This window comes from Tachyglossus aculeatus, chromosome 11, assembly GCF_015852505.1.
Source record: "Tachyglossus aculeatus isolate mTacAcu1 chromosome 11, mTacAcu1.pri, whole genome shotgun sequence".
In the NCBI taxonomy this organism is placed as follows: Eukaryota; Metazoa; Chordata; class Mammalia; order Monotremata; family Tachyglossidae; genus Tachyglossus; species Tachyglossus aculeatus.
In genome coordinates, this window is record NC_052076.1 from 25,059,434 (window position 1) to 25,189,754 (window position 130,321).

Below are 130,321 nucleotides of genomic sequence, written 5' to 3' on the forward strand. Positions count from 1 at the left end.
CACTGGACTAAGCGCTTGGGAAGTCCAAGTCGGCAACATCTAGGGACGGTCCCTACCCAACAGCGGGCTCACAGGCTAGAAGAGGGAGACAGACAACAAAACAAAACATATTAACAAAATAAATAGAATAAATATGTACAAATAAAATAGAGTACTAAATCCGTACAAACATATATACAGGTGCTGTGGTGAGCAGAAGAAGGTAAGGCTGGGGGTGGATGGGGAGGAGGGGGAGAGGAAGGAGGGGGGAAGCTTGTAAGCAATGGCACGTACTGAACGTTTATTGTTGAACAAATATTATTATTCATTCATTCATTCAATCGTATTTATTGAGCGCTTACTGTGTGCAGAGCTGTATTAAGCGCTTGGGAAGTACAAGTTGGCAACATAGAGACGGTCCCTACTCAACAGTGGGCTCAGTCTAGAAGAATTATTATCATTATTTACTGTGCGCAGAGCTCTGTATAAGTTTTTGGGAAGAGGACAATACAGTAGAATTGGTAACGATGGCATTTATTAAGCGCTTACTATGTGCCAAGCACTGTTCTAAACACTGGGGACGTTACAAGGTGATCAGGTTGTCCCATGGCGGGCTCACAGTCTCAATCCCCATTTTCCATATGAGGGAATTGAGGCCCAGAGAAGTGAAGTGACTTGCCCAAAGCCACACAGCTGACAATGGGCGGAACTGGGATTTGAACCCATGACCTCTGACTCCAAAGCCCGGGCTCTTTCCACTGAGCCAAGCTTCTTCTCTGGTAATAATAATAGTATTTATTAAGCGCTTACTATGTGCAAAGCACTGTTCTAAGCGCTGGGGAGGTTACAAGCTGATCAGGTTGTCCCTCGGCGGGCTCACAGTCTCAATCCCCATTTTACAGATGAGGGAACGGAGGCCCAGAGAAGTTAAGTGACTTGCCCAAAGCCACACAGCTGACAATGGGCGGAGCTGGGATTTGAACCCATGACCTCTGACTCCAAAGCCCGGGCTCTGTCCACTGAGCCACGCTGCTTCTCTGGTAATAATAATAATAATAATGGCATTTATTAAGCGCTTACTATGTGCAAAGCACTGTTCTACGCGCTGGGGAGGTTACAAGATGATCAGGTTGTCCCATGTGGGGCTCACAGTCTTAATCCCCATTTTCCAGATGAGGGAACTGAGGCCCAGAGAAGTGAAGTGACTTACCCAAAGCCACACAGCTGACAGTGGGCGGACTCCAAAGCCTGGGCTCTGCCCACTGAGCCACGCTGCTTCTCTGGTAGGCACGGTTCCTGCCCGCAAGGTGCTTGTAACCTAGGCAATCAATCAATCAATCATATTTATTGAGCGCTTACTGTGTGCAGAGCACTGGACTAAGTGCTTGGGAAGTCCAAGTTGGTAACATATAGAGACAGTCAATCAATCAACCGTATTTATTGAGCGCTTACTGTGTGCAGAGCACTGTACTAAGTGCTTGGGAAGTCCAAGTTGGCAACATCTAGAGACAGTCCCTACCCAACAGCGGGCTCACAATCTAAAAGGGGGAGACAGAGAACAAAACCAAACATACTAACAAAATAAAATAAATAGAATAGATATGTACAAGTAAAATGAATAAATCATCATCATCATCATCAATCGTATTTATTGAGTGCTTACTGTGTGCAGAGCACTGTACTAAGCGCTTGGGAAGTACAAGTTGGCAACATCTAGAGACGGTCCCTACCCGACAGTGGGCTCACAGTCTAAAAGGGGGAGACCGAGAACAAAACCAAACATACTAACAAAATAAAATAAATAGATATGTACAAGTAAAATGAATAAATCATCATCATCATTCGTATTTATTGAGTGCTTACTGTGTGCACAGCACTGTACTAAGCGCTTGGGAAGTCCAAGTTGGCAACATCTAGAGACGGTCCCTACCCAACAGTGGGCTCACAGTCTAAAAAGGGGGAGACAGAGAACAAAACCAAACATACTAACAAAATAAAATAGATATGTAGAAGTAAAATGAATAGAGTAATAAATATGTACATACATCTATACAGGTGCTGTGGGGAAGAGAAGGAGGTAAGATGGGGGTGATGGAGAGGGGGAAGACGGGGAGAGGAAGGAAGGGGCTCAGTCCCTACCCAACAGTGGGCTCACAGGCTAAAAGGACTAAAAGTCCTTCCTCTCCCCCTCGTCCCCCTCTCCATCCCCCCCATCTTACCTCCTTCCCTTCCCCACAGCACCTGTATATATGTACATATGTTTGTACATATTTATTACTCTATTCATTTATTTATTTATTTTACCTGTACATATCTATTCTATTTATTTTATTTTGTTAGTATGTTTGGTTTTGTTCTCTGTCTCCCCCTTTTAGACCGTGAGCCCACTGTTGGGTAGGGACTGTCTCTAGATGTTGCCAATTTGGACTTCCCAAGCGCTTAGTCCAGTGCTCTGCACATAGTAAGCGCTCAATAAATACGATTGATGACGATGATAAAAGTCTAGGCAGGGAAATGCACTAAAATAAATTGGATTTAGGAGAAGCGGCCGAGTATAAAGATATGTTCGCGACTCTGCCGCGGCGCTCGGGTTAATCAGTTCAGCGGGTAGCAAATTGGCCATGCCAGGAGAAGGGCGGGCGCTCAGCTGGAAGCAATCGCCAGGCCAGGGGAGCAGAAAGGCCGAGGCAATCTCAGCGATCGATGGCGCTTCCCTCGCCTCTTGGGATGGACTATATATGTATATATGTTTGTACATATTTTTTTACTCTATTTATTTATTTTATTTGTACATATCTATTCTATTTATTTTATTTTGTTAGTATGTTTGGTTTTGTTCTCTGTCCCCCCCTTTTAGACCGTGAGCCCACTGTTGGGTAGGGACTGTCTCTAGATGTTGCCAACTTGGACTTCCCAAGCGCTTAGTCCAGTGCTCTGCACATAGTAAGCGCTCAATAAATACGATTGATGACGATGATAAAAGTCTAGGCAGGGAAATGCACTAAAATAAATTGGATTTAGGAGAAGCGGCCGAGTATAAAGATATGTTCGCGACTCTGCCGCGGCGCTCGGGTTAATCAGTTCAGCGGGTAGCAAATTGGCCCATGCCAGGAGAAGGGCGGGCGCTCAGCTGGAAGCAATTGCCAGGCCAGGGGAGCAGAAAGGCCGAGGCAATCTCAGCGATCGATGGCGCTTCCCTCGCCTCTTGGGATGGACTATATATGTATATATGTTTGTACATATTTTTTTACTCTATTTATTTTATTTGTCCATATCTATTCTATTTATTTTATTTTGTTAGTATGTTTGGTTTTGTTCTCTGTCTCCCCCTTTTAGACCGTGAGCCCACTGTTGGGTAGGGACTGTCTCTAGATGTTGCCAACTTGGACTTCCCAAGCGCTTAGTCCAGTGCTCTGCACATAGTAAGCGCTCAATAAATACGATTGATGACGATGATAAAAGTCTAGGCAGGGAAATGCACTAAAATAAATTGGATTTAGGAGAAGCGGCCGAGTATAAAGATATGTTCGCGACTCTGCCGCGGCGCTCGGGTTAATCAGTTCAGCGGGTAGCAAATTGGCCATGCCAGGAGAAGGGCGGGCGCTCAGCTGGAAGCAATCGCCAGGCCGGGGGAGCAGAAAGGCCGAGGCAATCTCAGCGATCGATGGCACTTCCCTCGCCTCTTGGGATGGACTATATATGTATATATGTTTGTACATATTTTTTTACTCTATTTATTTATTTATTTATTTAATTTTATTTGTACATATCTATTCTATTTATTTTATTTTGTTAGTATGTTTGGTTTTGTTCTCTGTCTCCCCCTTTTAGACCGTGAGCCCACTGTTGGGTAGGGACTGTCTCTAGATGTTGCCAATTTGTACTTCCCCAGCGCTTAGTCCAGTGCTCTGCACCTAGTAAGCGCTCAATAAATACGATCGATGATGATGATGATGACTAGGTCACCCAAACACAATCCCAAAAGGGATTCTGGGCTTTGCAAGGCCCCGCTCCTGGGACCAGAGCACAGGCCTGGGAGTGGTGGGAGGAATTGGAAGCGGGTGGCGGCATCCCAGATACCCCGGCGCCCAGCTTCTGGCCATAATAATCATCATCATAATAATAATGATGGCATTTGTTAAGTGCTTACTATGTGCAGAGCACTGTTCTAAGCGCTGGGGGGGGGGCGGTACAAGGTGATCAATCCCGCCTCCACTAGTTGTCAGCTGTGTGAACTTGGGCAAGTCACTTAACTTCTCTGTGCCTCAGTTACCTCATCTGGAAAATGGGGACATTTTGTCCAAGTCGACAACATCTCGAGACGGTCCCGACCCAACAGCGGGCTCACAGTCTAGAAGGGGGAGACAGAGAATCAAACGATCAGTCAATCGTATTTATTGAGCGCTTACTGTGTGCAGAGCACTGGACTAAGCGCTTGGGAAGTCCAAGTCGGCAACAGCTAGAGACGGTCCTTACCCAACAGTGGGCTCACAGGCTAGAAGGGGGAGACAGACGAAGAAACAAAACATATTAACAAAATAAAATAAATAGAATAGATATGTACAAGTAAAATAAATAAATAGAGTAATAAATGTGTACAAACATATATACAGGTGCTGTGGGGAAGGGAAAGAGGGGGACGAGGGGGAGAGGAAGGCGGGGGCTCAGTCTGGGAAGGCCTCCTGGAGGAGATGGCTGGGGGGGGCTGCTGCTGCCTTCCCCCCACCCCCACTTTCAATGAGAAGAGGAGGAGCCCCCTCACTCCAGCTCCTTAGCTAGGAATAATAATAATAATAATAATAATAATAATAATAATAATAATGGCGTTTGTTAAGCGCTTACTATGTGCAAAGCACTGTTCTAAGCACTGGGGGGGATACAAGGTGATCGGGTTGTCCCACGTGGGGCTCGCAGTCTCCATCCCCATTTGACAGATGAGAGAACTGAGGCCCAGAGAAGTGCAGTGACTTACCCAAGGTCACACAGCAGACACATGGCGGAGCCGGGATCCCAGGGAGCCCAGGACGAGGGGAAGATGGGAAGCTCCTGGAGCGGCTAATTTCCCCCGCTTGCCAATTTCGGTTAGCCTCCCTCTCCTCCCCTTCTTCCCCTTCCCCAGTGAACCAATTAACCTGTCAAATGGGGATGAATCAATCAATCAATCAATCAATCGTATTTATTGAGCGCTTACTGTGTGCAGAGCACTGGACTAAGCGCTTGGGAAGTACAAGTTGGTGACATATAGAGATGAAGACTGTGAGCCCCCTGTGGGACTACCTTGTATCCACCCCAGTGCTTAGAACAGTGCTTGGCACATAGTAAGCGCTTGACAAATATGGTCATTCATTCATTCAATCGTATTTATTAATAATCATAATAATGATGGCATTTATTAAGCACTTACTATGTGCAAAGCACTGTTCTAATAATAATAATAACAATGGCATTTATTAAGCGCGTACTATGTGCAAAGCACTGTTCTAATAATAATAAAAAAATGGCATTTATTAAGCGCTTATTATGTACAAAGCACTGTTCTAAGCGCTGGGGAGGTTACAAGGCGATGAGGTTTTCCCGTGGGGGGCTCACAGTCTTCATCCCCATATTACAGATGAGGTAATTGAGGCCCAGAGAAGTGAAGTGACTTGCCCAAAGTCACACAGCCGACAATTGGCAGAGCCAGGATTTGAACCCCTGACCTCGGACTCCAAAGCCCGGGCTCTTTCCACTGAGCCACGCTGCTTCTCTAAGCGCTTGGGAGGTTACAAGGTGATCATGTTGTCCCACGGGGGACTCAGTCTTAATCCCCACTTTACAGATGAGATAATTAAGGCCCAGAGAAGTGAAGTGATTTGCCCAAAGTCACACAGCTGACAAGTGGTGGAGCGGGGATTTGAACTCATGACCTCTGACTCCAAAGCCCGGGCTCTTTCCACTGAGCTACGATTTGTTGAGCGCTTACTGTGTGCAGAGCCCTGTACTAAGCGCTTGGGAAGTCCAAGTTGGCAACATCTAGCGACGGTCCCTACCCAACAGCTGGCTCACAGTCTAGAAGGGGGAGACAGGCAACGAAACAAAACATATTAACTAAATAAAATAAATTCATTCAAACATATTTATTGAGCGCTTATTGTGTGCAGAGCACTGGACTAAGCGCTTGGGAAGTCCAAGTTGGCAACATCTAGAGAAGGTCCCTACCCAACAGCGGGCTCACGGTCTAGAAGGGGGAGACAGGCAATGAAACAAAACATATTAACTAAATAAAATAAATTCATTCATTCATTCAAATGTATTTATTGAGCGCTTACTTGTGCAGAGCACTGTACTAATCAATCAATCAATCGCATTTATTGAGCGCTTACTGTGTGCAGAGCACTGTACTAAGCGCTTGGGAAGTACAAGTTGGCAACATATAGAGACGGTCCCTACCCAACCGTAGAAGAAATATGTACAAGCAAAATAGAGTAATAAATATGTACAAATGTATACAGGATATATACAGCATATCTACATATGTATATACATTTTAGACTGTGAGCCCACTGTTGGGTAGGGACTGTCTCTATACATTGCCAATTTGTGCTTCCCAAGTGCTTAGTACAGTGCTCTGCACATAGTAAGCGCTCAATAAATACGATTGATGATGATATACATATACATACATATATATGCATATATCCTGTGTATGTATATATACAGGATATATGGATATATACGTATATACAGGATATATCCATATATACAGGATATATGGAGATATACGTATATACAGGATATATCCATATATACAGGATATATGGATGTATACGTATATACAGGATATCAATCAATCAATCAATCGTATTTATTGAGTGCTTACTGTGTGCAGAGCACTGTACTAAGCGCTTGGGAAGTACAAGTTGGCAACATATAGAGACAGTCCCTACCCAACAGTGGGCTCACAGTCTAAAAGGGGCTCACAGTCTAAAAGGATATATCCATATATATCCATATATACAGGATATGTGGATATATATGTATATACAGGATATATCCATATATACAGGACATATGGATGTATATACAGGATATATCCATATATACAGGATATATGGATATATATGTATATACAGGATATATGGATATATATGCACACACAGGATATATGGATATCATCAATCGTATTTATTGAGTGCTTACTATGTGCAGAGCACTGTACTAAGCGCTTGGGAAGTACAAATTGGCAACATATAGAGACAGTCCCTACCCAACAGTGGGCTCACAGTCTAAAAGGGGGGAGACAGAGAACAAAACCAAACATACTAACAAAATAAAATAAATAGAATAGATATGTACAAATAAAATAAATAAATAAATAGAGTAATAAATATGTACAGACATATATACATATATACAGGTGCTGTGGGGAAGGGAAGGAGGTAAGATGGGGGGATGGAGAGGGGGACGAGGGGGATATATCCATATATACAGGATATATGGATATATACGTATATACAGGATATATGGATATATATGCACATACAGGATATATGGATATATATGCATATACAGGACATATCCATATATACAGGATATATGGATATATATGTATATACAGGATATATGGATATATATGCATATACAGGATATATGGACATATACGTATATACAGGATATATCCATATATGCAGGATATATCGATATACACAGGATATATGGCTATATATGTATATACAGGATATATACATATATACAGGATATATCCATATAGAAGTGCAACAGTAATAATTAATCATCATTATAATCATAATATTAATCATAATAACGACCAGAGCTCACCACAGTGGGGTGGCCCTGAGGAGGTTTCTAGGTAGCCCCTCCCTTCCAAAGCCCCCCCCATCTTCCTGTTTCCATGGCACCCGTTGCCTTGACACCCAGGCCCTCGGAGATGTTATCAGCCTAGGCGGCAGGACCCGGGGGGAAGTCGAGGCTGGGTTCTGTTTCCTCTATGGCTCACAAAGGGCCCGTCCTGGGGTCCTGGGACCCTAGATCCAATCTCTCTCCACCCCCCATGCAGCCGAAAGGGCTGGGAAGAGTTGGAAATCTAATCCCGGCTCGAATTCCTTTCCCTGGGCACCGTCTCCCCGCATCTCTGGTTTATTTTGTTAATATGTTTTGTTTTGTTGTCTTCCGGGGGGGGTGATAATTGTGCTGTGCCCCAGAGATGGGGCAAGACAAACAAGAGGTGGAGCGTGGCTCGGTGGAAAGAGCACGGTTATGGGTTCAAATCCCAGCTCTGCCAACTGTCAGCTCTGTAACTTTGGACCAGTCACTTAACTTCTCTGTGCCTCAGTTACCTCATCTGCAAAAATGGGGATTGAGACTTGTGAGCCCCAGGTGGGACAACCTGATCACCTTGGGATCTCCCCAGCGCTTAGAAGAGTGCTTTGCACATAGTAAGCACTTAATAAATGCTTTTCAGCGTGGCTCAGTGGAAAGAGCCTGGGCTTTGGGTTCGAATTCCGGCTCTGCCACATGTCTGCTGTGTGATTTTGGGCAAGTCACTTAACTTCTCTGAGCCTCAGTTACCTCATCTGTAAAATGGGGTGAAGACTGTGAGCCCCACGTGGGACAACCTGATCACCCTGTATCCTCCCCACCACTTAGAACAGTGCTTTGCACATAGTAAGCGCTTAACAAATGCCAATTGTTATTATTATTATTATTATTAGATGGCTGCACTCCAGCCCGGAAAATGCCTGGAGGTCTCCGTGCTGAGAAGAGCACAGAGGGTCTCCTGGGGGCAGGCATGGAAGTGGATGTATATATGTATATACGTTTGTACGTATTTATTACTCAATTTTATTTGTCCATGTTTCTTCTATTTATTTTATTTTGTCAATATGTTTTGTTTTGTTCTCTGTCTCCCCCTTCTAGACTGTGAGCCCGCTGTTGGGTAGGGACCGTCTCTAGATGTTGCCAACTTCAACTTCCCAAGCGCTGAGTCCAGTGCTCTGCGCACAGTAAGCGCTCAATAAATACGATTGAATGAATGAAGGAATGAAACAAAATCAAGATGGAGAAATAGAGCAGGAGTGGGCCTGGGACGTGGCTCAGTGGAAAGAGCCTGGGCTTTGGAGTCAGAGGTCATGGGTTCAAATCCCAGCTCCGCCAATTGTCAGCTGTATGACTTTGGGCAAGTCACTTCACTTCTCTGGGCCTCAGTTACCTCATCTCCAGTGGCTCCCAATCAATCTGCGCATCAGGCAGAAACTCCTCACCCTGGGCTTCAAGGCTGTCCATCCCCTCGCCCCCTCCTCCCTCACCTCCCTTCTGTCCTTCTCCAGCACAGCCCGCACCCTCCGCTCCTCCGCCTCTCATCTCCTCCCCGTACCTCGTTCTGGCCTGTCCCGCCATCGACCCGTGGCCCACGTCATCCCCCGGGCCTGGAATGCCCCCAATCCCTCTGCCCATCTGCCCAGCTCGCTCTCTTCCTCCCTTCAAGGCCCTGAGAGCTCACCTCCTCCAGGAGGCCTTCCCAGACTGAGCCCCTTCCTTCCTCTCCCCCTCGTCCCCCTCTCCATCCCCCCCATCTAACCTCCTTCCCTTCCCCACAGCACCTGTATATATGGATATATGTTTGTACATATTTGTTACTCTATTTATTTTACTTGTACATATCTATTCTATTTATTTTATTTTGTTAGTATGTTTGGTTTTGTTCTGTCTCCCCCTTTTAGACTGTGAGCTCACTGTTGGGTAGGAACTGTCTCTATATGTTGCCAACTTGTACTTCCCAAGCGCTTAGTACAGTGCTCTGCACACAGTAAGCGCTCAATAAATACGATTGATGATGATGATGATGGGGATGAAGACTGTGAGCCCCACGCGGGACAACCTGATCACCTTGTAACCTCCCCAGTGCTTAGAACAGTGCTTTGCACATAGTAAGCGCCTAATAAATGCCATTATTATTATTATTGTTATTATCATTCGAATCCCAGCTCCACCACGTCTGCTGCGTCATCTTGGGCACATCAGAGAAGCAGCGTGCCTCAGCAGAAAGAGCTTTGGAGTCAGAGGTCATGGGTTCAAATCCCGGCTCCGCCAATTGTCAGCTGGGTGACTTTGGGCAAGTCACTTCACTTCTCTGGGCCTCAGTTCCCTCATCTGGAAAACGGGGATGAAGACTGGGAGCCCCCCGTGGGACAACCTGATCACCTTGTAACCTCCCCAGGGCTTAGAACAGCGCTTTGCACATAGTAAGCGTTTCATAAATGCCACCATTATCACCTTGTATCCTCCCAGCGCTTAGAACAGTGCTTTGCACATAGTAAGCGCTTAACAAATACCATCATTATTATCATTTATTACCAGGCCACGGCGGACACCTCCTCGGGCTCGCAGTGGCAGGGCAGCTCCAAGCCCACGTCTGCCAGGAAGGTCGTGTCGTCGAACGGCAGGAAGATTCCAAGATTCCAAGATTTCTCCTTCTCCATGATCTCGAAAGCACGGAGGGGGACGTGGAGCCCCAGGAAGAAGACGGCCGGGAATGGACCCGTGCCACTTAACAAGTAATAATAATAATAATAATAATAATAATAATGGCATTTATTAAGCGCTTACTAGAGAAGCAGCGTGGCTCAGTGGAAAAGAGCCCGGGCTTTGGAGTCAGAGGTCATGGGTTCAAACCCCAGCTCCGCCAATTGTCAGCTGGGTGACTTTGGGCAAGTCACTTCACTTCTCTGGGCCTCAGTGACCCCATCTGTAAAACGGGGATGAAGACTATGAGCCCCACGTGGGACACCTGATCACCTTGTAACCTCCCCAGCGCTTAGAACAGTGCTTTGCACATAGTAAGTGCTTAATAAATGCCATCATTATTATTATTATTATGTGCAAAGCACTGTTCTTTTATTGAATAGTAAGCGCTGAACCAGAAGCAGCATGGCTCAATGGAAAGAGCCCGGGTTTGGGAATCAGAGGTCATGGGTTCTAATCCTGGTGCCGCCCTTTGTCAGCTGGGTGACTTTGGGCAAGTCACTTCACTTCTCTGGGCCTCAGTTCCCTCATCTGTCAAATGGGGATGAAGACTTGTGAGCCCCCCGTGGGACAACCTGATCACCTTGTATCCTCCCCAGCACTTAGAACAGTGCTTGGCACATAGTAAGTGCTTAATAAATGCCATCATTATTATTATTATTATTATTATAGGAAGCGCTTAAATACCATTTTTTAAAAAATATAGTGTTAGGGAAGCCATGGAGTGGAGTGGAAAGAGCACGGGCCTGGGCATCAGAAGACCTGGAATCTAATTCCGATTCTGCCAACTGCTTGCAGTGTGACCTTGAGTAAGTCATTTTATTTCTCGAAGCCATGGAGTGGAGTGGAAAGAGCACGGGCCTGGGCATCAGAAGACCTGGATTCTAATTCCGATTCCGCCAACTGCTTGCAGTGTGACCTTGAGTAAGTCATTTTATTTTTAGACTGTGAGCCCACTGTTGGGTAGGGACTGTCTCTATATGTTGCCAATTTGTACTTCCCAAGCGCTTAGTACAGTGCTCTGCACATAGTAAGCGCTCAATAAATATGATTGATGATGATGATGATATGTTGTCAACTTGTACTTCCCAAGCACTTAGTACAGTGCTCTGCACACAGTAAGCGCTCAATAAATACGATTGATTGATTGATTGATTTTATTTCTGGGTCACAGTAAGCGCTCAATAAATACGATTGATTGATTGATTTTTATTTCTGGGTGCCTCAGTTTCCTCAACTGTAAAACGGGGATTAAATTACCCGTTCCTTCTCCTACTTGGGCGGTGAGCCCCATGTGGGACAAGGAGTGTACCCGACCTAATTACCTTTTACCGACTCCTCGCGTAGAGCAGCAGTTGGCACAGAGTAAGTGCTTAACAAGTACCACAAGAACAAATTCCGTAAGAAAAAGGAAGACCCCCAGGGTTCTAGAGTAAGTGCTTAACAAGTACCACGAGAACAAATTCCCTAAGAAAAAGGAAGACCCCCAGGGCTCTAGAGTAAGTGCTTAACAAGTACCACAAGAACAAATTCCGTAAGAAAAAGGAAGACCCCCCAGGGCTCTAGAGTAAGTGCTTAGCAAGTACCACGAGAACAAATTCCGTAAGAAAAAGGAAGACCCCCCAGGGCTCTAGAGTAAGTGCTTAACAAGTACCACGAGAACAAATTCCGTAAGAAAAAGGAAGACCCCCAGGGCTCTAGAGTAAGTGCTTTACAAGTACCACGAGAACAAATTCCGTAAGAAAAAGGAAGACCCCCCCCGGGCTCTAGAGTAAGTGCTTAACAAGTACCACAAGAACAAATTCCGTAAGAAAAAGGAAGACCCCCAGGGCTCTAGAGTAAGTGCTTAACAAGTACCACAAGAACAAATTCCCTAAGAAAAAGGAAGACCCCCAGGGCTCTAGAGTAAGTGCTTAACAAGTACCACAAGAACAAATTCCGTAAGAAAAAGGAAGACCCCCCAGGGCTCTAGAGTAAGTGCTTAACAAGTACCACGAGAACAAATTCCCTAAGAAAAAGGAAGACCCCCAGGGCTCTAGAGTAAGTGCTTAACAAGTACCACAAGAACAAATTCCGTAAGAAAAAGGAAGACCCCCCCAGGGCTCTAGAGTAAGTGCTTAACAAGTACCACAAGAACAAATTCCATAAGAAAAAGGAAGACCCCCAGGGCTCTAGAGTAAGTGCTTAACAAGTACCACAAGAACAAATTCCCTAATAAAAAGGAAGACCCCCAGGGCTCTAGAATAAGTGCTTAACAAGTACCACAAGAACAAATTCCGTAAGAAAAAGGAAGACCCCCAGGGCTCTAGAGTAAGTGCTTAACAAGTACCACAAGAACAAAGGAAGACCCCCAGGGCTCTAGAGTAAGTGCTTAACAAGTAAGTAAGTGCTTAACAAGTACCACAAGAACAAATTCCCTAAGAAAAAGGAAGACCCCCCCAGGGCTCTAGAGTAAGTGCTTAACAAGTACCACGAGAACAAATTCCCTAAGAAAAAGGAAGACCCCCAGGGCTCTAGAGTAAGTGCTTAACAAGTACCACAAGAACAAATTCCGTAAGAAAAAGGAAGACCCCCAGGGCTCTAGAGTAAGTGCTTAACAAGTACCACAAGAACAAATTCTGAAAGAAAAAGGAAGACCCCCAGGGCTCTAGAATAAGTGCTTAACAAGTACCACAAGAACAAATTCCGTAAGAAAAAGGAAGACCCCCAGGGCTTTAGAGTAAGTGCTTAACAAGTACCACAAGAACAAAGGAAGACCCCCAGGGCTCTAGAGTAAGTGCTTAACAAGTACCACAAGAACAAATTCCCTAAGAAAAAGGAAGACCCCCAGAGCTCTGGGAAAGAGGCTAGGGAAGCCATTTGGGAAACAGTGGTTTATTACTGGGCTGGGAGGCCTGGGAGCATCTGGGGAAGGGGGAGAGCCGACTGTCGGGGTTCAAACATCCCACTCTGCCCTCCGAGGTGTCCCCTGGGGTCCCCAGGGGACCCCACCATCCCTCGTGGACCGCCGGGGAGGCCGGGAGAAGGAATGGAGGGTGAGGGGGGGAAAAGGCCACGTGGTTTCCCCCGGCTACCGGCACCCCGGCTTTCCGTCGAGGTCGCGGGCCGATGAAACCGGCCTCCCGGGATCGCGAGGGTCTCCCAGGGGTCAGCCGGAGCCCCCCGGGGACGGGGCGGTCGAGGGGAGCGGCCTGACCCCCTCAGTCGACCTGGTAGAGGTGGAGCAGCTCCCGGAGGAGCCCCTGCTCATCCCGACCCGGCGTGTCCTCGGGCGGGATCTCGGCCCGGAGCCGGCGGAAGAGGCGGCGGCAGCTTTCCCGCTCGGGGCGGCTCAGCAGGCTCAGGTTGAGGCGGAAACGTCCGGCGCGGGCCAGGCCGCTCAGGACGTCCAGCACGGCCGGGCGGTCGGGGGGGCCCGGCGTGGTCCGCCAGGGCCACCAGGATCTCGCCCAGCAGGCCGCAGCCCACGTCGGCCCGGAAGAGGCGGCCCAGGCGGGCCCCGCCGAGCCGCAGCAGGGCCCGGTAGCGCTCCGGCCCGCTCCGCAGCCGCCGGCGCCAGTCCCGCTGGAACTCGGCCGAGGTCTCGGGCCAGCAGGCTCCCTCCTGGGGCAAGAATAATAATAATAATAATAATAATAATGGCATTTATTAAGCGCTTACTAGGTGCAAAGCACCGTTCTAAGCGCTGGGGAGGTTACAAGGTGATCAGGTTGTCCCATGGGGGGCTCACCGTCTTCATCCCCATTTTCCAGATGAGGTGACAGGCCCAGAGAAGTGAAGCGACTCGCCCAAAGTCGCCCAGCTGACAATCGGCGGAGCCGGGATTTGAACCCGTGACCTCTGACTCCAAAGCCCGGGCTCTTTCCCGTCTGGTCGCCCCAGACCTGCCGGGCTCGGTGCCCAGCTGCCCCGAGAAACAGTGTGGCCTAGTGGGGGGAACCCCATTTTGGGAGGCAAGAGCGGCGTGGCTCAATGGCGAGAGCCCGGGCTTGGGAGTCGGAGGTCGGGGGTTCGGATCCCGACTCCGCCACTTGTCACTTTTAGACTGTGAGCCCACTGTTGGGTAGGGACTGTCTCTATATGTTGCCAACGTGGACTTCCCAAGCGCTTAGTACAGTGCTCTGCACACAATAAGCGCTCAATAAATACGATTGATTGAGTGTCAGCTGGGTGGCTTTGGGCCGGTCGCTTCACTTCTCTGGGCCTCAGTTCCCTCCTTGTATCCTGTAGGGGATACGAGGTCATCAGGTTGTCCCACGTGGGGCTTACAGACTTAATCCCCATCTGACAGATGAGGTCACTGAGGCCCAGAGAAGTGAAGCGACTTGCCCAAAGTCACACAGCTGACAACTGGTGGAGCCGGGATTTGAACCTATGACTTAATACTAATAATAATAATAATGGCATTTATTAAGCACTTACTATGTGCAAAGCACAATTCTAAGCACTGGGGAGGTTATAAGGTGATCAGGTTGTCCCATGGGGGGCTCACCATCTTCATCCCCATTTTACAGATGAGGTAACAGGCCCAGAGAAGTGAAGCGCCTTGCCCAAAGTCACCCAGCTGACAATCGGCGGAGTCGGGATTTGAACCCGTGACCTCTGACTTCAAAGCCCGGGCTCTTTCCCGTCTGATCGCCCCAGACCTGCCGGGCTCGGTGCCCGCGGCGGTGCCCAGCTGCCCCGAGAAGCAGTGTGGCCTAGCGGGGGGAACCCCATTTTGGGAGGCCGGAGCGGCGTGGCTCAGCGGCGAGGGCCCGGGCTTGGGAGTCAGAGGTCGGGGGTTCGGATCCCGACTCCGCCACTTGTCACTTTTAGACTGTGAGCCCACTGTTGGGTAGGGACTGTCTCTATATGCTGCCAACTTGGACTTCCCAAGCGCTTAATACAGTGCTCTGCACACAATAAGCGCTCAATAAATACGATTGATTGATTGATTGATTGTCAGCTGGGTGACTTTGGGCCGGTCGCTTCACTTCTCTGGGCCTCAGTTCTCTCCTTGTATCCTGGAGGGGATACGAGGTCATCAGGTTGTCCCACGTGGGGCTTACAGACTTAATCCCCATCTGACAGATGAGGTCACTGAGGCCCAGAGAAGTGAAGTGACTTGCCCAAGGTCACACAGCTGACAGCTGGTGGAGCCGGGATTTGAACCCATGACTTAATAATAATAATAATAATTATGGCATTTATTAAGCGCTTACTATGTGCAAAGCACTGTTCTAAGCACTGGGGAGGTTATAAGGTGATCAGCTTGGCCCACGGGGGGCTCACAGACTTAATCCCCATCTGGCAGATGAGGTCACTGAGGCCCAGAGAAGTGAAGTGACTTGCCCAAAGTCACATAGCTGACAGCTGGTGGAGCTGGGATTTGAACCCATGACTTATAATAATAATAGTAATAATAATGGCATTTATTACGCGCTTACTATGTGCAAAGCACTGTTCTAAGCACTGGGGAGGTTATAAGGTGATCAGCTTGGCCCACGGGGGGCTCACAGACTTAATCCCCATCTGGCAGATGAGGTCACTGAGGCCCAGAGAAGTGAAGTGACTTGCCCAAAGTCACATAGCTGACAGCTGGTGGAGCTGGGATTTGAACCCATGACTTATAATAATAATAGTAATAATAATGGCATTTATTACACGCTTACTATGTGCAAAGCACTGTTCTAATCACTGGGGAGGTTATAAGGTGATCAGGTTGTCCCATGTGGGCTCACGGACTTAATCCCCATCTGGCAGATGAGGTCACTGAGGCCCAGAGAACTGAAGTGACTTGCCCAAAGTCACACAGCTGGCAGCTGGTGGAGCTGGGATTTGAACCCATGACTTAATAATAATAACAATGGCATTTATTAAGCACTTACTATGTGCAAAGCACTGTTCTAAGCACTGGGGAGGTTATAAGGTGATCAGGTTGTCCCATGGGGAGCTCATGGATTTAATCCCCATTTTACAGATGAGGGAACTGAGGCCCAGAGAAGTGAAGTGACCTGCCCAAAGTCACACAGCTGACAGCTGGAGGAGCCGGGATTTGAACCCATGACAATAATAATAATAATGGCATTTATTAAGCGCTTACTATGTGCAAAGCACTGCTCTAAGCACTGGGGAGGTTATAAGGTGATCAGGTTGTCCCACAGGGGGCTTACAGACTTAATCCCCATCTGACAGGTGAGGTCACTGAGGCCCAGAGAAGTGAAGTGACTTCATCATCATCATCATCATCATCATCAATTGCATTTATTGAGCGCTTACTATGTGCAGAGCACTGTACTAAGCACTTGGGAAGTCCAGGTTGGCAACATATAGAGACAGTCCCTACCCAACAGTGGGCTCACAGTCTAAAAGGGGGAGACAGAGAACAAAACCAAACATACCAACAAAATAAAATAAATAGAATAGATATGTACAAATAAAATAAATAAATAAATGAATAGAGTAAAAAATATGTACAAACATATATACATATATACAGGTGCTGTGGGGAAGGGAAGGAGGTAAGATGGGGGGATGGAGAGGGGGACGAGGGGGAGAGGAAGGAAGGGGCTCAGTCTGGGAAGGCCTCCTGGAGGAGGTGACCTCTCAGCAGGGCCTTGAAGGGAGGAAGCGAGCTAGCTGGGCGGATGGGCAGAGGGATTGGGGGCATTCCAGGCCCGGGGGATGACGTGGGCCGGGGGTCGATGGCGGGACAGGCGAGAGTGAGGTATGGGGAGGAGATTAGCGGCGGAGGAGCGGAGGGTGCGGGCTGCGATGGACAAGGAGAGAAGGGAGGTGAGGGAGGAGGGGGCCAGGGGATGGATGGACAGCCTGGAAGCCCAGGGGGAGGAGTTTCTGCCTGATGCGCAGATTGATTGGGAGCCACTGGAGAGTTTTGAGGAGGGGAGTAACATGCCCAGAGCGTTTCTGGACAAAGATAATCCGGGCAGCAGCATGAAGTATGGATTGAAGTGGGGAGAGACACGAGGATGGGAGATCAGAGAGAAGGCTGGTGCAGTAGTCCAGACGGGATAGGATGAGAGCTTGAACGAGCAGGGTAGCAGTTGGGATGGAGAGGAAAGGGCGGATCTTGGCAATGTTGCGGAGCTGAGACCGGCAGGTTTTGGTGACGGCTTGGATGTGAGGGGTGAAGGAGAGAGCGGAGTCGAGGATGACACCGAGGTTGCGGGCTTGTGAGACGGGAAGGATGGTAGTGCCGTCAACAGAGATGGGAAAGTCAGGGAGAGGGCAGGGTTTGGGAGGGAAGACAAGGAGTTCAGTCTTCGACATGTGGCGGGCAGACATCCAGATGGAGATGTCCTGAAGGCAGGAGGAGATGCGAGCCTGGAGAGAGGGGGAGAGAGCAGGGGCAGAGATGGAGATCTGGGTGTCATCAGCGTAGAGATGATAGTTGAAGCCGTGGGAGTGAATGAGGTCACCAAGGGACTGCGTGTAGATCGAGAACAGAAGGGGACCAAGCACTGAACCTTGGGGAACCCCCACATTAAGGGGATGGGAGGGGAAGGAGGAGCCTGCAAAAGAGACTGAGAATGAACGGCCGGAGAGGTAAGAGGAGAACCAGGAGAGGACGGAGTCTGTGAAGCCAAGGTCAGATAGCCTGTTGAGGAGAAGGGGGTGGGCCACAGTGTCGAAGGCAGCCAAGAGGTCGAGGAGGATTAGGACAGAGTAGGAGCCGTTGGATTTGGCAAGCAGGAGGTCATTGGTGACCTTTGAGAGGGCAGTTTCCGTGGAATGTAGGGGACGGAAGCCAGACTGGAGGGGGTCGAGGAGAGAGTTGGTGTTGACTTGCCCAAAGTCACACAGCTGACAGCTGGCGGAGCCGGGATTTGAACCCATGACTTAATAATAATAATAATAATGGCATTTATTAAGCGCTTACTATGTGCAAAGCACTGTTCTAAGCACTGGGGAGGTTATAAGGTGATCATGTTGTCCCACAGGGGGCTCACAGACTTAATCCCCATTTGACAGATGAGGTCACTGAGGCCCAGAGAAGTGAAGTGACTTGCCCAAAGTCACACAGCTGACAGTGGGCGGAGCCGGGATTTGAACCCATGACTTCTGACTCCAAAGCCCGGGCTCTTTCCACTGAGCCACGCTGCTTCTCTGTATCTTCCCCAGTGCTTAGAACAGCGCTTCGCACCCAGTAAGCGCTTAACAAGTACCATTACTGAAGTAGCGCTTGGCACATAGTAAGTGCGAAACCAGAAGCAGCGTGGCTCGGTGGAAAGAGCCCGGGCTTGGGAGTCAGAGGTCACGGGTTCTAATCCCGGCTCCGCCACTTGTCAGCTGGGTGACTTTGGGCAAGTCACTTCACTTCTCTGGGCCTCAGTGACCTCATCTGGAAAATGGGGATGAAGACTGTGAGCCCCCCGTGGGACAACCTGATTTCCTTGTATCTCCCCCAGCGCTTAGAACAGTGCTCGGCACATAGTAAGCGCTTAACAAATACCAACATTATTATTAAGTACAAGTTGGCATCACATAGAGACGGTCCCTACCCGTTCGGCACATAGTAAGCGCTTAACAAATACCAACATAATAATTATTATTAAGTACAAGTTGGCATCATATAGAGACGGTCCCTACCCATTTGGCACATAGTAAGCGCTTAACAAATACCAACATTATAATTATTATTAAGTACAAGTTGGCATCATATGGAGAAGGTCCCTACCCGTTCGGCACATAGAAAGCACTTAACAAATGCCAACATTATTATTATTATTATTATTATTATGATGATGATGATGATGATGATGATGATGATGTACAAGTTGGCATCATACCTAGATGGTCCCTAAACATTCGGCACATAGTAAGTGCTTAACAAATACCAACATTATTATTAAGTACAAGTTGGCATCATATAGAGACGGTCCCTACCCATTCGGCACATAGTAAGCGCTTAACAAATACCAACATTATAATGATTATTAAGTACAAGTTGGCATCATATAGAGACGGTCCCTACCCATTTGGCACATAGTAAGCGCTTAACAAATACCAACATTATAATTATTATTAAGTACAAGTTGGCATCATATGGAGAAGGTCCCTACCCGTTCGGCACATAGAAAGCACTTAACAAATGCCAACATTATTATTATTATTATTATTATTGTTATTATTATGTACAAGTTGGCATCATACCTAGATGGTCCCTAAACATTCGGCACATAGTAAGTGCTTAACAAATACCAACATTATTATTAAGTACAAGTTCGCATCATATAGAGACGGTCCCTACCCATTCGGCACATAGTAAGTGCTTAACAAATACCAACATTATAATGATTATTAAGTACAAGTTGGCATCATATGGAGACAGTCCCTACCCGTTCGGCACATAGTAAGCGCTTAACAAATACCAACATTATAGTTATTATTAAGTACAAGTTGGCATCATATGGAGACGGTCCCTACACGTTCGGCACATAGTAATCCCACTGTTGGGTAGGGACTGTCTCTATATGTTGCCAACTTGTACTTCCCGAGTGCTTAGTACAGTGCTCTGCACGCAGTAAGCGCTCAATAAATACGATTGAACGAATGAACAAATACCAACATTATAATGATTATTAAGTAGAAGTTGGCATCATATAGAGACGGTCCCTACACGTTCGGCACATAGTAAGCCCACTGTGGGGTAGGGACCGTCTCTGTATGTTGCTAACTTGTACTTCCCAAGAGCTTAGTACACTGCTCTGCACACAGTAAGCGTTCAATAAATACCATTGAATGAATGAATGAATGAGCAAATACCAACATTATAATGATTATTAAGTACAAGTTGGCATCATATAGAGACGGTTGCTACACGTTCGGCACATAGTAAGCCCACTGTTGGGTAGGGACCATCTCTATATGTTGCCAACTTGTACTTCCCAAGCGCTCAATACAGTGCTCTGCATGCAGTAAGCGCTCAATAAATACGATTGAATGAATGAATGAACAAATACCAACATTATAATTACTATTAAGTACAAGTTGGCATCATATAGAGACGGTCCCTACACGTTCGGCACATAGTAAGCCCACTGTTGGGTAGGGACCATCTCTATATGTTGCCAACTTGTACTTCCCAAGCGCTTAGTACAGTGCTCTGCACGCAGTAAGCGCTCAATAAATACGATTGAATGAATGAACAAATACCAACATTATAATGATTATTAAGTACAAGTTGGCATCATATAGAGACGGTCCCTACCCGTTCGGCACATAGTAAGCGCTTAACAAATACCAACATTATTATCAAATATAGTAAGCCCACTGTTGGGTAGGGACCGTCTCTGTATGTTGCCAACTTGTACTTCCCGAGCGCTCAGTACAGTGCTCTGCACGCAGTAAGGGCTCAATAAATACGATTGAATGAACTAATACCAACATTATAAGGATTATTAAGTACAAGCTGGCATCATATAGAGACGGTCCCTACCCGTTCGGCACATAGGAAGCGCTTAACAAATACCAACGTTATTATTAAGGATCCTTATTATTATGATTATTATCATGGCTGGCTCAGTCAATCGTATTTATTGATTCAATTGATTCAATTATTCAATTTATTACTCAATTATTCAAATAATTTATAATAAATAACAATTAATTGATTAATAATAATGATGACAATAATAAATAATTCAATGTATTATTCAATTCAATTTATTATTCAATAAATTATTCAATTTATTCAATTCATTCATTTTATTGGAATTGGCTCCCCAGTTCCAAGCCCACCCATCACCCACCCCACCCGGCTACCCGTTGGGCACATAGGAAGCGCTTAACAAATACCAACGTTATTATCAAGGATCGTTATTATTATGATTATTATCATGGCTGGCTCAATCAATTGTATTTATTGATTCAATTTATTCAATTATTCAATTAATTATTCAATTATTTGAATAATTTATAATAAATAATAATGATGATGATAATAAATAATTCAATTTATTATTCAATTTATTATTCAATTTATTCAATTCATTCATTTTATTGGAATTGGCTTTCCAGTTCCAAGCCCACCCGTCACCCACCCCACCTGGCTACCCATCTGACACATAGTAAGCGCTTAACAAATACCAACATTATTATCAAATATTATTATTATTATGATTACTATCACGGCTGGCCCCCAGTTCCAAGCCCACCCGTCACCCATCCCATCCGGCTACCCGTTGGGCACATAGTAAGCGCATAACAAATACCAACGTTATTATCAAGGATCGTTATTATTACGATGATTATCAAGGCTGGCTCAATCAATCGTATTTATTGATTCAATTTATTCAATTATTCAATTTATTATTCAATTATTTGAATAATTTATAATAAATAAATAATAAATAAATTATGATGATGATAAATAATTCAATTTATTATTCAATTTATTCAATTCATTCATTTTATTGGAATGGGCTCCCCATTTCCAAGCCCACCCGTCACCCACCCCACCCGGCTACCCGTTGGGCACATAGTAAGCGCTTAACAAATACCAACGTTATTATCAAATATCCTTATTTGATCTTACCTCCTTCCTTTCCCCACAGCACCTGTATATATGTCTATATGTTTGTACATATTTATTACTCTATTTATTTATTTATTTATTTCACTTGTACATATCTATTCTATTTATTTTATTTTGTTAGTATGTTTGGTTTTGTTCTCTGTCTCCCCCTTCTAGACTGTGAGCCCACTGTTGGGTAGGGACCGTCTCTATATGTTGCCAACTTGGACTTCCCAAGCGCTTAGTACAGTGCTCTGCACACAGTAAGCGCTCAATAAATACGACTGATTGATTGATTGATTAATTGATTATTATTATGATTACTATCATGGCTGGCTCCCCAGTTCCAAGCCCACCCGTCACCCACCCAACCCGGCTACCTGTCAGGCACATAGTAAGCGCTTAAATACCAACGTTATTATCAAATATCCTTATAATTATGATTACTATCATGACTGGCTCCCCAGTTCCAAGCCCACCCGTCACCCACCCCACCCGGCTACCCATCCGGCACATAGTAAGCGCTTAAATACCAACGTTATTATCAAATATCCTTATTATTATGATTACTATCATGGCTGGCCCCCAGTTCCAAGCCCACCCGTCACCCACCCCACCCGGCTACCCGTTCGGTACATAGAAAGCGCTTAAATACCAACGTTATTATTAAATATCCTTATTATTATGATTACTATCATGGCTGGCCCCCAGTTCCAAGCCCACCCGTCACCCACTCCACCCGGCTACCCGTCTGACACATAGTAAGCGCTTAACAAATACCAACGTTATTATCAAATATCCTTATTATTATTAATTACTATCATGGCTGGCTCCCCAGTTCCAAGCCCACCTGTCACCCACCCCACCCGGCTACCCGTTCGGCACATAGTAAGCGCTTAAGAAATACCAACATTATTATCAAATATCCTTATTATTATGATTACTATCATGGCTGGCTTCCCAGTTCCAAGCCCACCCGCCACCCACCCCACCCGGCTACCCTTTCGGCACATAGTAAACGCTTAAGAAATACCAACGTTATTATCAAATATCCTTATTATTATGATTACTATCATGGCTGGCTTCCCAGTTCCAAGCCCACCCGTCACCCACCCCACCCGGCTACCTGTTCAGCACATAGTAAGCGCTTAAATACCAATGTTATTATCAAATATCCTTATTATTATGATTACTATCATGGCTGGCCTCCAGTTAGAAGCCCACCCGTCACCAATCCCACCCGGCTACCCGTTCAGCACATAGTAAGCGCTTAACAAATACCAACGTTATTATCAAATATCCTTATTATTATGATTACTATCATGGCTGGCCCCCAGTTCCAAGCCCACCCGTCACCCACCCCACCCAGCTACCTGTTCAGCACATAGTAAGCGCTTAACAAATACCAATGTTATTATCAAATATCCTTATTATTATGATTACTGTCATGGCTGGCTCCCCAGTTCCAAGCCCACCCGTCACCCACCCCACCCGGCTACCCATCCGGCACATAGTAAGTGCTTAAATACCAACTTTATTATCAAATATCCTTATTATTATGATTACTATCATGGCTGGCTTCCCAGTTCCAAGCCCACCCATCACCCGCTCCACCCGGCTACCCATCCAGCACATAGTAAGTGCTTAAATACCAACGTTATTATCAAATATCCTTATTATTATGATTACTATCATGGCTGGCCCCCAGTTCCAAGCCCACCCGCCACCCACCTCACCCGGCCTTTCCCCGCCGGGGACCCCGCGACCTGTCTCTGGGCCCGGGATGGGAAGCAGAGCTCCACCAGGCTCCGTTTCCCTCCCGGAGCGGAGAGAGGAAGGGGTCGTCTACATCTAGCGCTTAGTACAGTGCTCTGCACACGGTAAGCGCTCAATAAATACGATTGATTGATTGATCTCACCTGGTCGAGCTCCAAGGTGGGCTCCTGCGAGGGGCCGGCGAGGGTCGCGTGGCTGTTCCAGGGGGCTGCCCTCGGCCCCCCTGTCTTGTCCTTCCTCTCCAGGGGCCTCAGGTGAGAGGCGAGGACGATGTCCCTGTGGACACACGAGTGTCACCGCTCCCTGGCTGTTAACCTCCTCGTGGGCCGGGAATAATCATAATCATAATCATCATCATCATAATAATGGCATTTATTAAGCGCTTACGACGTGCAAAGCGCTCTTCTAACAGCTGGAGAGGTTACAAGGTGATCAGGTTGTCCCACGGGGGGCTCACAGTCTTCCTCCCCATTTTCCAGATGAGGTCATGAGGCCTGGAGAAGTGAAGTGACTTGCCCAAAGTCACACAGCGGACAATTGGCGGATCTAATAATAATAATAATTGGCATTTGTTAAGCGCTGACTATGTGCAAAGCACTGTTCTTAGCGCTGGGGAGGATACAGGGTGATCAGGTTGTCCCACGGGGGGCTCACAGTCTTCATCCCCATTTTACAGATGAGGTAACTGAGGCCCAGAGAAGTGAAGTGACTTGCCCAAGATCACACAGCAGACATGGGGTGGAGTCGGAATTCGAACCCGTGACCTCTGACTCCCAAGCCCGGGCTCTTTCCACTGAGCCACGCTGGATATGGGATAGGAGAAGCAGCGTGGCTCAGTGGGAAGAGCCCCGGCTTGGGAGTCAGAGGTCAGGGGTCAAATCCCGACTCCGCCAATTGTCAGCTGGGTGACCTTGGGCGAGTCACTTCACTTCTCTGGGCCTCAGTTCCCTCATCTGTAAAAATGGGGATGAAGACTGTGAGCCCCCCGTGGGACAACCTGATCACCTTGTAACCTCCCCAGCGCTTAGAACAGCGCTTTGCACATAGTAAGCGCTTAATAAATGCCATTAAAAAAAAAACACAAAAAAAACAAACCCATGACCTCTGACTCCAAAGCCCGGGCTCTTTCCACTGAGCCACGCTGCTTCTCTGATTATGATTATATTATGATTATAACTATGATATGATTATATTATGATTATAATAGGATTATAATAATCATAATAATGGCACTGATTAAGCGCTTACTATGTGCCAAGCACTGTTCTAAGCGCTGGGGAGGATACAAGGTGATCAGGTTGTCCCACGGGGGGCTCACAGTCTTCACCCCCATTTTACAGAGAGAAGCAGCGTGGCTAAGTGGCAAGAGCCCGGGCTTTGGAGTCAGAGGTCGTGGGTTCAAATCCCGGCGCCGCCACTTGTCAGCTGTGTGACTTTGGGCAAGTCACCTCCCGTCTCTGTGACTCAGTTCCCTCATCTGGAAAATGGGGATTAAGACTGTGAGCCCCAAGTGGGACAACCTGATCACCTCAGGTACGTTCATTCAATCGTACTTATTGAGCGCTTACTGTGTGCAGAGCACTGTACTAAGCGCTTGGGAAGTCCCCTCCAGGGCTTATAGTCTTAGATTAAGACTGTGAGCCCCACGTGGGACAACCTGATCACCTTGTAAACTCCCCAGCACTTAGAACAGTGCTTTGCACATAGTAAGCGCTTAATAAATGCCATTATTATTATTATTATTATTAGAACAGTGCTTTGCACATAGTAAGCGCTTAACAAATGCCATCATTATTATACAGATGAGGGAACTGAGGCCCGGAGAAGTGAAGGGACTGGCCCAAGGTCACACAGCGGACAAGCGGTGGAGCAGGGATTCGAACTCATGACATCCGACTCCCAAGCCCGGGCTCTACCCACTGAGCCACGCTGCTTCTCTGCCGTGTCTGCTTTATTGCTGTTGCATTTTCCCAAGTGCCGAATACAGTAAGTACTAAATCAATCTGACTGACTGAACAATAATAATAAGGATGGCATTGATTAAGCGCTTACTATGTGCAGAGCACCGTTCTAAGCGCTGGGGAGGTGACAAGGTGATCAGGTTGTCCCACGGGGGGGCTCCCAGTCTTCATCCCCATTTTCCAGATGAGGGAACTGAGGCCCAGAGAAGTGAAGTGACTTGCCCAGAGTCACACAGCTGACTGGGGGCCGGGATTTGAACCCGTGATCCAAATAGCATATAATTATGGTATTAAGTGCTTAATACTACTACTACTAATAATAATAATTATGGCATTTGTTAAGCGCTTAATAATGATGGTGTTTGTTAAGTGATTACTACTACTACTACTAATAATGATGGTATTTATTATGCGCTTATGGTACTTGTAAGCGCTTAATAATAACGATGGTATTTGTTATGTGCTTACTACCACTAATAATAATTATTATGGTATTTCTTAAGTGCATACTATATTTCTTAAGTGCTTACTACTACTACTACTACTAATTATGGTATTTGTTAAGCACTTACTACTACTACTACTAATAATAATAATTATGGTATTTGTTAAGCACTTAATAATGATGGTATTTGTTAAGTGATTACTACTACTAATAATAATAATGATGGCATTTGTTATGCGCTTATGGTACTTGTAAGCGCTTAATAATAATGATGGTATTTGTTAAGTGCTTACTTCTACTAATAATAATTATGGTGTTAAGTGCTTAATAATAATGATGGAACTTAAGTGCTTACTACTAATAATAATAACTATGGTATTTGTTAAGTGCTTACTACTACTACTAATAATAATGATGGTATTTGTTAAGCCCTTAATACTACTACTACTAATAATAATTAGTTAGACTGTGAGCCCACTGTTGGGTAGGGACTGTCTCTATATATTGCCAACTTGTACTTCCCAAGCGCTTAGTACAGTGCTCTGCACACAGTAAGCGCTCAATAAATACGATTGATGATGATGATGATGACTAGTTACGCGACCCCCGGAGCCGCCAAGCTCGCTCTCTTCCTCCCTTCAAGGCCCTGCTGAGAGCTCCCCTCCTCCAGGAGGCCTTCCCAGACTGAGCCCCTTCCTTCCTCTCCCCCCTCGTCCCCCCTCCATCCCCCCCATCTTACCTCCTTCCCTTCCCCACAGCACCTGTATATATGTATATATGTTTGTACACATTTATTACTCTATTTATTTATTATTTTACTTGTACATATCTATTCATTTTATTTTGTTAGTATGTCTGGTTTTGTTCTCTGTCTCCCCCTTTTAGACTGTGAGCCCACTGTTGGGTAGATGATGTTTTGTTTTGTTTTGTTGTCTGTCCACCCCCTCTTCTAGACTGTAAGCCTGTTGTTGGGTAGGGACCGTCTCTATATGTTGCCAACTTGTACTTCCCAAGCGCTTAGTACAGTGCTCTGCACACAGGAAGCGCTCAATAAATATGATTGACTGAATGAATGAAATGAATGGATAAGTCTGGTCATAATGATGTTCACATGTTTTGTTGTCTGTCCCCCCGACCTTCTAGACTGTGAGCCCGTTGTTGGGTAAGGACCGTCTCTATATGTTGCCAACTTGGACTTCCCAAGCGCTTAGTCCAGTGCTCTGCACATAGTAAGCGCTCAATAAATACGATTGATGATGATGATGATGATGATGACTCCAAAGCCCGGGCTCTTTCCGCCGAGCCACGCTCTGCTTCTCCCTAGCCACGGGGGCTCACCTGAACTCCTCGTAGCTGGCCACTTTCTGGTGGACCGCCCGGAATTTGGCCGCGTTTTCCCGCTGGTATTTTTCGTCGGCGGCCAGCGCGGCCTGCAGCTCTTTCTCCAGCGCCCGGAAGTCGAGGCCGTCCTCCGACGCCGACATGGCCGGGATCTAGAAGTCTAGGGAGAAAATAATAATAATAATAATAATAATAATAATAATAATAATAGCATTTATTAAGCACTTACTATAATAATAATAATAATGGCATTTATTAAGCGCTTACTATGTGCCAAGCACCGTTCTAAGCGCTGGGGAGGTAACAAGGCGATCAGGTTGTCCCACTGGGGGCTCCCAGTCTTCATCCCCATTTTCCAGATGAGGTCACTGAGGCCCAGAGAAGTGACTCGCCCAAAGTCACCCAGCTGATAAGTGGCGGAGCCGGGATTTGAACCCACGACCTCTGACTCCAAAGCCCGGGCTCTTTCCGCTGAGCCGCGCTGCTTCTCCTCAGGCCCAGCACCTCGTGGGGTGGCCGCGGCCGCAGGCCTCTGTCGGCCCATGCTCTGTCCAGTTCTTCCCTGCTGTGTGGCTTTGGGCGAGTCACTTCACTTCTCTGGGCCTCAGTGACCTCATCTGGAAAATGGGGATGGAGACTGTGAGCCCCATGTAGGACAACCTTGTATCTCCCCCTGTGCTTAGAACAGTGCTTGGCGCAAAGTAAGCGCTTAACAAATGCCATCATTATTATTCTCTGGGCCTCAGTTCCCTCATCTGTAAAATGGGGATGAAGACCGGGAGCCCCACGGGGGACAACCTGATCACCTCATATCTACCCCAGTGCTTAGAACAGTGCTTGGCACAGAGTACAGAAGCAGCGTGGTTTAGTGGAAAGAGCCCAGGCTTGGGAGTCAGAGGTCATGGGTTCTAATCCTGGCTCCGCCAATTGTCAGCTGTGTGACTTTGGGCAACTCACTTCACTTCTCTGGGCCTCAGTGACCTCATCTGGAAAACGGGGATGAAGACTGTGAGCCCCCCGTGGGACAACCCGATCACCTTGTAACCTCCCCAGCGCTTAGAACAGTGCTCTGCACATAATGAGCGCTTAACAAATGCCATCAACATTATTATTATTAGAGTAAGTGCTTAACAAATACATATACATTGATGTGTATATAGCTCTAATTATATTTATTCTGATGGTACTGACACCTGTCTACTTGTTTAGTTTTGTTGTCTGTCTCCCCCTTCTAATTATGATGGCATTTATAAAGCACTTACTATGTGCAAAGCACTGTTCTAAGCGCTGGGGAGGTTACAGGGTGGTCAGGTTGTCCCCCGGGGGGCTCCCAGTCTTCACCCCCATTTTCCAGATGAGGTCACTGAGGCCCAGAGAAGCGAAGTGACTTGCCCAAAGTCACACAGCTGACAATTGGCAGAGCCGGGATTCGAACCCCTGACCTCTGACTCCCAAGCCCGGGTTCTTTCCACTGAGCCAGGCTTCTAGCCCGTGAGTCCGTTCATTCATTCATTCAATCGTATTTATTGAGCGCTTACCGTGTGCAGAGCACTGGACTAAGCGCTTGGGAAGTCCAAGTTGGCAGCATCTAGAGACGGTCCCTACCCAACAGTGGGCTCACAGGCTAGAAGGGGGAGACAGACAACAAAACAAGGAGACAGGTGTCAAAATCGTCAGGACAAATAGAATTAAAGCTACATTCATTCATTCCAACGTATTTATTGAGCGCTTACTGTGTGCAGAGCACTGTACTAAGCGCTTGGGAAGTCCAAGTTGGCAACATCTAGAGACGGTCCCTACCCGACAGCGGGCTCACAGGCTAGAAGGGGGAGACGGACAACAAACCAAGGAGACAGGTGTCAAAATCATCAGGACAAATAGAATTAAAGCTACATTCATTCATTCCAACGTATTTATTGAGCGCTTACTGTGTGCAGAGCACTGGACTAAGTGCTTGGGAAGGCCAAGTCGGCAACAGTCTTTTAGACTGTGAGCCCACTGTTGGGCAGGGACCGTCTCTATATGTTGCCAATTTGTACTTCCCAAGCGCTTAGTACAGTGCTCTGCACATAGTAAGCGCTCAATAAATACGATTGATGATGAACAGATAGAGACAGTCCCTACCCAACAGCGGGCTCACAGTCTAGAAGGGGGAGACAGACAACAAAATAAAACATATTTTATTCTGATGACTTGACACCTGTCCCCATGTTTGGTTTTGTTGTCTGTCTCCCCTTTCTAGCCTGTGAGCCCGCTGTTGGGTAGGGACCGTCTCTAGATGTTGCCGACTTGGACTTCCCAAGCGCTTAGTACAGTGCTCTGCACACAGTAAGCGCTCAATAAATACGATTGATTGAATGAATGAATAGAAGGGGGAGACAGACAACAAAACACAACATGTGGACAGGTGTCATCAGAATAAATAGAAATCGTAGGGACTGTCTCTATATGTTGCCAACTTGGACTTCCCAAGCGCTTAGTCCAGGGTTCTGCACAGAGTAAGCGCTCAATAAATACGATCGAATGAATGAATTCATTCCATCGTATTTACTGAGCGCTTACTGTGTGCAGAGCCCTGGACTAAGCGCTTGGGAAGTACAAGCAGCATGAGAAGCATCCTGGCTCAGTGGAAAGAGCCCAGGCTTTGCAGTCAGAAGTCATGGGTTCTAATCCCGGCTCCGCCTATTGTCAGCTGTGTGACTTTGGGCAAGTCACTTCACTTCTCTGGGCCTCAGTTCCCTCATCTGGAAAATGGGGATTAAGATTGTGAGCCCTGCATGGGACAACCTGATCACCTTGTAACCTCCCCAGCGCTTAGAACAGTGCTTTGCACGTAGTAAGCGCTTAATAAACGCCATCATCATTATTATTATTGTTATTACAAATTGGCAATCTATAAAGACGGTCCCTACCCAACAACGGGCTCACAGTCTAGAAGGGGGAGACAGACAACAAAACATATTAATAAAATAAAATAAATAGAATAGTAAATACTATTCTGTGAAATCAATCAATCAATCAATCAATCGTATTTATTGAGCGCTTACTATGTGCAGAGCACTGTACTAAGCGCTTGGGAAGTACAAATTGGCAACATACAGAGACAGTCCCTACCCAACAGTGGGCTCACAGTCTAAAAGGGGGAGACAGAGAACAAAACCAAACATACTAACAAAATAAAATAAATAGAATAGATATGTACAAATTAAATAAATAAATAAATAGAGTAATAGAGTGAAATAGAAGTGAAATAGCGCTTAGTCCAGTGCTCTGCACACAGTAAGCGCTCAATCAAGACGATGGAATGACTGAATCATCATCATTATTACTAGGAATGAATCAATTATTATTATCATTATTATTATTATTGACAAATAACATACAAAGAAAACCCCGAAACAGATGGGATTATTGTCCCCATTACCTGCAGGGGGAAACTGAGGTCCAGGGAGAGGAGGGGGTTGGGGCAGGGGCAGGCGTCAACCGACAGGGGGCAGCACTGGCCGCGTGGCGACGCCGCGTTGCCTAGCAACCGCTCAACGCGCCCACGTGATCGCCTCGAGGACCCCCCCTTCAGGGCTGCCCCCGCTAACGCCTGCATCCTCCTCTGATTTCTGTCCGCTTTTCGTTCCCTGCTAAAAAAAGCGCCCTCGCCGCGCCTGCCCCGACACTCCTCGGACGGGGCGAGTGGGTGTGCGGGGGAAAGGAGGCTTCCGTGGCCGGAGCAGCAGGCGCCGGCTGCCCGCGGCGGGAGGGGAGATGGCGGCGGGGGCCTTCGTCGTCTCAGCGCGCAGGCGCGGAGCCGGGCGCATGCGCAGACGCGGCGGGACTCCGTCGCCTCAAGGGGCGGGAGGAGGCGCATGCGCCTTTCGTCGCCTCAAAGCGCGGGCGCAGGCGCATGTGCCTTTCGTCGCCTCAGGGCGCAGGCGCGGGGCCAGACGCATGCGCAGGCGCGGCGGGGCTTCGTCGCCTCAAAGCGCGGGCGCATGCGCCGTTCGTCGCCTCAAAGCGCGGGAGCAGGCGCATGCGCCTGTCGTCACCTCAAGGCGCAGGCGCTGGGCTAGGCGCATGCGCATGCGCGGCGGGGCTTCGTCGCCTCCAGGCGCGGGAGCAGGCGCATGCGCCTTTCGTCACCTCCAGGCGCAGGCGCGGAGGCCGGCGCATGCGCAGACGCGGGGAGAAAGCGCGGTTCGGATTCTGGTCTGAGGCGGCGTGAGGTGAGGAGAGGCCGCGGTCCATCGCCCTCATTCATTCATTCATTCATTCATTTTATTTTATTTTATTTATTATTTTGTTTATTGTTTTGTTTTATTGTGTGTCTTCCCCTTCCAGACTGTGTTGGGTAGGGACCGTCTCTATCTGTTGCCGACTTGGACTTCCTAAGCGCTTAGTACAGTGCTCTGCACACAGTAGGCGCTCAATAAATACGATTGAATGAATGAAGGGAGAGCACTGGGCTAAATTCATTTATTCAGTCATTTATTGAGTGCTTACTGTGTGCAGAGCACTACTAAATTTATTAAGTCAATAATTGAGCGCTTACTATGTGCAGAGCACTGTGCTAAACTCATTCAGTCATTTATTGAGCGCTTACTATGTGCACAACACTACTGAAATGATTGTCATTTATTGAGCGCTTACTATGTGCACAACACTAGTAAATTGATTCAGTCATTTATTGAGCGCTTACTATGCACAACACTACTAAATTGATTCAGTCATTTATTGAGCGCTTACTATGTGCAGAGCGCTGTACTAAATTCACTCAGTCATTTATTGAGTGCTTACTATGTGCACAACACTACTAAAATGATTCAGTCACTTATTGAGCGCTTACAATGTGCACAACACCACTAAATTGATTCAGTCATTTATTGAGCGTTTACTATGTGCACAACACTACTAAATTGATTCAGTCATTTATTGAGCGCTTACTATGTGCAGAGCGCTGTACTAAATTCATTCAGTCATTTATTGAGTGCTTACTATGTGCACAACACTACTAAAATGATTCAGTCACTTATTGAGCGCTTACAATGTGCACAACACCACTAAATTGATTCAGTCATTTATTGAGCGCTTACTATGTGCAGAGCGGTGTACTAAACTCACTCAGTCATTTACTGAGCGCTTACTATGTGCACAACACTACTAAATTGATTCAGTCATTTACTGAGCGCTTACTATGTGCACAACACTACTAAATTGATTCAGTCATTTATTGAGCGCTTACTATGTGCAGAGCACTGTACTAAACTCATTCAGTCATTTATTGAGCGCTTACTATGTGCACAACACTACTAAAATGATTCAGTCATTTATTGAGCGCTTACTATGTGCACAACACCACTAAATTGATTCAGTCATTTATCGAGCGCTTACTGTGTGCACAACACTACTAAATTGATTCAGTCATTTATTGAGCGCTTACTATCTGCAGAGCACTGTACTAGATTTATTCAGTCATTTATTGAGCACTTACTATGTGCAGAGCGCCGTACTAAATTCATTCAGTCATTTATTGAGCACTATACTATAGTCACTCAGTCATTGAGCGCTTACTATGTGCACAACACTACTAAATTTATTCTGTCATTTATTGAGCGCTTACTATGTGCAGAGCACTGTACTTAATTCATTCAGTCATTTATTGAGCACTGTACTATAGTCACTCATTCAGTCATTTATTGAGCGCTTACTATGTGCAGAGCACTGTACTTCATTCAGTCATTTATTGAGCACTTACCATGTGCAGAGCACTGTACTTCATTCATTCAGGCACTGTACTATAGTCACTCATTCAGTCACTTATTGAACGCTTACTATGTGAAGAGCACTACTAAATTGATTCAGTCATTTATTGAGTACTTACTATGTGCAGAGCACTGTACTAAATTCATTGTCATTTATGGAGAGCTTACTATGTGCAGAGCGCTGTACTAAATTCATTCAGTCATTTATTGAGCACTTACTATGTGCAGAGCACTGTACCTCATTCATTCAGTCATTTATTGAGCACTGTACTATAGTCACTCATTCAGTCACTTATTGAGCGCTTATGTGAACAACACTACTAAAATGATTCAGTCATTGAGCGCTTACTATGTGCACAACATGATTGAATCAATTTAGTAGTGTTGTGCACATAGTAAGCGCTCAATAAATGACTGAGTCAATTTAGTAGTTTATTGAGCGCTTACTATGTGCACAACGCTACTAAATTGATTCAGTCATTTATTGAGCACTTACTATGTGCAGAGCACTGTACTTTGGTCATTTATTGAGCACTGTACCATAGTCACTCAGTCACTTATTGAGCGCTTACTATGTGCACAACACTGCTAAATTCATTCAGTCATTTAGTGAGCGCTTACTATGTGCAGAGGGCTGTACTAAATTCATTCAGTGATTTATTGAGCGCTTACTATGTGCAGAGCACTGTACTATAGTCACTCATTCAGTCACTTATTGAGCGCTTACTGTGTGCAGAGCACTGTACTAAATTCATTCAGTCATTTATTGAGCGCTTACTATGTGCAGAGCGCTGTACTAAATTCATTCAGTCATTTATTGAGCCCTTACTATGTGCAGAGCACTGTACTTCATTCAGTCATTTATTGAGCACTTACTATGTGCAGAGCACTGTACCTCATTCATTCAGTCATTTATTGAGCACTGTACTATAGTCACTCATTCAGTCACTTATTGAGCGCTTATTATGTGAACAGCACTACGAAATTGATTCAGTCATTTATTGAGCGCTTAGTATGTGCAGAGCACTGTACTAAATCGATTCAGTCATTGAGCACTTACTATGTGCAGAGTGCTGTACTAAATTCATTCAGTCATTTATTGAGCACTTACTATGTGCAGAGCACTGTACTAAATTCATTGTCATTTATTGAGAGCTTACTATGTGCAGAGCGCTGTACTAAATTCATTCAGTCATTTATTGAGCGCTTACCATGTGCAGAGCACTGTACTGCATTCATTCAGTCATTTATTGAGCACTGTACTATAGTCACTCATTCAGTCACTTATTGAGCGCTTACTGTGTGCACAACACTACTAAATTGATTGTCATTTATTGAGCGCTTACTATGTGCAGAGCACTGTACTAAATTCATTCAATCATTTATTGAGCGCTTACTATGTGCGGAACGCTGTACTAAATTCATTCAGTCATTTAGTGAGCACTTACCATGTGCAGAGCACTGTACTTCATTCATTCAGTCGCTTATTGAGCACTGTACTGTAGTCACTCATTCAGTCATTTATTGAGCACTTACTATGTGCACAACACTACTAAATTCATTCAGTCATTTATTGAGCGCTTACTATGTGCAGAGCGCTGTACTAAATTCATTCAGTCATTTATTGAGTGCTTACTATGTGCAGAGCGCTGTACTAAATTCATTCAGTCATTTAGTGAGCACTTACCATGTGCAGAGCACTGTACTTCATTCAGTCATTTATTGAGCACTGTACTATAGTCACTCATTCAGTCATTTATTGAGAACTTACTATGTGCACAACACTACTAAATTGATTCAGTCATTTATTGAGCGCTTAGTATGTGCAGAGCACTGTACTAAATCGATTCAGTCATTTATTGAGCACTTACGATGTGCAGAGTGCTGCACTAAATTCATTCAGTCATTTATTGAGCACTTACTATGTGCAGAGCACTGTACTAAATTCATTGTCATTTATTGAGAGCTTACTATGTGCAGAGCGCTGTACTAAATTCATTCAGTCATTTATTGAGCACTGTACTATAGTCACTCATTCAGTCACTTATTGAGTGCTTACTATGTGCACAACACTACTAAATTGATTCAGTCATTTATTGAGCGCTTACTATGTGCAGAGCGCTGTACTAAATTCATTCAGTCATTTATTGAGCGCTTACCATGTGCAGAGCACTGTACTTCATTCATTCAGTCACTTATTGAGCACTGTACTGTAGTCACTCATTCAGGCATTTATTGAGCACTTACTATGTGCACAACACTACTAAATTCATTGTCATTTATTGAGCACTTACTATGTGCAGAGCGCTGTACTAAATTCATTCAGTCATTTATTGAGTGCTTACTATGTGCAGAGCGCTGTACTAAATTCATTCAGTCATTTAGTGAGCACTTACCATGTGCAGAGCACTGTACTTCATTCATTCAGTCATTTATTGAGCACTGTACTATAGTCACTCATTCAGTCATTTATTGAGAACTTACTATGTGCACAACACTACTAAATTGATTCAGTCATTTATTGAGCGCTTACTATGTGCAGAGCGCTGTACTAAATTCATTCAGTCATTGAGCAGTTACTATGTGCAGAGCACTGTACTCCATTCATTCAGTCATTTATTGAGCACTGTACTATAGTCACTCATTCAGTCACTTATTGAGTGCTTACTATGTGGACAACACCACTAAATTGATTCAGTCATTTATTGAGCACTTACTATGTGCAGAGCGCTGTACTAAATTCATTCAGTCATTTATTGAGCGCTTACTATGTGCAGAGCGCTGTACTAAATTCAGTCATTTATTGAGCACTATTCTATAGTCACTCATCCAGTCATTTATTGAGCGCTTACTATGTGCACAACACTACTAAATTGATTCAGTCATTTATTGAGCGCTTACGTGCAGAGCAGTGTACTAAATTTATTCAGTCATTTATTGAGCGCTTACTATGTGCAGAGCCCTGTACTAAATTCATTCAGTGGGCTTTCAGAGGGACTTTAGGGATGCGGAAAGTGGATGGGAAAACCGGGATGGGGAGGACTTCCAGGCAGGAGGGAGGGAAAAGGAAGAGAGGCGGAAAATTGAGAACGAGGCCCAGCGAATTGGTTAGCGTGGGAGGAATGAAGGGAGCAGCGTGGCTCAGTGGAAAGAGCCCGGGCTTGGGAGTCCGAGGTCGTGGGTTCTAATCCTACCTCTGCAACTTATCAGCTGGGTGACTTTGGGTGAGTCACTTATAATAATAATAATATAATTAATATAATAATCATAATAATAATAACGCCAGTTGTCAGCTGGGTGACTTTGGGCAAGTCAGTTAACTTCTCTGTGCCTCAGTTCCCTCATCTCTAAAAATGGGAATAAAGACTGAGCCCATCGTGGGACAACCCGATCACCTTGTGACCTCCCCGGTGCTTAGAACAGTGCTTTGCACATAGTAAGCGCTTAATAAATGCCATCATTATTATTTATTAAGCGCTCACGATGTGCAAAGCATTGCTCTAAGCACCGGGGACATTACAAGGTGTAACCTCCCCAGCCCTTAGAGCAGTGCTTTGCACATCGTAAGCACTTAATAAATGCCATCATTATTATTATTAAGCGCATACAATGTGCAAAGCACTGTTCTAAGCGCTGGGGAGGTTACAAGATGATCAGGTTGTCCCACAGGGGGCTCACAGTCTTCACCCCCATTTTACAGAAAGAAGCAGCATGGCTCGGTGGAAAGAGCCCAGGCTTTGGAGTCAGAGGTCATGGGTTCAAATCACAGCTCTAACAATTGCCAGCTGGGTGGCTTTGGGCAAGTCACTTCACTTCTCTGGGCCTCAGTCCCCTCATCTGGAAAATGGGGATTAAGACTGTGAGCCCCACATGGGACAACCTGATTGCCTTGTAACCTCCCCGGCGCTTAGAACAGTGCTTTGCACATTGTAAGCGCTTAATAAATAATAATAATAATGATGGCATTTATTAAACACTATGTGCAAAGCACTGTTCTAAGCGCCGGGGAGGTTACAGGGTGATCAGGTTGTCCCATGGGGGGCTCCCAGTCTTCACCCCCATTTTCCAGATGAGGTCACTGAGGCCCAGAGAAGTGAAGTGACTTGCCCAAAGTCACACAGCTGACAGTTGGCAGAGCAGGGATTTGAACCCGTGACCTCTGACTCCCAAGCCCGGGCTCTTTCCACTGAGCCACGCTGCTTCTCTTCACTTCTCTGGGCCTCCGTGACCTCATCTGTCAAATGGGGATGAAGACTGTGAGCCCCCAGTGTCACAACCTGATCGCCTTGTGTCTCTCCCAGCATTTAGAACGGTGCTTGGCACATGGTAAGCGCTTAACAAATTTCGTCATTAATTAATTAACTCCATCATTCATTTCATTCATACATTCAATCGTATTTATTGAGCGCTTACTGTGTGCAGAGCACTGGACTATGAGCTTGGGAAGTACAAGTTGGCAACGTATAGAGACGGTCCCTACCCAACAGCTCTTCCAGACTGTACCCTTCTAGACTGTGAGCCCACTGTTGGGTAGGGACCGTCTCTATACGTTGCCAACTTGGACTTCCCAAGTGCTTACTACAGTGCTCTGCACACAGTAAGCGCTCAATAAATATGATTGATTGATTGATTCTAGCCTGTGAGCCCGCTGTTGGGTAGGGACCGTCCCTAGATGTTGCCAACTTGGACTTCCCAAGCGCTTAGTACAGTGCCCTGCACACAGTAAGCACTCAATGAATACGATTGATTGGATGAATGAATGAACAGCGGGTTCACAGTCTAGAAGGGGGAGACAGACAACAGAAGAAAACCTATTGACAAAAGAAAATAAATAGAATAAATATGTACAAGTAAAATAAATAGAGTAATAAATATGTACAAACATATATACAGGTGCCCCCTGTCTCTGCCCCTTGGGGTGTAGCATCATGGACACAGACCTGTATGACGAGTTTGGGAATTACATTGGACCCGAGCTGGACTCCGATGACGACGACGACGAGCTGGGCCGCGAAGCCAAAGACCTCGATGAGGTAAGGCTGCTGAAAAGCCACGGTTTTCCTCTTCTCGGAGGGAGGTAGAGTACTAGTCATTCGGTTGTATTTATTGAGCGCTTACTGTTATTATTAACAACAACACCATACCTCGTTCTCGCCTGTCCCGCCATCGACCCCCGGCCCACGTCATCCCCCGGGCCTGGAATGCCCCCAATCCCTCCGCCCGTCCGCCAAGCTCGCTCTCTTCCTCCCTTCAAGGCCCTGCTGAGAGCTCACCTCCTCCAGGAGGCCTTCCCAGACTCAGCCCCTTCCTTCCTCACCCCCTCGTCCCCCTCTCCATCCCCCACATCTTACCTCCTTCCCTTCCCCACAGCACCTGTATATATATTTGTACATATTTATTACTCTATTTATTTTACTTGTTCATATCTATCCTATTTATTTTATTTTGTTAGTATGTTTGGTTTTGTTCTCTGTCTCCCCCTTTTAGACTGTGAGCCCACTGTTGGGTAGGGACTGTCTCTATATGTTGCCAATTTGTACTTCCCAAGCGCTTAGTACAGTGCTCTGCACATAGTAAGCGCTCAATAAATACGATTAATAATAATGACATTTATTCAGCGCTTACTATGTGCAAAGCACTGTTCTAAGCGCTGGGGAGGTTACAGGGTGATCAGGTTGTCCCATGGGGGGGCTCACAATCTCAATCCCCATTTTACAAATGAGGGAACTGAGGCACAGAGAAGTTAAGTGACCTGCCCAAAGTCACACAGCTGACAAGTGGCGGAGCTGGGATTTGAACCCATGACCTCTGACTTCAGAGCCCGTGCTCTTTCCACTGAGCCACGCTGCTTCGATTGATTGATTGATAACAAATGCCATCATTATGATTGTTCTCTGGGCCTCAGTTTCCTCATCTGTAAAATGGGGATGAAGACTGTGAACCCCCCGTGGGACAACCTGATCACCTTGTAACCTCCCCAGCACTTAGAACCGTGCTTGGCAAATAGTAAATGCTTAACAAATACCGGCATTATTATTATTAGTCATTCATTCGTTCAGTCCCATTTGTTGAGCGTTTACTGTGTGCAGAGCACTGTACTAAGTGCTTGGGAAGTACAAATTGGTAGCATATAATAATAATAATGGCATTTATTAAGCGCTTACTATGTGCAAGGCACTGTTCTAAGCGCTGGGCACTGGTCGAGACGGTCCCTACCCAACAACGGGCTCACAGTCTAGAAGGGGGAGACAGACAACAAAACAAGACATGTGGACAGGTGTCAAGTCGTCAGAACAAATAGAATTAAACCTAAATGCACATCATTAACAAAATAAATAGAGTAGTGAATATGTCCCTGCTGGGTGACCCCAGGTGAATCACTTTGCCTCTCTGTTTCCTCACCCGGGAAGTGGGGATCCTGGCCTCTCCCAGCCCCACAGGGCGAGGGTGAGGAAAGGAAATGATCCCTGATTCATTCATTCAGTCAGTCGTATTTATTGAGCACTTACTGTGTGCAGAGCACTGGACTAAGCGCTTGGGAAGTCCAAGTTGGCGACATATAGAGACGGTCCCTACCCAACTGCGGGCTCACAGTCTAGAAGGGGGAGACAGACAACAAAACAAAACGTTCATTCATTCAGTCGTATTTATTGAGCGCTTACTGTGTGCAGAGCACTGGACTAAGCGCTTGGGAAGTCCAAGTCGGCGACATCTAGAGACGGTCCCTACCCAACAACGGGCTCACGGTCTAGAAGGGGGAGACAGAGAACGAAACATGGGGACAGGTGTCAAGTCGTCAGAATAAATAGAAGTAAAGCTAGATGCACATCATTAACAAAATAAATAGAATAGTAAATGTGTACAAGTAAAATAAATAGAGTAATAAATCTGTCCAAACATACCGGTTGAATGAATGCGATTGAATGAATATACAGGTGCTGTGGGGAGGGGAAGGAGGTAAGGGGGGGGAGATGGGGAGAGGAAGGAGGGGGCTCAGTCTGGGAAGGCCTCCTGGAGGAGGTGAGCTCTCAGTAGGATGATCAAGTGCCTTGGAAACTCAAAAGCGACGGCAGATTCAGGGGTCGGAGGCCATCCCTGCTAGTCAGGGAAGGCCTCCTGGAGGAGACGGGCCTGCAAAAAGACTTATAAGCAGGGTGGGAGAGTCATTTTTGCGGGATTTGAGGAAGAAGGGGGCGTGGGGTTGGCGGCCGGGGATCATTCAGTCATTCATTCATTCAGTCGTATTTATTGAGCACTTACTGTGTGCTGAGCACTGGACTAAGCGCTTGGGAAGCCCAAGTCGGCAACATCTAGAGACGGTCCCTACCCGACAGCGGGCTCACAGGCTAGAAGGTTGTGATACAGAAGGGGTAGATACGAGGTAATCAAGTTGTCCCAAGTGGGGCTCACAGACTTTTTCATTCATTCATTCATTCAATCGTATTTATTGAGCGCTTACTGTGTGCAGAGCACTGTACTAAGCGCTTGGGAAGTCCAAGTTGGCAACATATAGAGACAGTCCCTACCCAACAGCGGGCTCACAGTCTAGAAGATTGTGATACAGAAGGGGGAGATACAAGGTAATCAAGTTGTCCCATGTAGGGCTCATCGACTTTTTCATTCATTCAATTGTATTTATTGAGCGCTTACTGTGTGCAGAGCACTGTACTAAGCGCTTGGGAAGTCCAAGTTGGCAACATCTAGAGACGGTCCCTACCCAACAGCGGGCTCACAGGCTAGAAGATTGTGATACAGAGGGGGTAGATACAAGGTAATCAAGTTGTCCCATGTGGGGCTCACCGACTTTTTCATTCATTCATTCAATCGTATTTATTGAGCGCTTACTGTATGCGGAGCACTGTACTAAGCGCTTGGGAAGTCCAAGTTGGCAACATATAGAGACAGTCCCTACCCAACAGCGGGCTCACAGTCTAGAAGATTGTGATGCAGAAGGGGTAGATACAAGGTAATCAAGTTGTCCCACGTGGGGCTAACAGACTTTTTCATTCATTCATTCATTCAATCGTATTTATTGAGCGCTTACTGTGTGCAGAGCACTGTACTAAGCGCTTGGGAAGTCCAAGTTGGCAACATCTAGAGATGGTCCCTACCCAACGTGGGCTCACAGGCTAGAAGGGGGAGACTGACAACAAAACATATTAACAAAATAAAGTAAGTAGGACGGGATGGAGGAGAAGGTTGGCGTTAGAAGAGGGAAGCGGGGGGCGGAGGCGATGGAGCGCCTCGGAGCCAACGGCTTTGTCGTGGGGCTGTCAGATGGACGACGATGACGACGACGATGACGGCGGGGAGCACGACGAGGAGCACCCCGGCGGGATGGAAGTCGTGCTGCACGAGGACAAGAAGTACTACCCCACAGCCGAGGAAGTCTACGGGCCCGAGGTGGAGACCATCGTGCAGGAGGAGGACACGCAGCCCCTCACAGGTCAGCCCCGGGGGGTGGGAAGCTGCAGTCCGTCAATCGGCGGTATTTATTGAGCACTCACTGAGCGCGCAACCCTGTCCTAAGCGTGTGGGGGAGTCATTCATTCATTCAGTCGTATTTATTGAGCGCTTACTGTGTGCGGAGCACTGGACTAAGTACTTGGGAAGTACAAGTTGGCAACATTCATTCATTCAGTCGTATTTATTGAGCGCTTACTGTTTGCAGAGCACTGGACTAAGCGCTTGGGAAGTCCAAGTCGGCAGCCTCTAGAGACAGTCCCTACCCAACAGCGGGTTCACAGTCTAGAAGCGGGAGGCAGAAAACAAAACATAAGAGTCCAAAGAGGAATCAATCAATCAGTTGTATTTATTGAGCCCTCACTGAGCGCGCAGCGCTGTCCTCAGCGCGTGGGGGAGTCATTCATTCATTCAGTCGTATTTAGTGAGCGCTTACTGTGTGCGGAGCACTGGACTAAGCGCTTGGGAAGTACAAGTTGGCAACATTCATTCATTCAGTCGTATTTATTGAGCGCTTACTGTGTGCGGAGCACTGTACTAAGCACTTGGGAAGTCCAAGTCGGCAGCCTCTAAAGACGGTCCCTACCCAACAGCGGGTTCACAGTCTAGAAGCGGGAGGCAGAAAACAAAACATAAGAGTCCAAAGAGGAATCAATCAATCAGTTGTATTTATTGAGCACTCACTGAGCGCGCAGCACTGTCCTCAGCGCGTGGGGGAGTCATTCATTCATTCAGTCGTATTTATTGAGCGCTTACTGTGTGCGGAGCACTGGACTAAGCGCTTGGGAAGTCCAAGTTGGCAACATTCATTCATTCAGTCGTATTTATTGAGCGCTTACTGTGCGCAGAGCACTGGACTAAGCAGTTGGGAAGTCCAAGTTAGCAGCATCTAGAGACGGTCCCTACCCAACAGCGGGTTCACAGCCTAGAAGCGGGAGGCAGAAAACAAAACATAAGAGTCCAAAGAGGAATCAGTCAATCAGTTGTATTTATTGAGCACTCACTGAGCGCGCAGCGCTGTCCTCAGCGCGTGGGGGAGTCATTCATTCATTCAGTCGTATTTATTGAGCGCTTACTGTGTGCGGAGCACTGGACTAAGCGCTTGGGAAGTACAAGTTGGCAACATTCATTCAGTCGTATTTATTGAGCGCTTACTGTGCACAGAGCACTGGACTAAGCGCTTGGGAAGTCCAAGTCGGCAGCCTCTAGAGACGGTCCCTACCCAACAGCGGGTTCACAGTCTAGAAGCGGGAGGCGGACCGCAAAACGAAACATAAGAGTCCGAAGAGGAATCAATCAATCAGTCGTATTTATTGAGCACTCACTGAGCGCGCAGCCCTGTCCTCAGTGCGTGGGGGAGTCATTCATTCATTCAATCGTATTTAGTGAGTGCTTACTGTGTGCGGAGCACTGGACTAAGCTCTTGGGACGTACAAGTTGGCAACATTCATTCATTCAGTCGTATTTATTGAGCGCTTAGTGTGCGCAGAGCACTGTACTAAGCGCTTGGGAAGTCCAAGTTGGCAACATCTAGAGACAGTCCCTACCCAACAGTGGGCTCACAGTCTAGAAGCGGGAGGCAGACAGCAAAACAAAACATAAGAGTCCGAAGAGGAATCAATCAATCAATCAATCGTATTTATTGAGTGCTTACTGTGTGCAGAGCACTGTACTAAGCGCTTGGGAAGTCCAAGTTGGCAGCCTCTAGAGACGGTCCCTACCCAACAGCGGGTTCACAGTCTAGAAGCGGGAGGCAGACCGCAAAACAAACCATAAGAGTCCAAAGAGGAATCAATCAATCAATCGTATTTATTGAGCGCTTACTGTGCGCAGAGCACTGTACTAAGCGCTTGGGAAGTACAGGTTGGCAACATATAGAGACGGTCCCTACCCAACAGTGGGCTCACAGTCTGAAAGGGGGAGTCTAAAAGGAAGCTCTGTGAGGGAAAGAGGTTCGGGCCTGGAGGGAGAAGATGGGGATCCGGCCATGAAGAGAGGGGCTGGGACATGAGGAGAGGAGTGGGACATTTATTCATTCATTCAATTGTATTTATTGAGCGCTTACTGTGTGCAGAGCACTGGACTAAGCGCTTGGGAAGTCCAAGTTGGCAACATCTAGAGACGGGCCCTACCCAACAGCGGGCTCACAGGCTAGAAGGGGGAGACAGACAACAAAACTATTGAGCGCTTACTGTGTGCAGAGCACTGTACTAAGCGCTTGGGAGGTACAAGTTGGCAACATAGAAAGACAGTCCCTACCCAACAGCGGGCTCACAGTCTAGAAGGGGGAGACAGACAACAAAACAAGACACATTAACAAAATAAAATGAATAGAATAAATATGTACAAACAAAATAAATAGAGTAATAAATACATACAAACATATACTTTCATTCATTCAATCGTATTTATTGAGCGCTTACTGTGTGCAGAGCACTGGACTAAGCGCTTGGGAGGTACAAGTTGGCAACATAGAAAGACGGTCCCTACCCAACAGCGGGCTCACAGTCTAGAAGGGGGAGACAGACAACAAAACAAGACACATTAACAAAATAAAATGAATAGAATAAATATGTACAAATAAAATAAATAAATAGAGTAATAAATACATACAAACATATACTTTCATTCATTCAGTCATATTTATTGAGGGCTTACTGTGTGCAGAGCACTGTACTTAGTGCTTGGGAGGTACAAGTTGGCAACATAGAAAGACGGTCATCATCATCATCATCAGTCGTATTTATTGAGCTCTTACTGTGTGCAGAGCACTGTAATAAGCGCTTGGGAAGTAGAAGTTGGCAACATATAGAGACAGTCCCTACCCAACAGAGGGCTCACGGTCTAGAAGGGGGAGACAGGGAACAAAACAAAACACATTAACCAAATAAAATGAATAGAATAAATATGTACAAACAAAATAAATAGAGTAATACATACAAACGTATACTTTCATTCATTCATTCAGTTGTATTTATTGAGCGCTTACTGTGTGCAGAGCACTGGACTAAGCGCTTGGGAGGTACAAGTTGGCAACATAGAAAGACGGTCATCATCATCATCAGTCGTATTTATTGAGCGCTTACTGTGTGCAGAGCACTGTACTAAGCGCTTGGTAAGTACAAGTTGGCAACATATAGAGACAGTCCCTACCCAACAGCAGGCTCCCAGTCTAGAAGGGGGAGACAGACAACAAAACAAGACACATTAACAAAATAAAATGAATAGAATAAATATGTACAAATAAAATAAATAAATAGCGTAATAAATACATACAAACATATACTTTCATTCATTCAGTCATATTTATTGAGCGCTTACTGTGTGCAGAGCACTGGACTAAGCGCTTGGGAAGTCCAAGTTGGCGACATCTAGAGACGGTCCCTACCCAACAGCGGGCTCACAGTCTAGAAGGGGGAGACAGAACAAAACCAAACATATAAACCAAATAAAATAAATATGTACAAATAAAATAAATAAATAGAGTAATAAATCTGTACAAACATATATACAGGTGCTGTGGGGAGGGGAAGGAGGTAAGGCGGAGGGATGGGGAGGGGGAAGAGGGGGAGAGGAAGGAGGGGGCTCAGTCTGAGCACTCACTGAGCGCGCAGCGCTGTCCTAAGCGCTTGGGGGAGTCCATCACAACGGAGCGGGTCGGCACGTTCCTCGCCCACGAGGGGCTCGTGGGGAAGACAGACCTCCGTAGGGCAACGTGAGGGACGGACGCAGGTATGATAATAATGGTATTTGTTAAGCGCTTACTATGTGCTGAGCACTGTCCCGAGCGCCGGAGTAGATACAAGCTAATAAGGGCGGACACAGTCCCTGTCCCACATGGAGCTCACAGCCTTCATCCCCATTTTACAGATGAGGTCAGTGAGGAAGCGAAGTGACTGGCCCAAGGTCACACCGCAGACAGTGGCGGAGTGGAGATTAGAACCCAGGTCCTTCTGATTCCCAGGCTTGGGCTCTGTCCACTAGGGCGTGCCTGGGATATAATAATAATAATAATAATGGCATTTATTAAGCGCTTACTATGTGCAAAGCACTGTTCTAAGCGCTGGGGAGGTTACAAGGTGATCAGGTGGTCCCCCGGGGGGGCTCACAGTCTTAATCCCCATTTTACAGATGAGGGAACTGAGGCCCAGAGAAGTGAGGTGACTTGCTCAAAGTCACAAGTACAGCACTTGGCACATAATAATAATGATGGTATCTGTTAATAATAATAATAATAATAATAGTGGCATTTATTAAGCGCTTATTATGTGCCAAGCACCGTACTAAGCACTGGGGAGGTTACAGGGTGATCAGGTTGTCCCACGTGGGGCTCGCAGTCTTAATCCCCAGTTTACAGATGAGGGAACTGAGGCCCAGAGAAGTGAAGTGACTTGCCCAAAGTCACCCAGCTGACAGCTGGTGGAGCCGGGATTTGAACCCGTGACCTCTGCCTCCAAAGCCCGGGCTCTTTCCACTGAGCCATGCTGCTTCTCTGTTAATAATAATAATAATAACGTTGGTATTTGTTAAGTGCTTACTATATGGCAAAGCACTTTTCTAAGCCCTGGGGTAGATACAAGGTAATCAGGTTGTCCCCCGAGGGGCTCCCAGTCTTCATCCCCATTTTCCAGATGAGGGAACTGAGGCCCAGAGAAGTGAAGTGACTGGCCCAAAGTCACCCAGCTGACAGCTGGCGGAGCCGGGACTTGAACCCGCGTCCTCTGCCTCCAAAGCCCTGGCTCTTTCCACTGAGCCACGCTGCTTCCGTGGATAATAATAATAATGATGGCATTTGTTAAGCGCTTACTATGTGCAGAGCACTGTTCTAAGCGCTGGGGGGATGCAAGGTGATCAAGTTGTCCCACGTGGGGCTCACAGTCTTAATCCCCTTCCTTCCTCCTTCCCCTCCCCACAGCACCTGTATGCATGTATATATGTTCATACGTACTTATTACTCTATTAATTTATTTATTTTACTTGTATATATCTATTCTATTTATTTTATTTTGTTAATATGTTTTGATTTGTTCTCTGTCTCCCCCTTCTAGACTGTGAGCCCGCTGTTGGGTAGGGACCGTCTCTATATGTTGCCAACTTGTACTTCCCAAGCGCTCAGTACAGTGCTCAGCACACAGTAAGCGCTCAATAAATACGATTGAATGAATGAATGAATCCCCATTTTACAGATGAGGGAACTGAGGCCCAGAGAAGTTAAGTGACCTGCCCGAGGTCACACAGCAGACATGTGGCCGAGCCGGGATTCGAACCCATAACCTCTGACTCCAAAGCCTGTGTTCTTTCCAGTGAGCCACGCCGGGCCCGTGGGCTGTGGTCGGGGAGTGGCTCGGGAGGGTAAAGCGAGGCCGGCTCGGGCCGAAGCAGGCCAGTTGTGCCTCCGGGATCAATCAATCAATCAATCGTATTTATTGAGCGCTTACTATGTGCAGAGCACTGTACTAAGCGCTTGGGAAGTACAAATTGGCAGCACATAGAGACAGTCCCTACCCAACAGTGGGCTCACAGTCTAAAAGGGGGAGACAGAGAACAGAACCATTCATTCATTCATTCAATCATATTTATTGAGCGCTTACTGTGTGCAGAGCACTGTACTAAGCGCTTGGGAAGTACAAGTTGGCAACGTATAGAGACAGTCCCTACCCAACAGTGGGCTCACAGTCTAGAAGGGGGAGACAGACAACAAAACCAAACATACCAACAAAATAAAATAAATAGAAGAGATATGTACAAGTAAAATAAATAAATAAATGAATAGAGTCTACAAGGGGGAGACAGAGAACAAAACAAAACATATTAACAAAATAAAATAGAATACGCACAAATAAAATAGAGTAATAAATTCATACAAACATATACATATATACAGGTGCTGTGGGGAGGGGAAGGAGGTAAGGCCAATCCTCATTTTATAGATGAGTGAACTGAGGCATAGAAGTGAAGTGACCTGCCCCAAGTCACATCTTTACATCAACAACATGACGGCTGCTCCTATCAGCAATCCATCCATCAATCAGTGGCATTCACTGAGCGCTTACAGTGTGCAGAGCACTGTACTAAGAGATTGGCCGCATACATTACAACAATGTTGGCAGAAACGTTCCTTACCCACAAGGGGCTTACAGTCTTCAGAGGGAGGACAGACATTAAAAGAAAGTGCTGCGGGGCTGAAGATCGGGGGGCAGATCAAGAGCTTAGATCCAGGTGCATTAGAGAGGGGGCCACGGCAAGCAGAACCAAACATACCAACAAAATAAAATAGGATAGAAATGTACAAGTAAAATAAATAAATAAATAAATGGAGTAATAAATATGTACAACCATATATACATATATACAGGTGCTATGGGGAAGGGAAGGAGGCGGCGAAGGTATATTTGGGCGCGTTGGCGGCGGAAAACGGGTTCGGGTGTTCGGTTTCCTCTCCAGAGCCCATCATCAAGCCGGTGAAGACCAAGAAATTCTCCCTGATGGAGCAGACGTTGCCAGCCACGGTCTATGATATGGAGTGAGTAGCCGGGCCTCGGGCCTGCTCGGATCCGTCCTTCCTCATCATCATCAGTCGTATTTATTGAGCGCTTACTAATCAATCAATCAATCAATCGTATTTATTGAGCGCTTACTATGTGCAGAGCACTGTACTAAGCGCTCGGGAAGTACAAATTGGCATCACATAGAGACAGTCCCTACCCAACAGTGGGCTCACAGTCTAAAAGGGGGAGACAGAGAACAGAACCAAACATACCAACAAAATAAAATAAGTAGGATAGAAATGTACAGGTAAAATAAATAAATGAATAAATAAATAGAGTAATAAATATGTACAACCGTATATACATATATACAGGTGCTGTGGGGAAGGGAAGGAGGTAAGACGGGGGGATGGAGAGGGGGACGAGGGGGAGAGGAAAGAAGGGGCTCAGTCTGGGAAGGCCTCCTGGAGGAGGTGAGCTCTCAGTAGGGCCTTGAAGGGAGGAAGAGAGCGAGCTGGGCGGAGGGGCAGAGGGATTGGGGGCATTCCAGGCCCGGGGGAATGTGCAGAGCACTTTCCTGGGTGGGCGGCCAGCGGGAGGGGACCATTTCATTCGTTCATTCATTCAGTGGTATTTATTGAGCGCTTACTGTGTGCGGAGCACTCGACTCAGCGCTTGGAAAGTACAAATCGGCAACGTATCATCATCATCAATCGTATTTATTGAGCGCTTACTATGTGCAGAGCACTTTCCTGGGTGGGCGGCCAGCGGGAGGGGACCATTCATTCATTCAGTGGTATTGAGCGCTTACTGTGTGCGGAGCACTCGACTCAGCGCTTGGAAAGTACAAATCGGCAACGTATCATTATCATCAGTCGTATTTATTGAGCGCTTACTATGTGCAGAGCACTTTCCTGGGTGGGCGGCCAGCCGGGGGGGACCATTTCATTCGTTCATTCATTCAGTGGTTTTTATTGAGCGCTTACTGTGTGCGGAGCACTCGACTCAGCGCTTGGAAAGTACAAATCGGCAACGTATCATCATCATCAATCGTATTTATTGAGCGCTTACTATGTGCAGATCACGGACTAAGCGCTTGGGAAGTACAGATTGGCAACATATAGAGAGAGTTCCTACCCAACAGTGGGCTCACAGTCTAAAAGGGGGAGACAGAGAACAAAACCAAACATACTAACAAAATAAAATCAATAGAATAGATAGGTACAAATAAAATAGAGTAAAAAATATGTACAAACATATATCCATATAGACAGGTGCTGGGGGGAAGGGAAGGAGGTAAGATGGGGGGGATGGAGAGGGGGATGAGGGGGAGAGGAAGGAAGGGGCTCAGTCTGGGAAGGCCTCCTGGAGGAGGTGAGCTCTCAGCAGGGCCTTGAAGGGAGACAGTCCCATACCCAACAACGGGTTCCCAGTCAAGAAAGGGGAGACAGACAACAAAATAAAACAAGTTCCTCCCAAACGCCCCATTTTCAAAGTGCCCGGGGGGGGCCCGGGGATTCATTCATTCAATCGTATTTATTGAGCGCTTACTGTGTGCAGAGCACTGGACTAAGCGCTTGGGAAGTCCAAGTTGGCAACATATAGAGACAGTCCCTACCCAACCGTGGGCTCCCAGTCTAGAAGGGGGAGACAGACAACAAAACAAAACGGGTTAACGAAATAAAATAAATACGTACAAATAAAATAGAGTAATAAATACGTACAAATATATATATACAGGTGCTATGGGGAGGGGAAGGAGGTAAGGGGGGGGATTCATTGTCGTATTTATTGAGCGCTTACGGTGTGCAGAGCACTGTAGTAAGCGCTTGGGAAGTCCAAGTTGGCAACATATAGAGACAGTCCCTACCCAACCGTGGGCTCCCAGTCTAGAAGGGGGAGACAGACAACAAAACAAAACAGATTAACGAAATAAAATAAATACGTACAAATAAAATAAATAGAGTAATAAATATGTACAAATATATATACAGGTGCTGTGGGGAGGGAAAGGAGGTATGGGGGGGATTCATTCGTATTTATTGAGCGCTTACGGTGTGCAGAGCACTGTACTAAGCGCTTGGGAAGTCCAAGTTGGCAACATATAGAGACGGTCCCTACCCAACAGCGGGCTCACAGTCTAGAAGGGGGAGACAGACCACAAAACCAAACATACTAACAAAATAAAATAAATAGAATAAATATGTACAAATAAATACAAATTACAAAGTACAAAGAAATGTACAAAGAAACAAATGTACAAATAAATATGAGTAAACATGTACAAATAAAATAGAGGAATAAATCCGTCCAAACATATATACATATGTAGAGGGGCTGTGGGGAGGGGGAGGATGGGGAGGAGGGGGAGAGGAAGGAGGGGCCAAGTGTGGGAAGGCCTCCTGGAGGAGGTGAGCTCTCAGTAGGGAAAATGGGGGAGAATCCCCCCCAGGCCCAAGGGCCCGTCCGGTCTCCGTGCCCAGAGCGCGTCTGAGCCTGGAAAAATAAGGCACCACCCGGCCAGGGGCTTTACCTCTCCACACTCTTGGAGAAACTGGGCATTGGATGGATGCCCTCCTGGACATCCTCTTTTAGACTGTGAGCCCACTGTTGGGTAGGGACTGTCTCTATATGTTGCCAACTTGGACTTCCCAAGCGCTTAGTACAGTGCTCTGCACACAGTAAGCGCTCAATAAATACGATTGATGATGATGATGATGGACATTCATCTCGTGGTCAGAGATGGACCACCCCCACAACCTTGACTCTCCCTTCTCCATCCCTGACTCTCTCCCCGTGACCCGACGTGGACCATCCCGCCCTCCTGACTCTTCCCCAGGGACCCAATATGGACCATCCCCTTACTCTGACTCTCCCCTCTTCATCCCCGACTCACCCCCAATCAATCAGTCGTATTTATTGAGCGCTTACTGTGCGCAGAGCACTGTACTAAGCGCTTGGGAAGTACAAGTTGGCAATGTCTAGAGATGGTCCCTACCCCAGTGACCCAACACGGACCAGCCAACATCCCTGACTCTCCTCTCTCCCTCCCTGACTCTCCCCCATTCATTCATTCATTCAATCGTATTTATTGAGCGCTTACTGTGTGCAGAGCACTGGACTAAGCGCTTGGGAAGTACAAGTTGGCAACATCTAGAGACAGTCCCTACCCCAGTGACCCAACACGGACCAGCCAACATCCCTGACTCTCCTCTCTCCATCCCTGACTCTCCCCCATTCATTCATTCATTCAATCGTATTTATTGAGCGCTCACTGTGTGCAGAGCACTGTACTAAGCGCTTGGGAAGTACAAGTTGGCAACATATAGAGACGGTCCCTACCCCAGTGACCTAACACGGACCATCCAACATCCCTGACTCTCCTCTCTCCATCCCTGACTCTCCCCCCTCCATCCCTGACTCTCCCCCATTCATTCATTCATTCAGTCGTATTTATTGAGCGCTTACTGTGTGCAGAGCACTGTACTAAGCGCTTGGGAAGTACAAGTTGGCAACATATAGAGACGGTCCCTACCCCAGTGACCCCGTCCAACACCCCGACTCTCCTCTGTCCACCACCACCGCGGTGACCCAACATGGACCATCCAACACCCCCGACTCTCCTCTCTCCATCCCTGACTCTCCCCCGTTCATTCATTCATTCAATCGTATTTATTGAGCGCTTACTGTGTGCAGAGCACTGGACTAAGCGCTTGGGAAGTCCAAGTTGGCAACATAGAGAGACGGTCCCTACCCGACAGCGGGCTCACAGTCTAGAAGGGGGAGACAGAGAACAAAACATATTAACAGAATAAGATAAATAGAATGAATATGTACAAGTAAAATAGAGTAATATATACGTACAAACATATATACATATCATCATCATCATCATCAATCGTATTTACTGAGCGCTTACTGTGTGCAGAGCACTGTACTAAGCGCTTGGGAAGTGCAAATTGGCAACATATAGAGACAGTCCCTACCCAACAGTGGGCTCACAGTGTAAAAGGGGGAGACAGAGAACAAAACCAAGCATACTAACAAAATAAAATAAATAGGATAGATATGTACAAGTAAAATAAATAAATAAATAGAGTAATAAATATGTTATATATTAGTCATTAGACGTATATTAGTCATTCAAGCGTATTTATTGAGCGCTTACTGTGTGCAGAGCACTGGACTAAACACTTAGGAAGTCCAATTTGGCCACAGATAGAGACGGTCCCTACCCCACGACGGGCTCACAGGCTAGAAACCGGTGAGAAGCAGCGTGACTTTGTGGGCGGACGGAAGGACCTGGCTTCTAATCCCGGATCCGGGATGACCTTGGGCAAGTCATTTCATTTCTTTGTGCCTCAGTGACCCCGTCTGCAAATTGGGGATTAAGACCGTGAGCCCCATGTGGGACGGGGACCGTGTCCGACCTGGTTGGTCTGTGAATCAGCGGTATTTTTTGAACCCTTATTACGTGCACAGCACCGCGTTAAGCATTAGGGAGAGTACATTGCAACAGAATTAACAGGCGTATAATAAAGCGCTTTCCGTTTGCCGGGCGCTGTACTGAGTGTTGGGGTAAGCACAGTGCTTCTCACGCCGTTGAGAAGCCGCGTGGCTCAGTGGAAAGAGCCCAGGCTTTGCAGTCAGAAGTCAATCAATCAATCATATTTATTGAGCGCTTACTGTGTGCAGAGCACTGGACTAAGCGCTTGGGAAGTCCAAGTTGGCAACAGAGACAGTCCCTACCCAACAGTGGGCTCACAGTCTTGAGTTCTAATCCCGGCTCTGTCACTTATCAGCTGTGTGACTTTAGGCAAGTCACTTCTCTGGGCCTCAGTTACCTCATCTGGAAAGTGGGGATTAATAATAATAATAATGATGGCATTTGTTAAGCGCTAACTATGTGCAAAGCACCGTTCTAAGCGCTGGGGGGGATACAAGGTGATTAAGTTGTCCCATGTGGGGCTCACAGTCTTCATCCCCATTTTACAGATGAGGGAACTGAGGCTCCGAGAAGTTAAGTGACTTGCCCAAGGTCACACAGCTGACATGTGGCGGAGCTGGGATTAGAATTAAAACTGTGAGCTCCACGTGGAACAACCTGATGACCTTGTATCTCCCCCAGGGTTTTGAACAGTGCTTGGCACATAGTAATCGCTTTAAAAAATACCATTATTATTATTATTGCAAGCTCATCAGGTTGGACACCATCTCCATCCCGCATGGGGTTCATAATCTTCAATCCCCCTTTTACAGATGAGGTAACTGAGGCCCATTAAGTGACTTGCCCAGGGTCACACAGCAGACATGTGGCGGAGCTGGGATTAGAATTAAGACTGTGAGCCCCACATGGAACAACCCGATGACCTTGTATCTCCCCCAGGGTTTAGAACAGTGCTTGGCACATAGTAAGCGCTTAAAAAATACCATTATTATTACTATTGCAAGCTCATCAGTTTGGACATAGTCTCCATCCCGCGTGGGGTTCATAATCTTAGTACAGTGCTCTGCACACAGTAAGCGCTCAGTAAATACGATTGATTGATAATCTTCAATCCCCATTTTACAGGTGAGGTAACTGAGGCCCATTAAGTGACTTGCCCAAGGCCACACAGCAGACATGTGGCGGAGCTGGGATTAGAATTAAGACTGTGAGCCCCACATGGAACAACCTGATGACCTTGCATCTCCCCCAGGGTTTTGAACAGTGCTTGGCACATAGTAAGCGCTTAACAAATACCATTATTATTATTATTATTATTATTATTATTATTATTATTATTATTATTATTGCAAGCTCATCAGGTTGGACACCGTCTCCATCCCACATGGGGTTCATAATCTTCAATCCCCATTTTACAGATGAGGTAACTGAGGCCCATTAAGTGACTTGCCCAAGGTCACACAACAGACATGTGGCGGAGCTGGGATTAGAATTAAAACTGTGAGCCCCACATGGAACAACCTGATGACCTGTATCTCCCCCAGGGTTTAGAACAGTGCTTGGCACATAGTAAGCGCTTAACAAATACCATTATTATTATTATTATTGCAAGCTCATCAGGTTGGACATAGTCTCCATCCCGAATGGGGCTCATAATCTTCTATCCCCCTTTTACAGATGAGGTAACCGAGGCCCATTAAGTGACTTGCCCAGGGTCACACAGCAGACATGTGGTGGAGCTGGGATTAGAATTAAGACTGAGCCCCACATGGAACAACCAGATGACCTTGTATCTCCCCCAGGGTTTAGAACAGTGCTTGGCACATAGTAAGCACTTAGCAAATATTATTATTATTATTATTATTATTATTATTATTATTATTATTATTATTGCAAGCTCATCAGGTTGGACACCGTCTCCATCCCGCATGGGGTTCATAATCTTCGGTCCCCATTTTGCAGGTGAGGTAACTGAGGCCCATTAAGTGACTTGCCCAGGGTCACACAGCAGACATGTGGCGGAGCTGGGATTAGAATTAAAACTGTGAGCCCCATATGGAACAACCTGATGACCTTGTATCTCCCCCAGGGATTAGAACAGTGCTTGGCACATAGTAAGCGCTTAGCAAATACCATTATTATTATTATTATTGCAAGCTCATCAGGTTGGACACAGTCTCCATTATTATTATTATTATTGCAACCTCATCAGGTTGGACACAGTCTCCATCCCGCATGGGGTTCATAATCTTCAATCCCCATTTTATAGATGAGGTAACTGAGGCCCATTAAGAGACCTGCCCAGGGTCACACAGCAGACACGTGGCGGAGCTGCGATTAGAATTAAGACTGTGAGCCCCACATGGAACAACCTGATGACCTTGTATCTCCCCCAGGGATTAGAACAGTGCTTGGCACATAGTAAGCACTTAACAAATACCATTATTATTATTATTATTATTATTATTATTATTATTATTATTATTATTATTACAAGCTCATCAGGTTGGACACTGTCTCCATCCCGCATGGGGCTCATAATCTTCAATCCCCATATTACAGATGAGGTAACTGAGGCCCATTAAGTGGCTTACCCAAGGTCACACAGCAGACATGTGGCAGGGCTGGGATTAGAATTAAGACTGTGAGCCCCACATGGAACAACCTGATGACCTTGTATCTCCCCCAGCATTTAGAACAGTGCTTGGCACATAGTAAGCGCTTTGCAAATACCAATATTATTATTATTATTATTATTATTATTATTATCATTATTATTATTATTATTGCAAGCTCATCAGTTTGGACACCGTCTCCATCCCGCATGGGGTTCATAGTCTTCAGTCCCTCTTTTACAGATGAGGTAACTGAGGCCCATTAAGTGATTTGCCCAGGGTCACACAGCAGATACGTGGCAGAGCAGGGATTAGAACCCAGGTCCTGTGGTTCCCATGGCCCATACCTCAGCCATTAGGCCACGCTGCTTCCCTTAATTTATTGAGCGCTTGCTATGTGCAGAACACTAATAATAATAATGATAATGGCGTTTATTAAGCGCCTGCTATGTGCAAAGCACTGTTCTAAGCACTGGGGAGGTTAGAGAAGCAGCATGGCTCAGTGGAAAGAGCACGGGCTTTGGAGTCAGAGGTCATGGGTTCGAATTCCGACTCCACCACATGTCTGCTGTGTGATCTTGGGCAAGTCACTTAACTTCTCTGGGCCTCAGTTACCTCATCTGTAAAATGGGGATGAAGACTGTGAGCCCCACATGGGACAACCTGATCACCCTGTATTCTCCCCAGCGCTTAGAACAGTGCTGTGCAAATAGTAAGCACTTAACAAATGCTTATTATTATTATTATTATTGCAAGGTGATCAGGTTGTCCCACGGCGGGGCTCACAGTCTTAATCGCCATTTTCCAGATAAGGGAACTGAGGCACAGAGAAGTTGAGTGACTTTCATTCATTCATTCATTCGTATTTATTGAGCGCTTACTGTGTGCAGAGCACTGGACTAAGCGCTTGGGAAGTCCAAGTTGGCAACATATCGAGACGGTCCCTACCCGACAGCGGGCTCACGGTCTAGAAGAGTCCCCCAGCTGACGAGTGGCGGGGCCGGGATTTGAACCCACGACCTCTGACTCCAAAGCCCGCGCTCTTTCCGGCGCTTAGAACAGTGCTTTGCACATAGTAAGCGCTTGATAAATGCCATTATTATTATTATTATTATTATTTCCACTGAGCCACGCTGCTTCTCAAGTTGGTAGACGTGTTCCCTGCCCACCAGGAGCTTACAGTCTGGAGCCTTGCCTAGCGTCGTGTGCCCGAGGCATCTCGCTGGGCCCCGGGGACTTGGGGGGACGCCGAGATTTGGGGGGGCGACTCCCTGAGGTCCGTCTCCTCTCTCTTCCCTCGTAGCTTCCTGGCAGATCTGATGGACAACTCGGAGCTGATCAGGAATGTGACGCTCTGCGGACACCTCCACCACGGCAAGGTGAGGATGACTGAGTCAATCAGTCGGATTTATCGAGCGCTTACTATCAATCAATCAACCAATCGTATTTATTGAGCGCTTACTGTGTGCAGAGCGCTGGACTAAGCGCTTGGGAAGTACAAGTTGGCAACATATAGAGACAGTCCCTACCCAACAGTGGGCTCACAGTCTAAAAATCTACTATGTGCAGAGCACTGTCATAATAATAGTAATAATAATGATGATGGCATTTATTAAGCGCTTACTATGTGCAAAGCACTGTTCTAAGCGCTGGGGAGGTTACAGGGTGATCAGGCTGTCCCACGGTGGGGACTCAGTCTTAATCCCCGTTTTCCAGATGAGGTAACCGAGGCACAGAGAAGTGAAGTGACCTGCCCAAAGTCACACAGCTGACAAGTGGCAGAGCTGGGATTTGAACCTATCAATCCATCAATCAATCAATCGTATTTATTGAGCGCTTACTGTGTGCAGAGCACTGGACTAAGCGCTTGGGAAGTACAAGTTGGCAACATATAGAGACGGTCCCTACGCGACAGTGGGTTCACAGTCTAGAAGGGGGAGACAGACAACAAAACAAAACATTAACAAAATAAAATAAATAGAATAGATAAATAAATAGAGTAATAAATCTGTACAAACATATATACATACATACAGGTGCTGTGGGGAAGGGAAGGAGGTAAGATGGGGGGGATGGAGAGGGAGACAAGACTGAGCCCCCTTCTTCATCTCCCCCTCCCCATCCCCCCGCCTTACCTCTTTCCCCTCCCCACAGCACCTGGATATATGTATATATGTTTGTACGGATTTATTACTCTATTTATTTTACTTCATCATCATCAATCGTATTTATTGAGCGCTTACTGTGTGCAGAGCACTGTACTAAGCACTTGGGAAGTCCAAGTTGGCAACATATAGAGACAGTCCCTACCCAGCAGTGGGCTTACAGTCTAAAAGACTTGTACGGACTTGTACGTATTTATTCTATTTGTTTTACTTTGTTAATATGTTTTGTTGTCTGCCTCCCCCTTCTAGCCTGTGAGCCCGCTGTTGGGTAGGGACCGTCTCTAGATGTTGCCAACTTGGACTTCCCAAGCGCTTAGTCCAGTGCTCTGCACACAGGAAGCGCTCAATAAATGCAATTGAATTGAAATGACCTCTGACTCCAAAGCCTGGGCTCTTTCCACTGAGCCACGCTGCTTCTGTACTAACAGCTTGGGAGGATACTTGGCCGAGAAGCAGCGTGGCCCAGTGGAAAGAGCCCGGGCTTGGAAGTCAGCGGTCAGGGGTTCAAATCCCGACTCTGCCAATTTTCAGCTGTGTGACTTTGGGCAAGTCACTTCACTTCTCTGGGCCTCAGTTACCTCATCTGGAAAATGGGGATTAAGTCTGTGAGCCCCCCGTGGGATCACCTGATCACCTTGTAACCTCCCCAGCGCTTAGAACAGCGCTTTGCACCTAGCGCTTAATAAATGCTATCATTATTATTATTATTATGTCTGCTGTGTGACCTTGGCCAAGTCACTTAACTTCTCGGAGCCTCAGTGACCTCATCTGTAAAATGGGAATTAGGACTGCGAGCCCCCCGTGGGACCACCTGATCACCTTGTAACCTCCCCAGCGCTTAGAACAGTGCTTGGCACGTAGTAAGCGCTTAATAAACGCCATCATTATTATTATTTAGACTGTGAGCCCACTGTTGGGTAGGGACTGTCTCTATACGTTGCCAACTTGGACTTCCCAAGGGCTTAGTACAGTGCTCCGCACACAGTAAGCGCTCAATAAATACGATTGATGATGATATTCGCAAAACCGGTCCCCGGTTCGGAAAGGTCCCACCGTATTGGACGCCGGGCTGTGGTTTAGACCCCGCTTTCTTTCCCCGCCTGCGCTCTGCTCCGCGGCCCCCCGCCGCCCACCCCGGGGTGGGGGGTCCGGCCCCGGGTGCGAAATCCGGTTTTCTCTCCCCTCTCTCAGACTTGCTTCGTGGACTGTCTGATCGAGCAGACCCACCCGGAAATCAGGAAACGCTATGACCAAGATGTAAGTAGGAGCCGCCCGCCGCGGACCCTCCGTCCATCCCTGCGTCCGTCCGCTCCGATCCTCTAAGTTGGAGACCAGCAGGACGCGGTTCCGGAACTGTCGCCTCCGCCCGGTTGGGAATCAGCCCCGGAAAACCCAAAGCGGGCGGGATCAGGGGCTCCTAATAATAATAATAATAAAGATGTCATTTATTAAGCGCTTACTATGTGCAAAGCACCGTTCTAAGCGCTGGGGAGGTTACAAGGTGATGAGGTTGGCCCACGTCTTCACCCCCATTTTCCAGATGAGGGAACTGAGGCCCGGAGAAGTGAAGTGGCTTGCCCAAAGTCACACAGCTGACAATTGGCGCAGCCGGGATTTGAACCCACGATCTCTGACTCCAAGACTCCAAGGGTTTTGGGGTCGCGGTTCCCCCGGGGCCGTGGCCGACCGGCCCTCAGCGGGCTAGACCGGGCCCTGTCTCCGGCCATCGCTGGGCGGGTGACTCTGTATTGGACGGTCCCCCGCTCCCGGTCCCGGATCGGGCCTCGGGGGCTTTGCCGGGGGCGGGAGAGGAGGCCGAATTCGGCCGCTCACGGCGGTTGTGTCTCCGCAGCTCTGTTACACCGACATCCTGTTCACCGAACAAGAGGTGAGTGCGTCCTGAGGGCAGCCAAGCCCACCCGTGCGGGCAGGTGGGCCGCTGGGCTCCGTTATTCAATCAATCAATCGTATTTATTGAGCGCTTACTGTGTGCAGAGCACTGGACTAAGCGCTTGGGAAGTACAAGTTGACAACATATAGAGACGGTCCCTACCCAACAGTGGGCTCACAGTCTAAAAGGGGGAGACAGAGAACCAAACCAAACAGACTAACAAAATAGAATAGATATGTACAAGTAAAATAAATAAATAGAGTAATAAATATGTACAAACACATATAGATACATATCATCATCATCAATCGTATTTATTGAGCGCTTACTGTGTGCAGAGCACTGGACTAAGCGCTTGGGAAGTACAAGTTGGCAACATATAGAGACAGTCCCTACCCCAACAGTGGGCTCACAGTCTAAAAAGGGGAGACAGAGAACAAAACCAAACAGACTAACAAAATAAAATAGATAGAATAGATGTGTACAAGTAAAATAAATAGAGTAATAAATATGTACAAACATATATAGATACATGTCATCATCATCAGTCATATTTATTGAGCGCTTACTGTGTGCAGAGCACTGGACTAAGCGCTTGGGAAGTACAAGTTGGCAACATATAGAGACAGTCCCTACCCAACAGTGGGCTCACAGTCTAAAAGGGGGAGACAGAGAACCAAACCAAACAGACTAACAAAATAAAATAGAATAGATATGTACAAGTAAAATAAATAGAGTAATAAATATGTACAAACACATATAGATACATATCATCATCATCATCATCATCATCAATCGTATTTATTGAGCGCTTACTGTGTGCAGAGCACTGGACTAAGCGCTTGGGAAGTACAAATTGGCAACATAGAGAGACAGTCCCTACCCAACAGTGGGCTCACAGTCTGTCGGTCCTGTTTATCGAGCACTTACTGGGTGCAGAGCACTGTACTGAGCGCTTGGGAGAGCATAATAGAACAATAAACTGGACATTCCCTGCCCAAAACGAGCTTACAGTCTAGAGGGGGAGACAGGCATTAATAGAAATAAAGAAATGACAGATAGAGAGGGGCATAAAAATAATAATAATAGCGTTTATTAATAATGATGATGGCATTTGTTAAGCGCTTACTATGTGCAAAGCACTGTTCTAAGCGCTGGAGAATAATAATGGAGAAGCAGCGTGGCTCAGTGGAAAGAGCACGGGCTTTGGAGTCAGAGGTCATGGGTTTGAATCCCGACTCCGCCACATGTCTGCTGTGTGACCTTGGGCAAGTCACTTAACTTCTGAACCTGTTACCTCATCTGTAAAATGGGGATTAAGACTGTGAGCCCCACGTGGGACAACCTGATCACTTTGTATCCCCCCAAGTGCTTAGAACAGTGCTTTGCACATAGTAAGCGCTTAACAAATGCCAACATTATTATTATTATTATTAATGATGAAGCGCTTACTATGTGCAAAGCACTGTTCTAAGCGCTGGGGAGGTTACAAGGTGATCGAGTTGTCCCACGGGGGGCTCACAGTCTTCATCCCCATTTGGCAGATGAAGTCACTGAGGCCCAGAGAAGTGAAGTGACTTGCTCAAAGTCACACAGCTGACCATTGGCAGAGTCGGGATTCGAACCCATGACCTCTGACTCCCGAGCCCAGGCTCTTTCCACTGAGCCACGCTGCTTCTCCAGAGTTATAGATATAGGCACATCATTAGTAAAATAAATAGAATAATAAATATGTACACGAGTGATGTTGGGCCGGGAAGGGAGTAGGGGCGATGGGGAGGGAAGGCTCAGTGTGGGAAGGCCTCCCGGAGGAGGTGAGCCTTCAGTAGGGCTTTGAAGGGAGGAAGAGAGCTAGTTTGGGGGATGTGAGGAGGGAGGGTATTCCGGGCCAGGGGGAGGACGTGGGCTGGGGGTCGGCGGCGGGACGGGCGAGAACGAGGCCTAACGGTGAGGAGATCAGCGGCGGAGGAGCGGAGGGTGCGGGCTGCGATGGACAAGGAGGGAGCGAGGGGATGGACTGGGAGGCCACGGTGAAGTAGCCAAGTACATAACCGAATGGACCGGCCAATGTGCTGCGGGGAGATTCATTCATTCAATCGCATTTCTTGAGCGCTTAATGTGTGCGGAGCACTGGACAAAGCGCTTGGGAAGTCCAAGTTGGCAACATGTAGAGACGGTCAATCAATCAATCAATCAATCGTATTTGAGCGCTGACTGTGTGCAGAGCACTGGACGAAGCGCTTGGGAAGTCCAAGTTGGCAACATATAGAGACGGTCAAACGATCAATCGATCGTATTCATTGGGCGCTTACTGTGCGCAGAGCACTGGACGAAGCGCTTGGGAAGTCCAAGTTGGCAACATAGAGAGAAGGTCAATCAATCAATCAATTGATCATATTTATTGGGCACTTACTGTGTGCAGAGCACTGGACGAAGTGCTTGGGAAGTCCAAGTTGGCAACATATAGAGACGGTCAATCAATCAATCAATCGATCGTATTTATTGGGCGCTTACTGTGTGCAGAGCACTGGACGAAGAGCTTGGGAAGTCCAAGTTGGCAGCATATAGAGACGGTCAATCAATCAATCAGTCGATCGTATTTATTGAGTGCTTACTGTGTGCAGAGCACTGGACGAAGCGCTTGGGAAGTCCAAGTTGGCAACATATAGAGGCGGTCAATCAATCAATCGATCGTATTTATTGAGCGCTTAACTGTGCAGAGCACTGGACTAAGCGCTTGGGAAGACCAAGTTGGCAACATAGAGAGAAGGTCAATCAATCAATCAATTGATCATATTTATTGGGCACTTACTGTGTGCAGAGCACTGGACGAAGTGCTTGGGAAGTCCAAGTTGGCAACATATAGAGACGGTCAATCAATCAATCAATCGATCGTATTTATTGAGCGCTTACTGTGTGCAGAGCACTGGACGAAGCGCTTGGGAAGTCCAAGTTGGCAACATATAGAGACGGTCAATCAATCAATCGATCGTATTTATTGAGCGCTTACTGTGTGCAGAGCACTGGACGAAGCGCTTGGGAAGTCCAAGTTGGCAGCATATAGAGACGGTCAATCAATGAATCAGTCGATCATATTTATTGAGCACTTACTGTGTGCAGAGCACTGGACGAAGCGCTTGGGAAGTCCAAGTTGGCAGCATATAGAGACTGTCAATCAATGAATCTGTCGATCATATTTATTGAGCGCTTACTGTGTGCAGAGCACTGGATGAAGCGCTTGGGAAGTCCAAGTTGGCAACATATAGAGACGGTCAATCAATCGATCGTATTTATTGAGCGCTTACTGTGTGCAGAGCGCTTGGGAAGTCCAAGTTGGCAACATCTAGAGACAGTCCCTACCCAAGAGCGGGCTCACAGTCGGCTCCATCAGGCCTGAATTTTAGTCGTCCGATCCGGTGATCTCCACCCCGACCTTGTCCCTCGGAATCAATCAATCGTATTGAGCGCTTACTGTGTGCAGAGCACTGTACTAAGCGCTTGGGAAGTACAAGTTGGGAACTCGGAAGCTCCCGGGCTCGTTCCCCCATTGGGATTGGGGTCCCCCAGGGGAGCGCGAATCCTTCTGGAGCTGGTCGGGGCCCCTGACTGCTTCCTCTGTCCTTCCAGAGAGGGGTCGGCATCAAAAGCACCCCCGTGACCGTCGTCCTGCCGGACACCAAGGGCAAGTCTTACCTCTTCAACATCATGGACACGCCAGGTACGTCTGCGGGGCCGGCCCTTTCCCCATCCTGCCCTCCGAGTTCCCATTTTCCCGCCAGTCAGGGCCAACGGGGAAAGCAGCGTGGCTCAGTGGAAAGAGCCCGGGCTTTGGAGTCACAGGTCCTGGGTTCGAATCCTGGCTCCACCCCTTGTCAGCCATGTGACTTTGGGCAAGGCACTTCACTTCTCTGGGCCTCAGTTCCCTCATCTGGAAAATGGGGATGAAGACTGTGAGCCCCCTGTGGGACAACCTGATCGCCTTGTATCTCCCCAGCGCTTAGAACAGTGCCCGCAACCTTGGTGTCATCCTCGACTCCGCTCTCTCGTTCACCCCTCACATCCAAGCCGTCACCAAAACCTGCCGGTCTCAGCTCCGCAATATTGCCAAGCTCCGCCCTTTCCTCTCCATCCCAACCGCTACCCTGCTCGTTCCAGCTCTCATCCTATCCCGTCTGGACTACTGCACCAGCCTTCTCTCTGATCTCCCATCCTCCTGTCTCTCCCCACTTCAGTCCATACTTCATGCTGTTGCCCGGATCATCTTTGTCCAGAAACGCTCTGGGCATGTTACTCCCCTCCTCAAAAATCTCCAGTGGCTTCCAGTCAATCTGCGCATCAGGCAGAAACTCCTCCCCCTGGGCTTCCAGGCTGTCCATCCATCCCCTTGCCCCCTCCTACCTCACCTCCCTTCTCTCCTTCTCCATCGCAGCCCGCACCCTCCGCTCCTCCGCCGCTAATCTCCTCCCCATACCTCGTTCTCGCCCGTCCCACCGTCGACCCCTGGCCCACATAGTCCCCCGGGCCCGGAATGCCCCCAATCCCTCTGCCCATCCGCCCAGCTCGCTCTCTTCCTCCCTTCAAGGCCCTACTGAGAGCTCACCTCCTCCCGGAGGCCTTCCCAGACTGAGCCCCTTCCTTCCTCTCCCCCTCGTCCCCCTCTCCATCCCCCCCATCTTACCTCCTTCCCTTCCCCACAGCACCTGGATATATGGATATATGTTTGTACATATTTATTACTCTATTTATTTATTTATTTATTTTACTTGTACATATCTATTCTATTTATTTTATTTTGTTAGTATGTTTGGTTTAGTTCTCTGTCTCCCCCTTTTAGACTGTGAGCCCGCTGTTGAGTAGGGACTATCTCTATATGTTGCCAACTTGTACTTCCCAAGCGCTTAGTCCAGTGCTCTGCACACAGTAAGCGCTCAATAAATACAATTGTTGATGATGATGATGAAAAAATGCCATCATTATTATTATTATTTGTTGTTGTCTGTTGTCTCTGTATTTATTACTTATATATTTACTATTTATTACTCTATTACTGTATATATATGAGTATATGTATACATATATATGTATACTGTTATGGGTGTTTATACTACATATAAATATTACTATATATATGTGTGTGTGTGTGTGTATATGGGGAGGAGGAGAGAAGAAGGGGGCTCAGTCTGGGAAGGCCTGCTCGAGAGCGTACACTCAAACTGACACATTCCCTGCCCACAACGAGCATACAGTCGCGGACCGACCTCCTCCCCGCTTCTGATCGCTCGCTGGCTCCGAGCCCCTCCTTCATTCGTTCGGTCGTGCTTACCGAGCGCTTACTATGTGCTGAGCACTGTACTAACCGCTTGGAGAGGACAGCAGAGCCCTAAACGGACCCGTTGCGTGCCCAACGCGACCCTGGCACTGCCCTCCCCGCCGCGGCGGGGGGACTGAGCTGGGTTTTTTTCAGGGCACGTGAACTTTTCCGACGAGGTCACGGCCGGCCTGCGCATCTCGGACGGCGTGGTGCTCTTTATCGACGCGGCCGAGGGGGTGAGTGTACTGGACCCCGAGGCTCGGGGGCGAGGGGGACCGGGGCGCTCGAAGCCGCGGGGGCCGGGCTCCCGCATCCCTAAGCCTCGCTCGCCTCAGCTCTCTGTAAAACGGGAGAGCATCCCATCGGGGCGGAAAGACCCCGGGTTTTTAAACCCCAATCCATCAATCAATCAATCAATCAATAGTATTTATTGAGCGCTTACTGTGTGCAGAGCACTGGACTAAGCGCTTGGGAAGTACAAGCTGGCACCCCGTTGCCCACCTGCCCCTGTCAACATGATAAGCCGGCACCTCTGCCCAAGGATAATAATAATAATGAGGGCATTTATTAAGTGCTTACTACTACTACTACTAATAATAATCATTCTTTCCAAGGATAAGTGTTGCCAACTTGGACTTCCCAAGCACTTAGTACAGTGCTCTGCACACATTATGTGCTCAATAAATGCGATTGATTGATTGATTGATAATAATAATAATGATGGCATTTATTAAGTGCTTACTACTACTACTAATGACTATTATAATAATATATAATATAATAATATATAATTATATAATAATGATATAATAATGATGATTTATTCATTCAGTCACATTCATTGAGCACTTACTGTGTTCAGAGCACTGTACTAAGCGCTTGGGAAGTACAAGCTGGCACCCCGTTGCCCACCTGCCCCTGTCAACATGATAAGCCGGCACCTCTGCCCAAGGATAATAATAATAATGAGGGCATTTATTAAGTGCTTACTACTACTAATAATAATAATAATCATTCTTTCCAAGGATAAGTGTTTCCAACTTGGACTTCCCAAGCACTTAGTACAGTGCTCTGCACACATTATGTGCTCAATAAATGTGATTGATTGATTAATAATAATAATAATGATGGCATTTATTAAGTGCTTACTACTACTACTAATGACTATTATAATAATAATATATAATATAATAATATATAATTATATAATAATGATATAATAATAATGATTTATTCATTCAATCACATTCATTGAGCACTTACTGTGTTCAGAGCACTGGACTAAGCGCTTGGGAAGTACAAGCTGGCACCCCGTTGCCCACCTGCCCCTGTCAACATGATAAGCTGGCACCTCTGCCCAAGGATAATAATAATAATGATGGCATTTATTAAGCGCTTACTACCGCTACTACTAATAATAATCATTCTGCCCAAGGATAAGTGTTGCCAACTTGGACTTCCCAAGCACTTAGTACAGTGCTCTGCACACATTACGTGCTCAATAAATGCGATTGATTGATTGATTAATAATAATAATAATAATGATGATGGCATTTATTAAGTGCTTACTACTACTACTAATGATTATTATAATTATAATATATAATATAATAATATATAATTATATAATAATGATATAATAATAATAATGATTTGTTCATTCAATCGTATTCATTGAGCGCTTACTGTGTGCAGAGCACTGGACTAAGCGCTTGGGAAGTCCAAGTAAATGAAATAAATAGAATCAATTTGTACAAGTAAAATAAATAAGCAGAGTAATAAATATGCATGATAAGCTGGCACCTCTGCCCAAGGATGACAATAATAATGATGGCATTTATTAAGTGCTTACCACTACTACTACTACTACTACTACTAATAATAATAATAATGATTCATTCATTCAGTCGATCAATCAATCGTATTTATTGAGCACTTACTGTGTGCAGAGCACTGGACTAAGCGCTGGGGAAGTCCAAGTTGGCAACATCTAGAGACGGTCCCTACCCAACAACAGGCCCGGGCTTTGGAGTCAGAGGTCACGGGTTCAAATCCCGCTCTGCCAGTTGTCAGCTGTGTGATTTTGGGCAAGTCACTTCACTTCTCTGGGCCTCAGTGACCTCATCTGAAAAATGGGGATTAAGACTGTGAGCCCCATGTGGGACATCCTGGTCACCTTGTAACCTCCCCAGCGCTTAGAACAGTGCTTTGCACATAGTAAGCGCTTAATAAATGCCATCATAATCATTATTCTCTGGGCCTCAGTTCACTTATCTGTAAAATGGGGATGAAGACTGTGAGCCCAATGTGGGACAACCCTATCACCTTGTAAACTCCCCAGCGCTTAGAACAGTGCTTTGCACGTAGTAAGTGCTTAATAAATGCCATCTTTGTCATTATTATTCTCTGGGCCTCTGTTCCCTCCTCTGTTAAATGGGGATTAAGACTGTGAGCCCTGTGGGACAACCCGATCACCTTTTAACCTCCCCAGCGCTTAGAACAGTGCTTTGAACATAGTAGGCACTTATAAATGCCATCATTATCATTATTATTCTCTGGGCCTCAATTCCCTCATCTGTAAAATGGGGATTAAGACTGTGAGCCCCTTGTGGGACAACCTGATCACCTTGTAAACTCCCCAGCGCTTAGAACAGTGCTTTGCACGTAGTAAGTGCTTAATAAATGCCATCTTTGTCATTATTATTCTCTGGGCCTCTGTTCCCTCCTCTGTTAAATGGGGATTAAGACTGTGAGCCCTGTGGGACAACCCGATCACCTTTTAACCTCCCCAGCGCTTAGAACAGTGCTTTGAACATAGTAGGCACTTATAAATGCCATCATTATCATTATTATTCTCTGGGCCTCAATTCCCTCATCTGTAAAATGGGGATTAAGACTGTGAGCCCCTTGTGGGACAACCTGATCACCTTGTAAACTCCCCAGCGCTTAGAACAGTGCTAGTAAGCGCTTAATAAATGCCGTCATTATCATGATTATTCTCTGGGCCTCAGTTCCTTCATCTGTAAAATGGGGATTAAGACTGTGAGCCCCATGTGGGACAACCTGATTACCCTTGTATCCTCCCCAACGCTTAGAACAGTGCTAGTAAGCGCTTAATAAATGCCATCATTATCATTATTATTCTCTGGGCCTCAATTCCCTCATCTTTAAGTGGGGATGAAGACTGTGAGCCCCACATGGGACAACCTGATCACCTTGTAAACTCCCCAGCGCTTAGAACAGTGCTTTGCACATAGTAAGCGCTTAATAAATGCCATCATTATCATTATTATTCTCTGGGCCTCAGTTCCCTCATTGTAAAATGGGAATGAAGACTGTGAGCCCCATGTGGGACAACCTGATCACCTTGTAACCTCCGCAGTGATTAGAACAGTGCTTTGCACATAGTAAGCGCTTAATAAATGCCATCATTATCATTCTCTGGGCCTCAGTTCCCTCCTGTGTAAAATGGGGATGAAGACTGTGAGCCCCATGTGGGACAACCTGATCACCTTGTAACCTCCGCAGCGCTTAGAACAGCGCTTTGCACATAGTAAGCGCTTAATAAATGCCATCATTATCATTCTCTGGGCCTCAGTTCCCTCCTCTGTAAAATGGGGGTGAAGACTGAGCCCCATGTGGGACAACCTGATCACCTTGTAACCTCCCCAGCGCCTAGAACAGTGCTTTGCACATAGTGAGCGCTTAATAAATGCCATCATTATCATTCTCTGGGCCTCAGTTCCCTCCTCTGTAAAATGGGGATGAAGACTGAGCCCCATGTGGGACAACCCGATCACCTTGTAACCTCCCCAGCGCCTAGAACAGTGCTTTGCACATAGTAAGCGCTTAATAAATGCCATCATTATTATTATTAGTACACCTAGCAGGTGCTTAACAAATGCCATTATTAGTGCCACCCCCTTCTAGACAGTGAGCCCACTGTTGGGTAGGGACTGTCTGTGTATGTTCCCAACTTGTACTTCCCAGGCGCTTAGTACAGTGCTCTGCACACAGTAAGCGCTCAATAAATACGATTGATTGATTGATTGATTGATTGACTGATTGATTGGGATGCCACTTCACCCCCCGGCCGGCTGCGGGACCAGAGCGGCGGGGCGGGAGCCGCGTTGCCCCTGCCCGTCTTGGCCGAAGCTCACGCCTTGGCGTGCTCCTTGGCGTGTTCCTCACCATACATGTATATATGTTTGTACATATTTATTACTCTATTTTACTTGTACATATCTATTCTATTTATTTTATTTTGTTAGTACGTTCGGTTTTGTTCTCCGTCTCCCCCTTTAAGACTGTGAGCCCACTGTTGGGTAGGGACCGTCTCTATACGTTGCCAACTTGTACTTCCCAAGCGCTTAGTCCAGTGCTCTGCACACAGTAAGCGCTCAGTAAATACGATCGATCGATCGATTGATTCCTCGGCGTGTCTTGGTGGCCCGGCCCAGGTGATGCTGAACACGGAGCGGCTGATCAAACACGCGGTGCAGGAGAGGCTGGCCGTCACCGTCTGCATCAACAAAGTGGACCGGCTGATCCTCGAACTGAAGCTGCCGCCCACCGACGCCTACTACAAGCTGCGCCACATTGTCGACGAGGTCAACGGCCTCATAAGGTACGTACCGGCCGCCCACCTCCCCCGGGCGCGCGCGGGCGCGGAAGAAGCCTTGGGGCTCAGTGGAAAGAGTCCGAGGTGGTGGGTTCAAATCCCGGCTCCGCCGACTGTCAGCTGGGTGACTTTGGGCTAGTCGCTTCACTTCTCGGGGCCTCAGTGACCTCATCTGGACAATGGGGATGAAGACTGGGAGCCCCCTGTGGGACAACCTGATCACCTTGTATCTCCCTCCCCAGCGCTTAGAACAGTGCTTTGCACATAGTAAGCGCTTAACAAATGCCATCATTATTATTATTATTATAACCTCCCTAGCACTTAGAACAGTGCTTTGCACAAAGTAAGCATTTAACAAATGCCATCATTATTATTATTATTATTGTTATTATTATTATTATTATTGTAACCTCCCCAGCGCTTAGAACAGTGCTTTGCACATAGTAAGCGCTTAACAAATGCCATCATTATTATTATTATTGTAACCTCCCCAGCGCTTAGAACAGTGCTTTGCGCATAGTAAGCGCTTAACAAATGCCATCATTATTATTATTATTATTGTAACCTCCCCAGTGCTTTGCACATAGTAAGTGCTTAACAAATGCCATTATTATTATTATTATTATTATTATTATTATTATTATTGTAACCTCCCCAGCGCTTAGAACAGTGCTTTGCACATAGTAAGCACTTAACAAATGCCATCATTATTATTATATCACTCTGTAACCTCCCCAGCGCTTAGAACAGTGCTTTGCACATAGTAAGCGCTTAACAAATGCCATCATTATTATTATTACTGTAACCTCCCCAGCGCTTAGAACAGTGCTTTGCACATGGTAAGCGCTTAACAAATGCCATTGTTATTATTATTGTAACCTCCCCAGCGCTTAGAACAGTGCTTTACACATAGTAAGCGCTTAACAAATGCCATCATTATTATTATTATTATTATTGTAACCTCCCCAGCATCTAGAACAGTGCTTTGCACATGGTAAGCACTTAACAAATGCCATCATCATTATTATTATTATTGTAACCTCCCCAATGCTTAGAACAGTACTTTGCACATAGTAAGCGCTTAATAAATGCCATCATCATTATTATTATTCTCTGGGCCTCAGTTCCCTCATCTGGACAATGGGGATGAAGACTGTGAGCCCCCTGTGGGACAACCTGATCACCTTGTATCTCCCCCCCAGTGCTTAGAACAGTGCTTTGCACATAGTCAGCGCTTAACAAATGGCATTATTATTATTATTATTATTATTATTATTGTTATTGTAACCTCCACAGCGCTTAGAACAGTGCTTTGCACATAGCGCTTAACAAATGCCATCATTATTATTATTATTATTATTATTATTGTAACCTCCCCAGCACTTAGAACAGTGCTTTGCACACAGTAAGCGCTTAACAAATGCCATCATTATTATTATTATTGTAACCTCCCCAGCGCTTAGAACAGTGCTTTGTACATAGTCAGCGCTTAACAAATGCCATCATTATTATTATTATTGCAACCTCCCCAGCGCTTAGAACAGTGCTTTGCACATAGTAAGCGCTTAACAAATGCCATCATTATTATTATTATTATTGTAACCTCCCCAGCGCTTAGAGCAGTGCTTTGCACATAGTAAGTGCTTAACAAATGCCATCATCATTATTATTATTGTAACCTCCCCAGAGCTTAGAACAGTGCTTTGCACATAGTAAGCGCTTAACAAATGCCATCATCATTATTATTATTGTAACCTCCCCAGCGTTTAGAACAGTGCTTTGCACATAGTAAGCGCTTAACAAATGCCATCATTATTATTATTATTGTTACCTCCCCAGCGCTTAGAACAGTGCTTTGCACATAGTAAGCGCTTAATAAATGCCATCATTATTATTATTCTCTGGGCCTCAGTTCCCTCATCTGGAAAATGGGGATTGACTGTGAGCCCCCTGTGGGACAACCTGATCATCTTTTAACCTCCCCAGTGCTTAGAACAGTGCTTTGCACATAGTAAGCACTTAACAAATTCCATCATTATTATTATTCTCTGGGCCTCAGTTCCCTCATCTGGAAGATGGGGATTAAGACTGAGAGCCCCCCGTGGGACAACCTGATCACCTTTTAACCTCCCCAGCACTTAGAACAGTGCTGTGCACATAGTAAGCACTTAGTAAATGCCATTATTATTATTATTATTAATAACCATTCATTCACTCAATCATATTTATTGAGCACTTACTGTGTGCAAAGCACTGTACTAAGCGCTTGGGAAGTCCAAGTCGGCAACATAGAGAGACGGTCCCTACCCAACAACGGGCTCACAGGCTAGAAGGGGGAGACTTCTAGGGCAAGTCGCTTAACTTCTCTGGGCCTCAGTTCCCTCATCTGGAAAATGGGGATGAAGACTGTGAGCCCCCCGTGGGACAACCTGATCACCTTGTAACCCCCCCAGCGCTTAGAATGGTGCTTTGCACATAGCGTTTAATAAATGCCATGATTATTATTATCGTGTCTCCCCAGCGTGTCGAACAGTGCTCAAACCCTAGCGTTCATTCAGTCGTATTTATTGAGCGCTTACTGTGTGCAGAGCACTGGAATAAGCGCTTGGGAAGTCCAAGTCGGCAACATAGGGAGGCGGTCCCCACCCAACAACGGGCTCACAGTCTAGAAGGGGGAGACTTCTAGGGCAAGTCGCTTCACTTCTCTGGGCCTCAGTTCCCTCATCTGGAAAATGGGGATGAAGACTGTGAGCCCCCTGTGGGACAACCTGATCACGTTGTATCCCCCCCAGCGCTTAGAACAGTGCTTTGCACAGAGTAAGCGCTTAATAACTGCCATTATTATCATTATCGTGTCTCCCCAGCGCGTCGAACAGTGCTCAACCCCTAGCGTTCATTCAGTCGTATTTATTGAGCGCTTACTGTGTGCAGAGCACTGGACTAAGCGCTTGGGAAGTCCAAGTCGGCAACATAGAGAGGCGGTCCCCACCCAACAACGGGCTCACGGTCTGGAAGGGTCCCAACCTCGCCGCTCATTGCAGGGCGCAGTTCTCCCCCAAGCGCTTCCCAAGTAGCCCCCCCCACCTTACCTCCTTCCCTTCCCCACAGCACCTGTATATATGTATATATGTTTCTACATATTTATTATTCTATTTAATTATTTATTTTACTTGTACATATCTATTCTATTTATTTTATTTGGTTAGTATGTTTGGTTTTACTCTCCATCTCCCCCTTTTAGACTGTGTGAGCCCACTGTTGGGTAGGGACTGTCTCTAGATGTTGCCAACTTGGACTTCCCAAGCGCTTAGTCCAGTGCTCCGCACACAGTAGGCGCTCAATAAATACGATTGAATGAATGACTCCCCACGGCACATATGTATCTATTTGTAGGTACCCGTAATTGATTGTTTTATCTATTTGTATTAATGTCCGTCTCCCCCCTAGACCGTGAGCTCGTTGTTGGGTAGGGACCGGCTCTCTATGTTGCCAACTTGGACTTCCCAAGCGCTTAGTCCAGTGCTCCGCACACAGTAGGCGCTCAATAAATGCGATTGAATGAATGACTCCCCACAGCACATATGTATCTATTTGTAGGTACCTGTAATTGATTGTTTTATCTATTTGTATTAATGTCCGTCTCCCCCTCTAGACCGTGAGCTCGTTGTTGGGTAGGGACCGGCTCTCTATGTTGCCAACTTGGACTTCCCAAGCGCTTAGTCCAGTGCTCCGCACACAGTAAGCGCTCAATAAATACGACTGAATGAATGACTCCCCACAGCACATATGTATCTATTTGTAGGTACCCATAATTGATTGTTTTATCTATTTGTATTAATGTCCGTCTCCCCCTCTAGACCGTGAGCTCGTTGTTGGGTAGGGACCGGCTCTCTATGTTTCCAACTTGGACTTCCCAAGCGCTTAGTCCAGTGCTCCGCACACAGTAGGCGCTCAATAAATACGATTGAATGAATGACTCCCCACGGCACATATGTATCTATTTGTAGGTACCCGTAATTGATTGTTTTATCTATTTGTATTAATGTCCGTCTCCCCCTCTAGACCGTGAGCTCGTTGTTGGGTAGGGACCGGCTCTAGATGTTGCCAACTTGGACTTCCCAAGCGCTTAGTCCAGTGCTCCGCACACAGTAGGCGCTCAATAAATACGATTGATTGAATGACTCCCCACAGCACATATGTATCTATTTGTAGGTACCTGTAATTGTTTTATCTATTTGTATTAATGTCCGTCTCCCCCCTCTAGACCGTGAGCTCGTTGTTGGGTAGGGACCGGCTCTAGATGTTGCCAACTTGGACTTCCCAAGCGCTTAGTCCAGTGCTCCGCACACAGTAGGCGCTCAATAAATACGATTGATTGAATGACTCCCCACAGCACATATGTATCTATTTGTAGGTACCTGTAATTGTTTTATCTATTTGTATTAATGTCCGTCTCCCCCTCTAGACCGTGAGCTCGTTGTTGGGTAGGGACCGGCTCTAGATGTTGCCAACTTGGACTTCCCAAGCGCTTAGTCCAGTGCTCCGCACACAGTAGGCGCTCAATAAATGCGATTGAATGAATGAATGAATATGATTGATTGATTGGTTATGATCCTTCTCGTTGTGCAGCATGTATTCGACGGACGAGAACCTGGTCCTGTCCCCGCTGCTGGGCAACGTCTGCTTCTCCAGCTCCCAGTACAGCATCTGCTTCACGCTGGGCTCCTTCGCCAAGATCTACGCCGACACCTTTGGTGAGCGCCCTCCGGCACCCGGCCTTCCCCGCGCCGCCCGCCCCGGGCTCACAATCCATCCCTGCTCGGCCTGTGGGGAAACTGAGGCCCAGAGCATCACGCGGAAGCGCTGGGGCGAGGGGAGAACAGTGCCCATAATGATGGCATTGATTAAGCGCGGGGCGGCGGTTGGGGGGGAATCCGAGGTCATCAGGCTGTCCCACGGGGGCCTCACCGCTCTTCATCCCCATTTTCCAGACGAGGGAACTGAGGCCCGGAGAAGTGAAGCGACTTGCCCAAAGTCACCCAGCTGACAAGCGGCGGAGGCGGGATTAGAACCCGTGACCTCTGACCCCCAAGCCCGGGCTCTTCCCACTGAGCCACGCTGCTTCTCTAGTAACAGATGCCCACGTGGGACAGGGACTGGGTCCAATTGGATTTTCTTGTATCCACCCCGGCGCTTAGTACAGTGCCCGGAACATAGTAAGCGCTTAACAGATACCATAATAAAGTAATAATAAGGAACGGGACCCTAAGAATTCCTCCCCTCTCGACTGTCGGCTCCTGTGGGCAGGGCATGTTCATTCATAATAATAATAATGCTGGTATTTGTTAAGCGCTTACTATGTGCCAGGCACTGTTCTAAGCGCTGGGGTAAGTACAAGGTGATCAGGTTGTCCCACGTGGGGCTCACAGTCTTAATCCCCATTTTACAGATGAGGGAACTGAGGCACAGAGAAGTGAAGTGACTTGCCCGAGGCCACACAGCAGACAAGTGGTTCATTCATTCCATTGTATTTATTGAGCGCTTACTATGTGCAAAGCACTGTACTAAGTGCTTGGGAGAGTACACTACAGTTTTGGCTTTTTTGTCCATCTCAAATACCATAATAATAATAATAATAATAATGATGGCATTCGTTAGGTGCTTAGTATGTGCAAAGCGCTGTACTAAGTGCTTGGGGAGAGTACAGTACAATTTTGGGTTTTTTGTCCGTCTCAAATACCATCCTAATAATAATAATAATCATGGCATTTGTTAGGTGCTTAGTATGTGCAAAGCCCTGTTCTAAGCGCTGGAGGGGATACAGGGTGATCAGGTTGTCCCCACAGAGGGCTCACAGTCTTCATCCCCATTTTACAGATGAGGGAACTGAGGCCCAGAGAAGTGAAGTGACTTGCCCAGGGTCACGCAGCAGACATGTGGCAGAGCTGGGATTCGAACCCACGACCTCTGACTCCCAAGTCCGGGCTCTTTCCACTGAGCCACGCTGCTTCTCTATTATCATTATCATCATTGATCATCATTATCGTTATTAAATGCCATTATAATAATAATAATAATAATGATGGCATTTATTAAGCGTTTACTATGTGCAAAGCACTGTTCTAAGCACTGAGGAGGGATACAGGGTGATCAGGTTGTCCCCACAGAGGGCTCACAGTCTTCATCCCCATTTTAGAGATGAGGGAACTGAGGGCCAGAGAAGTGAAGTGACTTGCCCAAGGTCACGCAGCAGACATGGGGCGGAGCCGGGATTCAAACCCACGACCTCTGACTCTCAAACCCGGGCTCTTTCCATTGAGACACGCTGCTTCTCTATTATTATTATTATCATCGTTGATCAGCATTATCATTATTAAATGCCATTATAATAATAATAATGATGATGGCATTTGTTAAGCGCTTACTACTACTAATAATGATGATGATGGCATTTATGAAGCGCTTACTATGTGCAAAGCACTGTTCTAAGCACTGGGGAGGTTACAAGGTGATCAGGTTGTCCCACGTGGGGCTCACAGTCTTAATCCCCATTTTACAGATGAGGCCCAGAGAAGTTAAGTGACTTGACCAAAGTCACACAGCTGACAATTGGTGGAGCTGGGATTTGAATCCATGACCTCTGACTCCAAAGCCCGGGCTCTTTTCCATCCATTCATTCATTCATTCATCCATTCATTCATTCATTCAATTGTATTTATTGAGCGCTTACTGTGTGCAGAGCACTGGACTAAGCGCTTGGGAAGTCTAAGTTGGCAACATGTAGAGACGGTCCCTACCCAACAACGGGCTCACAGTCTAGAACGGGGAGACGGACAACGAAACAAAACATATTAACAAAATAAAATAAATATGTACAAATAAAATAGAGTAATAAATATGTACAAACATATATAACAGGTAATATATATGTGTATACAGGTATGTGTGTATGTGTATGTATACATATATATATACAGGTACGTATATATACATGCGAAGCAGCATGGCTCAGTGGAAAGAGCCCGGGCTTTGGAGTCAGAGGTCATGGGTTCGAATCCCAGCTCCGCCCCATGTCTGCTGTGTGACCTTGGGCAAATCACTTCACTTCCCTGAGCCTCAGTTCCCTCATCTGTAAAATGGGGATTAAAACTGTGAGCCCCATGTGGGACAACCTCATCGCCTTGTATCCCCCCCAGCACTTAGAATGGTGCTTTGCACATAGTAAGCGCTTAACAAATGCCATCATTATTATCTACGCATATATATCTACATATATATGTATCTATCATATATATCTACATGTATATATACATGTGCACACACATATAGGTAGCATACATTTATATATGCATGCATATATGCATGCATATATGTGTGTGTATATGCATATGTGCATATATATACACATGTATATGTACATGCATATATGTATGTGTGCGTGTGTGCCTGTATATATGTATGCATGCACATGTTTTATATGTGTGTATGTGTGCATGCGTATATACATGCATATATGTGTGCGTATATATGCATATGCATGTGTGTGTATGTATATGTGTATATACGCATGTATATGTGTGTGCATGTATGTGTATGTGTGTGTATATTTACATGTATGTATGTGTGTATGTATACAGGTATATATGTGTATATACAGGCATATATATGTATGTATGTATGTGTACATATATATATATATATACACACACACACACACAGGTTTTCCACCGAGCCACGCTGCTTACTATGTGCAAAGGACTGTTCTATTGTCACTGTCACTATTTGGCATGGAAGCCAGTGGCTGTGGAGAGCCCAGAGGATGCTCGGGGCAGGGGGAGCGGGGTGGCGGCTGCCCTTTGACCTCCTGCCCCACGGCCAAGTGTTCCCCGTGAGGGCGGCCTGGGGGGCGGGCGGCTTTCGGGGGGCTGTGGGGGACTCAGGGGGGCTTCTCTCACCTGCATCCGCTCCGCCTCCCAGGGGACATCAACTACCAGGAGTTCGCCAAGCGGCTTTGGGGCGACATCTACTTCAACCCCAAAACGTAAGTCATCCCCCTTGGGTGACTCCGGTCATTCATTCATTCATCAATCAATCAATCAATCGTATTTATTGAGCGCTTACTATGTGCAGAGCACTGTACTAAGCGCTTGGGAAGTACAAATTGGCAACACATAGAGACAGTCCCTACCCAACAATTCATTCATTCATTTGTATTTATTGAGCGCCTACTGTGTGCAGAGCACTGGACTAAGCGCTTGGGAAGTCCAAGTTGGCAACATTTAGAGACGGTCCCTACCCAACAGCGGGCTCACAGGCTAGAAGGGGGAGACAGGCAACAAAACAAAACGTATCAACAAAATAAAAGAAATAGAATAAATATGTGCAAGTAAAATAGAGTAATATGTACAAACATATATACATATATGCAGGATATATATGTATGTGTGTAACACAGTCACTTCATTTCCTCCATCTCCTCACTTTAACAACATTTGGATACATGAGATGCCTTCAACCTTAAAATATAACTGCAGTGGCCTCACGGTTCCCTCTATAACTGACTGTGTCGCAGTCTCTCTGGTTCTCTCTGTGCCTGTCTCTCTGTCTCTTTCTTTCAGTCTCGGTCTCTGTCTCTGGTTCTCTCTGTTCCCATCTCTCTGTCTCATTCAGTCTCTCTCTGTCTTAGTCTCTGTTTCTCTCTGTACCTGTCTGTCTCTTTCTCTCTGTGTCTAAGTCTCTGTCTCTGGTTCTCTCTGTGCCTGTCTCTCTGTCTCTATGTCTCTGTCTCTGGTTCTCCATGTGCCTGTCTCTCTGTCTCTTTCAGTCTCTGTCTCTGGTTCTCTCTGTGCCTGCCTCTCTGTCTCTTTCAGTCTCTATGTCTCAGTCTCTGTCTCTGGTTCTCTCTGTACCTGTCTGTCTCTTTCTCTCTATGTCTAAGTCTCTGTCTCTGGTTCTCCCTGTGCCTGTCTCTCTGTCTCTATGTCTCTGTCTCTGGTTCTCCATGTGCCTGTCTCTCTGTCTCTTTCAATCTCTGTCTCTGGTTCTCTCTGTGCCTGTATCTCTGTCTCTTTCAGTCTCTCTTTATGTCTCAGTCTCTGTCTCTGGTTCTCTCTGTGCCTGTCTGTCTCTTTCTCTCTATGTCTAAGTCTCTGTCTCTGGTTCTCTCTGTGCCTGTCTCTCTGTCTATGTCTCTGTCTCTGGTTCTCCATGTGCCTGTCTCTCTGTCTCTTTCAGTCTCTGTCTCTGGTTTTCTCTGTGCCTGTATCTCTGTCTCTTTCAGTCTCTGTCTCTATGTCTTAGTCTCTGTCTCTGGTTCTCTCTGGGCCTTTCTCTGTCTCTTTCTCTCTCTCAGTCTCTGTCTTTATGTCTCTGGTTCTCTCTGTGCCTGTCTCTCTGTCTCTTTCAGTCTCTGTCTCTGGTTCTCTCTGTGCCTGTTTCTCTGTCTCTTTCTCTCTGTCTTTGTGTCTCAGTCTCTGTCTCTGGTTCTCTCTGTGCCCATCTCTGTCTCTGTCTCTATGTCTTAGTCTCTGTCTCTGGTTCTCTCTGGGCCTGTCTGCCTCGCTCAGTCTCTGTCTTTGGTTCTCTCTGTGCCCATCTCTCTGTCTCTTTCAGTCTCTGTCTCAGTCTCTGTCTCTGGTTCTCTCTGTGCCCATCTCTCTGTCTCTTTCTCTCTCTCAGTCTCTGTCTCTGGTTCTCTCTGTGCCTGTCTCTCTGTCTCTTCCTCTCTCTGTGTCTCTGTCTCTGGTTCTCTCTGTGCCTGTCTCTCTGTCAGTCTCTGTCTCTATGTCTCTGTCTCTGGTTCTCTCTGTGCCCGTCTCTCAGTCTCTGTCTCTATGTCTCTGTCTCTGGTTCTCTCTGGGCCTGTCTGTCTCTCTCTCTCAGTCTCTGTCTCTCGTTCTCTGTGGGCCTGTCTCTCGGTCGGTCTGTCTCTTTCTCTGTGTCTCTGTCTCTCTGTGGTCACGAGCCTTCTCAGGCCCCGTTGGCCAGCCTCATTCAGTCGTATTTATCGAGCGCTTTACGGGGTGCAGAGCACTGTAATAATAATAATAACAATAATAAGAATAGTGGTGGCATTTATTAAGTGCTTACTATGTGCCAAGCACTGCCCTCAAGCTCTTGGGAGAGTACAACGCATCAGCTGGGTGACCTTGGGCGAGTCACTTAACTTCTCTGTGCCTCAGTTCCCTCATCTGTAAAACAAGGATTCATTCAATTGTATTTATTGAGCGCTTACCGTGTGCAGAGCACTGGACTAAGCGCTTGGGAAGTACAAGTTGGATCACTGTAATAATAATAGTAATAATGATAATAATGATGGCATTTATTAAGTGCTCACTATATGCCAAGCACTACCCTCAAGCACTTGGGAGAGTACAGCGCATCAGCTGGGTGACCTTGGGTGAGTCACTTAACTTCTCTGTGCCTCAGTTCCCTCATCTGTAAAACAAGGATTCATTCATTCATTCAATCGTATTTATTGAGCGCTTACTGTGTGCAGAGCACTGGAGTAAGCGCTTGGGAAGTACAAGTTGGGTCACTGTAATAATAATAGTAATAATGATAATAATGATGGCATTTATTAAGTGCTCACTATGTGCCAAGCACTGCCCTCAAGCACTTGGGAGAGTACAACGCATCAGCTGGGTGACCTTGGGCGAGTCACTTAACTTCTCTGTGCCTCAGTTCCTCATCTGTAAAACAAGGATTCATTCATTCAATCGTATTTATTGAGCGCTTACTGTGTGCAGAGCACTGGACTAAGTGCTTGGGAAGTACAAGTTGCGTCATTGTAATAATAATAATAATAATAATAATGATGATGATGATGGCCTGCCCTCAAGTGCTTGGGAGAGTACAGCGTGTCAGCTGTGTGACCTTGGGCGAGTCACTTCTCTGTGCCTCAGTTCCCTCATCTGTAAAGAATTCATTCATTCATTCAATCGTATTTATTGAGCGCTTACTGTGTGCAGAGCACTGGACTAAGCGCTTGGGGAAGTACAAGTTGGATGAAGACTGTGAGCCCCACGTGGGACAACCTGATTACCTAGTATCTCCCCCAGCGCTTAGAACGGTGCTGGGCACATAGTAAGCGCTTAACAAATACCAACATTATTATTATTATAGAGAAGCAACGTGGCTCAGTGGAAAGAGCCCGGGCTTGGGAGTCAGAGGTCATGGGTTCTAATTCCGGCTCTGCCACTTGTCAGCTCTGTGACTTGGAGCAAGTCACTTCGCTTCTCTGGGCCTCAGTTATCGCACCTGTAAAATGGGGATGAAGACTGTGAGCCCCACATGAGACAACCCAATCACCTTGTATCTCCCCCAGTACTTAGAACAGTGCTTGGCACATTGTAAGTGCTTAACAAATACCATCATTATTATTATTATTGTTACTAATAAGCAGACACATTCACTGCCCTCAACAAACTTACAGTCTAGAGGATGAGCTGACAGTCTGCAGTTTTTGATGTCTCACCGGGTTCTCTTACTCCTTTTCCTCCTCCCCCTCTTCTTCCTCCTTTTCCTCCTCCCCCTCCTCCTCCTCTTCCTCCTTTTCCTCCTCCTCCTCCTCCTTTTCCTCCTTTTCCTCCTCTTCCTCGTCCTCCTCTTCCTACTTTTCTTCATCCTCCCCCTCCTACTTTTCCTCCTCCCTCTCCTCCTACTTTTCCTCCTCCTCCTCCTCCTACTTTTCCTCCTCCTCTTCCTCCTCCTTTTCCTCCTCCTCCTTCTCCTCCTTCTCCTCTCCTCCTTTTCCTCCTCCTCCTTCTCCTCCTCCTCTCCTCCTCCTTTTCCTCCTCCTCCTCCTTTTCCTCCTCCTTCTCCTCCTCCTCTTCCTCCTCCATCTCCTCCTTTCCTCCTCTTCCTCCTCCTCTTCCTCCTCTTCTCCTCCTCCTCCTCCTTGTCCTCCTCCATCTCCTCCTTTTCCTCCTCCTCCTCTTTCTCTTCTTCTTCCTCCTCCTCCCTCTCCCTCCTCCTCCTTCTCCTCTTCCCCCTCCTACTTTTCCTCCTCCCTCCCCTCCTCCTTTTCCTCCTCCCCCTCTGCCTCTTATTCCTCCTTTTCCTCCTCCTCCTCCCCCTCCTTGTCCTTCTCCTCTTCCTCTTCTTCCTCCTCCTCCTCCTCCTCATCTTCCTCCTCCTCTTCCTCCTCCTTTTCGTCCTTTTCCTCTTCCTCCTCCTTTTTCTCTTCTTCCTCCTCCTTTTCCTCCTCCTCCTCCTTTTCCTCCTCTTCCTGCCCCTCCTCCTTTTCCTCCTCCCCTCCTTCTCCTCCGTTTCCTCTTCTTACGTTTCCTCCTCCTCATTTACCACCTCCTCCTCTTCATCCTCCTCCTCCTTTTCCTCCTTCTCCTTCTCGACCTTTTCCTCCTCCTCCTTTTCCTCCTCATCCTCCTCCTCCTCTTCCTTTTCCTCCTCTTCCTCCTCCTCTTTTTCCTCCTTGTCCTCCTTTTCCTCCTCTTCCTCCTCCTTTTCCTCCTTGTCCTCCTCGTCCTTTTCCTCCTCCTCCTCCCCCCGCCCGCCCCCCCACCCCCGTTGCCCCTGCAGGCGTAAATTCACCAAGAAAGCCCCTACCAGCAGCTCCCAGCGCAGCTTCGTGGAGTTCGTCTTGGAGCCGCTCTACAAGATCTTGGCCCAGGTGGGTGTTGTAGGCCCCCCCCCCCCCCCCCACACCAAGCCCACCAACCCGAGGCGGGGCCCCAGCCGTGGGCGGCATTCATTCAGTCCTATTTATTGAGCGCTTACTGCGTGCAGAGCACTGGACCAAGCGCTCGGGAAGTACAAATCGGCAACGGAGAGAGACGGTCCCTACCCGACAACGGGCTCAGAGGCCTTGGGAGCCGGACGGGCAGAGGTGTCCCGGAGCTGTGGAAGGGGGCTGGTCTTGCAGCTGAGAAGCAGTGCGGCCTAGTGGATAGAGCCCGGACTCGGTCCCGCCTCTGCCACTTGTCTGCTGCGTGACCTTGGACAAGTCACTTCACTTCTCTGGGCCTCAGTGACCTCATCTGGAAAATGGGGATGAAGACTGTGAGCCCCACGTGGGACAACCTGATAACCTTGAATCCCCCCAGCGCTTAGGACAGTGCTTGGCACATAGTATGCACTTAACAAATGCCATTATTATTATTATTATTATTAATTATATTATACATTATTAATACAATTATATTATATATTAAAATATTATTAATAAAAATGATTTCCCCCAGAACGTCAGTGCTCCTCTCCAGACACCAGAGGGCGCTACCACCAGCCCTCCATCTTTTAATAATAATAATAATAATGTTGGTATTTATTGAGCGCTTACTATGTTCTAAGCACTGGGGGGATACAAGGTGATCAGGTTGTCCCATGGGGGGCTCACAGTTTTTATCCCCATTTTCCAGATGAGGTCACTGAGACCCAGAGAATAATAATAATAATGTTGGTATTTGTTAAGCGCTTACTATGTGCAAAGCACTGTTCTAAGCACTTGGGAAGATACAAAGGTGATCAGGTTGTCCCACGTGGGGCTCACAATCTTAATCCCCATTTTCCAGATGAGGTCACTGAGGCACAGAGAAGGGAAGCGACTTGCCCAAAGTCACACAACTGACAGTTGGTGGAGCCGGGTTTTGAACCCATGCCCTCCGACTCCAAAGCCCGGGCTCTTTCCACTGAGCCACGCTGCTTCTCGTTAAGCACTGCGCTAAGCTCCTGGGAAAGTACCCGCTGTTGGGTAGGGCCCGTCTCTAGATGTTGCCAACTTGGACTTCCCAAGCGCTTAGTCCAGTGCTCTGCGCACGGTAAGCGCTCAATAAATATCAATCGTATTTATTGAGCGCTTACTAAGCGCTTGGGAAGTCCAAGTTGGCAACATCTAGAGACAGTCCCTACCCAACAGTGGGCTCACAGTCTAGAAGGAGGAGACAGACAACAAAACCAAGCATATTAATAAAATAATATTCTCGACTGTGAGCCCACTGTTGGGTAGGGACTGTATATGTTGCCAACTTGGACTTCCCAAGCGCTCAATAAATACGATTGATTGATTGATAAAATAAAATGAGCAGACCCATTCCGCGCCCACAGGGAGCTTGGGCAGGGAGGACCGCCGTGAATGCAGATAATTAAATGATATTAAATAAAGTCAGAACCGGCCCCTCTCCCCCGACCCGGACCCCCGCGGGCCCGTCCAGGTGGTGGGCGACGTGGACACCAGCCTCCCGCGGACCCTGGACGAGCTGGGCATCCACCTGACCAAAGAGGAGCTGAAGCTGAACATCCGCCCGCTCCTCAGGCTCGTCTGCAAGAAGTTCTTCGGGGAGTTCACAGGTCAGCGCGGGTCTCCCCCGCCTTTCCGCCGCCCCCGAAGCTCGGGACTCGGTCTCCCTCCCCGCCTCGGCGTGACTCCATCCCCCCCCCCCCATCGTCCTCCCGTCTTCTTTTCTGTCCCCTTGGCCGCAGGCTTCGTGGACATGTGCGTCCAGCACATCTCCTCCCCCAAGGTGGGCGCCAAGTCGAAAATCGAGCACACCTACACGGGCGGCATCGACTCGGACCTGGGCGAGGCGATGAGCGAGTGCGACCCCGACGTAAGGATGCTCGGCCCGCGCGGCATCGTCCGGCCACCCGGCTCCCCGGGCGAGAATAATAATAATAATAATAATAATAATAGCATTTGTGAAGCGCTTACTGTGTGCAAAGCACTGTTCGAAGCGCTGGGCGGGATACAAGGTGATCAGGTTGTCCCACGGGGGGCTCACAGTCTTCGTCCCCATTTTAATGTTAATAATGCATTTATTAAGCGCTTACTATGTGCAAAGCACTGTTCTAAGCACTGGGCACGATACAGGGTGATCAGGTTGTCCCACGGGGGGCTCACGGTCCTCATCGCCATTTTAATGATAATAGTTAAGGCATTTATTAAGCGCTTACTATGTGCAAAGCACTGTTCTAAGCGCTGGGCGGGATACAAGGTGATCAGGTTGTCCCACGGGGGGGCTCACGGTCTTCATCCACATTTTAATGATGATGGCATTTGTTAAGCGCTTACTATGTGCAAAGCACTGTTCTAAGCGCTGGGCGGGATGCAAGATGATCAGGTTGTCCCATGGGCTCACAGTCTTCATCCCCATTTTAATAATAATAATTAAGGCATTTATTAAGCGCTTACTATGTGCAAAGCACTGTTCTAAGCGCTGGACGGGATACAGGGTGATCAGGTTGTCCCACGTGGGGCTCACAGTCTCAATCCCCATTTTAATAATGATGGCGTTTATTAAGCGCTTACTATGTGCAAAGCACTGTTCTAAGTGCTGGGCGGGATACAAGGTGATCAGGTTGTCCCATGGGGGGCTCACGGTCTTCATCCCCATTTTAATGATAATAATTAAGGCATTTATTAAGCGCTTACTATGTGCAAAGCACTGTTCTAAGCACTGGGGGGGATACAAGGTGATCAGGTTGTCCCACGGGGGGCTCACAGTCTTCATTCCCATTTTAATAATAGTAATAATAATAATAATAATAATGGCATTTATTAAGCGCTTACTATGTGCAAAGCACTGCTCTAAGCACTAGGCGGGATACAAGGTGATCAAGTTGTCCCACGGGGGGCTCACGGTCTTCATCCCCATTTTCATGATAATAATTAAGGCATTTATTAAGCACTTACTATGTGCAAAGGACTGTTCTAAGCGCTGGACGGGATACAGGGTGATCAGGTTGTCCCACGGGGGGCTCACGGTCTTCATCCCCATTTTAATGATAATAATTAAGGCATTTATTAACCGCTTACTATGTGCCAAGCACTGTTCTAAGCGCTGGGCAGATACAAGATGATCAGGTTGTCCCATGGGGGGCTCAGTCTTCATCCCCATTTTAATAATAGTGGCATTTATTAAGCACTTACTATGTGCAAAGCACTGTTCTAAGCGCTGGACGGGATACAGGGTGATCAGGTTGTCCCACGGGGGGCTCACAGTCTTCATCCCCATTTTAATGATAATAATTAAGGCATTTATTAAGCGCTTACTATGTGCAAAGCACTGTTCGAAGCGCTGGGCGGGATACAAGGTGATCAGGTTGTCCCACAGGGGGCTCACAGTCTTCATCCCCATTTTAATAATGATGGCATTTATTAAGTGCTTACTATGTGCAAAGCACTGTTTTAAGCGCTGGGCGGGATGCAAGGTGATCAGGTTGTCCCACGGGGGGCTCACGGTCTTCATCCCCATTTTAATAATAATAATAATGGCATTTATTAAGCACTTAGTATGTGCAAAGCACTGTTCTAAGCACTGGGGAGGATACAAGTGATCAGGTTGTCCCACGGGGGGGGCTCACAGTCTTCATCCCCATTTTAATAATAATGGCATTTATTAAGCGCTTACTATGTGCAAAGCACAGTTCTAAGCGCTGGGCAGGATATAAGGTGATCAGGTCCCACGGGGGGCTCACAGTCTTCATCCCCATTTTAATAATAATAATAATAATGGCATTTATTAAGCACCTACTATGTGCAAAGCACCGTTCTAAGTGCTGGGGAGGATACAGGGTGATCAGGTTGTCCCATGGGGGGCTCACAGTCTTCATCCCCATTTTAATAATAACAGTAATAATAATGCATTTATTAAGCACCTACTATGTGCAAAGCACTGTTCTAAGCGCTGGGGAGGATACAAGGTGATCAGGTTGTCCCATGGGGGGCTCACAGTCTTCATCCCCATTTTAATAATAATGGCATTTATTAAGAGCTTACGACGTGCAAAGCACCGTTCTAAGCGCTGGGGAAGTTACAAGGTGATCAGGTTGTCCCACGGGGGACTCCCAGTCTTCATCCCCGTTTTCCAGATGAGGGAACTGAGGCTCAGAGAAGTGAAGTGTCTCGCCCAGGGTCACACAGCTGACATGTGGTGGAGTTGGGATTAGAACCCATGACCTCTGACTCCAAAGCCCGGGCTCTTTCCACTGAGCCACGCTGCTTCTACCCGCCAAGTGATATCCTCCCGGCCTCGGTTATCTCATCTTCACACGGCGGGGGCGGAAAGGCAGGAGAAGCACGTGGCCTCTTGGCTCGAACCCGGGCCCGAGAGTCAGGAGGTCGTGGGTTCAAATCCCGGCTCTGCCACTTGTCTGCTGGGTGGCCTTGGGCAAGTCACTTCACTTCTCTGGGCCTCGGTTACCTCTTCCATAAAATGGGGATTAAGACTATGAGCCCCCCGTGGGACAGGGACTGTGTCCAACCTGATTAGCTTGCATCTATCCCAGCGCTTCGTGGCTCAGTGGAAAGAGCCCGGGCTTTGGAGTCAGAGGTCATGGGTTCAAATCCTGGCTCCGCCACTCGTCAGCTGGGTGACTTTGGGCAAGTCACTTCACTGGGCCTCAGTTCCCTCATCTGTCAAATGGGGATGAAGACTGTGAGCCCCCTGTGGGACAACCTGATCACCTTGTAAATTCCCCAGTGCTTAGAACAGTGCTCTGCGCATAGTAAGCGCTTAATAAATGCCATCATTATTTTTATTACTACAAAGTAAGCGAAAATACAAAGTAAACAACACGGTCCCCCCCGCAAAAAGCCAAAAATACAAAGTTAGGAGCCACGTTCCCCACCCCCAAGGGGCTCCCTGAAAGCGCCAAACAAGTCTTGTGAAACAACACCGGGCTAAATAAAAGAAGCAGCGTGGCTCAGTGGAAAGAGCCCGGGCTTTGGAGTCAGAGGTCATGGGTTCAAATCCCGGCCCCGCCACTCGTAAGCTGTGTGATTTTGGGCAAGTCACTTCACTTCTCTGGGCCTCAGTTCCCTCATCTGGAAAATGGGGATGAAGACTGTGAGCCCCCTGTGGGACAACCTGATCACCTTGTAAATTCCCCAGCACGTAGAACAGTGCTTCGCACATAGTAAGCACTTAACAAATGCCATCATTATTATTATTGTCAGCTGGGTGACTTTGGGCAAGTCACTTCACTTCTCTGGGCCTCAGTTCCCTCATCTGGAAAATGGGGATGAAGACTGTGAGCCCCCTGTGGGACAACCTGATCACCTTGTAAGCTCCCCAGCGCTTAAAACAGTGCTCTGCACATAGTAAGCGCTTAATAAATGCCATCGTTATTATTATTGCTACAAAGTAAGCAATACGGTCCCCCCCAACAAAAGCCAAAAATACAAAGTTAGCAGCCACGTTCCCCACCCACAAGGGGCTCGCTGCACAAGTCGCCTGAAACAACCCCGGGCTAAATGCAAAGTAAGCGAAAATGCAAGGTAAGCGATACGTCCCCTGCCCCCAAAAGCCAAAAATACTAAGTTAGGGGCCACGTTCCCCACCCACAAGGGTATCACTGAACAAGTCGCATGAAACAACCCATGGCTAAATGCAAAGTAAGCGAAAATACAAGGTAAGCAACATGTCCCCCGCCCCGAAAGCCAAAAATACCAAGTTAGGGGCCACGGTCTCCACGCACAAGGGGCTCGCCGAACAAGTCGCGTGAAACAACCCCGGGCTAAATGCAAAGTAAGCGAAAATACAAGGTAAGCGACACATTTCCCGCCCCCAAAAGCCGAAAATACCAAGTTAGGGGCCACGGTCCCCACCCACAAGGGGCTCGCGGAACAAGTCCCGTGAAACAACCCCGGGCTAAATGCAAAGTAAGTGAAAATACAAGGTAAGCGACACGTCCCCCACCCCAGAAAGCCAAAATACCAAGTTAGGGGCCACGGTCCCCACCCACAAGGGGCTCGCGGAGCAAGTCGTGCGAAACAACCCCGGGCTAAACGCAAAGTAAGTGAAAATACAAGGTAAGCGACACGTCCCCTGCCCCCCAAAGCCGAAAATACCAAGTTAGGGGCCACGTTCTCCACCCCCAAGGGGCTCCCCGAACAAGTCGCACGAAACAACCCCAGGCTAAAAGCAAAGTAAGCGAAAATACAAGGTAAGCGACACGTCCCCCGCCCCCAAAAGCCGAAAATACCAAGTTAGGGGCCATGTTCCCCACCCCCAAGGGGCTCGCCGAACAAGTCGAGTGAAACAACCCAGGGCTAAATGAAAAGTAAGTGAAAATACAAGGTAAGCGACACATCCCCCACCCTCAAAAGCCAAAAATACCAAGTTAGGGGCCACGTTCCCACCCCCAAGGGGCTCCCCGAACAAGTCGCGTGAAACAACCCATGGCTAAATGCAAAGTAAGTGAAAATACAAGGTAAGCGACACGTTTCCAGCCCCCAAAAGGCAAAAATACCAAGTTAGGGGCCACGTTCCCCACCCACAAGGGGCTCACGCAACAAGTCGAGTGAAACAACCCCGGGCTAAATGCAAAGTAAGTGAAAATACAAGGTAAGCGACACATTTCCCGCCCCCAAAAGCCGAAAATACAAAGTTAGGGGCCACGGTCCCCACCCACAAGGGGCTCACGGAGCAAGTCGTGCGAAACAACCCCGGGCTACAATGCAAAGTAAGTGAAAATACAAGGTAAGTGACACATCCCCCTCCCCAAAAAGCCAAAATACCAAGTTAGGGGCCACGGTCCCCATCCACAAGGGGCTCACGGAGCAAGTCCTGCGAAACAACCCCGGGCTAAATGCAAAGTAAGTGAAAATACAAGGTAAGCGACACGTCCCCCGCCCCCAAAAGCCAAAAATACAAAGTTAGGGGCCACGGTCCCCACCCCAAAGGCGACGGCCGGGGCCAGGGCGTCCCGTGTGAGCCGAGCTGGGTCTGCCCCCTCTCCGCCAGGGCCCCCTGATGTGCCACACGACAAAGATGTACAGCACGGACGACGGCGTGCAGTTCCACGCCTTCGGCCGGGTGCTGAGCGGGACCATCCACGCCGGGCAGCCCGTCAAGGTGCTCGGGGAGAACTACACCCTGGAGGATGAAGAGGACTCCCAGATCTGCACCGTCGGGCGCCTCTGGATTTCCGTGGCCAGGTGGGCCAGGCGGGAGGGCCGCGCTCACCCTGACCCTCCCGTGGGCTGGGGAGCGTCGGCATCATCATCATCAATCGTATTTATTGAGCGCTTACTGTGTGCAGAGCACTGGACTAAGCGCTTGGGAAGTCCAAGTTGGCAACATCTAGAGATCGGTCCCTACCCAACAGCGGGCTCACAGTCTAAAAGGGGGAGACAGAGAACAAAACCAAACATACTAACAAAATAAATAGAATAGATATGTACAAGTAAAATAGAGTAACAAATATGTACAAACATATATACAGGAGGGGCTTCCCCTCCATCCCCACAAGCTTCTCCCTCTTTTGATGATGATGGCATTTGGTAAGCGCTTACTATGTGCAAAGCACTGTTCTAAGCGCTGGGGAGGGGAGACAATGTAATGAGGTTGTCACATGTTCACATGTTCATTTTACAGATGAGGGAACTCCCTCCTCATTCATTTGGTGGTGTTTATAATAATACTGTGAGCCCACTGATGGGTAGGGACTGTCTCTAGATGTTGCCAACTTGGACTTCCCAAGCGCTTAGTCCAGTGCTCTGCACACAGTAAGCGCTCAATGAATACGAGTGAATGAATGAATAATACCACTTCTCTGGGCCTCAGTTACCTCATCTGTCAAATGGGGATGAAGACTTTGAGCCCCCTGTGGGACAACCTGATCACCTTGTAACCTCCCCAGCGCTTAGAACAGTGCTTTGCACATAGTAAGCGCTTAATAAATGCCATTATTATCATTATTTTTAGTATTAATTATTATAATAAGCATGTAATATTATATATTATACATTAATTCATATATATAATCGATTATTCATGTGATGTATTATTGTGTGTAATTATATATTATTATGTATTATAGTATATGTTGTATAATCTGTATAATATATTACTTATTCTATGTTGTATATGATTATGTATTGTTATACTTATTATTATAATAATTAACATTATCAATGATGATGATGATGCTAATTCTCCCACCTCATTCATTCAGTGGTATTTATAATAATAATGATGATGATGCTAATAATAATGATGGCATTTATTAAGCGCTTACTATGTGGAAGCACTGTTTTGTGGGGACTCCCAGTCTTCATCCCCATTTTCCAGATGAGGTAACTGAGGCATAGAGAAGTGAAGTGGCTTGCCCGAAGTCACACAGCTGACAAGGGGCAGAGCCGGGATTTGAACTCATGACCTTTGACTCCCAAGCCCGGGCTCTTTCCACTGAGCCACACTGCTTCACACAGTCATTCATTCATTCATTCATTCATTCTGTCGTATTTATTGAGCGCTTACTGTGTGCAGAGTACTGGACTAAGCACTTGGGAAATACAAGTTGACAACATATAGAGACGGTCCCTATCCAGCAGCGGGCTCATAGTCTAGAAGCTTAATAAATGCCCTTTAAAATAAAAGAAAAGAAGCGCGCAAGCTGGCAACATATAGAGGCGGTCCCTACCCAACAGCGGGCTCACAGTCTAGAAGCTTAATAAATGCCATTTAAAATAAAATAAAAAGCGCGCAAGTTGGCAACATATTGAGGGGGTCCCTACCCAACAGCGGGCTCACAGTCTAGAAGCTTAATAAATGCCATTTAAAATAAAATAAAAGAAGCGCACAAGTTGGCAACATGTAGAGACGGTCCCTACCCAACAGCGGGCTCACAGTCTAGAAGCTTAATAAATGCCATTTAAAATAAAATAAAAGAAACGCGCAAGTTGGCAACATATAGAGACGGTCCCTACCCAACAGCGGGCTCACAGTCTAGAAGCTTAATAAATGCCATTTAAAATAAAAGAAAAGAGAAGCAGCGTGGCTCAGTGGAAAGAGCCCGGGCTTTGGAGTCAGAGGTCATGGGTTCAAATCCCAGCTCCGCCAATTGTCAGCTGGGTGACTTTGGGCAGGTCACTTCACTTCTCTGGGCCTCAGTTCCCTCATCTGGAAAATGGGGATGAAGACTGTGAGTCCTCCGTGGGACAACCTGATCACCTTGTAATCTCTCCAGCGCTTAGAACAGTGCTTTGCACATAGTAGGCACTTAATAAATGCCATCATTATTATTATTATAAAAGAAGCATGCAAGTTGGCAGGATATAGAGGCAGTCCCTATGCAGCAGCGGGCTCACAGTCTAGAAGCTTAATAAATGCCATTTAAAATAAAATTTAAAAAGCATGCAAGTTGGCAACATATAGAGGCGGTCCCCCCCCAACAGCGGGCTCACAGTCTAGAAGCTTAATAAATGCCATTTAAAATAAAATTTAAAAAGCGTGCAAGTTGGCAACATATAGAGGCGGTCCCCACCCAACAGCGGGCTCACAGTCTAGAAGCTTAATAAATGCCATTTAAAATAAAATAAAAAAAGCGTGCAAGTTGGCAGTATATAGAGGCGGTCCCTATCCAGCAGCGGGCTCACAGTCTAGAAGCTTAATAAATGCCATTTAAAATAAAATAAAAAAAGCGTGCAAGTTGGCAGTATATAGAGGCGGTCCCTATCCAGCAGCGGGCTCACAGTCTAGAAGCTTAATAAATGCCATTTAAAATAAAATAAATGAAGAGCGCAAGTTGGCAACATATAGAGGCGGTCCCTACCCAACAGCGGGCTCACAGTCTAGAAGCTTAATAAATGCCATTTAAAATAAAAGAAAAGAGAAGCAGCGTGGCTCAGTGGAAAGAGCCTGGGCTTTGGAGTCAGAGGTCATGGGTTCAAATCCCAGCTCCGCCAGTTGTCAGCTGGGTGACTTTGGGCAGGTCACTTCACTTCTCTGGGCCTCAGTTCCCTCATCTGGAAAATGGGGATTAAGACTGTGAGTCCCCCATGGGACAACCTGATCACCTTGTAATCTCTCCAGCGCTTAGAACGGTGCTTTGCACATAGTAGGCACTTAATAAATGCCATCATTATCATTATTATTCTCTGGGCCTCAGTTCCCTCATCTGGAAAATGGGGATTAAGACTGAGCCCCATGTGGGACAACCTGATCACCTTGTAACCTCTGCAGCGCTTAGAACATTCATTTATTATTATTATTATAAAAGAAGCATGCAAGTTGGCAGTATATAGAGGTGGTCCCTGTCCAGCAGCGGGCTCACAGTCTAGAAGCTTAATAAAATAAAAAAAGCGCGCAAGTTGGCAGTATATAGAGGCGGTCCCTATCCAGCAGCGGGCTCACAGTTTAGAAGCTTAATAAATGCCATTTAAAATAAAATAAAAAAAAGCGTGCAAGTTGGCAACATATAGAGGCGGTCCCCACCCAACAGTGGGCTCACAGTCTAGAAGCTTAATAAATGCCATTTAAAATAAAATCAAAGAAGCGCACAGGTTGGCAACATACAGAGATGGTCCCCACCCAACAGCGGGCTCACAGTCTAGAAGCTTAATAAATGCCATTTAAAATAAAATAAATGAAGAGCGCAAGTTGGCAACATATAGAGGCGGTCCCTACCCAACAGCGGGCTCACAGTCTAGAAGCTTAATAAATGCCATTTAAAATAAAATCAAAAAAGCGCTCAGGTTGGCAACATACAGAGACGGTCCCTACCCAACAGCGGGCTCACAGTCCAGAAGCGTAATAAATGCCATTTAAAATAAAATCAAAGAAGCGCGCAGGTTGGCAACATACAGAGACGGTCCCTACCCAACAGCGGGCTCACAGTCTAGAAGTTTAATAAATGCCATTTAAAATAAAATCAAAGAAGCGCGCAGGTTGGCAACATACAGAGACGGTCCCTACCCAACAGCGGGCTCACAGTCTAGAAGCTTAATAAATGCCATTTAAAATAAAATCAAAGAAGCGCGCAGGTTGGCAACATACAGAGACGGTCCCCACCCAACAGCGGGCTCACAGTCTAGAAGCTTAATAAATGCCAATAAATAATGATGAGAATAAATAATATTATAATATAATGTAATAAATAATAATAATAAATTAATGAATAAATGCCTCCCGGGGAGGGGGACGCTGGCTGTGTGGCATCCGTGGGAGAAGCAGCGTGGCTCAGCGGAAAGAGCCCGGGCTTTGGAGTCAGAGGTCATGGGTTCGAATCCCGGCTCCACCACAAGTCTGCTGTGTGACCTTAGGCAAATCACTTCACTTCTCTGAGCCTCCGTTCCCTCATCTGTCAAAATGGGGATTAAGACTGTGAGCCCCACGTGGGACAACTGGATCACACTGTATCCCCCTCAGCGCTTAGAGCAGTGCTTTGCACATAGTAAGCGCTTAACAAATGCCGTTATTATTATTATTATTATTATTATCATCCGTCTTCCAGGTATCACATCGAGGTCAACCGGGTTCCAGCCGGCAACTGGGTGCTCATCGAGGGGGTGGACCAGCCCATCGTGAAGACGGCGACCATCACAGAGCCCCGGGGCAACGAGGAGGTCAGCCGCCCCGGCGGGTCGGGCGGCGTCCGGCCAACTCCAGCGGCGGGCCCCCTCCCGTGCTGCCTTCGACCCCGTGGGGAGGCGGGTTGGGGATGGAAAGCAGCGGGGCTCGGGGCTCGGGGTCCCGGGTTCAAATCCCGGCTCCACCCATTGTCAGCTGGGTGACTTTGGACGCGTCATTTAACTTCTCTGGGCCTCAGTGACCTCATCTGGAAAATGGGGATTAAGAGTGAGCCCCCCTGTGGGGCAACCTGATCACCTTGTAACCTCCCCAGCGCTTAGGACAGTGCTTTGCACATAGTAAGCGCTTAGTAAATGCCATTATTATTATTATGAGAAACAGCGTGGCTCAGTGGAAAGAGCCTGGGCTTTGGAGTTAGAGGGCATGGGTTCAAATCCCGGCTCCTCCAGTTGTCAGCTGTGTGACTGTGGGCAAGTCGCTTAACTTATCTGGGCCTCAGTGACCTCATCTGGAAAATGGGGATTAAGACTGAGCCCCCCGTGGGATCACCTTGTAACCTCCCTAGCGCTTAGGACAGTGCTTTGCCCTAAGTAAGCGCTTAATAAATGCCATTATTATTATGAGAAACAGCGTGGCTCAGTGGAAAGAGCCTGGGCTTTGGAGTTAGAGGTCATGGGTTCAAATCCCGGCTCCTCCAATTGTCAGCTGTGTGACTGTGGGCAAGTCGCTTAATTTATCTGGGCCTCAGTGACCTCATCTGGAAAATGGGGATTAAGACTGAGCCCCCCGTGGGATCACCTTGTAACCTCCCCAGCGCTTAGAACAGTGCTTTGCCCATAGTAAGCGCTTAATAAATGCCATCATTATTATTATTATTAATAGGAGAAACAGTGTGGCTCAGTGGAAAGAGCCTGGGCTTTGGAGTTAGAGGTCATGGGTTCAAATTTCGACTCCTCCAATTGTCAGCTGTGTGACTTTAGACAAGTCGCTTAACTTCTCTGGGCCTCAGTTCCCTCATCTGCAAAATGGGGATTAAGACTGTGAGCCCCCAGGGGGGGACAACCTGATCACCTTGTAACCTTCCCAGCGCTTAGAACAGTGCTTTGCACATAGTAAGCACTTAATAAATGCCATCATTATTATTATTATTTTGAGAAACAGCGTGGCTCAGTGGAAAGAGCCCGGGCTTTGGAGTCAGAGGTCATGGGTTCAAATCCTGGCACCGCCAACTGTCAGCTGTGTGACTTTGGGCAAGTCACTTCATTCATTCATTCAATCATATTTATTGAGCGCTTACTGTGTGCAGAGCACTATGCTAAGCGCTTGGGAGGTCCAAGTTGGCAACATATAGAGACGGTCCCTACCCAACAGTGGGCTCACTTCACTTCTCTGGGCCTCAGGTCCCTCATCTGTAAAATGGGGATTGAGACTGTGAGCGCCCCGTGGGACAACCTGATCACTTTGTAACCTCCCCGGCGCTTAGAACGGTGCTTTGCACATAGTAAGCGCTTAATAAATGCCATTATTATTTTAAAAAGCCGCCCCATCCCGACCCCGGGGGACCAGGGGAGGCCTCACCTTGTCGCCTCCCGCCCGCAGGCTCAGATTTTCCGCCCCTTGAAGTTCAACACCACGTCGGTCATCAAGATAGCCGTGGAGCCCGTCAACCCCTCGGAGCTGCCCAAGATGTTGGACGGCCTGCGGAAGGTCAACAAGAGCTACCCGTCGCTCACGACAAAGGCGAGTCATTCATTCAGTCGTATCTATTGAGCGCTTGCTGTGTGCAGAGCACTGGACTAAGCGCTTGGGAAGTCCAAGTTGGCAACATATAGAGACCGTCCCGACCCAACAGCGGGCTCACGGTCTAGAAGGGGGAGACAGACAACAAAGCATATTAACAAACTAAAATAAATAGAGTAAATATGCACAAAGTAAATAAGTAGAGTAATAAATACGTACTAACATATATACAGGTGCTGTGGGGAGGGGAAGGAGGTAAGGCGGAGGAGATTCGTTCATTCAGTCATATTTATTGAGCGCTTACTGTGTGCAGAGCACTGGACTAAGCGCTTGGGAAGTCCAAGTTGGCAACATATAAAGATGGCCCCTACCCAACAGTGGGCTCACAGGCTAGGAGGGGGAGACAGACAACGAAACAAAACATATTAACAGACTAAAATAAATAGAGTAAATATGCACAAATAAAGTAAATAAGTAGAGTAATAAATATGTACAAATGTATATACGGGTGCTGTGGGGAGGGGAAGGAGGTAAGGCGGAGGAGATTCATTCATTCAGTTGTATTGAGCGCTTACTGTGTGCAGAGCACTGGACTAAGCGCTTGGGAAGTCCAAGTTGGCATCATCTAGAGACGGTCCCTACCCAGCAGCGGGCTCACAGTCTAGAAGGGGGAGACAGACATAAAACAAAACATATTAACAAAATGAAATAAATAGAATAAATATGCACAAATAAAGTAAATAAGTAGAGTAATAAATACGTACAAATGTATATATACTGGTGCTGTGGGGAGGGGAAGGAGGTAAGGCGGAGGGGATTCGTTCATTCAGTTGTATTTATTGAGCGCTTACTGTGTGCAGAGCACTGGAATAAGCGCTTGGGAAGTCACAGTTGGCAACATCTAGAGACGGTCCCTACCCAACAGCGGGCTCACGGTCTAGAAGGGGGAGACAGAGAACAAAACATATTAACAGAATAAAATAAGTAGAATAAATCTGTACAAATAAAATAGAGTAATAAATACGTACAGACATATATGTACAGGTGCTGTGGGGAGGGGAAGGAGGTAAGGCGGAGGGGATTCATTCAATCGTATTTATTGAGCGCTTACTGTGTGCAAAGCACTGGACTAAGCCCTTGGGAAGTCCAAGTTGGCAACATCTAGAGACGGTCCCGACCCAACAGCGGGCTCACAGTCTAGAAGGGGGAGACAGACGACAAACCAAAACGTATTAACAAAATAAAAGAAATAGAATAAATATGCACAAGTAAAATAAATAGAGTAATAAATACGTACAGACATATATACAGGTGCTGTGGGGGGTGGAAGGAGGCAAGGCGGAGGGGATGGGGAGGAGGAGGAGGTCCTGCTACGGCCCTGCCCACCTGCTTTGCTCCTCTAATCTTCTTCTTTCTTAATGGTATTTATGGAGCGCTTACTATGTGCAAAGCACTGTTCTAAGCGCTGGGGAGGTTACAAGGTGATCAGGTTGTCCCATGGGGGGCTCACAGTCTTCATTCATTCATTCAGTCGTATTTATTGAGCCCTTACTGTGTGCAGAGCACTGTACTAAGCGCTTGGGAAGGACCAGCCTAACCCTCTCAGTGGACCTCGATCTTCATTCAGTCGTATTTATTGAGCGCTTACTGTGTGCGGAGCACTGGACTAAGCGCTTGGGAAGTTCAAATCGGCAACATCTAGAGACGGTCCCTACCCCACAGCGGGCTCACGGTCTAGAAGGGGGAGACAGCAAACAAAGCAAAACATGGAGAAAGGTGTCAAAACCGTCAGACCAAATAGAATTAAAGCCATACTCATTCATTCAGTCGTATTTATTGAGCGCTTACTGTGTGCGGAGCACTGGACTAAGCGCTTGATTGTGTCTCTCTCACCGCCGACCCCTCGCCCACATCCTGCGTGGCTCAGTGGGAAGAGCCTGGGTTTGGGAGTCAGAGGTCATGGGTTCTAATCTCGACTCCACCGCTTTTTTTTTTTTTAATGGCATTCATTCATGCAGTGGTATTTATTGAGGAGAAGCAGCGGGGCTGAGTGGAAAAGAGCCCGGGCTTTGGAGTCAGAGGTCATGGGTTCAAATCCCGGCTCTGCCACTTGTCAGCTGTGTGACTGTGGGCAAGTCACTTCACTTCTCTGGGCCTCAGTTCCCTCATCTATAAAATGAGGATGAAGACTGTGAGCCCCCCATGGGACAACCTGATCACCTTGTAACCTCCCCAGCGCTTAGAACAGTGCTTTGCACATAGTAGGCGCTTAACAAATGCCATCATCATCATTTATTGAGCGTTTACTGCCGAGCACGGGACTAAGTGCTTAGGAAGTACATGCTGGCAACAGATAGAGATAGTCCCTACCCAACAGCGGGCTCACAGTCTTACTGTGTGCAAAGCACTGTTCATTCATTCATTCAGTCGTATTTATTGAGCGCTTACTGTGTGCAGAGCACTGGACTAAGCGCTTGGGAAGTCCAAGTTGGCAACATATAGAGACGGCCCAACCCAACAGTGGGCTCACAGTCTAGGAGGGAGGAGACAGACAAGCGCTTGTCAGCCGTGTGACTTTGGGTGAGTCACTTCACTTCTCTGGGCCTCAGTTCCCTCATCTGCAAAATGGGGACGGAGACTATGAGCCCCACATGGGACTACCTGATTACCTTGTACCTGCCCCAGCGCTTAAAACAGTGCTTGGCATATAGTAAGCGCTCAACAAATGCCACTATTATTATTACTAAGCCACTTCTCTGGGCCTCAGTTTCCCCATCTGTAAAAATGGGAGCCTCACGTGGGACAACCTGATTATCTTGTATCTAAGAGAAGCAGCGTGGCTCAGTGGAAAGAGCCCGGGCTTTGGAGTCAGCGGTCATGGGTTCAAATCCTGCCTCTGCCAGTTGTCAGCTGTGTGACTTTGGGCAAATCACTTCCCTTCTCTGGGCCTCAGTGACCTCATCTGTCAAATGGGGATGAAGACTGTGAGCCCCCCGTGGGACAACCTGATCACCTTGTAACCTTCCCAGCGCTTGGAACAGTGCTTTGCACATAGTAAGCACTTAATAAATGCCATCATTACTATTACTTCTTCATCTGTAAAATGGGGATGACTGTGAGCCCCCCGTGGGACCACCTGATCACCTTGTAACCTCCCCAGCGCTTGGAACAGTGCTTTGCACATAGTAAGCACTTAATAAATGCCACTATTATTACTACTTCACTTCTTCATCTGTAAAATGGGGATGAAGACTGTGAGCCCCCCATGGGACAACCTGATCACTTTGTAACCTCCCCAGCGCTTAGAACAGTCCTTGGCACATAGTAAGCGCTTAATAAATGCCACCATTATTATTATTAGACTAAAAGCTCGTGGGCAGGGATGTCATCATTATTATTATTATACCCCAGTGCTTAGTGCAGTGCATTATTATTAGACTAAAATCTTGTAGGTGGGGATGTCATTATTATTATTATTATTATTATTATACCCCAGCGCTTAGTGCAGTGCATTATTATTAGACTAAAATCTCGTAGGCAGGGATGTCATTATTATTATTATTATACCCCAGCGCTTAGTGCAGTGCATTATTATTAGACTAAAATCTCGTAGGCGGGGATGTCATTATACCCCAGCGCTTAGTGCAGTGCATTATTATTAGACTAAAATCTTGTAGGTGGGGATATCATTATTATTATACCCCAGCGCTTAGTGCAGTGCATTATTATTAGACTAAAATCTCGTAGGCGGGGATGTCATTATTATTATAACCCAGCGCTTAATGCAGTGCATTATTATTAGACTAAAATCTTGTAGGTGGGGATGTCATTATTATTATACCCCAGCGCTTAGTGCAGTGCATTATTATTAGACTAAAATCTCGTAGGTGGGGATGTCATTATTATTATTATTATACCCCAGCGCTTAGTGCAGTGCATTATTATTAGACTTAGATCTCGTAGGCGGGGATGTCATTATTATTATTATTATTATTATACCCCAGCGCTTAGTGCAGTGCATTATTATTAGACTAAAATCTCGTAGGTGGGGATGTCATTATTATTATACCCCAGCGCTTAGTGCAGTGCATTATTATTAGACTAAAATCTCGTAGGCGGGGATGTCATTATTATTATACCCCAGCGCTTAGTGCAGTGCATTATTATTAGACTAAAATCTCGTAGGCGGGGATGTCATTATTATTATACCCCAGCGCTTAGTGCAGTGCATTATTATTAGACTAAAATCTCGTAGGCGGGGATGTCATTATTATTATAACCCAGCGCTTAATGCAGTGCATTATTATTAGACTAAAATCTTGTAGGTGGGGATGTCATTATTATTATACCCCAGCGCTTAGTGCAGTGCATTATTATTAGACTAAAATCTTGTAGGTGGGGATGTCATTATTATTATTATTATACCCCAGCGCTTAGTGCAGTGCATTATTATTAGACTTAGATCTCGTAGGCGGGGATGTCATTATTATTATACCTCAGCGCTTAGTGCAGTGCATTATTATTAGACTAAAATCTTGTAGGTGGGGATGTCATCATTATTATTATTATTATACCCCAGCGCTTAGTGCAGTGCATTATTATTAGACTAAAATCTCGTAGGCGGGGATGTCATTATTATTATACCCCAGCGCTTAGCGCAGTGCCTGGCACACAGGAAGCGCTTAACAAATACCAAAATCACCGTGCTTCATTTTCGCCCGTTTCCTTCATTCCGCCGCGTTTGTTTTTGCGTTTCAGGTGGAGGAGTCGGGGGAGCACGTGATCCTGGGCACCGGCGAGCTGTACCTGGACTGTGTAATGCACGACCTGCGGAAGATGTACTCGGAGATCGACATCAAGGTGAGGGAGCCGCCGCCCCCGCTCCGTCCCGACCTGCCCATTTATTTTATTTTGTGAATATGTTTTGTTTTGTCGTCCGTCTCCCCCTTCTAGCCTGTGAGCCCGCTGTCGGGTCGGGACCGTCTCTAGATGTTGCCGACTTGGACTTCCCAAGCGCTTAGTACAGTGCTCTGCACGCAGCAAGCGCTCAATAAATACGATTGATTGATCGATTGACGGCTTGGCGCGGGCAGGCCTGCCCCGGAATGGCCCCTGGGAGTTGGCGCTGTGTGGCGGAGCCCACCTTGGTAGCACTTGTACTCAGCGTGGCTCAGTGGAAAGAGCCCGGGCTTTGGAGTCAGAGGTCATGGGTTCAAATCCCGGCTCCACCCGTTGTCGCTGTGCGACTTTGGGCAAGTCACTTCACTTCTTTGGGCCCCAGTATCCTCATCTGGAAAATGGGGATGAAGACCGTGAGCCCCCCGTGGGACAACCTGATCACCTTGTAACCTCCCCAGCGCTTGGAACAGTGCTTTGCACAGAGTAAGTGCTTAATAAATGCCATTATTATTCAAGTGCTTAGTACAGTGCTCTGCACACAGTAAGCGCTCGATAAATACGATTGATGATAATAATAATAATGATAATGATGGCGTTTGTTAAGCGCTTACTATGTGCAAAGCTCTGTTCTAAGCGCTGGAGGGGATACAAGGCGATCAAGTTGTCCCACGTGGGGGGCTCACAGTCTTCATCCCCGTTTTTACAGATGAGGGAACTGAGGCTCGGAGAAGTGAAGTGACTTGCCAAGGTCACACAGCAGACTTGTGGTGGGGCCGGGATTCGAACCCCTGACCTCTGACTCCAAAGCCCGGGCTCTTTCCACTGAGCCACGCTGCTTCTCCGATAATGATGATGGCATTTGTTAAGCGCTATCGGTCAATCAATCAGTCGTATTTATTGAGCGCTTACTGTGTGCAGAGCACTGGACTAAGCGCTTGGGAAGTCCAAGTTGGCAGCATATAGAGACGGTCTACAATAAGTAGACGGTCTCTGTAACAGTAGCTCCGGCCCCAGTGTCACTGGAAGGGAGAGGGTTCTCTGAGGCCGCGTCGTGACTGGGGGAGTCGGTCGGTCGGTCGTATTTACTGAGCACCTACTGTGCTCAGAGCACTGTACTAACCGCTTCGGGGGCCGCCCATCCCCTGGCCACCCCTCTGTTTCTCCCGCACAGGTGGCCGACCCGGTCGTCACGTTCTGCGAGACCGTGGTGGAGACGTCGTCCCTCAAGTGTTTCGCTGAGACGCCCAATAAGAAGTAAGCCCGGGTGTCTCGCCGCCACCCCCCGTTCAATCAATCGTATTTATTGAGCGCTTACTGTGTGCAGAGCACTGGACTAAGCGCCTGGGAAGTCCAAGCTGGCAACATCTAGAGACGGTCCCTACCCAACAGTGGGCTCACAGTCTAGAAGTCGGCGCTTAGAACAGTGCTTTGCACATAGTAAGCGCTTAATAAATGCCATTATTATTATTATTATTATAGAAGGGGGAGACAGACAACAGAATCAATCAATCAATTGTATTGAGCGCTTACTGTGTGCAGAGCACTGTACTAAGCGCCTGGGAAGTACAAGTTGACAACCTATAGAGACGGTCCCTACCCGACAGCGGGCTCACCGGCTAGAAGGGGGAGACAGACAACAAAATCAATCAATCAGTCATATTTATTGAGCGCTTACTGTGTGCAGAGCACTGTACTAAGCGCCTGGGAAGTCCAAGTTGGCAACCTGTCGAGACGGTCCCTACCCAACAGCGGGCTCACCGTCTAGAAGGGGGAGACAGACAACAAAACAAAACATATTAACGAAATAAAAAATAACAGAATAAATATGTACAAATAAAATAAATAGAGTAATAAATATGTGGAAACTGTATACAGGAGTATATATATTTATTCTCTACAATAAGTAGACAATATAGAGAAGCAATATAGTAGTACAATATAGAGAAGCAGCATGGCTCAGTGGAAAGAGCACTGGCTTTGGAGTCAGAGGTTATGGGTTCGAATCCCAGCTCCGCCACATGTCTGCTGTGTGACCTTGGGCAAGTCACTTAACTTCTCTGAGCCTCAGTGACCTCATCTGTAAAATGGGGATTAAGACTGTGAGCCCCACGTGGGACAACCTGATCACTTTGTATCCCCCCAAGCGCTTAGAACAGTGCTTTGCACATAGTAAGCGCTTAACAAATGCCAACATTATTATTATTATTAAGAAGACAATAGTCAATACCAGTGTCACTAAATGAGAGACAATCTCTGCCCATCCTGGGTTTAGGTTCTTGTTCATTCATTCATTCAGTCGTATTTATTGAGCGCTCACTGTGTGCAGAGCACTGGACTAAGCGCTTGGGAAGTCCAAGTTGGCAACAAAAAGAGACGGTCCCTACCCAACAGCGGGCTCACAGGCTAGAAGGGGGAGGCAGACAACAAAACATTCATTCATTCAATCGTATTTATTGAGCGCTTACCTTGGGCAAGTCACTTCTCTGAGCCTCAGTTCCCTCATCTGTAAAATGGAGAGGAAGAATGTGAACCCCACATGGGACAACCTAATCACCTTGAATCCCCCCCAGCACTTAGAACAGTGCTTCACACATAGTAAGCGCTTAACAAATACCACCATCATTATTATTATTATCAATAATAATAATAATGATGGTATTTGTTTATCCCCCCCAGCACTTAGAACAGTGCTTCGCACATAGTAAGCGCTTAACAAATACCACCACCATCATTATCTATAATAATGGTATTTGTTTATCCACCCCAGCACTTAGAACAGTGCTTTGTACAGAGTAAGCGCTTAACAAATACCGCCATCACTGTAATTATCTATAATAATAATAATAATGATGATGGTATTTGTTTATCCCCCCCAGCACTTAGAACAGTGCTTCGCACAGAGTAAGCGCTTAACAAATACCACCACCATCATTATCTATAATAATAATAATAATGATGGTATTTGTTTATCCCCCCCAGCACTTAGAACAGTGCTTCGCACAGAGTAAGCGCTTAACAAATACCACCACCATCATTATCTATAATAATAATAATAATAATAATGATGGTATTTGTTTATCCCCCTCCAGTGCTTAGAACAGTGCTTTGCACAGAGTAAGCGCTTAACAAATACTGCCATCATTATTATTATCTGTAATAATAATAATAATAATGATGGTATAATGATGGTATTTGTTTATCCCCCCCCAGCACTTAGAACAGAGTAAGTGCATAACAAGTACCGCCATCATTATTATTATTTATAGTAATCATAATGTTAGTATTTGTCTCTCCCCCCCAGCACTTAGAACAGTGCTGTGCAGAGAGTAAGTGCTTAACAAATGCTGCCATCATTATTATTATCTATAATAATAATAATAATAATAATAATGGTATTTATTTATCCCCCTTCAGCGCTTAGAACAGTGCTTCGCACAGAGTAAGCGCTTAACAAATACCGCCATCATTATTATCTATAATAATAATAATGATGGTATTTGTTCATCCCCCCCAGCACTTAGAACAGTGCTTTGCAGAGAGTAAGCGCTTCACAAATACCGCCATCATTATTATGATCTATAATAGTAATAATATTAATAATCATGGTATCATCTATCTCCTCCCTGTCCAGGAATAAGATCACCATGATCGCCGAGCCGCTGGAGAAGGGCCTGGCGGAGGACATCGAGAACGAGGTGGTCCAGATCACGTGGAACCGGTGAGGCCCCGCTGCGGGCGGGATGGGAGCCTGGGCCCCGGGGCCGAGGTCGGAGGGCGAGGGGGTAAATCGAGGCAGGGAGGGGAGCGGGAACGGAGCCGGTGGGGGGGGGGGGGGGTCCACCAAAGTCACCTGCCTGACCTCTGGTCCTCCCTCCGCCAGGAAGAAGCTGGGCGAGTTCTTCCAGACCAAGTACGACTGGGATCTGCTGGCCGCCCGGTCCATCTGGGCCTTCGGCCCCGATGCCACCGGCCCCAACATCCTGGTGGACGACACCCTGCCCTCGGAGGTAAACGCGCGGGCCGGCCCGGGCCGGGCCCACTTCTCTGGGCCTCAGTTCCTTCATCTGGAAAATGGGGATTAAGACTGTGAGCCCCCCATGGGACAACCTGATCACCTTGTGTGTGTCCCCCAGCGCTTGGAACAGCGCTTGGCACATAGTAATCAATCAATCAATCGTATTTATTGAGCGCTTACTGTGTGCAGAGCACTGGACTAAGCGCTTGGGAAGTCCAAGTTGGCAACGTATAGAGACGGTCCCAACCCAACAGTGGGCTCACAGTCTAGAAGGGGGAGACAGATGACAGAACCAAACATATAAAATACAACAGATACGTACAAGTAAAATAAATAAATCATCATCATCATCATCAATTGTATTTATTGAGCGCTTACTATGTGCAGAGCACTGGACTAAGCGCTTGGGAAGTACAAATTGGCAACATCTAGAGACAGTCCCTACCCAACAGTGGGCTCACAGTCTAAAAGGGGGAGGCAGAGAACAAAACCAAACATACTAACAAAATAAAATAAATAGAATAGGTATGTACAAGTAAAATAAATAAATAGAGTAATAAATATGTACAAACATATATACATATATACAGGTGCGGTGGGGAAGGGAAGGAGGTAAGATGGGGGAGATGGAGAGGGGGACGAGGGGGAGAGGAAGGAAGGGGCTCAGTCTGGGAAGGCCTCTTGGAGGAGGTGAGCTCTCAGCAGGGCCTTGAAGGGAGGAAGAGAGCTAGCTTGGCGGATGGGCAGAGGGAGGGCATACTAACAAAATAAAATACAATAGATATGCACAAGTAAAATAAATAGAGTAATAAATATGTACAAACATATATACAGGTGCAGTGGGGAAGGGAAGGAGGTAAGACGGGGGAGATGGAGAGGGGGAGAGGAAGGAGGGGGCTCAGTCTGGGAAGGCCTCCTGGAGGAGGTGAGCTCTCAGTAGGGCCTTGATGAGTAAGCGCTTGTAGACTGTGAGCCCACTGTTGGGTAGGGACCATCTCTAGATGTTGCCAACTTGGACTTCCCAAGCGCTTAGTCCAGTGCTCTGCACCCAGTAAGCGCTCAATAAATACGATTGAATGAGTGAATGAAAAGTGACACATTCTCTGAATTTCCCTCAACCGTGGATTCTGCCCTGGGCCCTTGCCATCTTCTAGCCTGTGAGCCCGCTGTTGGGTAGGGACCGTCTCTATATGTTGCCAACTTGGACTTCCCAAGCGCTTAGTACAGTGCTCTGCATACAGTAAGCGCTCAATAAATACGATTGATTGATTGATTGATGTCGTGGCCCCCCACCCCCGCCCTGCGTCCCCGGGGCGACTGCTGAAGCGTCCCCGTGTCCTCCACAGGTGGACAAGGCCCTGCTGGGTTCGGTGAAGGACAGCATCGTGCAGGGATTCCAGTGGGGGACCCGGGAGGGTCCCCTCTGCGACGAGCGTGAGTTTCATTGAGGAGCAGCGTGGCTCAGGGGAAAGAGCCCGGGCTTCGGAGTCCGAGGTCGTGGGTTCAAATCCCGGCTCCGCCGCTTGTCAGCTGGGTGGCTTCGGGCTGGTCACTTCACTTCTCCGGGCCTCGGTTCCCTCATCTGGAAATTGGGGGTGAAGACTGTGAGCCCCACGAGGGACAGCCTGATCACCCTGTAACCTCCCCAGCGCTTAAAACAGTGCTTTGCACATAGTAAGCGCTTAACAAATGCCATCATTATTATTATTATTGTTTCCCGGCGGATAACTGATCACCTTGTAGTCTCCCCAGCGCTTAGAATAGTGCTTTGCATGTAGTAAGCGCTTAACAAATGCCATCATCATTATTATTATAATAATAATTATTATTATTATTATTGTTTCCCGGCAGACAAATGATCACCTTGTAACCTCCCCAGCACTTAGAATAGTGCTTTTCACGTAGTAAGCGCTTAACAAATGCCATCGTTATTATTATTATTGTTTCCCGGCAGACAACCTGATCACCTTGTAATCTCCCCAGCGCTTAGAATAGTGCTTTGCACGTAGTAAGCGCTTAACAAATGCCATCATTATTATTATTATTATTATTGTTTCCCGGCGGACAACTGATCACCATGTAACCTCCCCAGTGCTTAGAACAGTGCTTTGCACATAGTAAGCGCTTAACAAATGCCATCATTATTATTATTATTGTTTCCTGGCAGACAACTGATCACCTTGTAACCTCCCCAGCGCTTAGAATAGTGCCTTGCACATAGTAAGCGCTTAACAAATGCCATCATCATTATTATTATTATTATTATTATCATTATTATTATTATTGTTTCCCGGCGGACAACCTGATCACCTTGTAATCTCCCCAGCGCTTAGAATAGTGCTTTGCACGTAGTAAGCGCTTAACAAATGCCATCATTATTATTATTATTATTATTGTTTCCCGGCGGACAACTGATCACCATGTAACCTCCCCAGCGCTTAGAACAGTGCTTTGCACATAGTAAGCGCTTAACAAATGCCATCATTATTATTATTATTGTTTCCCGGCAGACAGCTGATCACCTTGTAACCTCCCCAGCGCTTAGAATAGTGCCTTGCACATAGTAAGCGCTTAACAAATGCCATCATCATCATCATTATTATTATTATTATTATTATTATTATTATTATAATTATCATTGTTTCCCGGCGGACAACCTGATCACCTTGTAATCTCCCCAGCGCTTAGAATAGTGTTTTGCACGTAGTAAGCGCTTAACAAATGCCATCATTATTATTATTATTATTATTGTTTCCCAGCGGACAACCTGATCACCTTGTAACCTCCCCAGTGCTTAGAACAGTGCTTTGCACGTAGTAAGCGCTTAACAAATGCCGTCATTATTATTATTGTTTCCCGGCGGACAACCTGATCACCTTGTAACCTCCCCAGCGCTTAGAACAGTGCTTTGCACGTAGTAAGCGCTTAACAAATGCCATCATTATTATTATTATTATTATTATTATTGTTTCCCGGTGGACAACTAATCACCTTGTAACCTCCCCAGCGCTTAGAATAGTGCTTTGCACATAGTAAGCACTTAACAAATGCCGTCATTCTTATCATTATATTATTATTGTTTCCCAGCGGACAACTGATCACCTTGTAACCTCCCCAGAGCTTAAAACAGTGCTTTGCACGTAGTAAGCACTTAACAAATGCCATCATTGTTATTATTATTATTGTTTCCCAGCAGACAACTGATCACCTTGTAACCTCCCCAGCGCTTAGAATAGTGCCTTGCACATAGTAAGCGCTTAACAAATGCCATCATTATTATTATTATTGTTTCCCGGCAGACAACTGATCACCTTTTAACCTCCCCAGCGCTTAGAACAGTGCTTTGCACGTAGTAAGCGCTTAACAAATGCCATTATTATTATTATTATTGTTTCCCAACAGACAACTGATCACCTTGTAACTTCCCCAGAGCTTAGAACAGTGCTTTGCACGTAATAAGCACTTAACAAATGCCATCATTATTATTATTATTATTGGTATTGTTTCCTGGCAGGCAACTGATCACCTTGTAACCTCCCCAGTGCTTAGAACAGTGCTTCGCACATAGTAAGCGCTTAACAAATGCCATCATTATTATTGTTGTTGTTGTTTCCTGGGGGACAACTGATCACCTTGTAACCTCCCCAGCACTTAGAATGGTGCTTTGCACGTAGTAAGTGCTTAACAAATGCCGTCATTATAATTACTATTGTTTCCCGGTGCACAACTGATCACCTTGTAACCTCCCCAGCGCTTAGAACAGTGCTTTGCACGTAGTAAGCGCTGAACAAATGCCATCATTATTATTATTATCATTATTATTATTATTATTGTTTCCCGGCAGACAACTGATCACCTTGTAACTTCCCCAGCGCTTAGAACAGTGCTTTGCACGTAATAAGCACTTAACAAATGCCATCATTATTATTATTATTATTGTTTCCCAGCGGACAACCTGATCACCTTGTAACCTCCCCAGCGCTTAGAACAGTGCTTTGCACATAGTAAGCGCTTAACACATGCCATCATCATCATTATTATTATTATTATTGTTTCCCGCCCACCCGTGCCGGTCCCAGTTGGGCCCGCGTGGCCGGCGGCGTCCCCCGGGCCCCCTCACCCCGGTCAGCGCGGTGTCCCTCCCCGCAGTGATCCGCAACGTGAAGTTCAAGATCCTGGACGCGGTGATCGCCCAGGAGCCCCTTCACCGGGGCGGGGGCCAGATCATCCCCACGGCCCGCAGGGTCGTCTACTCCGCCTTCCTCATGGTAAGGAGCGGCGGGGATCCCCGACGGGAAGGGTCCGGTTTGCCGGCCCGCTCCGGGTTGCCCCATTTCCCAGGCTCGGGACTTTTCTCCCCCCACCCGAAGAAAAGTACTTTTCTTTCCATCCCTTTCCCCCGCCACAGGCCACCCCTCGCCTGATGGAGCCCTACTACTTCGTGGAGGTCCAGGCCCCCGCGGACTGCGTGTCGGCCGTCTACACCGTGCTGGCCCGGCGCAGGTGAGCAGCCCCCGGGGTGGGCAGGGGACGCCCAGAGAGCCTTGCCGCATCAGCCAGTTCTCTCTGATCTCCCATCCTCGTGTCTCTCCCCGCTTCAGTCCATACTTCATCGTCATCATCATCATCAATCGTATTTATTGAGCGCTTACTGTGTGCAGAGCACTGTACTAAGCGCTTGGGAAGTCCAAGTTGGCAACGTATAGAGACAGTCCCTACCCAACAGTGGGCTCACATCATCATCATCATCATCATCGATCGTATTTATTGAGCGCTTACTGTGTGCAGAGCACTAGACTAAGCGCTTGGGAAGTACAAGTTGGCAACATATAGAGACAGTCCCTACCCAACAGTGGGCTCACCGTCTCGAAGGGGGAGACAGAGAACAAAACCAAACATACTAACAAAATAAAATGAATAGAATAAGTATGTACAAGTAAAATAAATAAATAGAGTAAAAAATATGTACAAACATATATACATATATACAGGTGCTGTGGGGAAGGGAAGGAGGTAAGATGGGGGATGGAGAGGGGGGCGAGGGGCAGATTCTGCTGCCCGGATTGTCTTTGTCCAGAAACACTCTGGGCGTGTTACTCCCCTCCTCAAAAATCTCCAGTGGCTACCAATCAATCTGCACATCGGGCAGAAACTCCTCCCCCTGGGCTTCCAGGCTGTCCATCCATCCATCCCCTGGCCCCCTCCTCCCTCACCTCCCTTCTCTCCTTCTCCATCGCAGCCCGCACCCTCCGCTGCTAATCTCCTCCTCGTACCTCGTTCTCGCCCGTCCCGCCATTGACCCCCGGCCCACGTCCTCCCCCGGGCCTGGAATGCCCCCAATCCCTCTGCCCATCCGCCAAGCTCGCTCTCTTCCTCCCTTCAAGGCCCTACTGAGAGCTCACCTCCTCCAGGAGGCCTTCCCACACTCAGCCCCTTCCTTCCTCTCCCCCTCGTCCCCCTCTCCATCCCCCCCATCCTACCTCCTTCCCTTCCCCGCAGCACCTGTATATAAGTTTGCACGTATTTATTGCTCTATTTATTTTACTTGTACATATCTACTCTATTTTATTTTGTTAGTACGTTTGGTTTTGTTCTCTGTCTCCCCCTTCTAGACTGTGAGCCCACTGTTGGGTAGGGACTGTCTCTAGATGCTGCCAACTTGGACTTCCCAAGCGCTTAGTACAGTGCCCTGCACACAGTAAGCGCTCAATAAATACGATTGATGATGATGATGATGATGAGAGCCAAGGCCGGGAGCAGGGCCCAACTGCTGGCTGGGCGTTGCCGTCTCGGCCCCCGAAATCCTCCCGTGTCCCAACCTGAGGGGGTTTTCTTACACTGCCCTCCGCATTGGGGCCAGGGTGGACCGAACCGTCTTCCTCGGCGGCATTGCCAGTGGAGAGGGCCCGGGGTTGGGGAGCGGGCTCGCCGGAGGGGGGAAGGCGGGCGGGCCCGGGCCGGGGGGCTCACTGTTTGGGGGGCGTTCGGCCGGTCCAGGGGCCACGTGACTCAGGACGCACCCATCCCGGGCTCGCCGCTCTACACCATCAAAGCCTTCATCCCGGCCATCGACTCCTTCGGCTTCGAGACGGACCTCCGCACGCACACCCAGGGGCAGGCCTTCTCCCTCTCCGTCTTCCACCACTGGCAGGTATGACATTGGTCGGGGACAAGAGGGGGCCGCTTCCCCACCGCCCCCCAGGATGCAGACTTCATTCATTCATTCATTCAATCGTATTTATTGAGCGCTTACTGTGTGCAGAGCACTGGACTGAGCGCTTGGGAAGTCCAAGTTGGCAACGTCTAGAGACGGTCCCTACCCAACAGTGGGCTCACAGTCTAGATGGGGGAGACAGAGAACAAAACATAAAACGTCACTCAAACCCACCCCGCTCGTTCATTCATTCATTCAGTCGTATTTATTGAGCGCTTCCTGTTGGCAGAGCACTGTACGGAGCGTTTGGGAGAGTACAATATAACAACACTACACAGATACGTTCCCTGCCCACAATGAGGTTAGGCAGAGAGGACAGGCCTAGGGGCGAGGAATGTGTCTGCTAGTTCTGTTCATTCATTTATTCATTCATTCAACCGTATTTATTGAGCGCTTACTGTGTGCAGAGCACTGGACTAAGCGCTTGGGAAGTCCAAGTTGGCAACATATAGAGACGGTCCCTACCCAACAGTGGACTCACAGTCTAAATGGGGGAGACAGAGAACAAAACATACAGAGAACAAAACATTAAAACGTCACCCAAACCCGCCCCGCTCGTTCGTTCATTCATTCAGTCGTATTTATTGAGCGCTTCCTGTTGGCAGAGCACTGTACGGAGCGTTTGGGAGAGTACAATATAACAACACTACACAGATACATTCCCTGCCCACGATGAGGTTAGGCAGAGAGGACAGGCCTAGGGGCGGGGAATGTGTCTGCTAGTTCTGTTCATTCATTTATTCATTCATTCAGTCGTATTTATTGAGCGCTTACTGTGTGCAGAGCACCATACTAGGCGCTTGGGAAGTCCAAGTTGGCAACATATACAGTCCCTACCCAACAGTGCGCTCACAGTCTAAATGGGGGAGACAGAGAACAAAACAAAACAGAAAACTTCACCTAAACGCCCTGCTCATTCATTCATTCATTGTCAGTCAGTTGTATTTATTGAGCGCTTCCTGTTGGCAGAGCACTGTACGAAGCGTTTGGGAGAGTACAATATAACACTACACAGACACATTCCCTGCCCACGATAAGGTTAGGCAGAGAGGACAGGCTTAGGGGCGGGGAATGTGTTTGCTAGTTCTGTTCATTCATTCATTCATTCATTCAATCGTATTTATTGAGCGCTTACTGTGTGCAGAGCACTGGACTAAGCGCTGGGGAAGTCCAAGTTGGCAACCCAACATCATCAATTGTATTTATTGAGCGCTTACTGTGTGCAGAGCACTGTACTAAGCGCTTGGGCTCACAGTCTAGAAGGGAGGTTAAGTTGTATCGTACTTTCCCAAGCGCTTAGTACCATGCAGCGTGGCTCAGTGGAAAGAGCCCGGGCTCGGGAGTCAGAGGTCATGGGTTCTAATCCCGGCCCCGCCAATTGTCCGCTGCGTGACTTTGGGCAAGTGACTTCTCTGGGCCTCAGTTAACTCATCTGCAAAATGGGGGTGAAGACTGTGAGCCCCTCGTGGGACAACCTGATCACCTTGTATCCTCCCCAGCGCTTAGAACAGCGCTTTGCACATAGTAAGTGCTTAATAAATGCCATCATCACCAATAAATATGATTGAATGAATGACTAGAGCAGTGTGGCTCAGTGGAAAGAGCCCGGGCTTTGGAGTCAGAGGTCCTGGGTTCAAATCCCAGCTCTGCCACTTGTCAGCTGTGTGACTGGGCACGTCACTTCACTTCTCTGTGTCTCAGTTACCTCATCTGTAAAATGGGCATGAAGACTGTGAGCCCCCCATGGGACAGCCTGATCACCTTGTAACCTCCCCAGTGCTTAGAACAGTGCTTTGCACATAGTAAGCACTTAATAAATGCCATCATCATCATCAATAAATACGATTGAATGAATGAATGACTAGAGCAGCATGGCTCAGTGGAAAGAGCCCGGGCTTTGGAGTCAGAGGTCCTGGGTTCAAATCCCAGCTCTGCCACTTGTCAGCTGTGTGACTTTGGGCAAGTCACTTCACTTCTCTGTGTCTCAGTTACCTCATCTGTAAAATGGGGATGAAGACTGTGAGCCCCCCGTGGGACAGCCTGATCACCTTGTAACCTCCCCAGTGCTTAGAACAGTGCTTTGCACATAGTAAGCACTTAATAAATGCCATCATCATCATCAATAAATACGATTGAATGAATGAATGACTAGAGCAGCGTGGCTCAGTGGAAAGAGCCCGGGCTTTGGAGTCAGAGGTCCTGGGTTCAAATCCCGGCTCCGCCACTTGTCAGCTGGGTGACTTCGGGCAAGTCGCTTCACTTCTCTGGGCCTCAGTTCCCTCGTCTGGAAAATGGGGATTAAAAGGGTGAGCCCCCCGTGGGACAGCCTGATGACCTGGTAACCTCCCCAGCGCTTAGAACAGTGCTTGGCACATAGTAAGCGCTTAATAATAATAATTATTATTATTATCCTCGGCCCCTCTGCGTTACAGATCGTGCCCGGAGATCCGCTGGACAAGAGCATCGTCATCCGTCCCCTGGAGCCGCAGCCCGCCCCTCACCTGGCGCGAGAATTCATGATCAAAACGCGGCGCAGGAAGGTACGGCGCCTTCGCCCCCCGCCCCGGGCCGCCCCGGGCCGCCCTTTGCCACCCAAGCGATGAGGGCAGTGCCCACGGCCGTCCGGCCTCCCCCACGGCCTGGGACCGGGGACCGACGAACCCTGGGAACGTCGAGGCTAGAGCCTGGGACCGGGAGCCCATCCCGGCTCCGCCACTTCCTTCATCTCACTTATGTCGCCAGCTTGGACTTCATCATCATCATCATCAATCGTATTTATTGAGCGCTTACTATGTGCAGAGCACTGTACTAAGCGCTTGGGAAGTCCAAGTTGGCAACATAGAGAGACAGTCCCTACCCAACAGCGGGCTCACAGGCTAGAAGGGGGAGACAGAGAACAAAACCAAACATACTAACGAAATAAAATAAATAGAATAGACAGGTACAAGTAAAATAAATAAATAAATGAGTAATAAATCTGTACAAACATATATCCATACATACAGGTGCTGTGGGGAAGGGAAGGAGGTAAGGTGGAATCATAGGAGAACAAAACCAAACATACTAACGAAATAAAATAAATAGAATAGATATGTACGAGTAAAATAAATAAATAAATAGAGTAATAAATATGTACAAACATCTATACAGGTGCTGTGGGGAAGGGAAGGAGGTAAAATGGGGGAATGGAGGAGGGGGAGAGGAAGGAAGGGGCTCAGTCTTTATCATACATAAATATAAATTTCAGAGGAGAATGGGTATGAGGATTTCTATCATCCATAAATATAAATTTCAGAGAAGCGGTGTGGCCTAGTGGAAAGAGCCCGGGCCCGGGAGTCAGAGCAGAGCAGCGCGGTTCGGTGGAAAGAGCTCGAGGCCATGGGTTCAGATCCTGACTCTGGCAACTGTCAGCTGTGTGACTTTGGGCAAGTCCCTTCACTTCTCTAGGCCTCAGTTCCCTCACCTGTAAAACGGGGATTATCATCATCATCATCATCAATTGTATTTATTGAGCGCTTACTATGTGCAGAGCACTGTACTAAGCGCCTGGGAAGTACAAATATGTCGCCAGCTTGGACTTCCCAAGCGCTTAGTCCGGCGCTCTGCACACAGCAGGCGCTCAATAAACACGATTGAATGAATGAATTCAATTCATTCAGTCTTATTCATTGAGCGCTCACTGTGTGCAGAGCGCTGTATTAGAAGCTGGAAGCCCAGGAGGCCTTCCCCGACTGAGCCCCCTCACCTTACCTCCTTCCCCTCCCCACAGCACCTGTATATATCTATCAATCAATCAATCAATCGTATTTATTAAGCACTTACTATGTGCAGAGCACTGTACTAAGCGCTTGGGAAGTACAAATTGGCAACACATAGAGACGGTCCCTACCCAACAGTGGGCTCACAGTCTAAAAGGGGGAGACAGAGAACAAAACCAAACATACTAACAAAATAAAATAAATAGAATAGATATGTACAAGTAAAATAAATAAATAAATAGAGTAATAAATATGTGCAGACATAAATACATATATCCAGGTGCTGTGGGGAAGGGAAGGAGGTAAGATGGGGGGGATGGAGAGGGGGAGAGGAAGGAAGGGGCTCTGTCTGGGAAGGCCTCCTGGAGGAGGTGAGCTCTCAGCAGGGCCTTAAGCTTAAACTTCCCAAGCGCTTAGTACGGCGCTCTGCACACAGCAGGCGCTCAAGAAACACGATTGAATGAATGAATTCAATTCATTCAGTCATATTGATTGAGCGCTCACTGTGTGCGGAGCGCTGTATTAGAAACTGGAAGCCCAGGAGGCCTTCCCCGACTGAGCCCCCTCACCTTACCTCCTTCCCCTCCCCACAGCACCTGTATATATCTATCAATCAATCAATCAATCGTATTTATTAAGCACTTACTATGTGCAGAGCACTGTACTAAGCGCTTGGGAAGTCCAAGTTAGCAACATATAGAGACAGTCCCTACCCAACAGTGGGCTCACAGTCTAGAAGGGGGAGACAGAGAACAAAACCAAACATACTAACAAAATAAAATAAATAGAATAGATATGTACAAGTAAAGTAAATAAATAAATAGAGTAATAAATATGTACAAACATATATCCATATATACAGGTGCTGTGGGGAAGGGAAGGAGGTAAGATGGGGGGGATGGAGAGGGGGACGAGGGGGAGAGAAAGGAAGGGGCTCAGTCTGGGAAGGCCTCCTGGAGGAGGTGAGCTCTCAGCAGGGCCTTGAAGGGAGGAAGAGAGCTAGCTCGGCGGATGGGCAGAGGGATTGGGGGCATTCCGGGCCCGGGGGAGGACGTGGGCCGGGGGTCGACGGCGGGACAGGCGAGAACGAGGTACGGGGAGGGGATTAGCGGTGGAGGAGCGGAGGGTGCGGGCTGCGATGGACAAGGAGAGAAGGGAGGGGAGGGAGGAGGGGGCCAGGGGATGGACGGACAGCCTGGAAGCCCAGGGTGAGGAGTTTCTGCCTGATGGGCTCACGGTCTAGAAGAGGGAGACAGACAACAAAACAAAACCTGGAGGCAGGTGTCAAGTCATCAGAATAAATAGAAATACAGCTACATTCATTCATTCATTGTCATATTTATTGAGCGCTTACTGTGTGCAGAGCACTGGACTAAGCGCTTGGGAAGTCCAAGTTGGCAACATATAGAGACGGCCCCTACCCAACAGCGGGCTCACAGTCTAGAAGGGGGAGACAGATGACAAAACATACCACGATGATCATCATTATCGTATCTCTGATCTCCCATCCTCGTGTCTCTCTCCACTTCAATCCATACTTCATGCTGCTGCCCGGATTATCTTTGTCCAGAAACGCTCTGGGCATATTACTCCCCTCCTCAAAAATCTCCAGTGGCTCCCAATCAATCTGCACATCGGGCAGAAACTCCTCCCCCTGGGCTTCCAGGCTGTCCATCCATCCCCTGGCCCCCTCCTCCCTCCCCTCCCTTCTCTCCTTGTCCATCGCAGCCCGCACACCCCGCTCCTCCGCCGCTGATCTCCTCCCCGTACCTCGCTCTCGCCTGTCCCGCCATCGACTCTCCGGCCCACGTCCTCCCCCGGGCCTGGAATGCCCCCAATCCCTCTGCCCCTCCGCCCAGCTCGCTCTCTTCCTCCCTTCAAGGCCCTACTGAGAGCTCACCTCCTCCAGGAGGCCTTCCCACACTCAGCCCCTTCCTTCCTCGCCCCCTCGTCCCCCTCTCCATCCCCCCATCTTACCTCCTTCCCTTCCCCACAGCACCTGCTTATATGTATATATGTTTGTACATATTTATTACTCTAGTTATTTATTTACTTATCTTGTACATTTCTATCCTATTTATTTTATTTTGTTGGTATGTTTGGTTCTGTTCTCTGTCTCCCCCTTTTAGACTGTGAGCCCACTGTTGGGTAAGGGACTGTCTCTATGTGTTGCCAATTTGTACTTCCCAAGCGCTTAGTCCGGTGCTCTGCACATAGTAAGCGCTCAATAAATACGATTGATTGATTGATTGCTATCTATCCTATTTATTTTATTTTGTTAGTATGCTTGGTTTTGTTCTCTGTCTCCCCCTTTTAGCCTGTGAGCCCACTGTTGGGTAGGGACTGTCTCTATAGGTTGCCAATTTGTACTTCCCAAGCGCTTAGTACAGTGCTCTGCACATAGTAAGCGCTCAATAAATACGATTGATTGATTGATTGCTACTACTATGCCGGCGGGGGGGGCAACCGGGAGCCGCCCACCGCGTTTCCCGACTTCCCGCGCGAGGCCCAAAAGGAGGGGCGACGGCCGCGTTTTCCCGAAACGCCGCCCCCCGTCCCCCCGCTTGCCCCTCGGGCCTCACCCCGTCTCCGTCTCTCCTTCTCTCCGCCGCAGGGCCTGAGTGAAGACGTAAGCATCAGCAAGTTTTTCGACGACCCCATGTTGCTGGAACTCGCCAAGCAAGACGTGGTTCTCAACTACCCGATGTGAGCGGCGGGGCCGGGCCCTCCCTACTCCTGAAGCCGGAGCCGGACTTTTCCGGACATTCGTCCCCCCCGGAGGATGGGCAGGACCCTCGGGCTCCGCCGCCTCCGCCTCCTTCCACGGATGCCCGAAGGGCAGGGTTTGGGGGCACAGCGGGCAGAGGCGGAATATCAGGGGGCTGGCTCCTCGCCGTTCGCTCGGATTTTCCTTTTTTTAACGCGTCGGAGCTGTCTGTAGACGAACAGAGTCCTCGGAATAATAATATTAATAATGATAATGACGGCGTTTATTAAGCGCTTCCTATGGGCACGCTGGGGAGGTTACGAGTTGGCAACAGGTTGTCCCCCGGGGGGGCTCCCGGTCTTCATCCCCATTTTCCAGGTGAGGGAACTGAGGCCCAGAGAAGAATAAGATTAAGCGCTTACTTGTGGGCACGCTGGGGAGGTTACAAGTTGTCCCCCCGGGGGGCTCCCGGTCTTCATCCCCATTTTCCAGATGAGGGAACTGAGGCCCAGAGAATAATAATATTAAGCGCTTACTGTGGGCACGCTGGGGAGGTTACAAGTTGTCCCCCGGGGGGGGGGCTCCCGGTCTTCATCCCCATTTTCCAGGTGAGGGAACTGAGGCCCAGAGAATAATAATATTAAGCGCTTACTTGTGGGCACGCTGGGGAGGTTACAAGTTGTCCCACGGGGGGCTCCCAGTCATCATCCCCATTTTCCAGATGAGGGAACTGAGGCCCAGAGAATAATAATATTAAGCGCTTACTGTGGGCACGCTGGGGAGGTTACACGTCGTGGCCCGGGGGGCTCCCGGTCTTCATCCCCATTTTCCAGATGAGGGAACTGAGGCCCAGAGAAGAATAATAATGATGATGGCATTTATTAAGCGCTTACTATGGGCACGCTGGGGAGGTTACGAGGTGATCAGGTTGTCCCCCGGGGGGCTCCCAGTTTTCATCCCCATTTTCCAGATGAGGGAACTGAGGCCCAGAGAATAATAATAATAATAATGATGGCACTTATTAAGCGCTTACTGTGGGCACGCTGGGGAGGATGCAAGTTGTCCCCCGGGGCACTCCCAGTCTTCATCTCCATTTTCCAGATGAGGGAACTGAGGCCCAGAGAAGAATAATAATAATGATGATGATGGGGCTCCCAGTCTTCATCCCCATTTTCCAGATGAGGGAACTGAGGCCCAGAGAAGAAGAATAATAATGATGGCACTTATTAAGCGCTTACTATGGGCACGCTGGGGAGGTTACAAGTTGGCAACAAGTTGTCCCCTGGGGGGCTCCCAGTCTTCATCCCCATTTTCCAGGTGAGGGAACTGAGGCCCAGAGAAGAAGAAGAATAATGATGATGGCATTTATTAAGCGCTTACTATGAGCATGCTGGGGAGGTTACAAGTTGGCAACAAGTTGTCCCCCAGCAGGCTCCCAGTCTTCATCCCCACTTTCCAGATGAGGGAACTGAGGCCCAGAGAATAATAATAATAATAATAATAATGGCATTTATTAAGCGCTTACTATGGGCACGCTGGGGAGGTTACAAGCTGGAAACAACTTGTCCCCCGGGGGGCTCCCAGTCTTCATCCCCATTTTCCAGATGAGGGAACTGAGGCCCAGAGAATAATAATAATAATGATGGCACTTACTAAGCGCTTACTGTGGGCACGCTGGGGAGGTTACAAGTTGGCAACAAGTTGTCCCCTGGGGGGCTCCCAGTCTTCATCCCCATTTTCCAGATGAGGGAACTGAGGCACAGAGAATAATAATATTAAGCGCTTACTGTGGGCTCGCTGGGGAGGTTACACGTTGTCCCCCGGGGGGCTCCCAGTCTTCATCCCCATTTTCCAGATGAGGGAACTGAGGCCCGGAGAATAATAATGATGATGATGATGGCATTTATTAAGTGCTTACTGTGGGCACGCTGGGGAGGTTACAAGTTGTCCCACAGGGGGCTCCCAGTCTTCATCCCCATTTTCCAGATGAGGGAACTGAGGCCCAGAGAATAATAATAATAATGGCATTTATTAAGCGCTTACTATGTGCAAAGCACTGTTCTAAGTGCTGGGGAGGATACAAGGTGATCAGATTTTCCCACTTGGGGCTCACAGTCTTAATCCCCATTTTCCAGATGAGGTAACTGAGGCCCAGAGAAGTGAAGTGACTTGCCCAAAGTCACACAGCTGATGGCAGATCCGGGATTTGAACCCATGACCTCTGACTCCAAAGCCTGGGCTCTTTCCTCTTAGCCACGCTGCTTCTCTAATAATAATAATAATGATGATGATGGCATTTAGTAAGCACTTACCATGGGCACGCTGGGGAGGTTACAAGGTGATCAGGCTGTCCCCCGGGGGAGCTCCCAGTCTTCACCCCCATTTTCCAGATGAGGGAACTGAGGCCCGGAGAAGAATAATAATGATGGCATTTATTAAGCGCTTACTATGGGCACGCTGGGGAGGTTACAAAGTGATCAGGCTGTCCCCCGGGGGGGCTCCCAATCTTCACCCCCATTTTCCAGATGAGGGAACTGAGGCCCGGAGAAGAATAATAATGATGATGGCATTTATTAAGCCCTTACTATGGGCACACTGGGGAGGTTACAAGGTGATCAGGCTGTCCCCCGGGGGGGCTCCCAGTCTTCACCCCCATTTTCCAGATGAGGGAACTGAGGCCCGGAGAAGAATAATAATGATGATGGCATTTATTAAGCCCTTACTATGGGCACGCTGGGGAGGTTACAAGGTGATCAGGCTGTCCCCCGGGGGGGCTCCCAGTCTTCACCCCCATTTTCCAGATGAGGGAACTGAGGCCCGGAGAATAATAATAATGATGATGGCATTTATTAAGCCCTTACTATGGGCACGCTGGGGAGGTTACAAGGTGATCAGGCTGTCCCCCGGGGGGGCTCCCAGTCTTCACCCCCATTTTCCAGATGAGGGAACTGAGGCCCGGAGAATAATAATAATGATGATGGCATTTATTAAGCGCTTACTATGGGCACGCTGGGGAGGTTACAAGGTGATCAGGCTGTCCCCCAGGCAGGGGGTCCCAGTCTTCATCCCCATTTTCCAGATGAGGGAACTGAGGCCCAGAGAAGTGAAGTGACTCGCCCAAAGTCCCCCCAGCTGACAGTTGGCGGAGCCGGGATTTGAACCCGTGACCAATGACTCCAAATAATAATAATAATAATGATGGTATTTGTTAAGCGCTTACTCTGTGCAAAGCACTGTTCTAAGCCCTGGGGAGGTTACAAGGTGATCAGGTTGTCCCACGGGGGGCTCACGGTCTTCATCCCCATTTTCCAGATGAGGGAACCGAGGCACAGAGAAGTGAAGTGACTCGCCCAAAGTCACCCAGCTGACAGTTGGTGGAGCCGGGATTTGAACCCGTGACCTCTGACTCCAAAGCCCGGGCTCTTTCCACTGAGCCGCGCTGCTTCTCTATCCGTCGACCTCTCTGGTCCTTCCCCTCCCGCCGGGCCCGTGGTCTCCTGTTGGCCCCGTTCCAGCGCTGGGCTCCTTCCCGGCTCCGTTGAGCCCCTCTCTGGAATCCCCCCGCCAAGGAAACTGTCCGGAGGGATGGGGTGGGCGCGGCAGTGTGGCTCAGTAAGCGCTCAATAAATACGATGGAATGAATGAATGAATAGTAAGTGCTCAATAAACGACAGATGAATAGGATGGGAGGAATCCATTCATTCAGCCGGTCGTATTTATTGAGCGCTTCGTGGCTCAGTGGAAAGAGCCCGGGCTTTGGAGTCAGAGGTCAGGGGTTCAAATCCCGCCACCGCCACTTGTTAGCTGGGTGACTTTGGGCGAGTCACATCGCTTCTCTGGGCCTCGGTTCCCTCATCTGGAAAATGGGGATGAAGACCGTGAGCCACACATGGGACAACCTGATTACCTTGTAACCTCCGCAGCGCTTAGAACAGTGCTTTGCACATAGCACTTAATAAATGCCATTATTATTATTATAAGAGAGCAGGGCTGGCCATAATAATAATTGCTGTATTTGTCAATAATAATGACATTTATTCTTTCCGTCATTGAGCGCTCACTGTGTGCAGAGCACTGTACTAAGCGCTTGGGAAGCCCAAGTTGGCAACATATAGAGACGGTCCCTACCCAACAGCGGGCTCACAGTCTAGACTTTTCTTACTGGAGGTCTCTCGAGGTACTCTACACACAATAATAAGAATAATGATGTTATTTGTTAAGCGCTTACTATGTGCAAAGCACTGTTCTAAGCGCTGGGGACAGTGCTCCACCACTTAGAACAGTGCTTTGCACATAGTAAGCGCTTAGTAAATGCCATCATTATTATTATTACAAGGTGATCAGGTTGTCATTCACTCGTATTTATTGAGCGCTTACTGTGTGCAGAGCACTGGACTAAGTGCTTGGGAAGTACAAGTTGGCAACAAGTTGTCCCACGGGGGGCTCCCAGTTTTCATCCCCATTTTCCAGATGAGGTCACTGAGGCCCAGAGAAACGAAGTGACTTGCCCAAAGTCACGCGGCTGACAGTTGGCGGAGCTGGGATTTGAACCCATGACCTCTGACTCATTCATTCATTCATTCAAGCAATTGTATTTATTGAGCGCTTACGGTGTGCAGAGCACTGTTCTAAGCGCTTGGGAAGTCCAAGTGGGCAACATCTAGAGACGGTCCCTACCCAACAGTGGGCTCACAGGCTAGGAGGGGGAGACAGAGAACAAAACAAAACATATTAAAATAAAATAAATAGAATAAATATGTACAAATAAAAGAGTAATAAATTCATTCATTCAGTCGTATTTATTGAGTGCTTACTGTGTGCAGAGCACTGGACTAAGCGCTTGGGAAGTCTAAGTTGGCAACGTCTAGAGACGTTCCCTACCCAACAGCGGGCTCACAGTCTAGAAGGGGGAGACAGACAACAAAACAAAACATATTAAAATAAAATAAATAGAATGAATATGTACAAATAAAATTAATAAACACGCCCACAGCGTCCGATCCAGAGCCCCAGGACAGCGCAAAAACCACTCTTTCCTGTGGGTTCCCCTTGGAAAATGTGTGCACACACACACACACTCTCCCCCCCCTACAATAATGATAATAATTCATTCATTTATTACTCCATTTATTTTACTTGTACATATTTACTATTCTATTCGTTTTATTTTGTTAATATGTTTTGTTTTGTTGTCCGTCTCCCCCTTCCAGACTGTGAGCCCGCCGTTGGGTAGGGACCGTCTCTATATTCATTGAATTGTATTTATTGAGCACTTACTGTGTGCAGAGCACTGTACTAAGCGCTTGGGAAGTACAAGTCGGCAACATATTCATTCATTCAATCGTGTTTATTGAGCGCTTTCTGTGTGCAGAGCACTATACGAAGTGCTTGGGAAGTCCAAGTTGGCAACATCTAGAGATGGTCCCTACCCAACAGCGGCTCACAGTCTAGAAGGGGGAAACAGAGAACAGAACAAAACAAAACATATTAACAAAATAAAATAAATAAAATAAATATGTATAAATAAAATAAATAAATCGAGTACTACATTCATTCAATCATATTTATTGAGCGCTTACTGTGTGCAGAGCACTGGACTCAGCGCTTGGGAAGTCCAAGTTGACAACATCTAGAGACGGTCCCTACCCAACAGCGGGCTCACGGTCTAGAAGGGGGAGACAGACGACAAAACAAAACATATTATTTATGTTTATATTATTTATATTTATTTATTTATATTTATTTTATTTTGTTAGTATGTTTGGTTTTGTTCTCTGTCTCCCCCTTTTAGACTGTGAGCCCACTGCTGGGTAAGGACTGTCTCTATATGTTACCAACTTGGACTTCCCAAGTGCTTAGTACAGTGCTCTGCACACAGTAAGCGCTCAATAAATACGATTGATGATGACGATATTAACAAAATAAAATAAATAGAATGAATATGTACAAATAAAATAAATAAATAAACACGCCCAGAGTGTCCCATCCAGAGCCCCAGGGCAGCTTGGCGCAAAAACCACTCTTTCCTGTGGGTTTCCCTTGGAAAACGCGTGCACACACACACACTCTCCCCCCTACAATAATAATAATTATTCATTCATTTAGTACTCTATTTTACTTGTACATATTTACTATTCTATTTATTTTATTTTATTAATATGTTTTGTTTTGTTGTCCATCTCCCCCTTCTAGACTGTGAGCCTGCCGTTGGGTAGGGACCGTCTCTATATTCATTCGTTCAATTGTATTTATTAAGCGCTTACTGTGTGCAGAGCACTTTACTAAACGCTTGGGAAGTACAAGTCGGCAATATATTCATTCATTCAGTCGCGTTTCTTGAACGCTTACTGTGTGCAGAGCACTGTACTAAGCTCTTGCGAAGTCCAAGTTGGCAACACCTAGAGACGGTCCCGACCCAACAGCGGGCTCATGGCCTAGAAGGTGGAGACGGACGACAAAACAAAATATATTAACAAAATAAAATAGAATAGTAAATATGTACAAGATATGTACATTATTCATTCATTTCATTCATTCAATCAATCGTATTTATTGAGCGCTTACTGTGTGCAGAGCACTGGACTAAGCGCTTGGGAAGTACAAGTTGGCAACATGTTCATTCATTCATTCACTCAATCGTATTTATTGAGCACTTACTGTGTGCAGAGCACTGGACTAAGCGCTTGGGAAGTACAAGTTGGCAACATGTTCATTCATTCACTCACTCAATCGTATTTATTGAGCGCTTACTGTGTGCAGAGCACTGGACTAAGCGCTTGGAAAGTCCAAGTCGGCAACATATAGAGACCGTCCCTACCCAACAGTGGGCCCACAGTCTAGAAATGTTGCCAACTTGGACTTCCCAAGCGCTTAGTCCAGTGGTCTGCACACAGTACGCGCTCAATAAATACGATTGAATGAATGAATAATAATAATGGCATTTATTAAGCGCTTACTATGTGCAAAGCACTGCTGTCAAAGCCTCTCAGACCCAAATTCCTTCCACCTCCCACATCCAGGATAATAATAATAATAATGATGGCATTTGTTAAGTGCTTACTACGTGTGAAGCACTGTTCTAAGTGCTGGGGGGGGGATAATAATAATAATGGCATTTATTAAGTGCTTACTATGTGCCAAGCACTGTTCTAAGCACTGGGGAGGTTACAAGGTGATCAGGTTGCCCCATGTGGGGCTCACAGTCTTCATCCCCATTTTACAGATGAGGTAACTAAGGCCCAGAGAAGTTAAGTGACTTGCCCAAAGTCACCCAGCTGACAATTGGCAGAGCTGGGATTTGAACCCATGACCTCTGACTCCAAAGCCCGGGCTCTTTCCACTGAGCCACGGATACAAGGCTGTCCCACGTGGGGCTCACAGTCTTCATCCCCATTTTCCAGAAGAGGTCACTGAGGCCCAGAGACGTGAAGGGACTTGCCCAAAGTCACACAGCTGACAAGCAGCGGAGCCGGGATTAGAACCCACGACCTCTGGCTCCCAAGGCCGGGCTCCTTCCACTGAGCCACGCTGCTTCTCTTAAAAAAGTGGCAACTGGGACATTTTCTAACAACTAAAACACATTCCTCCTTCGATCCGGAATCGAACCAGCGACCTACTAATAATGATGGCATTTGTTAAGCACCTACTATTCATTCATTCAGTCATTTATTGAGTGCTTTCTGTGTGCAGAGCACTGTACTAAGCGCTTGGGAAGTCCAAGGTGGCAACATCTAGAGATGGTCCCTACCCAACAGTGGGCTCACAGTCTAGAAAGGGGAGATGGACAACAAAACAAAACATGGAGACAGGCGTCAAAATCATCAGAATAAATAGAATTATAGCTAGAGGCACATCATTAACAAAATAAATAGAATAGTAAATATGTGCAAGGAAAATAAATCGAGTAATAAATCTGTACAAACATATATACAGGCGCTGTGGGGAGGGGAAGGAGGGAGGGTGGGAGGATGGGGAGGAGGAGAGGAAAAAGGGGGCCCAGTGTGGGAAGGCCTCCTGGAGGAGGTGAGCGCTCAGTAGGGCTTTGAAGGGAGGAAGAGAGCCCGCACACTTGGCTCCTCTACTGCCAACGGTCAGCCGTGTGACTTTGGGCAAGTCACTTCGCTTCTCTGGGCCTCAGTGACCTCATCTGAAAAATGGGGATGGAAACTGGGAGTGCCCCCCCGCGTGGGACAACTTGTTGCCAACTTGTCCTTCCCAAGCGCTCAGTCCGGTGCTCTGCACACAGTAAGCGCTCAATAAATACGATTGAATCAATGAGTGACCACCTGATCACCTTGTAATAATAATAATGACGGCATTTACTAAGCACTTACTAGGTGCAAAGGTGGCGGAGCTGGGATTTGAACCCATGACCTCTGACTCATTCATTCAGTCGTATTTATTGAGTACTTACTGTGTGCAGAGCACCGGACTAAGCGCTTGGGAAGTCCAAGTTGGCAACATATAGAGAGATGGTCCCTACCCAACAGCGGGCTCACAGTCTAGAAGGGGGAGACGGACAACAAACAAATTATATTAACAAAATAAAATAAATAGAATAAATATGTACAAATAAAATAGAGTAATAAATACATACATACATACAGGTGATATTCATTCATTCATTCCATCGTATTTATTGAGCGCTTACTGCGTGCAGAGCACTGGACTAAGCGCTTGGGAAGTCCAAGTTGGCAACAGATAGAGACGGTCCCTACCCAACAGCGGGCTCACAGGCTAGAAGGGGGAGACAGACAACAAAACAAAACGTATAAACCAAATAAAATAAATAGAATAAATATGTACAAATAAAATAGGGTAATAAATACGTACATACATGTACACAGGTAATATTCATTCATTCAATCATATTTATTAAGCGCTTACTGTGTGCAGAGCACTGGACTAGGTGCTTGGGAAGTACAAGTTGGCAACATCTAGAGACGGTCCCTACCCAACAGCGGGCTCACAGGCTAGAAGGGGGAGACGGACAACAAAACAAATTATATTAACAAAATAAAATAAATAGAATAAATATGTACAAATAAGATAGAGTAATAAATACATACATATATACAGGTGATATTCATTCATTCAATCGTATTTATGGAGCGCTTCCTGTGTGCAGAGCACTGGACTAAGCGCTTGGGAAGTCCAAGTTGGCAACATCTAGAGACGGTCCCTACCCAACAGCGGGCTCACAGGCTAGAAGAGAAGCAGCGTGGCTCAGTGGAAAGAGCCTGGGCTTTGAAGTCAGAGATCATGGGTTCAAATCTCGGCTCCGCCCCTTGCCAGCTGTGTGATTTTGGGCAAGTCACTTCACTTCTCTGGGCCTCAGTGACCTCATCTGGAAAATGGGGATGAAGACTGTGAGCCCCACGTGGGACAACCTGATCACCTTGTAACCTCCCCAGTGCTTAGAATGGTGCTTTGCACATAGTAAGCGCTTAACAAATGCCATTATTATTATTGTAAGGCCCAGAGAAGTGAAGTGACTCGCCCAAAGTCACCCAGCTGACAATTGGCGGAGTCAGGATTTGAACCCATGGCCCTTCCTCCTTCCCTACCTCTCACCTGGGGCCCGAGTTGGGCCGGACGGTCGCAGAGCTGGGCTGGACCACCCTCTCTGCGGTCAAGGTGCGGGCCCTTGAGAAGCAGCGTGGCTCAGTGGAAAGAGCCCGGGCTTTGGAGTCAGAAGTCATGGGTTCAAATCCCGGCCCAGAGAATAATAATAATAATAATGATGGCATTTATTAAGCACTTACTATGTGCAAAGCACTGTTCTAAGCACTGGGGAGATTACAAGGTGATCAGGTTGTCCCACTTGGGGCTCACAGTCCTCATCCCCATTTTCCGGATGAGGTCACTGAGGCACAGAGAATAATAATAATAATGGCATTTATTAAGCACTTACTATGTGCAAAGCACTGTTCCAAGCACTGGGGAAATTACAAGGTGATCAAGTTGTCCCACGGGGGGCCTCACAGTCTTCATCCCCATTTTCCGGATGAGGTCACTGAGGCCCAGAGAAGTGAAGTGACTTGCCCAAAGTCACACAGGTGACAATTGGTGGAGCCGGGATTTGAACCCATGACCTCTGACTCGAAAGCCCAGGCTCTTTCCACTGAGCCATGCTGCTTCTCAACTTGGCTACGGACACCTGAGACGGAGGGGGCCCTGGGTCGGAGATTCCTGGTGCCGGGCTCAAAGGGAAGAGAAGCAGCGTGGCTCAGTGGAAACAGCCCGGGTTTTGGAGTCAGAGGTCATGGGTTCGAATCCCGGCTCTGCCAATTATTAATAATAATAATAATAATGGTACTTGTTAAGTGCTTACTATGTGTAAAGCACTGTTCTAAGTGCTGGGGGGATACAAGCGCTTAGTACTTCCCAAGCGCTTAGTACAGTGCTCTGCACACAGTAAGCGCTCAATAAATACGATTGATTGATTGATTGATTGATTGATTGATACAAGGTGATCAGGTTGTCCCACACGGGGCTCACAGTCTTAATCCCCATTTTCCAGATGAGGTCACTGAGGCTCAGAGAAGTGACTTGCCCAAGGTCACACAGCAGGCATGTGGCGGAGCCAGGATTCGAACCCACGACCTCTGACTCCAAAGCCCGGGCTCTTTCCACTGAGCCATGCTGGGTGAGTTTGGGCAAGTCACTTCACTTCTCTGGGCCTCAGTGACCTCATCTGGAAAATGGGGATGAAAACTGTGAGCCCCCCGTGGGACAACCTGATCGCCTTGTATCCCCCCCAGCGCTCAGAACAGTGCTTCGCACATAGTAAGTGCTTAACAAATCATTATCATCAATCGTATTTATTGAGCGCTTACTGTGTGCAGAGCACTGTACTAAGCGCTTAGGAAGTACAAACTGGCAACATATAGAGACAGTCCCTACCCATCATCAATCGTATTTATTGAGTGCTTACTGTGTGCAGAGCACTGTACTAAGCGCTTGGGAAGTACAAATGCCATTCTTCTTCTTCTTCTTCTTTTATTATTATTATTATTATAAGGGGTTAGGAAGGAAGGAAGATCCCCATCCCCGTCCCCCGCTTCAGGCCCCCCGCTTCCTCCGCTCCCTGACCCTGACTTTGCTGGCCTCCTTCCCCCTGCCTCCTTTCTCTCTCTGTTTTTCTGCTGGCCCCTAATGTCCACGCTGGAGCTGAAGGTTTGTCCGTATTTATTACCCTATTTATTTATTTATTTTATTTGTGCATGTTTATTCTCTTTTTATTTTATTTTATTACTATGCTTTGTTTTGTTCCCTGCCTCCCCCTTCTAGCCCGTGAGCCCGCTGGCGGGTAGGGGCCGTCTCTAGATGTTGCCAACTTGGACTTCCCAAGCGCTCAGCACAGTGCTCTGCACACAGGAAGCGCTCAATAAATACGATTGATGATGACGATGATGAAGAAATACGATTGAATGAATGAATGAAGGGGGGTGGGAGACGCTCTCAACACAATCTCTAGTGCGGGGCTATATATAGGCGCCACAGAGTAGCATTGCTGGGGTCCCTGGGGGTGGGGAGGTGGGGGAAGGAATGGAGTGAGGGCTGATGAGCTAGAGCCAGGGGGTCTGGGGGACCCGTCCAGGATTCGTTCACTATGATAATAATAATAACAACTATTAATATTATTATTAATATAATAATATTATATCATAATATAATATATTAGAATATACCATATATAATATATTATATAATATAATAATATATAATAATATATTATATTATATATATTATATATTGTATGTATTATATGTTGTATATATTATATTATATATTATATATATTATAATAATATATTATATGTTATATATTATATATTATATATTATATATAATAATATAATAGTATATAAAATATATCATATATCATATCATAATATATTATAATATGTTATATATAATATATAATAATATATATAACATATCATAATATATTATAATATGTTATATATAATATATAATAATATATAATTATATAATAATATATAATTATATAATAATATATAATTATATATAATAATGTATAATTATATATAATCATATATATAATAATAATATATGTAATAGTAGTAATAGTAATATTACTACTAATAGTATTTGTTAAGTGCTTACTATAATAATAGTATTTGTTAAGCGCTTACTATGTGCAAGGCACTGTTCTAAGCGCTGGGGAGGATACAAGGTGATCAGGTGGTCCCACGGGGGGCTCACAGTCTTCATCCCCATTTTCCAGATGAGGGAACTGAGGCCCAGAGAAGTGAAGTGACTCGCCCAAAGTCACCCAGCTGACAGTTGGCGGAGCCGGGATTTGAACCCATGACCTCTGACTCCCAAGCCCGGGCTCTTTCCACTGAGCCACACTGCTTCTAAGCGCTGGGGAGGTTACAAGGTGATCAGGTGGTCCCACGGGGGGCTCACAGTCTTCATCCCCATTTTCCAGATAAGGGAACTGAGGCCCAGAGAATAATAACAATAATAATGGCATTTATTAAGCGTTTACTATGTGCAAAGCACTGTTCTAAGCGCTGGGGAGGGTACAAGGTGATCAGGTTGTCCCACTGGGGGCTTACAGTTTTAATCCCCATTTTACAGATGAGGGAACTGAGGCACAGAGAAGTTAAGTGACTTGCCCAAAGTCACACAGCTGACCATTGGCAGAGCCCAACTGTATTAGAGAAGCAGCGTGGCTCGGTGGAAAGAGCACCGGCTTTGGAGTCAGAGGTCATGGGTTCAAATCCTCGCTCCGCCACTTGTCAGCTGGGTGACTTTGGGGAAGTCACTTCACTTCTCTGGGCCTCAGTTACCTCATCTGTCAAATGGGGATGACGACTGTGAGCCCCACATGGGACAACCTGATCATCTTGTAACCCCCCAGCGCTTAGAACAGTGCTTTGCACATAGCGCTTAACAAATACCAATCATCATTATTATTATCATCCCGGCTCCGCCACTTGTCAGCTGTGCGACTTTGGGCAAGTCACTTCACTTCTCTGGGCCTCAGTGACCTCATCTGTCAAATGGGGATGAAGACTGGGAGCCCCCCATGGGACAAGCTGATCATCTTGTAACCCCCCCAGCGCTTAGAACACTGCTTTGCACATAGTAAGCGCTTAACAAATACCAATCATCATTATTATTATCATCCCGGCTCCGCCACTTGTCAGCTGTGCGACTTCGGGCAAGTCACTTCACTTCTCTGGGCCTCAGTGACCTCATCTGGAAAATGGGGATGAAGACTGGGAGCCCCCTGTGGGACAACCTGATCACCTTGGAACCTCCCCAGTGCTTAGAACAGTGCTTTGCACATAGTAAGCGCTTCATAAATGCTATTATTGTTATTATGAAGTGCTTACTGTGTGCAGAGCACTGTAGTAAGCGCTTGGGAAAGGTCACTACAGCAAT

The 130,321-nt window shown here is 47.1% G+C and overlaps 2 protein-coding genes across 2 annotated transcripts; one reads left to right on the forward strand and one right to left on the reverse strand.

Annotated features, from left to right (window-relative positions):
• Positions 1-13,366: 13,366 nt before the first annotated feature.
• CCDC103 (coiled-coil domain containing 103) lies at positions 13,367-31,066 on the reverse strand. The gene is given in 5 exon segments (XM_038754570.1): positions 13,367-13,916; positions 13,918-14,103; positions 23,938-24,070; positions 27,539-27,693; positions 30,966-31,066. Coding segments are annotated over 4 exon segments (681 nt in total). The 5' UTR covers positions 27,685-27,693; positions 30,966-31,066; the 3' UTR covers positions 13,367-13,700.
• A 630-nt stretch (positions 31,067-31,696) lies between these two features.
• Positions 31,697-117,174, forward strand: EFTUD2 (elongation factor Tu GTP binding domain containing 2). Its single transcript, XM_038754394.1, has 28 exons — positions 31,697-31,758; positions 38,188-38,327; positions 41,572-41,740; positions 48,202-48,280; positions 56,611-56,686; positions 58,664-58,729; positions 59,325-59,360; positions 62,991-63,081; positions 64,828-64,910; positions 69,135-69,301; positions 73,925-74,049; positions 77,273-77,336; positions 81,836-81,926; positions 83,467-83,602; positions 83,735-83,862; positions 88,999-89,192; positions 93,491-93,602; positions 95,167-95,307; positions 100,066-100,167; positions 101,378-101,460; positions 103,838-103,924; positions 104,087-104,213; positions 105,568-105,655; positions 108,371-108,489; positions 108,630-108,724; positions 110,219-110,372; positions 112,868-112,975; positions 116,808-117,174. The coding sequence occupies exons 2-28, from the start codon at positions 38,223-38,225 to the stop codon at positions 116,901-116,903; spliced, it is 2,922 nt and encodes a 973-aa protein (XP_038610322.1). The 5' UTR covers positions 31,697-31,758; positions 38,188-38,222; the 3' UTR covers positions 116,904-117,174.
• The last annotated feature ends 13,147 nt before the right edge of the window (positions 117,175-130,321 follow it).

Bases quoted from the DNA above. Each gene is read 5' to 3' on its own strand.
- EFTUD2 (XM_038754394.1), top strand. From the start codon at position 38,223: ATGGACACAGACCTGTATGACGAGTTTGGGAATTACATTGGACCCGAG. The intron at 48,281-56,610 runs GTGAGTAGCCGG...CTTCCCTCGTAG, and splicing joins GCCACGGTCTATGATATGGA to CTTCCTGGCAGATCTGATGG. The intron at 104,214-105,567 runs GTAAACGCGCGG...TGTCCTCCACAG, and splicing joins ACGACACCCTGCCCTCGGAG to GTGGACAAGGCCCTGCTGGG.